The following is a 144,179-nucleotide window of genomic DNA, read 5'->3' on the forward strand; positions in this document are numbered from 1 at the left end:
CACACTCCCTACTGGGGATGTGCCCGCAACCAAGGTACATGCCCTTGACCGGAATCGAACCTAGGACCCTTGAGTCCGCAGACCAACGCTCTACCCACTGAGCAAAACGGGCCAGAGCTGTATCCCATTTTTAAAAAAACCCAATATGTTTTTTATCAATTTTCAGAGAGAGAGGAAGGGAGAGGGATAGAGAGACAGAAACATCGATGAGAGAGCAGACATCGATTGGCTGCCTCCTACATGCCTCCTACTGAGGATCGAGCCCATAACCTGAGCATGTGCCCTGGCCGGGAATCAAACCAGGGACCTCTTGGTTCACGGGTTGATGCTCAACCACGGAGACACACAGCTGGGCTGTATCCCATTTCTTAAAGAGTCAGTGTCAGCTCCTGGAGCCAGGCCCTGTGAGAAATAGGACGCGGGAACTGGCGACCGAGGAGCCATGTGGTCTAGACCTGCATGTGCGACAAGTAGCTGCTAGCCACAGGACGCTATTCACGTTTAATTCAAATTAATGAAAAGGATATAAAATAAAAAATTCAGCTTCCTTAATCGCGGTAGCCAAGTGCTCACAGCTACGTGTGGCTAGTGGCAACCGTGTCGGACAGTGAGGATCTAAAACATTCCCGTCATCACCGAACGTTCTACAGGATAGAACTGGCTGGATATTTTATCTTGTCTAACATTCGTGAGCAGGCTTTACATTTACAAATGGCAGAAACAAAAAGTCCCCTCTCTAATTATATGGCTACTGTTTTGCAGAGACAAAAAGTGAGAGGTGTAGGGAGTTGAAGAAACGTTTGGATTTATGGTGTTCGGAGTTCTCTTCCTTTGAAGACATGAGTCCAAAGAGGAAGGAGCCAGTTGGTGAAAATGGAGGGATAAGAGGGAACATTATAGATTCCTCAGCCTGAGGTTTGTGTGCAAATGATTAACTTCAAAGGATATTCAGGGAGAAACTTAGTGCCTACTGTATCCAAATTTCTACACATAAAGCCAACTCTTAGATTTGGCTGTTCAGCCAACAGTACTTGAAGGTATAGCCTTATTCTTGGAAAACTCTAGCCTTGAAACACGGAATCGTCTGCCTTCATCCAGTGACCACAAGATCAGATAATCACTGCAGCACCCAAACCATAATTGGTTATATCCAGCTCTGTCTCTCTCAAGCTGTAGGCTAGACTGGTCATGCAGGATTTTCTATAACGTGTGTGTGTGTGTGTGTGTGTGTGTGTGTGTGTGTGTGTGTGTGTGGTGGGGGTGAGGAGTGGAATTAATGTGTCTTGCCCAGTGGTCTCTACACATCCACATTGGCTCTGGTTCAAAACATACTCTTCTAGGGGGGAAAAACACATTTAATGCTTCATATTGGTAACTATTTCCAGGTGTTGTCAGAGACTTCAAATGTAACTTACAGCTCCATTTCACATTGCAGTTTAGATTGTAAATGGGGAAAAAGCCTAACCAGGGTTTTCCTAGGTCTTTAAAAAGAGCAGGCGAGATGAAAAATAAATATTTAATGCTGACATTTAACCAAAAAAGGCACGCTGGCTTCAGATTTGTAGCAGAAAGCATTTTGTTCATCAGGGGTTCTCCCAACAGCTAGAATTAATCCAGTGTAAATTATATCTTATTCCTCAGAGTCCGAGTCTATAATTACTTTCAAGTGATACGTGCACACTCGCGATTGTGAATCTCTTTTTGATTTGCTGCTGCTGCTTGATAACACCTTTCTCCACTTGCTCATATTCCGGGCTCTTGGTAATGAGCGTGCTATGAGAATCGGGGGCTGGCGGTAGGATACCGATAACCTTTACATCCGGACGAGGAGACAACAGGAGGTTTTGTTTTGCAAACACTCAGGAAAGTGGTGAAGGGTTCAGAGTCCATATGATTAGAAGCACCACCAACTTCGAGACTACCACTGTTAGAGTAAGGAATGGTACGGAAGTCTCCACCTTAAACAGTGGTCACCACCCTGATTTGGGGGGGGGGGGGGTTCAGTCAGGGGGTGAGGCTGGATCTAGACTCTGTTTTGCACACATCTTTTCAATGTAAATTTTGTGTCCTCTCATAAATATTTCATCACAAATATTTTTCATGTTACGATACTGGCTTCAGGATAATTTTAAATACTGCACAGTGTTCTCTTTTGTAGAAGTACTAGAAGTCATTAAACCATTTCTCTATTGTTAGATATTTAGGTGTGTTTTCTAATATTTTCACTGACAGTGACACAAGTAGCTTAGCTCATAGTATTTCCTCACATTTTGTTGTTTTTTGGATCAAGTCCCGGGGATAAAGTTAAATCAGAGTCAAACGTTTGAAAAAATTATTCAGAAGGACATATTTCAAATGTGCCCACAATTCTTTGCTACGCCTCCTTTCAATAAGTGGCGGTGAGGTCTCCTCTCCTTGAATGTGGACTGGGCTTAGTGGCTGACTTCTAAGGAATAGAAGGAAGCAGAAGAGATGGTGGGTCACTTAGCTAAGCTGCTCTTGAATTCCCGACTCTCTGAAATTATGTGAGATAATGTTTTCTTAGGCCACTGCATTTTGGGCTAATTTGTTATGCAACAGATAACCAATACAGCAGCAAAGGAAATATGGCATTGTAGCATTTGTATAAATCAGTTTAAATATGAGGCACGCAGGGAGCACCCACTTCTAGGCAACCATGGCAAATCACTGCCACTTAAGGGACAAGGAAAGAGCCAGTGACAGACAAAGGGAGAACACAGAGGGAGAGAAGAGAGAAAGCAAGAGAGGAAAACCAGAAGGAATAAAAGAGAAATCGTTAGCAAGAGGGGGACATGGGAAAGGTGACCGTGTGTCCTGGTTTACCCTGGACAGTCCCAGTTTGTGGTGTCATCCTCATGTAATTATGAGGAGGGTCCCCTTTCACTTTCAAAAGGTCCTGGTTTGGATGACACATTACATGAGCGTGGACATAGGCCAATATCTCAGCCTTCCTTCCACCCAGTTGTCTGTGCTAATATTCCATCTTTCCCTCATGCCTCGTTGGCCACAGCCTCTTGGGAATCTGCTCAGAAACACTAACTCAGAAGCCTGCATGTCCCACCAAACCAAAGCCCGTTGCTCACACCTTTTCCAGGAGTTAGTCACCTCTGTCAGCTTCCTAGAGTTCTTGCATCGCCGTAAGCGATTTATCGTGGCAGGTAAGAAAGAGACTGGCTCAAAACTTAGGCAAACCTAGATCTGAATCTCACTTTTATACTTAACAGCTGTTTGACTTCAGAGTATTATAAAACTTCTTTAAGTTTCAGATATACAATATTATCTACTACCTCATAGGACTGTTGAGGATATTCATGAGATCATGTAGACACAGACAGTCCCCGACTTATGATGGTTCAACTTAAACAATTTTCCACTTTACAATGGTGTGCAAGTGATACACATTCAGTAGAAACTGTATATCAGATTTTGAATATTGATCTTTTCTTGGGCTATCAGTATGCAGTAGGATATCAGATTTTGAATATTGATCTTTTCCTGGGCTATCAGTATGCAGTAGGATACACTCGTGATGCTGGGCCAGCGGCAGTGAGCCCAGCTCTAAGTCAGCCACGAGATCACCTGGGTTAAAAACTGGTACTCTTCTGTGCACTGTATTGCCACCATTTTATCAAATACTAGAGGCCCGATGCACGAAATTCATGCAAGGGGCTTGGCCCCCACCGCTGTGGCGGCTGGGGTCCTCTGCCTCGGCCCCCGCCGTCATGGCTTCGTCTGGAAGGTCGTCCGGAAGGACATCTGGTCTAGTTAGCATTTTACGCTTTTATTATTATAGCTTGTGTTCTGAGCACACGTAAGGTAGTCTAGGCTAAGCCATGATATTTGGTAGGTTAGGTGTACTATATGCATTTCAACTTACAGTATTTTCAACTTACAATGGATTTATTGGTTTGTGATCACATCATAACTTGAGGAGCATCTTTAAAATGTTTAGCCTAGTGCCCAGCATATACAGAAAAGCTATGCATATACAATATAGGTATATACTATGTATATATAGTACTATTTTACATGCACAATATATATGAATATATGTTAATTAATCAGCACTTACTATCACAGAAGGCAAATTCATCTCCTAGAGGCTGAAGTATTTTAGATGTTGAGGCATGTGTTTTACTAGAAAGCTCTCGAGTATGGGATTAATTGTATGTATTAGTTTTCATATTAGATGGCAGAGACCTACTTAAGGCAATGGGTTAAGGATAAAGTAAAAGTCAGGCAAAGACTGTGCCTGCTCTTCAGGCTTGATATGCCTCACTTGGTTTGTTCATTCATTCATTCATTCATTCATGTTCATTCACTAGATCCTAGGCACTATCTTGGTCACAGGATTGAGCCATACTTTTCAACAAGGATAAGGCTTTATTCCCACTTCTTAAAGGAAAATATTACACTTAAAAAATAAAAAAGGTGCTGTGTGGGAATATGAGTGACTAGGGATCTGAAGCTAAATTAAAATATATGTGTTTTCCAGGGTGACTGGATTTTATTTCCAATTAGCTTTGAGCAATAGAGCAGTTTTCTGCTATAAAAGGAATGTATTTTAGTTTTTGACTTAATGTGTGTTTTTTAGAACTAAGAGTGGGAAAATGCAAATTATGTGAATATATAATTTGGAGTCCTTGAAATATCAGCAGAAGGAGCTGACAGAAAGGCAGAATTTTTATTTTTTGCTGTGGGCATTCCTCTTTTCTGTTTTTAAGAACAAGGAAAACTAGTAGACAGAAATAGTTCTAGGTCCATGGACTATATGTACATTTCACAAGCACAGCATAAAATATTTAATAAAGTAGACGAAGATGGTGACAACAATTAAAATAGGAAGTATGTATAGGATAGGGTTAAAGTATTTGGCAACATTTACCAAAAGAAATTTTTTAAAAATATTTTTATTCCACTTTAATAACAAGTACCACTTTATATTTTTAAATAGCCCATGAATTTAACTTTGTATTAATCTTTAAGGTCAAGTTGATGAACATTATTACAAATAAACTGACTCTAGATAGGGATATTATGTTAAGGATAATAATAAATAACATTTATTGTTTGCTCAATTCAGTGCTTTACAGGCAATTTCCCATTTAATTCTCATAACAACCCTAAGGCTCAGCTGCTATCATTATCTCATCTTACACATGAAAACGCTTAGGCATGGAAAATGTAAGCGGTGCGGGGTTGAGGTGGGGGGTTGGTGGGTGGGTGGGAAGAGATTAAGCAAAGAACTTGTCTGCATATATGCATAGCCTATGGACACAGACAATAGTGTGGTGAAGGCCTGGGGTGGGGAATGGGGGCGGCTAGAAGGGGTCAATGGAGGAAAAGGGGGTACATCTGTGTAACTTTCAATAATAAAGATAAATATACATAGAAAATGTAAGAACCTTGCTTAACTACCATGGGAAGGAGCGACAGAGCCAGGGTTTGAACTCAGGAAGTCTGACTTGAGAGCCCGTGCCGTTCTGAATGGATGGACGCAATACGGGTCTATCTCCCTTGTTTTTGCATATTTTCCCGTTGATCCTTTTTTGAAATTGTATGTCTTGGAGACTGCTTTTTGTCGTTGCCCATTTTCTCCGTTCTATCCAAGGGTCATTTAACTTTGTAACTATGCACGTCGACACCGCTCTGAATGACACAATGACTCATTCATTTAGTGGAAAGGGAGAAGCCAAATTGATTTTTAAAAATACCATAGGAATCTAATTGAAAAAAAAATCATGAATCACCTTAATGAGAAATTGTATCAGGATCTCAAGAGCAGAGAACCGGACACAATTGCTTTTTCCAAAGTGCTCATCAACCACATCGTCATCTTGAATGGAAATGGTGCTCGCAATCCATCATCTGGCAGCAGCAGTCATTCAAGACTAGGGGGTGGGAAGCCGCTCGGAAAGAACTGGTCCTCCCTCTTCTGTTTGAAGGTGATGATGTGTCTATTACTGCAATGCCAGGTGACCAGTATTCTTTCCAGCATTGAGTCAAATTAAAAACAAAGCTGACACATTACTTAGTATTTGCTGGTTCTTGCATTTTTTTTCTTTGCAATTGTCATTTATCAGTTCCTTCCCTAATGTGGCCCCAAAGTAGGCTCTCTGTTATTGCAGTCACTTGCCTGTAACCCTCGGCTGTGCCCTAACAGTTGAGGGTGTGTTTTCTGTCCTCTTTGTTCTGTGTGTCCTTTAAATCTCCTTTTTACCTAAATGGCTTCTGCCTGATGTAAAATTTTTAAAAATGGTATAACATCTTGCTCTTACTCCTTATAAATTTATATTCTGCCGGAGTTATAAGGTTAACTTTATACTTTTAAGTGAATCCATTTGGAATTTGGTTGATGACATCATATTGATGAAACTTAAAAAATCAATTCAGACAGTTCATCACAATTGTTCCCTACACACCAAATTGTCCTAGAGCCGAACGCCGTGTTATTTGTTGCAAGGAGTATACTTGTCATCTTACTATCATTTTCTCTTAGTTTTCTAATACAAAAACCATTTTCTCCACTGTAATTTTGAGAAAATCCATGTCCATTTCCGAATAGCATAAATTATTACTCTTTTCTTCACCTGTCTCTTTACCATCCTATATCCCACCAAACCCACTGATGCCTTTGCACACTTGGCCCGAACTTCCATAACCCAGGGAAGGATTGGATACATAATATTCGGAACTTAGGGCAAAAGGAAAATGCAGGACTCTTTGTTAAAAAAACACACACAAAACAAAACAGGAAAAATTGTTAAAATGTTAAAATATAAAGCTCTTCCCTTACTTCCATGGTCTCTCTCATTCGCAACTTGTCATGATGTTTTTTATTTGTTACTTAATGTTATTTTAAGTAAATAAACATTTAAATGATTAGCATGACTTTCCCATGCATTATTACATAGTGCGGTGCCAGTTTTAAATGCAAATGTCAGAGCATGTCACTGCAAGGTGGGACCCCGGCACCACTTATGTGTCAGGGAGGCCACAGCCTCTGAGAGGCTTCCAGACTCCTGATGGCTGGGGGCGGACGAGCTCTCACCCAGCACACAGCAAGCCAGGTGTGCTGCTCTGCGCGTGGGGCACTTTCAGGGTGAGTGTGGACCCCATCCCATGCCTCCAGTGCACATGCATTTGCTCAGGCCTGGCAGCTGCTAGGTTCCCTCTGGTGCCCCCTGCTGGACGGAGGAACCATGCTCCAGCTGGGGAAACACTATGGGAATGTCCCACAGGCCTGATACCCCAACCCACAGTGGGCGGGCAACTCCCAAGGGAGCTGCAGCCTCTGTGTTAGAAAGTCCTAGTACTTGGCTTAGGAGTGGGTGAAAGGTGCCTCCTCCTGGCGGTGGCCGCGGGCTGGCTGCCAGTTGACGCAGGGTGCACTGCCGGCCTAGGGCAGGTCGACCTCTGTGTTGTGCCTCAAGATGCTGTGGGGTGCCGGTACCCTCCCCCTTCCCCATCCTCATCCATACTTGCACCCAGGCCCCTGCAAGAGGGTTGGGGGATAGAGGCAGTCACTGGGCGTGGGTAGGAAGGGTGAGAATCGGGCTCCCTCCTCTCTGGTTCTGGGGTGCATCACCCAAGAACCACTGCTGCCAAGTCACTGCAGCTCGGTAGCTCCTGCGTTGAGCGTCTGCCCCCTGGTGGTCAGTGCCATACCTACCAGTTGGACAGTCGCTTAGCCTTTTATATATATAGATAAGCTGGTGACTGCTGAACATTAAACCACAAGCACGGGGCCACATTTGTGCACCTGCACTGGTCACATGACCCTGAAGCCGGCCCTGCCCAGGAACATTATGAGAGTCAGTATTTGACCTTCAAGGAGGTAGATGTAAACAAACAACATAGTTTTTTTTTAAAAAGATAATGAGAAAATGACTTTTTATTGATCCTTCTCAGGACTCATATATAAAAAATTTTAAAATACCTATTTTATTTTCTTTAAGAAAATATGAGAAACATCTCTCTCATGAATATAAAAAACCCTACAGGAAATATAATTTTCCCCACTCAAACTGTATTCAAGCCTTTGTGATGATGATGATGATGATGATGATGATGATGATGGTACTACTAGGTGAACTTACTCTATGTGCCAGATATTGTGGTGGCACGATTTTATACAAATTTACTTTATGTGAATTACCTCATTTAATCCCTGTAACATGGGGAAAATACAATTTTGAGTCCCAATTTAGAGAAGAGGAACCTGAGAGAGGGAAGTCAACCAGCCTAAGACCAGGAAATGAAAAAATGTGCTATCACGATCAGCAATTATTATAATAATGTAGAATACTTTAAGGTCAGGAAGCCGATAAAGAAGATATATCACATCTGGAGGTCTGATTGGGACAATATGTAATCATGTCAGTAGAAGTTGAAAGGGCATTTGAGCTGATTCAACACTCATTCATTTTTCCAGACTCTTCTAAATCCAGAAAATAAAGAATGCTTTCTTAACAAGATAAAGTATTGTCTCACATCAACAGCAAAATATTAGGCTTAATTTAAAACAGAGATAATCCTAGTAAAATAGGAAATAAAAAGTTTTCTGCCATCACTATCATTTTACATTGTTCTGGAAGCTATGACCAATGCAATAATACAGGAAACAGAAGTAAGAGCAATAATATAGGAATGACAAGGACATATCTACCTTCATTTACATGATTGTCCACCAAAAACTCAAGAGAATCAATGGAAAAAATATCAGAACTACTGAGAGTTAAGTGGCTGAATAAATCAACTACTTTTCTATGTAGCCTATCTAATAAAAGGGTAATATGCAAATTAACCATCACTCCATCACAAATATGGCGGTGCCCATAGCCACAAGATGGCAGCGCCTAGTCCTCTCAGCCCCACCGGAGTCCCCCAGCGTGAGCGGCCATGGCGACGAGGCAAGCGTTCTGCACCTGGCCGCAGATGGGCCTCTGGGCCCCGGAGAGCCTCTGGACAGCAGGCGGAGTGGCCAGGCCCCGCAGAGAGCTACTGGCACACGAATTCATGCGCAGGGCTACTAGTCAATAATGATAGATAAAAAAACCTAAGGGGAAAATTTCCATTCCTAAAAGCAACAGTAAGTATATAGGATCTAGAAAAGACCTTATGAGAAGTAGTAGGACCTAGATAATAAAAGCCATAGATCTTGAGAATAAATAACTGGAATAATTGTTCCTGGAGGGGATGAAAATATTACAAAGGTACTGTGATGATTAATTTTTTGTGACATCTTGACTGGGCCATGGAGTATCCAGATTATTTGGTCTAACATTGTGGGTGCTTCCGTGAGGGAGTTTTTTGATGAGATTAACATTGAAATCAATCCACCAAGTAAAGCAGATTGCCCTCTCTAACGTGGGTGGGCCTCATTCAATCAGTGGAAGGCTGAACAGAAGAGTAAGGCTGACTTTCCCGCAAAGGAGAACAAGTTCCTCCTGCCTGCCTTTGAATTGACACTTCAGCTCTCCTGGTGTTGAGTCTGCCAGCCTCAGGACTGGAAGTAAACCATCGGCTCTCTGCTCTCAGGACTTCGACTCAGACTGGAACGGAACCGTCAGCTCTCTGGGTCTCCAGCTTGCTGACTCCTCCTGCAGACCTTGGGACCAGTCAGCTTCCATAATCTTGTGAGCCAATTCTTATCATAAATCTCTCTCTTCATATACATGTAGATATACAGATATACATCCTATTGATTCTGATTCTGTGGAGCGCCCTGACTGATATAGGTGTTATGGCTTTCTAAATTCATTCATAACTTTAAAGTAAAGGAGATAATGATAAAACAATTCTAAACTTTATCTGAAAGAATAAACAAGAACAGTTACGACAAATTTGAAAACAAGAGGAATCTAAGTGTGGCCTATTATGAAATATGAAGACATTATAAAGCTAAAATAACTAAAACAGTGTAGTTATAAAGATAGCCAGACAGTCCAATGGAAGAGAATGGTATCTTAAAACAGATTCGAGTACGTAAAATATTTAAAATATAATTTACATTATTTTAGGTGGCAAAAAGGAAGAATTATTCTGTAAGTAGTGCGGGATAAATCGGTTAGTTATTTGCAGGGAAATTTATTATTATTTTTAATCCTCACCCTAGGATATTTTTCCTTTGGATTTTTTTTTTTTTTTTTTGAGGGGAGAGAGTGGAGGAGAGATCAAAAGACAGAGAGAAACATCGATGTGAGAGAAACACATCGACTGGTTGCCTCTTGCACGTGACCTGACCAGGGCCTGGCCAGAACTGAACCCTGCAACTGAGGTACATGCCCTTGTTTTGACTCTATCCACTGAGTCAAACCAGCTAGGGCTGCAGGAAAATTTAGACTTAGGTTCTCATTACTTTTGCCATGTAATAAAATTAATCCTAAGGAACAACCTAAGACAGGCACAGTCGCAGAGGGGCCATCAGGAGAGAATTTGGGGATCAACAGAGGTGGGGCACAGACCCTCACGCCCCAACTTTGCAGGGGCCTGAACCCTAGCCCCTTCTGAGGGAGGTCTCCGGCCCCCATGGCTGCTTCGTGCTTCCCATGCCCAGCTCAGATCAGGACCCAGGTGACCAACAGAGACTTGGCCGACAGCAGCTGTCCTCTCACTCCAACAAGGATTGTTTGAGTTGTCTTGTACCCATGGTGTGGGGAAGTGGGTTTACGATATCTAAATCCAGCCTACCACCAGGATTGCTCAGGACCTACTCAAGAAGGCAAATAATCCCTTCCACCAATATTTACAGGGTAAAATAAGATTGTTGTTAGAGTAACAAATTTGACAGTAAAATAGTAGTCAAGTTTTCAGGCAAATTTAAATTGGCTAGTTGAAACAAGCAAATATTCTAGAAAAATTAATTGTACTGGACAAAAAGGTGTTTCTAAAGTGTTAACTAAAATTTTTATTGGTACTTCATCTCATGATAAAATTGTGCACCATGTAATGAACCTAAAACAGTAATATTATAGTGCAAAAAATTAAAATTTAAAAGCCATCAAGACCACATTGTAAAATTTTCAAAAGCCTCCTAACATTTAAATAAAAAAAGGAGGGGATAGTAGAGGAATATCATATAAGGAAAAATATCCTGTAAGTAAATTACATCTAGAAAATTAATACTTTAGAAAATTAATTGCAAGGCTAAAAGCAAGACACCCATGAAAAACACACAAGGTGACAAAACAAGCCAGAGGAAAATCATTTGGGCAAAAAATGAAATAGGATCCCAAGTCAAATTTATAGAAAATATTCCTTTATTAACTTTTGGTCGAGAATATGTTTGTATATTTTCAGAAAACAACTCCGAGACCATGTGGATTCCAGCAACAGAGAGGAATCGATAGGACTACTCCAGCCATGAAGACAGAAGAGAAGCAGTCCAGAGACGGAAGACGCTGATGTGGCCTTCCCATACTAGCAGTTAGCAGCTGTGCATCACTGCAGATTGCCCAGGACCAAACCAGAGAGAGTCGAACCTGCATTACCACCATTTGTCCACCATCCAGAACTGTAATGTCAGTGCTGACATGTACACATAAGGAATTGTTGGACATTGAGATTGGGTCTCAAAAGAACTGTTGGCCCTGAAAGAAACTCACTACAGACTGATTCATTTGCCTGTCACCATAACCATTATTGCTTGTCTCATTTTCGGTTCTTATAAGTGTATTTCTAACTCATCTAGGGGAAATATTGAACAACATAGACTGATGAACAAGAACAGACCCAGAAACAAGGAGGCATGGATCAGACTGTCGGGCCTCAGAGGGAGGGTAGCGAAGGGTGGGGGTAAAGAGGAGAGATCAACCAAAGGACTTGTGTGCTAGCATATGAGCCTAACCAGCGGTTAAGGACAACAGGGGGGTGGGGGCATGTGTGGGGAGGGGTGTGGGATGGGAATGGGGGGATGAGGACAAATATGTGATACCTTAATCAATAAAGAAATTATAAAAAAAATTAATCCTAGGTGACTTTTTTTTAGTTAAGTGCAAAGAAAACATAAACCATAAAAATATATGACAATATTTATCAAATTGAGAGAGGAATTTCTAAGCTTAAAAGCAAATGCAGCCCTAACCGGTTTAGCTCAATGGATAGAGCGTCGGCCTGCGGACTCAAGGGTCCCAGGTTCGATTCCGGTTAAGGGCATGTATCTTGGTTGCGGGCACATCCCCCAGTAGGGGGTGTGCAGGAGGCAGGTGATTGATGTTTCTAACTCTCTATCCCTCTCCCTAAAAAATCAATAAAATATAAAAAAAGCATATGCAAATGGAGGAAATGCAAATAAAAAGACCATTCAAATATATAAAAATGAAAACATTTGATATATATAAATAAAACTCTAACAATACCTTGGGAGAATATTTGTAATTTATATGACAGTCAAATGATCTATATAATTAATATACAAAGAGATCAGATTTAAAAAGCGAAAGACCTCTATATTTGACCAAGGACAGGAACAGACAATTTATAAATGAAACCACAGGGTCACCCTTACTCTAGCGTAGCCTTACTCCTAAGGCCTGTTCTGCTCAGTGAGGCCTCACACTGGCTGATTTGCACTCCCAAGGCCCGCACGGTGAGACCTACAGCAGCTGTTTTCTGCTGTGCCTCGCCCAGCCTCACCTGCTCACAGGCAGCTCGGTGCCCAGCCAGCTGTGTTCCGAAGCAGATCTCTGGTGCCCCTTCTCTGCACAGCTCCCTCTTCTCTGGTTCTCTGTCCCACACATCCCGGCTCCCTGAGCTAGGCTTGCCTCTGCGCTCATTTCTGCCAGCCCATGGAACTCCTGTTTTGTCTGTCTGGGCCTCACTTCCCGCTGCTGCATTTGGAAAGTGCTCCCAGGCAGAAAGCCAGACTGAACGTAGAGGTCACCAGGTGACTCTCCTTTTTCTCAAGGATCAAAGCCCTACAGTGTTCGTTGTCATTGTTTATGATGAAAGGCTAAATAAGTCAGCCAGTCATGGCTGGACCTAAAACTCTCCACTGAGGTTTTGATTTTAACAACTTTTTATTTCTAGAAATTCTATTTGGTAAGTGTATCTGTTTAGTCCCAATAATTTTTTTAGAAAAGCATTTTTATAATTTCATAGTTCATTTCATACATAGCTCTCATGTATTCTGTATTCAGTTCCAACATCTATGTTCTCTGGGATCTACATTTATTATCTCTATTGATTCTCACTTATAGTGGTTGGTCTTATCCGGATTTGATAGTCTTTGTTTAGAGGTTATGCTTGAGTATAATCTATAGAGTCTTGTGGGATGGTTTCTTCTGCTTCAACCAGTCACGTGTGTGTGTGTGTGTGTGTGTGTGTGTGTGTGTGTGTGTGTGTGCACTTGTCTTAGAACCCTTCAGGATCTCCTTGAAGATTTTAGCTCAGAGGAGGGGGGTCTCGGATTCGGGTTCTCCAAAAGTAGGTTTACAGTTGTTCTTATAGAAAACTAGAGGCCCAGTGCATGAAAATTCATGCACTGGAGGGGGGGTCCCTCAGCCTGGCCTGCCCACTCTCAGTCTGGGAGCCCTCAGGGGAGGGAGGCGACCTGGTGATCAGGGGAAGGTGACGCCCCCTCACACCTCTGCTGCTGCCACTGCCGGCAGCTCAAGCCTCGGGCGGCCCTGGTTACCTGAGCCTCAGGCGGCCCTGGGCAGCTGGGCAGCCACCATCCGAGGCTTGCCTGTGCCTCGGGCGTCAGCTGGGCAGCTGCCATCCAAGGCTTGCCTGCATGCGCCTCGGGCCAGCCCTGGGCGGCTGGGGGGCTGAGGGCAGGTCCGGCTGCACCGTGTGCCTGCCATTTCCCCCACCCCCTTAGCTGGGCTGAAAGGACTGTGGGACTCCGGCGGGGCTGAGGGGACTGGGCGCCGCCATCTTGTGGCTATGAATGCCGCCATCTTTGTGACGGTGTGATGGTCCATTTGCATATTCCCTCTTTATTATATAGGATAATAGAATAAACTGTTTCGCTTACTCACAACTGCAAACCTACTTTTGCCGCACCCTGTACGCACATACTATCAGTCTAGTGCTCTGGCCCCAGGCAATCCTGCCCCTCCATGGGGCCTGCAGGCTTCCTATCCTTCCTGCAACCCCATTGCTCTCTGAGAGCCTCGGTATTTGCAGCAAGTCCAATTCCGGTTCTAAGCCACTTAGTCTTCATCCCTGGCTATTTGGAAAATTTAAAATTTATTTTTACAGTTTTTCTGAAGGGAGAAATGCTTGGAAACTGGGAATACTTTGGTGTATGTTGTATTTGGGGGAGGGGAGTGTCTAGCTCTTTTGGAGAAGTTAAATTAACCTCTGAGCTTATAAAACCTTAACTATCAGGGAGCAGAAACACGTATTAATCTTATAATCAGAAAAATGAAAAAAGGTACAAAACAAAACAAAACCCTGTACCTGCATTACTAATGTACATATCAATGTGGTAATCAATCACTCTGAGAAATTGAACTATTAGTATAATCTAGTCAGCATCTTCACATTGCTTATTTTTATTTCTCAACTACAAATACTATCCTAGCTAAAGGACACTTTCCATGGGCTGATTCTCTGTAAATTTTAGAAAAACAGAGCTAAGTTGACAAACAAAGGCTAACATTTGGTCATGCTTTAAGAGGCTGAACATCAAGCAAATCCTGTTTCTTTATTTGTTCATTTTGCAATAAGTCTTGACATCACCTTCTCCTCTTTCTTAAATTTGCTTACTTAGCTGGGCACAATGCAGTTTTGATGTGCAATCTGATTTCAAAAGAATCTTTGAGACAGCTAATCTGTACACTCGCTGTAATTAAATATTACAGCACAAATGGTATATAAGATACTCACCGTATTGAGAACCTCTTAGCACCAAAGAGCAATGACATTAAATAGTATAGACTTTCAGTGGTTTGTGTAGATTTTTCATCTTGAACTTTTAACTCTTATAGCACCTAGAGCTTGCAACGAGTAAAGCATTATATACCACAGCCTGAGAATATCTTTATTGCCTTTCATTTTGTCCTAAACTCTCATTTTACCTCAGTTTAAAATCTGCTAGTAGACTAATCTGCTAACCTTCAAGTTGCCTGCTTCATCCCTGAAAATATGCAATAGGGAATGCCATACTGAATTAGGTCAGTTCTTTGTCTCTTATGGTAAATGTCAGAGAGTATGGTTATTGTCTTTAACTTTTTAAATCAAGTAATTTATTTCCACTGACACTCCTCCATCAGTTCATCCCTTTCCCATCCCAGCCATCCAAGCTCACATCATGTGATAGTTCCATCCCTACCATCCAGCTCACATCATGTGGTAGTTCTATCCCTACCATCCAGCTCATACCATGTGGTAGTTCCCACCCCTACATCCAAGCTCACATCGTGTGACAGTGCCATAAATTCACGATCACCATTATAATTTCATTTTTCTTAAAACTATATCTGCTTCAAGAAGTAACCTACCTCTAGATTTGGTGAATAAATCTCCCCACACATGACCCTCATGATTTATTCCCACCTTTTCCAGACTGAGATCCTAAGTTTTAAAAATGTGCTTTTCTTGAAAAAGTAAACTAAGACATGGTAAAAACACTCAAAACAGTGCAATAACCACTTGTTGAATATATGACCGTATAGCCTCCTTCATGCCTACAGCCCCATCTTCAAAAGGCCTCTGTACCAAGTAGTAGCCAGGGCTTGAGTTACCAGGCAGCAGAAATCTGACCAAAGAGAAAAGACCTATTAATACTACTAGTCACGGTCCCTCAGAGGAAAGGGCCCAGTCACAAAGCAACGAGGGAAACCTATCAGTTCAAAGTTCATTCCATGCACACAGAGCTTCCAAGTTGTTCTGCAGTAGGACTAGATAACAACCATTTGAGATGGGCTACTAAGACAGAAAGCTCCAGGGGCATTTCTAAAAGTATAATAAAAATTTACATATTACTTCATGTGTTACAATGTGTTAACAATGTGTTTAGTCCTGGAGGTGAGTCTGTGATGAATTAATAATAGGTAAATGAGAACTACACAAAAATTAAGCAGACTGAAAAGGAGAAAATTTTTAACTCTAGGGAAAGTAAGATGTTTAAGGAAAGAAATACAGTAATTGATGATACACTAATTGATTTATAACATTATGCTCTAACTATACTGAAAGGATGGGGAAAGGAGGGAGGGAGGGAGGGAGGGAGGGAGGGAGGGAGGGAGGGAGAGAGAGAGAGAGAGAGAGAGAGAGAGAGAGAGAGAGAGAGAGAGAGAGAGAAAGAGAGAGAGACTTAAAAGGAGTTTGTGTAATAGAGCCAAATTATCATCTCCATTGTAGGAAGTCAACAGTAATGTACCAAAAATAAATTCAATCAAGAAATACTGGTATAAGCATGTTATCTTGAAATATGAAGGCAGATACCAAAAGAAACTGCTAAAAGACAAGAAAGCAATTGCCTCTGAGGAGCAGAAATGAGGAAAGAGGAATGCTGTGTCTTACATAAACCCTTTGGAGCTATTTGACTTTTAACAAATTGTACACATAACTTTGATAAAGATATATTAAAATATAATTCTTTGCAAGGAAAGTGTGTTTTGAACGCAGACAGAAGCATATCGTACCCTCTTCTATACCTTGATGTGTTCCCATAAAAATATCTTGTAGAATCATCTCATATCAGCATGATAAATGAACTTCATTCTTTCTCATAGTTACATACTATTTCATTTAATAGGTATATTTATGACATGCAAATTTATAAATATATGTATTGGGATATTACTATCCCAGAAGTAAAGTTTTAGATCAAAACTTTGAGATATTTCTGTTTCCCTCTGAACATGTATAGCTTTGTCAGCACTTGCCTCGCACACTTACCAACACTGTATACTATAGAACCACTCTGTCTTTTCAACCTGGTAAATGAAAGGATGTGTTGTCATTATTGCTTTATTGCATTTTTAAACATTTATTTTTCTAAAAACTGTCTACTCAATCCCAATTTTAAAAAATCTATACTTATTCAGATCCCTTCTCTATCCTCTTCTTCTTGTCTCTTTTCTTGTGTCCATAAACACGTGTCCTTCTCTTCCTTTACAAGACTGACACAACTTATCTTTTCCAGAAAACTTTTATAATAATGTTTGTACTTTCTCTGAGCACTGTATATTAATATGCATAAAGTCACAATTATAGATATATTCCTCAGTTTAAGACGTGTGTCAAAAACACTGATTGTGATATAAAGAGAATTATACAAAGTAAAGAGAATTATATCTTTGCAGTGAATTTCATCTTACAATATTTCACAGAATTTAAGATGTGACTCATTGCAAGACATACCATTATTTTATGACTTACTAATAAAGAAAATAAAAAATAACTATGCTTTCTTATCACTAAAACTAGAGGCCCAGTACATGCACTGGAGGGGGGGGTCCCTCAGCCCGGCCTGCCCCCTCTCACAGTCCGGGAGCCCTCAGGGGCGGGAGGCAACCCGGTGATCAGGGGAAGGCGACACCCCCATCACACCTCTGCTGCTGCCACTGCCGGCAGCACAAGCCTTGGGTAGCTCTGGGTGGCTGGGGGGCTGAGGGGACTGGGACCGGAGGCAGGCGCACGAAGTGACCGGACCTGCCTGGGGGCGGGCCCAGCTGTGCTGCGCGTCTGCCGCCCTGGTGGGGCTGAGGGGACTGGGTGCCGCCATCTTTGAGGGCATGGCAGTCAATTAGCAAACTCCCTCCTTATTGGCAGTGGGCACTGCCATCTTTGTGAGGGTGTGATGGTCAATTAGCATATTCCCTCTTTATTAGATAGGATTTTTATTGTATACTTATTGAATATTACACAATTGGTATTTTTACATCCTTTGGAAGTAATAGCAGTATGTAAAAATGTTAATTTATTGTATGGCTATAAAGAGTAGGATAATGAGTGTATTTTGAAAACTAGTAAATTTATAAGAGTCATCTTGATAAGATGATGCCTACAAAAAAACCAAAATTAGTACCAAAGGGGCTGTGTTGGTTTAATTATTTTAAGCCATTTAAGCAATCAGTTCTGTAAAGCAAAACTGATACTCCATTAAGTCACACATAAACTTTCTGAAAGCTTCTCAGTACCAATGACCACATTATACAAAGTATCAATGCCTATTATACATTTTGAGGGGCTTTATGGCTCTGTGATTTGTTTACCTACAGAAGTGTTGTGATTAATTTCGTTGGCATGTAGTATGATAGCAGAGGGTCTGAGACCAATGGAGGTTTGGTAAACAATAAACAGTTCCGAAGTTTGGAGGTGACAATTTTTTTAAAAAAGACATTAGTCCACAGATAAACATAAAAGCAAGGTACTAAGTTTCTTGATTCAAGAGCAGGTATATTTATTTTCAGATAATATAAGAATGTAAGGTTGCTTTACAGCTATATTTTATAATAAGAACAATAAACTGGAACTTAAGTTAAATTATTTTCTTAATATTAAATGATTCTGAGAGGTACCACAAATCTTTCATCATGTAGACTCTCTGTAAAGAGGATAATACTAAAATCTTATGTAGAATTTCATCTTTCCAAAGAATAATTTGTAGAAGGAAATTCTGAGAATACTAGCATAAGTGTATTTAGCATATTACTATTTTCAAAGCACTTAAAATTTTTCATTTGATATAGACAACAATCCAAAGAGTTTTTTTAATCTCTCATTTTAATTAGAGGGTTAAAGTTCATGAGTGATAATATGTAGGGAATCATTGTAATTTACTATTCTTTTCCATTTTAATTGACCAGAATATTTCATTTATTCCAATTTTAATATTATGCTACAGTCTTATAAACAAATGAATATCCATTCACTCTGATAAGCAATTATGAATAAAGATCACAATGTAGTATTCCTTGGGAGAATGACAGAATTATAAATAATTTTCATGAGCTATATTTAGTTTTTAATGTGCATTATAGGACTTTCCTAAATGGCAATTTTTCCATGTATGCAAGATAATATAACTTATAGTCAAAGATAAAAGTAAACTGCATTTTTCAATTATTTTAGATAGCAAATAATGTTGATTCAGGTAAGGTAACATAGACCAGGGTATGTTAAATGAGTGAATAGGCATTTTCATTTAGTCAATCAATTGAATCAAACTTGAAAGAAGGTGAAATTAAATTATTATACTACATAGAATCCTCACATTTATGAATCACATTGCTACATCAATATAATAAATAATATCAGATAAAGAATGTAAAAAGGCAAATACATAGTCAATGCTAATAACATTTTCTTGGAAATAACATTACTTTTATAAATAGGCTGATGCACAGCTATCAATTTCCCATTTAATAACTTATAAAAACAAAGTCAGTATTTCCCGTTTTCATATGCAAAAGCAAGGTAATAGCTGGAGTGTGTACAAATGACATTAAATACATCTTGGAAAAGAAGATAAATGAATATATCTTCTACATATATTAACATATTAATTTAAATTTATTGTTCTACTTTTGATATATAGTAATCTTTTATAAACTAAACTTTTCAATTGAACAGATTTCCATTAAGTACTATTAAATTTTCTCCATGTGAAAATCTAATGTTGTTATTTCTTAACAGTTTTTCTTTTCTCTTTTAAGACATATTCTGAAATAATGAAGTACATTAAAGTATTCATTATTACTATTTGCTATCACTTTTGCAGGTGGTCCTTTTGCAAGAAACAAAATATTAACTTCTACCTAATATTTACATAAGTCCTTAAACCATTTTATATTAGTCTTTTACAGTACTCATTTGGATGCTATAGACATTTATTAACAATGTGCAATACGTTACAAATTGTAAGATATGATTTTTAGATGAACAAAAATAGATCCAGAGACAAATGGCAGGGGAGGTGGGGGGTTAGAGAGCAACCAAAGGACTTGTATGCATGCATATTAGCATAACCAATGGACATAGACACTGGGGCGGTGGGGGCTTGCCCAGGGTGGGAATGGTTGGGGTGGGCGGTCAATTGGGGAAAAGGGAGACATATGTAAAACTTAAGATAATAAAAAAAGAAAAAAAACGATATGATTTTTACTAGTGCTATTAACATACACCATCTGTAATCAGGAGCAGCATCATGTTAAAACAATAATGACAATGACAGTGACAAATGCTACAACTACCACTATTCTACCACCAATATAGGACTTTTTTTTGAGGAAAAAAACCCTACATTTTAAATTTCTTTACTGTATACATAAAAGAATACTAGACATTCTGTTGACTTTGATAAATGAACAAGAACTTCAAAAAAACTTTATATGACTCAAACAATTCCTTGTTAATTTAGTAGTTTTAACAGATAAAAGTACCGTGTAAATCATCATATTGTATAATATTTTAGTTTCTATTTGTTTTTCAGAACACTTTAATGTAACTGAATATCAGATAAATAATAGGGATTTATCAACAATTCTAAGGCCCTAAGCTAAATCTTAAGGAATATTCATTTTCTTAAAATAAGTTCACAGTCTAAAACCAAAGAAAATATGTCATTGTTCATTTTTAAGTGATCTAGATTCCAGGAGTCATACACTATTTTGAAGTTAGGCAAATTTGTAATAAATTTTAAAATATTTAAAATACATTCTTATATAGTCAGTGGAAGTATCTATGTACTTCTGAAAGGAATGAAAAAGTGCAAAGTTCAGTAAATCAAGGCAAAAGCTTAACCTGATAACATACAGTATTTGTAGTTATTAGTAAGATGAATTTTATCTGTCTTACATTCAAGAATTCAGTTCAAGAAAAAAAAAAATAATTAGCATTTCACCTTTTCCTTCATTTCTGCAAGTTCTGACCTTCTGTTCTCTGAAATTACTGCTTCTTGCATTTGTTATGTAGATAAATTCTTTAAACTTTGCTTTACAAGTACCTAATTAAAAAATACAAGCAATATTTATTTAGCATGAAATTCAGAGGTGATGACATTAATAAAATATTATTATGATAATAATATGAAACAGTAAGGCACATAATAAAAACACCAAACAGAAAATATAAGGATCAAAAGACTTAATCATAAAACGTTTCCTTTAATTTAAAAGTTCAGTGTTTTGTTTAGTAACTTGTCTAGTCCTCAGTCCTTTCAAGGTCTAGAAAAAATGTAGTCCTTTTTATCTATGGTTCTATGAACTACAGCATAGAATCAATAGCGTCAGAGTGACACTATGACAAATTAGTTGAGTACACTACCTATATGAACATATAAATGGTGTGGGCCTATGTTTTTTAATGTTCAGTTTAAGTTCTTACAGGGCGGTATCAAGTTCTTTAAAACAGAGATTAGGAAGACGGTTTGTTAGCTCAGTCACAACAGTTACACCTCAGATGAATGATTAGCCTACTTGCCACTAAACAGTTTAGACCAGCATTTCCCAGAATGGTTTCCATAAAACATTAGTCCTCAAAGCTACTTTGCAAAATACAGAATACTGACATTTTCTTTTAGAGACACAAATGCATAAGATCCCATAAGGAACCTATTTAACTATGTTTATTATATTTCTCTAACTTATTTGACTAAACTTTTAAAATAATATGCATCGATATCACTTGGAACAATTTTGGTAATACTGCTATACCAAACATAAATGTTTCCAGCTTGAGAAAAACAGCAAGAAATATATTTTTGCAATTAAAGACCTACCTAATTGGAATCCATAATCGACCAAAATTTTATAGGTACAGGTGACTTATAGAAGAGAAAAGAAAAAACAAATCCCTCATTTTGGAGATCAGTAACAAGTATGAGACATTTCTTTGGGTTGAAATAAATTGAATGAACCTCCTGTACCTTCCTCACCTATGGCATTCTACAGGGATAGTTTAGAAAATAATAAATAAGATGACTTTGCCATCAGACAGAATGAGGTTCAAACCCAAGTTTGTGACTTACTAGCGCATGTTATCTTGGCAAATGACTCATTAAGCCTCTATTTTCTCAGCTGTTAAATGGGATATCTGTGAGGATTAAATGAGAGTCTACACGTGGAAGAACACCTAAAATAGTGCCAAGCATCTAAAATAACTACAAAAATTAGCTGCTATTATTGTAGCAGACATTGGGAATCATGATCCTAAAAAATATTCCTTAGATGTTAATGATTCTACATTATAAAAGTAGAATATGAAGTTATTATTTTGTGTCTACTCAGATACAAAGTTGCAGGTTAAACAATCATTTTCAATCAAGACATTCCAAAAGAATTCCAATCGGATGAGTATTTAAATCCAGTTTATTTCACTTAATAGAGGCAAAGCAGTTCTTTGTTATAATGATTAATTCATCAACTGAATTACTAAATAAAATAAAGTTACTAAAATAAGATCATTAACAGAGTAATTCTAGGTTTGAATTAGTGACCTAAAAATTAAAAATAAAAGGCATTTCTCTTAGTTATTTCCTAAATGTCATAGCAAAAAAATAAATCATGACCCTTCTTTTATTGTTATTGGACAATTTTAGACAGAGAAGCTAACATACTTATCTGCTATGCAGTTCCTTCTTCAGACAGGATTTGAAAGTGGGATACTTCTGAACTGTTTTATAACCCTGTGGAACAGATGATTAAAAAATGTAAAAGTCAATGAAATGTTATGGGGCCACAAATATGCAATAAATAAAGCAAAAAATAAAAACACACAACATCTAAGAGAAAAATGCAGCATCAGAGGTTTATAACATAGTTTATATTTTAATTTGATATTGCTACTCTAAAATTTTTGAGGAAGAATAAATGATTTTCAATACATGCCCTTTCAGGTACTTTTGCCATAATTTCAAATGTTAATGACTGGCCGCTAGGTGGCAGTTAAGTATATAGTATCGTTACCAAGACAGCTTGGATTTTAAAAAATCATTAAAAATGTTTAAAAACATTGTCTATGATGAATCTTGATTTTATTGTATATATAACTTTTTCTCTTTTTAAATGTATAATACTTAGGGGTATTCTTACCAAAGAGGGATAGCTGCATATTATAGCTGTTAATAGAAATATTTTTTTCTTTTCCCATTTTTGGCACCATCTACAAATATGCTACATGTATAAACATTTATTGATTCATGCTGTATTTCATTCTTTAAAACATACTTGAGAATAAAATCACTGAAATTTTCATATTATTTTACAGTGTTAGATGTTAACAGGAAGAATGGTTCAACAGACAAAAAATGTTTTTACTTTATTTTCTATATTAAAAGTGCTGAATATACGGTGACTTAAATAAGCATCTCAGTTGCCTAGTGGAAAGCTGCATTATATAAAATAAGAAATAGTAGTATTCCTTTGTATACTAACAAATTTGATAGCAAGTGTGTAGATGAATTAATAAAAAATATTTGGCAACATTTGCCCCCACAAATTGGGATGAAGACATTGAACTACTTGATTATGAAATTAAGTTGTTAATATTCAAACTGATTTTATATTTAAAAAAGCATTGTCTTTTATCGCTTCAAATTGTTTCTGAAAGTAGGTGGGGCCTTATATTTTTCTTTTCAAGTATAACATTTTATGTTTATATCTTGAAAAATGTATATAAATTGTTTCTGAAACTTAGGTGGATTTTTTCCCTTTCAGTTTAAAAAAAATAATATCAATAGGTTTGAAATGTATAGGTTTACCCGGAATCCTCTATGGAGTCTGTCTTTCATAATTCCAATAAATTCTTTATAACTTAATTGATCATCTTTGTCAACATCAAAAATCTTGAAGACTGTATTCACTAAATGTGGTGAAAGTTTGAGACCAGTAGCCACATAGACGGCACGCTTAAATTCATCTAGATAAATGTTATAGAAAAGGAGTAAGCCATTATTATTTTTTATAATATGTATTAATTACTAAAACGGTTATAAAATACTTTTTTTTCTAAACATGGGTCATGATCTTATGTAACATGATTTTCCATTAATCATGCTATCTTTTAGGAAACAAAAACTTTTGGTAGTTTTTAAAATTTATCTTTATTATTGAAAGTATTAGATGTACCTCTCCCCCCCATTGACCATCTTCCCCCTCTGTTACCCGCCCCCCCAACAGGCCTTCACCACACTATTGTCTGTGTCCATGGGTTATGCATATATGCGTGTAAATTCTTTGGCTAATCTTATCCCATCCACCACCACCTCCACCCTCACCCCACCCCCACCTTCCCTCTGAGATTCGTCAGTCTGTTCCATGCTTCTATGTCTCTAGATCTATTCTGTTCATCATTTTATTTTGTTCACCAGATTCCATGTATGAGTGAGATCAGGTGATACTAGTCTTTCTCTGACTGGCTTATTTCGCTTAGCGTAATACTCTCCAGGTCCCTCCATGCTGTCTCAAAGGGTAAGAGAGCCTTCTTTTTTACAGCTGCATAGTATTCCATGGTGTAAAAGTACCACATCTTTTTAATCCAACTTTTGTAGTTTTAATTTAAAGGACCAAGAATAACTGTATTTTAGTTTAATAATACATTCATAGTCAATGAATGTTTAATGAGCACTTACTATCAGTGACAGATACTTTGGAGGTTATTAAGATGGTAAGTTCTCTTACAGTTCCAATAGGAGATGAGACATCTGCCCAAGTAACCATACACAAGACTACACAAAAGTACCAACAAAGCACTATGAGAATTTGGAAATGAGTGATTACTTCTGTCTGTAGTGTGGAGTAGGGAAAGGAGAGAGAAGAGCAGTGATTAGGAAAAGCTGCAATTTTGTATCTGAGCTGAGCCCCAAGGAGAGAAGATTTCAGCTTGTAGAGATGAGAGTAATGGCAGACGAGATGACATGCACAAAGGCATGGAGGGGACAGGCGGGTATAAAGCACATTCAGAGAACAAGGCAGTCTGGACACATAAGAGCTGGAGAAGCTCTGTACAGGGACTTTGAAGTGAGGAACCTGTATATTCTTCAACAGGCAGCTGGGGAACTAAAGAATTTTCCATAGCAGGCATGTCGGAGAAAGGCTACTCTGTGTTTTCGAAAGATTATTCTGTGAGTTGTCTAGGAAATATCAGAGGGATGTGGGTAGTGGCAGGAACACCAGATCCTTTTCAGAGGTAATAGTAACCTGAATTAAGGTGCTAGTAGTGACAACAGAAAGTAAAGGGGTAGATATATTCCTAGCACCTGCAAGAGTACACAATCGATTTTTTCCATTTCCCACTTCCACAAAGTGAAACAATAACTATCCATTCTGAACCAGACTTTTTTTTCTTTTGTGGTTGATTAGTAGTTTTATCATGGTAGTAAACGCTAGTCTGGAATGGCTGGGTTCCTTCACGAAAATGGGTTCAATTGAGAAGATGCCCTATTTGAACATCTAGAATAGACCAAAGGTAAAATGACAAATTTTCAGGTTTCTCTTCCTCAATGAATAAATTAGTGAAGCCATATGAGGGACTCAATCTCCATGTTTTTGGGAGAGAGATAATTATCATTAGTGCTCATGGGCTGCAGTTTGGCTTCTCCCTGGAGCTTAGCAATAAAACAGTAAGTTCTGTCCCCTTAGATTACATTTGGAAAATGGATTATGACAGACACAGGTCAAATCATCTTAAACACATGAACAGAAAGCCCTTGTATGGCAAGAATATTTAAAAAGGATATTGCCATGAGGGAAGAAGGGAGAGTAGTTATGGCCATAGAATTCTAGAAAAGGACTTAACTTGTTGGTCTACCTACAGTACAGGGAAAGAAAGAGCTTGTTCTGAGGTCAACAGCACTGAGTTCCATGACAGTTGTATTTTTTTGCAAAATTGACATTCAATTTTACAAAACATTCTTAAAACATGGTTAATGTGAGTCCATAGCTAAGAGGGGGCCTTTGTTGGCTAAATTCAGGTTTCTGAGTCAAAGGGATTGTGGGTAATATGCATCATCCTGTGCTGATGGCTGAGGCACGACTAGCTGGCTCTTCTATAAGTAGACACACAACCTTCAATGTTACCAAGCAGTCATGAGGTGTCTTTCTCTTTGATCTTTTACAAACATCAATAGCTTTCCCCATAGTAAGAAATGAAGGGCAATAACATTTTTATTTATTTACTGAACTTATTGGGGTGACATTGGCTAATAAAATTATATAGGTTTTAGGTATATAATTCTATAATACATCATCTGTATATTGCATATACAAGTATTTAGCCTATTTCCCTAAACTCTGCTTAGGGAAAACAGATTTCCCATTGAAGAACACAACAAATTTTCAGGCAACTGATGGCTAACATGCTATTATATCTAATTAATTTGCTGTCAAAGTCCCTAGAAACAATGCAGGGTTATTTCTTTCTTTTAATTTTTGAAAGATTATTACTTACCTTGCCCTATAGAACGACTTGCAAAGTTATACATATTCAAGGCTATTGCAAAATCTTCTAGGTTGTTCAAAAACTGGAAAAATGACCTGAATTCATCAAATGTGATGCCCTATATTGAGAGAATATATGTAAATAGATTTTAGTGTGGCCAAAATAAGTACCTACACTTACTAGAAAGAAATAGACTAAGCATGTGCAATATATCTTGCAAGTGAACATTTCTAGGGCACATTCTGAAACCTTTCTCCAGGTGGAATGTAAAATTCACTCAGATTTTTTTTTTCTACTTAGCAGTGTTGCTACCATTAGGAATGTTAGTTGAAAATATTTTAAAAATATTCTCATATCAGCACAAAGTTCCAAAAAATTGCTACAATCAAAATGGATAAAAAGCTTCAATTTTGAAAACTCTGCATTGCAGGCCTGAATTTTTTAAATCCTGAAAGTAAATATGATGATGAAGGGAAAATGAAGAGTTTTAAATAGACATCTAAAAAAAAGTTTCCAGCGTACATATACTCATTAAATATAATTTAACATTGTATGATGGTCATCAATATCTTTATAGTGACAATGAAAATAAGCCAACAGGAGTGTATTTTTACTTGCTCCTGCCTCGAGAGCATGGCCAGCACAGCAGGAGGAAGCACAGTGGCTGTACATACAGCTCTGGGAGGCCTGATGCAGGGCGTGGTGTGGGATCATGGGCGGGCCTCTGGAATGTCATTTACGTAAGCTACAATTATTGCCACTACTATTACTTGACTTAAACAGGAAAGTCATTTAAAATAAGCACCACATATTTCAGATAATACAAATTTGGGCATCAAGAGCTGCATTTAATTAATGTGTTCTACTCAGTAAATTAACGTGATTGAAAGAAAAAGTAAACCGAAAGAGCAGAGGGCTAAGAGCTTAGGCTTGACCAATTCTGACCTGAATGTAGGGGAGGCATACTAACAAGGCTGCACTGGAAAGCTAGAGAAAGAACCAGAAGAGTCTATTTTCATGCAAGCCAACTACTGGTTAAGTGGTTTGTTATCAAAATAATATTTATTATCAATTTATTATCAAAATAAGAACAACGTTTTATATACATTATTCCCACTTTAATTACAATCCCTCTTTATTTGCAAGGCGAATCCTCACTGTCTTTTCTCTTCACATTTCTCTCTTTCTCTTTTTTCTTACATTCAGGGTAGGCTGTTCCAAACCTGAATTCGGCTTGTGACCCAATCCCACCTGTCATGTTTTCCAGAGAGGACCATTCGAACCAATTAGGGAGACGGAGCCAGAAGGGGTTAGTCCTGCTGTGGAGAGCTTGTTGCCAGGGAAACTGGTCACTGCTCTGGCCCTGCATCAGTGGATGCTGCGACCAGATGCCACAGCAACAGTCTCTGTCTCAGGGTGACATGTTAATTGCTAGTAAAAGGGAAAAACAGGAGGATGGGATATTTTTAAGCAAACTGTAAATATACTCCAGTAAATGTCAATACTTTAAGGGAGAATACTATATTATTTTCTTCCTGGCTCTGGGCATTTAAGAAAATTTATATCAGTTCTCTGGCTAACCACTAAGACAATGGAACATAATTATTAGCAACTGTACATGACAAAGAATACAAATGAACTGTGGAAGAGAATTGATTTCCAGAGTTACTGCATTATAATATTCAAATGTTTAGTTTTTAGCAAAAATTACAATGAGTATAAAGAATTAGAAAAAGTAAGTCAACAGAAACCATGCCTGAGGAAGCTCAGATACTGAACTAAAAAGAAAAAGACTGTGTACAAATTGTCTTAAATATGCTCAAAAGAGCTAAAGGAAACCATGAACAAAGAACTAAAGGAAATCAGGAAAACTATGTATTAACAAAATAATGAAACAAATTGTAAAACAAGAAACAAACAAACAAAAATTCTGGAGCTGAAAAGTATAAGTAACAGAAATGAAAAACTGACTAGAGGTTCAAAAGTAGATTTGAGAGGGTAGAAGAAAGAGACAATGAACTTAAAGACAGGACAATTGAAATTATTCAATCTGAAGAGCAGAAAGAAAAAAGAATGAAGAAAAATGCAGAGTCTAAGGGATCTGGGGACACCATCAAGTGTATCAATATATACATTACTAGAGGCCTGGTGCAGTGATTGTTAAGGCAGACTGTTAAGTCACTACACTGGGAAATCATAACGTCTCTACTGTTAATTCCTCCCTAACTAGCAAGTGCCCTCACCAGTTTGAGCTTTAGTTTTCTTGACTGTACAAGGAGGGGATTGAATAGGTGATCGCTTTAAGACGCTTTCTGGTTCTGACATCCCGGGATCTTTTCCCCCATTGAAGAAATTTTCATCATATTAGTTAACTGCCTAGCACTCTCAAAGGGTTTTGATCATCAAATTTGGGACATCATTGGAGAGATTCACTGTTTGTTGTTGTTGTTTGTTTTGTTTTCAAAGATACCATTTACTGGTCAGCAGCAATGTGAAAGGGCCCAACCCGGGATCAGGTTTCCCTTACCTTCCTCAGCACTGCAGGATTCTTTAAGACCCTAAAAATACCCTAGTAATTTGACATAGTATAATTTCAATATTTATTTTTAGGGAAGTGTCTATGAATAAAAAAAAATTCAGTTTAGCATGTAAAACTGATAAAAGACCCCTAATTGAGAGATTATGTAAAACTAATGGCCAAATACATCAAGTCCTTTTTTCTCCTGGAGAATTGTTAGCACTGTCACCAGGTATCCATTTTAAACAAAGTCAAACTATTTGCAAGTCTTTCTTGGATAGATTACCTTGATCCTTCTACAAACACAAATAGAAGGCAATATATCCAAAACATCCCATGCTTGAAGGGGTGCTTGTAACACCAGTTCTATTTGGTTGCAACGATGCATTCAAATACCACTAGATAATGCACAACTGCACAGAATCGCTGACAAAACACTTGCTACTAAACAAATAGACAATCAGTTGTTCCAGGTCCTTAACCATTCATGCCATCCAAACTCTTTGAAAAACCTCACTTCAACTGCTGATAAGATCATTCACTCATCAATGGCCATCTTCAAATGACCTTTTACTAAGGATGTTATAGAAATGAATCAAGTGTGACTGATGTCAATATAAACTGCTTTGTATGAGGTAATGTTTATATAGTAGTCAAAGCATATAGTTCAGCAGAATTCTCTTGAAAAATGATATTCGTAATTTGAATAAAACAATTGTTAACAACCTTACGGGTTTTTAGCATATCTAAGAAAAATATGAATACCTACCCAGAATTTTAAATTAAGCCATTTTTAAAATTTAGCCAGAAAACTTAGGACACATAGGAAAAAAATATCCGAAGTATCTATTAATTCACAGAGCAAAAGAACTAACAAAGGACAATATATTTATAGACTTATATAATTACAATATAATAGCACATGTAATAAAGTAAAAACAGGGGATTAAATACCTTTTCTTCAGCTATACTGTAACGCACATTTTCCAAAAATACAGATGTATTTTCCACATTTGTATATCGTAAAAGAATATGAGCAAAATCTTCTTCACTGATGGTATTCATTCCATTAGAGTAGGAAAGGAATTCTATTTCTAAAACTTCTGTTTGGAGGTTATCCATGAATCTATGACAAGAGTGTATGAAGAATAAGTGAGATAAATGCAGAGTGTTGATGGTAACAGATGGCACTCAGGCTCTCAGGGCTTTGGCTTCCTCATCAGTGAAATGGGGGCAGTGATGAGACGAGTTAATGTGTGATGTATAGGAAATAACAATCCAGATGTCCACACATTTTTTATCATTCAGTAATTTCCTATCATTCTTATCAATAAAACCACTGGAATAAAGGTACTGATAGGAGTAGAAGACAGAGACCTTCAGTTAAGATGAAAGCAGAGAAAAGGTTTCACTGCACTAGGTGTTTCTGACTTTAGCATGTTAACATTTTTTTCAACACAAATATAAAAATTAAGCTCACCTATAAAAATCTTCAAAGTTGAGTTCAGCTTTTCCTTTCTTTCCAAAAAAGTGTACAAGAAGTGTGGTATCTGTTACCAAACTCATAATGTCATCAGCACGCTTAAAAAAAAAATCACAATTTAAAGGTTAGATGCAATGAGCAAATAGAATAAAGATACCCAATAACTCTCAAAGAATCTTATCAACATATAAATATTTAGGATATAAATATATTAACATTAGAATGAAAAGTGTAAGGCTATATTAATAAATGCCATTACAGTTAAATTGAAGTTCAAAATCAGAAAATAGAAATATGAAAAAAACCTATCTTTACCATCAAAAAATTTTAAAGATATTACATATTTTAGGAAGTTTCCTACCTCAAATATGCAAAAAAGGTACCTATATTTTAATTATCTATAATACTTGCACTCTTTTAGTAATCATCTAAATATTTTATTTTTACTTAAGTAATTTATAGTGGAATTTTCTTAATCAACCTGAAAATCCTTTTTTATTAGGATGTTCAAAGTAGGTAAAGTCTTCAGATGTATTGAACATATGGGGCTGACAAAGAAATGGTCTCAAGCTTTATAAATAACTTAAACCATAATACTTTTTTACTGTAGTCCATATTTATGATAATTTAGGTAGGAGATGCTATAATTTGAAAGAGAAACTACAGTAGTAATACTTTGAAATTTATATCACCTACAGTTTTTTCAAAGAAAAGTCTTACATTTTTTGAAAAATTCCAGAGGGTATTTCCTTTCCCATTCAACTTGATAAACCAAGTTCCAACAAGTGTATTCTTAAAATAGCTTAATTATATAGTCCTTATAAAGTTCAATGGCTTATGGAAAATCTTCATTATTTCCTTTTATGTAGCTTTATAGGTTTTTCCTTTCTTTCCCTTGCTTCCCTCCCTCCCTTCTCTCCTCCTACCCTCCCTCCATTCCTCCCACCTTCCACTTCTGTTCCAGTTCCTTCCTTCTTTATTTGGCCATTAACTCATACCTATCTTAGAAATTCAAGTAAAAAATGATAAATTTCACATAATTGTACCTTTCCCATATATTATCCTGCAAATTAAGAGTTATATAATAACTACCATTTTCTTTATTAAAAGGGATATATTTGAAATGTATTACTTCTTGGCCAGAACCCTGACAATAAGTACTCCATAAAAAACACACACATAGGAAATAGAAAGCATATACTCTTTTACAAAGGATCAGTCCTTTTCTCCTCTTCCACACTCTAAATTTTGGTAATCCTTTGATTCTTTATAGCCCTCTTTCATGAAGATAGCTATTTTATCCTACGTAACATTTACTAGTATAGGATCTTTGTTTCATTTCTCCCTAAACCAAATATTATTCTTTTCTAAAGACTAGTATGGTGTTATAGAGACTCTTCTCCTGATTGGTCTTTTCCCTCCAGCATGCCCACTTTGAATCCATGACACCTTTTCTAAAGTGATTTCTCTGCTTCACTGATTACTCCTCTCTCTTAAAAAACCCCAACGTGTAGGATATCTTCAGCTTTAAATGATCTAAAATTGTTGAAATTCTTAGTAATCTAATATATTTGCATTTAAGTAATTAAGTTTGAATTTTTTAAAATGATCTCTAGCATAAACCTCCTTATAATTGATATAGAAGATCTCTACTATTTCTCAGCTTAGTTTGCTGAGAAATAGTCCCAAGTATTCTCAGGAGTTGGAATAATCAATAAGTTCCCTAGAGTATAACCAACTTTTCTGAAGATCTGATTGCTAGAGGGAAAATAACACAGCCCGAAAATCAGGTGTCATTTACTATCTTTTAAATATATCGTATTAGTGATGCCAGCTTTTCAGAGCTCCCTATATGGCAGATTAGTGTAATTTTGAGTAGTGCTCAACAGGGACTACTACTTCACCAGCAGCTGTAGGTTGAGGACACAGACTGCTGGAATGGAAACAGCAGGATTTAAAATCAGATGACCTGGGTTCACTGACTTTCTGACCTTCAACTACCTTTTCTGTAAAATGGGAATAACCCTATCTATAATAACAATTCTGAGGATAAAATTAGAATATGCTTTTAAAAGAAATATACAAATGTTCTGATTGGCAGTCGTAAGATGCTTTGAAAAAAAGCATAAGACCTTGGGGGGGGGGGGCGGGACGGGAGAGATATCTCATGTTTATTATAGACATTTTTTGTGATTGTTTATAATCAAGTCTTATCAGTTTATTACCCATGAAACAGCTTAAATTAACAGGAGAAGGAAATATTTGAGAAGACATGGCTAAAAGGAGCATAAGAGTGAAGGCTCTAGCCAATCGGAAGTTAGCATGAGGAACTGGGGCAGTGGTCAGCAAACTGCGGCTCACGAGCCACACAGTTTGCCGACAACTGAACTGGGTTATCCATCTGGAAGCTAAAAAAACAGAATGTGGGAGGGACAAAATAGGTCAGAGGAGGAGGGTTGGTGTTTTAGAAAGCTGTTTACTTCACAAGTAAGCAGTAGTGTGGTGAAGGAATACAATGAAGCACAAGAGTCAGAGTCTGGCTTCGAGTCCTGACTTTTTTCCTTATTAGTTGAAGTGACTGTGGTGAAGTCAGTGTCTCTGAGGCTATTATCCTCAGGAATAACAAAAGTATCCTATATAATAAAAGCGTAGTATGCAAATTGTCCCCTCGACCAGGAGTTCTTCGGGAGTTTGACCGGGGGAAGCCAGGGGAAGGGAGGGAGGCCCTGGCCAGCAGCCTCTAGGGACCCTACCAGTGCATGGATTTCGTGCACTGGGCCTCTAGTCCACTATAAAGGATTACTGCATTAGATAACACATGTAAATCATTTAGCACTTTAACTGGCACATTGTAAAGGCCCAATAAATGTTAGCTACTATTATTTTGGCCAAATCAATGTATTTTAAGAAGTTCAGATAGAAAATATAATAATGTTGAAGCTTACTGCAAAAAAAAAAAAAGATTTTTACGTGGTACACTTTAACTTGTTATTGAAACTACACATATAATATTATATAGATCTGAAAAAAAGATGCCTTAAAATGAGAGGTTACAGAAAGACCAAAAGTTAGTGAACTCAGATAACATAATTATGGAATGCTTTCTCTAGTGCCGTGCTGTCCTTTACCTCGAGACCTAACACACGGGAATAAGATGGCTTTGTTTTACACAGGTTTAAATAATGACCTCATTCAGCCAGTTTTTCTCATGCCCACAGAGCACAGCAGATCTTCATTTACAGTCTTTCATCATGAAAATCTTATTAGACTTAGGTTGCACTTATCCAGATAATCCAGAGCCACAGAGGCATAAGTAAAAGTTTGACATTAGAGAGAAAAATTAGAAAATGGGAATGGTGAAAAGTGCCCCCCTTCAATGAAACGGAGTACTGTTGGGAGTCACTGAAAACTACACCAGAGTCCTTGGTATCCTAACAGTGTTATATAACTTGCATCACAGGAGGGCTGGGACAAAAATAGAGACTTCATCCCTTTGATTCTTGTGCTCATTGTTAAACTAAAATGAATTCAGGTGTTTTCATAAGAAAGCAAGAAACTGCCACAAAAGAACCCCAGGGGTCATTTACATGGAAGGCCATTACCTAACTTTGTTTTGATGAAAACTTACTTTAAATGGTTTCATAAAAAATGAAATAAATTAGTAAATTTGCATGAAATAAAAACATCAAACGATTAAAATAAAGAGTTTTAAGGATATCATTTCAACATATTTTTACTGATTCCAATGTGACAATCTTATCAAGCTCTATCCCAGGCTGGAGGACTGTTGGCAGAGGTTCTGAATAATCTATTGAAATTTATTAAGGATGAGTAAAGTTTAAAGCAAACAAAAAATTTTTAATTTCATCTATAAAACTCAAAATAGTTTTTAAAATTTTGTATTCAGACTGTACTCAACAGTTGTTTGAGAGGCTTACATAAATGTATTATCTATTATTTTGGTTAGAAAGTAGTGTTAGCTGTGGCATATTAAATTTTCATTATAATATGGATTTATTATAATCGAAAACCATCTATTGTTAGAAACAGCTTTGGCATAAGAATTTGAGAGGCTAATCTCAAATTTACCTACAATATTTGAAGAAAAGTACTTATCTCAAGATTTACATTTTAAATATACAAGAAACAAAGAAATACAAATAGATTTCTAAGCTTTCTTTCTGAACCAATTTGAATCCTGAAATACTGATACTATAAACAATTCAGTGTTACACCAGCATCAGTAGTAACCTATAAGGAATTAGAATGATTTGCAACTTAACCATAGTTAATTCTGTTATCCTCTCTAATGTGGGAAGGTGGTAACAGACAATCCCCAAATAATTATTTTCCTTTGGAATATAGCTTGTTTTGTTTTCTTCTTTTTCTTTTCTACTTTCTCTTCTCCATAAGATTTACTTTCATGATGCTTGAATAAATTCATTCATTAATTTAGCAGCTTATGATTATAGTGTGGATTGGCTACAGCCAACAGTGTGCTAGTAAACTGGCTCTCCCAGACAAAAAGCCCAATGGATTAGTGTTTGCCCATTTGTATGGTATTAATACTCCCATCATGGGCACTTTCAAGGTACCAACAAGATTTAACAGCATGATGAGTTAGGAAGAGCTGTGCAAAATTAGCTGTGAGAAGCCAAAAAAGCCAGCTCCAGCACACCTCTGACAGAGTGATAAACACCTTCAAAAGAACCTATATCATCTACCACCTTTGAGTGTATGTAAAATTTGCCTGGTCTTCTGATACTAAACCTCCAGGATATAAATTAAATTCAACATCTTATTAACAGACTGTGTCGAATTGAGAATTTCTAGAAGAGTTAAATGAGATGAAAGATGGGCTGGAGGCTGAGAGGTGGACAGACTAGTACGGAGAGGAACAACAGAGACACGACTTGGCTAGCAGCGAGGCCACAGTGGCTCATAGAGGCTCGAAGGGCTGGTGTCCCCAATGGCTCTGACTTTTAGACTCTGGAAAGTAAAGGCTCCCAGTAGTGCCTTCGCTTTGTGCCTGCACAAATGATCACAGAATTAAACACTTCCAATGTGTGCCTGCACAGATGATTAAAGTTAAGCACCTCTAAATTATCTATAAGTAGAACATCTATTACCACTTCATGCCTAAAAATAGTTCAAATTTAAAAGGTAATTTTAAAAGATTAATTGTTCACATAATTATACCATACTGATATATCAAACACAGTTTAGAGATAGGGGAAAAGCTTTATTTCTTTTGGGACTTTAAAATTGAACACAACTGACAAAAAACAAACATTTCTAAGTGTTTGCCCTAGTCATGTAACACTGTATATATAAATAACAGAAATTATACCCAATCCAGTTTACTTCTCTAGATATTTTTAGGTGTAACTTTTAAAAGTCAAACTTTAGAAAAAGAAATGAGAAACCAACTTTTCAAAGAAAAAACTAATGAGAGATATATCTGTTAGTATTTACTGAAAAGTCCTTTGTGATAAGATGATAGCCATCTCTAAAAAAGTCCTTTAAAAAATCTCAATAGAAACCATAAAATAACTCCTGGCCATGTAGCTCAGTTGGTTAGAGTCGTGGTCGGCAAACTGCAGCTCGCGAGCCACATGCGGCTCTTGGGCCCCTTGAGTGTGGCTCTTCCACAAAATACCACGGCCTGGGCAAGTCTATTTTGAAGAAGTGGCGTTAGAAGAAGTTTAAGTTTAAAAAATTTGGCTCTCAAAAGAAATTTTAATCGTTGTACTGTTGATATTTGGCTCTGTTGACTAATGAGTTTGCGGACCACTGGGTTAGAGCAACGTCCTCATATGCCAAGGTTGTAGGTTCGATCACTGATCAGGGCACAAAGATGTATGAACTAATGAATGCATAAATAAATGGGACTGTTGTTAACTGATGTTTCTGTCTCTCAAGTCAATAAAAAAAAGATTATTTAAAAAACATAAATTACTGTTTAATCTACAAGACACAGCCCATCTTTTAAAATGACAAATCCCTATGAACAGCGGCATAATCAGAGCAGGGTGGTGGGAGCAGTCTGAGCGCAGCAATAAGGTGTTTCTATAAAATTCAAAACCAGCATGAATAATAATTATTTTCCATGCACTTAACAATGTCAAGAGGAAATGTTCTCCCTTCCTTGACTGCTCCTACCACACCAGCTCCACACTAAGCTACTCTCTATTGATATTAGGACATTTAATTGTTTAAATCTTCCGTAACTCTAGCAATTAACTATCTTTTACCAAAGTTAAGTTTCATCATTTTATGAAATATTGCAAGTTAAAAGGTGAGAAGAATCTGTGAAACTATGCAACAGCCTTTTCAAATTGTCTAATAGTGATCCTTAAGTTAAAAATAACAATACTTCCTTTTAATTAAGTTGGAAAGTCATGTTTTCTACCAGCAAGTTGATTTAACATAGATATAGGTGACCTTGCAATCTCTGCCAGCGCAGCTGACATACTCACATACACCACTTACACAGAGAAATTATTGCTTTACTGGAGGAAAGGAAAAGCGCAAAATATATCTTTGGTTCCATCACTGTGACTCTAAAATAAAACGAGGATGAGATTAACAAAATGGCAAATAGTACAACGACCTGGTGGAGGTTTAATTATACCTCTGCGAGGTCTGAAAAGAGTGCTTGGCTTGTATTACGTCTCAGTGTATCCCAGTAGCTTCTGGAGACAAGTTCCTCAGCATCTGGTTTAAGTACCTGTAGAAGTTTTAAGAAGCACAACTGAAATCTAAAGGGTAGTCACAAAGAATGATAATTTATACACTTTAAATCTTTTCTACCCAACCTTGAAAAGAAAACACATTAGCTTCCCTTCTTTTGTTTTCGGCTGCACACAACAGTATTATATTACATTGCTGGTAAACCCTGGGTATTTTCAAAGGTGTAATGGTATATAACCACTCTTTCTAAGTACAATGTGGCTTTGTCAAAAAGAATCATATTCTTCAACCCTCCCCCATGCCCTTCTACTGAAACATGCGTAACTTCTAAGAAAGTGTGAAATAAAAATTTTATTCATGCCTGATGTGAAGTCAATTCATTTGTAGAAGATCTGGGGAAATTTTGTAGCAACCAATAAAAACCATGATTAATTTAAAAATGAATTATTGTTGGCTGGCAACATTGTGTTAGTGCATCAAAGGATCAAAATAACCGTGTCCACACTTTAGGGAAACAAAATTTAAACTAATCTGAAAATTGTCAAGAAGAAATAAGCCAGTTTACTCAAAGCTCCTCAGGGATTTGATAGGTGTGTCTGCTGTGACTAGATAAGGTACTTGCTATCTACCATGATGAGAGAACACTAGCTTCTACCTCAGTATTGGCTAGTCTGAAGAGGAGGATATCTAGACTAAGAAGTGTAGTCTAATCTTCATATAAAAATGCAGAACTACAAACTTAAGAGTTTATAAAGACTTAAAAATATTTAAATGTAAGTTTCTGTCCAGATTTACCAGAGAAGGCTTCCCAGGTTCTCGGGCTTGGAATTTCTTTGATTATTGTGGGAAAAAAATGCAGCACAGTACACTTAGGAGTAGCAGCTGATGACGAGAGCACTTTTATTTATGTGTGTATGTGTGTTAACTTTTAAAAGTCTGATGCCACTAGTAAAATTATAACACATCTGAGGATTATTTCAAAGATCTAAGCAATGTAAGTTTCAATTCATTATTTATTTGAAAACACTGCCTATTGCCCGTATTTGAATAAAATCTTTAAATATGTTAATAGTATAGTATTATTCAGGAGTCACGTATACTAGTATAACAAAGACATATTTATTACCATAAGTGTAAATTTAGCCATATGACATTTTGCTCATCACCCCCTTTAGTAACTAAACAAGCTTTAACTAAAATTATAAGCGAAATAAGTAAAATGAGCTGAATATAGAACTAACACAGTTCGCTTTCTTTTATGTAGGTATGATAGAACCTCAATAAATGGTAGCCAGATTAAATATTGTACAAGTATTATCCAAACATTTTGAACATGGATATACTTTTAAATTGTAACTTAGAAGGTTAATGTATGATAAAGAAAAGGATGACTAAATCTATCAAGCTAGAAAATAAGACTTACTATATTATTCTTAGGAGGGTTACAGGGATGACTTGCTTTGTGAAGCCTCTTCCCTACTTCCAAACACTTGTCAACATCACACACACACACACACACACACACACATTGATGACATTAGAAAAATATTTACAACCTATTAAGGGATAAAATCAATTTTATAAACTTTACTGACATGGATCTCTATAGAAAAAACATATTTCCTGCGCATAGAAAAGAGGTAAGTATACTGCAATATACTGATTATCTCTGAATGGTGGCATTAGAATATTTTTTATTTTCTCCTTTTCATGTTGCTATATTTTAAAATAAGAATGTGTATTTATCTATCACGATAATATATCACTTTTAAAAAATATATTTTATTGATTTTTTACAGAGAGGAAGGGAGAAGGATAGAGTTAGAAACATCGATGAGAGAGAAACATCGATCAGCTGCCTCCTGCACACCCCCCACTGGAAATGTGGGCACATCCAAGGTACATGCCCTTGACCGAAATCAAACCTGGGACCCTTCAGTTTGCAAGCCGAAGCTCCATCCATTGAGCCAAACTGGTTAGGGCGAGGATAATATATCACTTTTTAAAATAAAATAAAAGTCTTATTTAGAACATAACAGCTTAATAGTCACCTTCTGCAAAAAGCTTTCCAACTTTTTATTTAGCTTCCGGTTAAATTTTGCTAGAATATACAATGGAATGGCTGCATTAAAGTCTTTTAAATTATAAAGTTTCTGAGGGAAGGGGCAATGTTCTCACAGCAACTACTATCATGCCTTGTGTTAAATAAATATATGGTATGCAATTACAGGGAAATATGGCTAATATATCAGTAGTTTTCCTGGCCATTCCTATATGTGTGTCTGTTCAGGAGCCAATATTTAATGATTTAATTAATGGTTTGGATGATGTAATTAAAAGTAAATTTTCAGAACATGAAAAACTAGTAGAAATCTTTAATACCAGAAAAATATAATAGAATATTTAAAATAAACTTAAGGTAGCCATAAAAATTAGAATAGATTTTAATAGCAAGAAATGCAAAGCAAACACAAAATCAGAACATACACATGCAGGCTAAGGAAAGACTGATAGGGGAATATGCCCAATATAACTGAGTGCTGTCATTATAAAACAGATATTATAATGTTACGATATGTAAATAGTAGAAAAACTGGCAAAGACTTTCTTCAGTCTTAGTGTCTCTGATGACTCTGTGAGCTTTAGGCCTCCTTACCAGAGTGTAAGGTAGGTCTACGCCTTTATTAAAAGAGGTAAAAGACAGATAGTTCAGTGAACATTAAAGAATAAAAGTAAACAATCTTCATATTTGAGAGGTTCAATAAATTTCATAACAGATAATAGTAAAAAAGATATACTATAGAATTGTAGAATACCAAAGGCAAAAAAAAAATCTTAAAAGTAGCAAGAAAGGAAACAAGATTATCTACAAAATAATAATAATTAGACTTAGAACTGACTTTTCAATGTCAATAGAAGTCAGAAGACCGGAATCTACACTAATAAAAGAGAAACATGCAAATTGACTGTACCTCTGCTATGCCCACAAGCCACGCCCACCATCCAATTAGGAGCAAGTATGCAAATTAACCCAACAAATATGGCGGTGGCCACGGAGCTGGAGCAAACAGGAGGCGTGGGTTTCCCCGGAAATGGAGGAAGCCAAGCTTCCCACCCGCTCTGGCCGGCCCTGGCCTCCACTCAAGGCTGCAAAGTTTCAATTATAGAAGATAAATAAATCCCAGATACCAGGGCCTCTGCTTGGGTCACCGGGGGGCGTGGCCGGCCTGAAAACCACCACAGGCCCCTCGCCCAGGCCGCTCCATGCCCCAAGGGAACCCCTACCCTGATCCGAGACACCCTTCAGGGCAAACCAGCTGACTCCCACCCGTGCACCAGGCCTCTATCCTATCTAATAAAAGAGTAATATGCAAATTGACCATCACTCCAACACACAAGATGGCTGCCCCCATGTGGTCAAAGATGACTGCCCCCATGTGGACACAAGATGGCCACCACAAGATGGCTGGCAGGGAGGGCAGTTGGAGGGGACCAGGCCTGCAGGGGAGGGCAGTTGGGGGCGATTGGACCAGCAGGGGAGCAGTTAGGGGGTGATCAGGCTGGCAGGCGGAAGCAGTTAGGGGCAATCAGGCAGGCAGGCAGGCAAGCAGTTTGGAGCCAGCAGTCCTGGATTGTGTGAGGGATGTCCGACTAGGGATCAAGCCTAAAACAGTAGTCGGACATCCCCCAAGGGGTCCCAGGTTGGAGAGATGTAGGCTGGGCTGAGAGACATCCCCCCCCCCAGTGCATGAATTTCATGCACCGGGCCTCTAGTCCTATATAATAAAAGACTAATATGCAAATTGTTCCCTTGACCGGGAGCCCGACTGGGAGTTTGACCAGGGGGCAGGGCCAGCCTGCCAACCACCCCGGCCCCTCCCCCCAGCTGGCCCTGCCCCCAATCACCCCCCACCCTGATTGGGGGCGAGGCCGACTGGCCAACCTCCCACGGACCCTTCCCCCCAGGCCAGCACAGCCTGATCATCCCTGATTAGGGCAGGCCGGCCAGACCCCACCTGTGCATGATTTCGTGCACCAGGCCTCTAGTAAGATAAATAATGTAATATACAGCATGATGACTATAGTTAACAATACTGTATTTTATATTGGAATTTGCTATGAGAGATCTTAAAAGTTCTCATCATGAGAAAAAATTGTGTAACTATGGGATAATGATGGATGTTAACTAAATTTATTGTGGTAATCATTTTGCAATATATACATATATTATGTTGTACACCTTAAACTAATACAACATTATATGCCAGTTATATTTCAATAAAACTTGGAGAAAATAAGGGCAAAGTAAAGATATTTCCAGAAAGAGGGTTTTAATAAATTTTACCAGAAGACACTCATTTGAGAATATAGTTTGTGAGTATAAGATTATGAAATTTAACAAGGGGTGAGATTAAGAAGGGGCTTAGTGAGTAAGAAGTGCAAATATGTAAGTAATACTAAACGCTGATGGTATATATTTAAGAAGTCTAATTTGTGGTATTAAAAAACCGACAAAGGTAAACACTGTGCAATGTCAAGTACCCATGCCAGGAGGGGAATGAAAGATATTAAAGCACTTTAAGAATCTATTTTTAAGGAAGAGAGTAAAGATATGGCTTAATCTAAGACTGTATTATTTTAAGTATACTTATAAAAATTTCAAGAATATAGAGGGATGTTTTCTAAATGAGTATAGAGAAAAATATAAAGAAGGTAAGAAAGAAGAAAAGTATTTAAAATGACTAAAATAAATCCAAATAAATTAGTAATCATAGTAATGTAAATTAACTGAATTTTCCAGTTAGAAAGCACAGATTATCAACCCAGATAAAAAGGAACCTATAAAATATACAAACTATACTTTTAATAAAAACACATCTAAAATATAAGGACAGAGAGAGGTAGAAAAAGATGTACCAGACTTTTACTAATGACAGGCTAGTAAACAGCACCAATTTTCTTAATGAGAATAAATGAAAAAGCTAGACAAAATATAAAACAAATATCTTCTCCAAAGTATCGTAAAGACATTCCTTTGCCTCTGGTACTGTATTGACAGCTGCACTGATGTTGCAAAAGCAACAGTGGGTAAAACTGCTGACGTCTTAGTATAAGAACAATGGTGGAACCAAAGACCAAAGCCATTACATTCTTCAATTCCATCTATTCACATTAAAAAAAAAATGTTTCCCTTAAGAATGTACTTACTGAGAACCCAGAAATGGACCCAAGCCATTATGCTCAATTAATATTTCACAAAGAAGGCAAGAGCATACAATGGAGTCAAGACAGTCTCTTCAATAAATGCTGTTGGGAAAATTGGACAGATACATGCAAAAAAATGAAACTAGACCACCAACTTACACCATATGCAAAAATAAACTAAAAATAGATAAAGGACTTAAACGTAAGATGGAAAACCATAAAAATCCTAGAAGAATCCATAGGCAGCAAAATATCAGACATATGTAATATCAATATCTTTACCAATACAGCTCCCAGGACAATGGAAACTAGAGAGAAAATAAACTAATGACACTACATCAAAATAAAAAGCTTCTGCACAGCAAAGAAACCATCAACAAAACAACAAGAGAGCCCACTGCATGGGAGAACATATTTGCCAATGTTATCTCCAATAAGGGTTTAATCTCCAACATTTACAGGGAACTCATACAACTTAACAAAAGGAAGATAAACAATCCAATAAAAAAATGGGCAAAGGATCTAAATAGACACTTTCGAAAGTGGACATACAGAAGGCCAAGAGACTCATAAAAACATGCTCAAAGTCACTAATCATCCGAGAGATGCAAATCAAAACTATAATGAGGTACCACCTCACACTTGTCAGAATGGCTATCATCAACACACAACAAATGCTGGAGAGGATATGGAGAAAAAGGAACACTCATGCTCTGCTGGTGGGAATGCAGACTGGTGCAGCCACTGTGGAAAACTGTATGGAGTTTCCTCAAAAAATTAAAAATGGAACTCCCATTTGACCTAGTAATCCCACTTCTAGGAATATATCCCAAGAAATCAGAAACACCAATCAGAAAGGATATGTGCACCCCTATGTTCATAGCAGCACAATTTACAATAGCTAAGATTTGGAAACAGCCTAAGTGCCCATCAGCAGATGAGTGGATTAAAAAATGGTGGGACAGCTACACAATGGAATACTATGCTGCTATAAATAAGAAATAACTCTTACCATTCACAACAGCATGGATGAACCTGGAGAGCATTATGCAAAGTGAAATAAGCCAGTCGGAGAAAGATAAATATCACATGATCTCACTCATTTGTGGAATATAATGAACAACATAAACTGATGAACAAAAATAGATCCAGAGACACAAAAGCATCAAACAGACTGTCAAACCTCAGAGGGAAGGCAGGGGAGGGTGAGGAAGGTGGGTAAGAGATCAACCAAAGGACTTGTATGCATGCATATAACCATAACCAATGGACACAGAGGGGGGGGGGAGGTGAGGGCATGTGCTGGGGGATGGGAGTGGCTGGGGTGAGGTCAATGGGGGGGGGGAGAAGGAGACTTATGTAATACTTTAAACAATAAAGAATTTAAATTAAACAAGTTTTAATTTCAATAAAAGGAATAAAAAGAATACTTGCTAAAGAATAAACCTACAATTTTGTTAAACTGACCTTTGAACATATTTCAGTATTTGGTGTGGAGAGACTGGAAGCATGCATAAAGCACTTCTCCTGACTACTAGAGTCATATGACTGTCTTCAGAAAAAAACATTTGTGTGATGGTTAGTGTTGAAAAAAAAAGTAGCCACTTCTTTTCATGAACAATCATTTTTACTTGAAAGAACAACTGACAGACAAACTATGGTTGTTTAGACTTTGGTATCTGGCAGACATTTTTTTTTTAAGTGAACCAAGTGAGCCTGTCACTCCAAGGGAAGCAATTGAGAGTATTTGTTGCCAAAATAACATACTGCAACAGCTTGACTGCAGAAGCATCTATGAGAAACCAGCTGTCTTCTATGAAGCCAGACACTAAATAGATTTGCAAAGAATGTAAAATGCCACTATCTTCACTACATTTTTGAAGTTATTTTTCATTAAAATGTTCGTTAACATGTGAGTTTTTATTTTAAAATGGATAATAAATATTTTTAAATTTCTCAGTTGTAACTTCTAATATGGTAAATATTAGTAAATATAGATAGATATAACCAATATAAACAAAAGCTCTTTTGGGTCTTCAATAATTTTCAACAATGTAAAGGGGTTCTGAGACCAAAATGTTTGACAACTGCTGCTTACAGCAATGACAGTGAATGAACTAGACCTAGATACAACAATGAAAATGAAATGGACAATCATGATGTTGAGTCAAAGAAGAAACATGAAAAACTTATATAATATGATCCCATTTATATGAGTTCCAAAATGGGTAAAACTAAATTATATGATTTATGATGCATACATAAGTAGGTGGTAAAACTGCAAAGCAAAGAAGTGACTTACATAAAAGTTATTTCTGTAGTTATCTTTTGGAGAAGAGGAAAGGATTATCATTAGAGAGACAATATGAAGGAGCTTTTTGGGACACAGCAATGTTTATTTTTTAGCTATATGATGGTCAAACTTTTATTATTATTTATTTTTTTAACAGTAAATTTCTGAACTAAAATATATTTTAAAAATCAGGAAAAGCTTCATCATCATTAGAAGGAAAACTAGAAAATAAAAAAAACACAAAATACAAAAATAACAAAATATTAATAAAAATAAAGGTGGTATATTTATTTTAACAACAAAATAGATTTTAAGACAAAAACATTTCTAGATATCTAGGGCTAGTATATTATAGAAGAGTCAATTCACTAAAAAGACATAAGTAATTTCTATTCTTAAATAGACAATAACAATGTTTCAAAAGTATATAAAGTAAAAATAACATAATTATAAGTAGAAATTGACAAGTCTATTATTGTAACATATAATTTAACATACTAACTGAAAGATTAAGCAGACAAAAACATTAGAAATAACAAGAAATTTAAAACATTTAATTAATAAGTTTGTTCTAATGTATGTTTTGATATATTATCTATCTTTTTTTTTTAATATATTTTTTATTGATTTTTTAAGAGAGGAAGAGAGAGGGATAGAGAGTTAGAAACATCGATGAGAGAGAAACATCGATCAGCTGCCTCTTGCATACCCCCTAACTGGGGATGTGCCCGCAACCAAGGTACATGCCCTTGACCGGAATCGAACCTGGGACCCTTGAGTCCGCAGGCCGACGCTCTATCCACTGAGCCAAACCGGTTTCGGCTATATTATCTATCTTAAAAATATAACCCTAAACCCCAAATTAGAAATAAACATTTTTTTCAAACACAGATCATTTATAAATATTAAAATTGTTTTAGTCCATAAAACACATCTCAACATGTATCAAAAAACTGTATAAAAGCTAGTACATTTTTTACGACAATGGATAAAGGGTAATTAAGATAATCTTTAAGTACCTTAAAAAGTCACATAAGGCATACCAAAATCAAATATACTTCACTTTTGCATTATTTATTCTTTTGAATTTTTAATACGTCTTTTCATTACAGTGGTAAGATAATCAACAGTTGGATATGTCAGAAATATGAAAAGAATCAGGGTTGTTTGGAACAGAAAGTTGTAAGGTAATGATCTTCATGAATACTGAAGCAAGAAATGTTAGCAAGAAATAATTTGACAGAATACAGATAGAATCTACTGCAGGAGTGGTTAAATTTTGGAACAGGGTACTACAGAGGACACAGAATCTCTGTCTCTATAGTAAAAGTCAAGAGGACCTCTGCCTTTACTGAGGAACTTCTTCCTAAGGTTAGAATCTTAGGTTATATTCAGCTCCATGAACTGGACTCAAATTAGACACTTGATCACTCCAGTTCATCTACAGCTCTGGAAACCAGCAGATAATTACCAGTTAATTCATAATATTATAATAATATATTTGTGAATAAATGAATTTTCCTTGTTAGCATTTTTTGAAAATTATTATTATGAATTTAAAGGAAAAGTATAAATTGCCATAGTTGAAAAATGGCTCATGCAATGACATATTAGATTAGAAAAATAAATAATAAAGTCATAAGTATTAACATTTATTAAGTTTCACAGGACATATGGTATTATAAACTTCAAGATATTTATCTTTCATATTACCAATTTTTGAAATGATTAATAGAGGAATCTTTTTAAAATTTTAAGAAAATGATAGACCATATTTAAAGACAAACAGTTGTGAATTTTGTAGAAAAAATTTAAGTATCTTGTAAAGAATCAAAATAACTAGTCCGTCCTACAGTCCCATGGACTTGGCTTGTTTGCCAACCCATTCTAGGTCCACTCCTTGCGACCTTGGCAAGGTATCTGAGGTTTATGTTATGCCGAATCCGCCTCCAGCATATGTTCAAATCTAGAACAGAGTCAGGTTTTGTGTCTTGGACTCTTGATTGTCCAACACAGGAGGCAGCACAGCTGCTTACAGAGTTGCACACTATAACTGAACTCTCTGACCTGCATTATGCTGAGTCCATCACCCTGAATTCAAAGGCCTACTCTCAGGTGGAACTTAGGTAATTTGAGGGATCCTTCTAACCTTGGGGAAATTAAATGAATCGTGTATGTTTACATTCAAAAGGGGCATGGCCTACTCTGAGTTATTTAGTAGCTGGGCTAACCAACAAGCTCAACTTTCCAGGAGAAAGCAAAGAAGAAAGCTTAGCATAAGAAGAGTATATTGGAAGATCATTTACAGAACTCCTAACTTTGTCAGGAAAAGAAGAGTCTGAAAATCATAATCCTCTTTGAGAAATAACATGATACATTGATAGATTAAACATATCTAATGTCAGCTTATACCAGACTTTCGTATAGACCATGGGTGATAGGCAGGCATCAAAGGTTTTAGAAAAAAAAATTGGGAGAAATACTGAAAACTAAGAAAAGTCTATCCATTAACATACCTCTGTATCAGAATTGAGAAAATAATGTATGTCAGATATATAGACCTAGTTCTTAAAATGCCTGTGTTTGCAGGAGCACAGTCTGAAAATCTGCTCCAAAATTTGTATTTAACTCTTCAAATACTGCTGAAAATTAAAGATTTCAATTGTTTACCAGAGTTGTTGGTTGTTATTCACTCATCTTTTCTTTATTTCAATCTAAAGTTGAAGATATATAATTACTCTGTAAATTTTAGTCTTCTAATAAATATAGGAAGGAAATAAAAAAAAATTTGGCTTGGTTGCAACTTATCATATTCAATAAATTCCTAAACATTTCAGTAGCAGATATAGTTTTATATAACAAAATAACATTATCAAGTATAACAGAGGAGGGATATTCACATAAAGAATATTTAAATTATTGTACATACACTATTAGTAGGTGAATGGTATCCATACAGTTGAAGACGCTGACATAGAGCACAAAGGGCCAAATGAAGTGTCACATTTCAAAATGAACCCAAGTATAGCAAAAGGAAAAAAGAAAAAGATGACAAAGTAATCAATTAGGAAGGGCAAATCATTATGCTACATTCTATATACAGAGCATACACACAAGTGGGATAAATGTTAAAGATGAGTAGCAAAGTTTAAAAAATCTCATATAATTAAACATTATTTATAATGTGCTCATTTCAATTGTAACTTTCTGATGGAGCTATTGCTTTGAGTAAAACTTGTTCCTCCAAAGTATGTGATTTTATTTAGACATGCTTTGGCAATTCTATATGCAATAGGGGAAATCTAGATGTAGCATGGAAATGGTATAAGAGACCTGCGAAGGAATCTTGTTCTGCTCTTACAGTGCCATGACCTTAGGCAAATTAATGAATCTAAGATTGTTTTCTCATCTGTAAAACAGATATGGTACTTACCTGGGAGACACATAATGAGGACTAAATGGAAGTAAAATTTATAATAGCTATAGCACAGAGCTTAGCAAATAATGTGTCTCAAGAATGTTATGTTCATTTTCCTCTCTCCTTCTGAAGCAGTTAATCTTATTTGGCATGTAAATATTTTTAGATTTGGTTTTGATTTAATTTTGATTTGGGTATGTAAATATTCAGTTTAAGTAGCTACATGGTTCTACTAATTCCTTTTTGAGTGTTTATTTCACATACTGTTAAGTGACTACATGTTTTAGTTCATTTAAATCCGTAAGAATCACATGTGATCATTACTCCTCTTGTCCCCTTTGTAAAAGTGAAGAAACTGAGCCACATAGATGTTAAGGACCTTTTTCAAGGTCACCCAGGTATTAAGGACAGAGCTGATATTCAAACCCTGTGCTATGCTTTCTCTCTAATATAATCCATATGTTTTCACTCTCAATTTTAATAGCTTCAAAACTCAAAAATCTCATCAGTTCATATCTGCATTATTTAAAATATGATGGCTATTAACATTAACTTACTACTAATTAAACATAGTAACAAACATTTGTAGAGAGCTATATTATCATAGAGTGCTGAGGGTATTTTAAGAAATAGTCTGATAGCTAAACTAGGTAAATGAAATTAATTAAATTATATATGTTAATTATTTGAATTCCTGGTAGACCAATGCAAATCACTAATTTGCAAATGAAACAATTATCATTTACATGCCAACAAAATTCACTATGTTTCTGCTATCTAAGTACTAGATGAAGAAATATGCTACAGTGGGTAAAAGTATAGATTTTGGAGTTGGCCAGACACGTGTTCAAATCTTGGAATTATCATTTAATAGCTATGTAATTTTGGACAAGATATTTAACCTTTTCAATGATCAGTTTCCACATCTATAATTACAAATATAAGAGAATTGCTGGGTAGATTAAATGAGAAAATGCAGGCAAAGCATCTAGTATGGTGCCTGGTAATAAGGACTCAGTACCTGGGATGCTGTCAGATTGAAATATTTAGGGCAAGCAAAAGAAAACTGGTAGGAAAATGGAGTGAAATGTTGCTTAACTCTACCTTTGGAGTAAGATGAAAACATCATCCCAGAAGAAAAATCTATAATATATACTTCTAAGAATGCAAAATAACATTATTACCTTGTTTTTACTTCAACATTCATAGTTATAGTAGCATTAAATTCTACATGGGTAATGAAATCTTTGCAATTCCCCTTTAAATTGTATATGCATAATGATTTATATTAATCTGTAATTGAATCTCATGGAATACAACAATATGAATAAAATGATTTAATGAATGTAATTATGGATGCAGATATGTAATATCAATATTTGATATAAATATTGGTATCAATACATATCAATACTGAAGCAATTTTTCTATATTAGAACTTTAGAAAGTTTTCAAGAAAGGAACAGCTTCAAAGTTACAGAGTTTATTGTTTTCAACATAAGTAATGTAATTCTTATCTAGAAAACCCATCTGAAACTACTATAAATTATTCTTACCAGCATTGCACGCTTTTCTTCATCTCCTTTAGTTTCCCTCTTTTCATTTTTTTTCCTGAATATCTCTTGAAGCTGAAAAAAACCAATCAATATCAAACAAGAGTTTCTCAGTACCTACCTATTTATCTGTAGGTTGCTGATACCAAAGAAAATACATCCTTTGGTATCAGCAACCCAAAGTTAGTAAAATGTACAAAATTATAGTTTTATTTTGTCCGTATGGCACAAACATAAAAAGAGAGGAAGCCCACTGGGGTATAAAGAACACTGGAATAGAACTCAGGGTCTCTGGTTTGAGCCCACCTTCTGTCACACACCAATTCTAAGGTGGTGGACAGGCCACTCAACCCTCACTGGGCTCCAATTTGCTCATATATTAAATTAAGATGGACTAGATGACCTCTAAGGTTTTCTCAGGTAACTGAGCATTGTAATGGGAGCATGGACTCTGCAAGTATAATCCTTGAAAAAGTTACTCTCATTATTTAAGTCTTGTTTTCCACATCAGGAAATTTTTTTCCTCTGGCTTTATGGAGGTATAATTGACAGGTCTTATATGAATGTTGTGCAGAGTAAATATTACAAGTAATTACTTAGCCTGTCACACAGTAACTTCTCACTAAGAGTTAGCTCTTATTATAAATATACTAGAGGCCCGGTGCACGAAATTTGTGCACGGGGGTGTGTGTCCCTCAGCCCAGCCTGCACCCTCTCCAATATAGGACTCCTCGAGGGATGTCTGACTGCCCGTTTAGGCCTGATCCCGGTAGGATCGGGCCTAAATGGGCAGTCGGACATCCCTCTCACAATCCAGGACTGCTGGCTCCCAAATGCTCGCCTGCCTGCCTTCCTGATTGCCCCTAACCGCTTCTGCCTGCCAGCCTGATCACCCCCTAACCACTCCCCTGCCAGCCTGATTGATGCCTAACTGTTCCCCTGTCAGCCTGTTTGCCCCTAACTGCCCTCCTCTGCCAGCCTGGTCACCCCTAACTGCCCTCCCCTGCAGGCTTGATCGCCCTCAACTGCCCTCCCTTGCAGGCCTGGTCCCTCCCAATTGCCCTCCCCTGCTGGCCATCTTGTGGTGGCCATCTTGTGTCCACATGGGGGCAGCCATCTTTGACCACATGGGGGCAGCCATCTTGTGTGTTGGAGTGATGGTCAATTTGCATATTACTCTTTTATTAGATAGGATTATTTCTTCTCTAAAATCCTATTTTACAAATGGAAGCCTAAGTTTTCTGGTAAGGTTATTGTTTTTGTCTGTGTAATGTACACAGCTATCTTAACTCTCCATTTCACTTTGTATGGCAATAGCTGAAAGTCAAATAAAATGTATTATCTCCCAAAATATGAAATAATATACAAAATATAATTTATTAACATTTAAATTCATTTCCACCCTTTTTCTTAGTGAAAAAAATTTTTTAGCAAAGGTTATTAATAATCACTTTGTAAAGAGGCATGAGAATTAGACTTTAAGCCTCTACAAATAACAGCCAAACTCCACCTTCTGCTTTCAGAACTCTTTGCTGTTTGCAAACAAACATCATACATGAGGAAGCAGTACAGCCATTGCAAAAAGTAAACCACAACTTTAAGGAGAGGGCAGCTTTAATGAGTCTAGAGTGGAAACAGAAGTTCTACATAAATGTTTTTACCTCCCATCTCCACAAATGGAGAGTATTCCAAAAGACAACTATATAGGCAACTTCCAATGGACTGAGTTCCAAAGGTCAATCTTTAAGTCAGTGGGGTGGAACCTGGCAGTGTTGCCACAGAAAGCCTATTGATAATTATTTAGATTACTAGGCCCATTAGGAAAATCCTAAAATACAGTTGTACACTATCATAATAAACTATATTTAAAATGAAATCTGTCCATTTGAGGATGTTAAGAACATAGCTCTGTCTTTGCAATGCTATTGAAAACTCTCACCGTCCTACCATCCTGAAAATGAGGGGTCCTGCATGGCTCCAGCTCCAAAGGCGTGGCTCAGGGACTGTACTCAGGGGCGAGGACTACATGGGCATTAGATTAAGCTTTTTGATAGATACCAACAATTATTCTGCTTGCTTCCTTTCGAATGGTTACTAATTAGCTTTTGATGAGGATTTTTATCTCTTGTCTTTCCTACCATGGAAAAAAACGATTTCATGGTTTCTCTTCCATGTTCAAGCATCTGAAGAAAATAGTAAAGAGGTTTCCTCAGGACTTTTAATGGCTTGTTACAAAGGAAAAATCGAAAACAAAATGGCTATATATATTTCATTTTTTACTAGGAGAATATAGGTAAATATAGAGTTGAACATAAATGAGTAGACCTTGTTAATGTAAGGAATAAATTAATGTTAATCTCTATTTTGGAGGAAAAAAAATTAACAATGTAACAGCTATTTTGCCACAGAAGTAGGAGCAGAAATACATGAGTAAAAAGAAACTGAAAAATTTTGGAAGCAGCATGGGGGTGATAAAATGAATGATAAGACGAATGATGCTGCTAGACCAGCAACAACACAGGACCAGTCAGGTGAGAAAGATCAAAGGACAAATATCTAAAAAGCTGTTTTTCTCTTTCCTCTTTAGATCAGCCTTTGGTCAAAGAGAGGAGAACAGAACAGGAAAATGGGGACAAGACTGGAATGCAAGGCAGAAGTGAATGAAAGAGAACAGGAAGAACAGTGATTGTAAATCCTGTATGAGAAGGAAGGAAGTTCCTGCGGCAGAGTTGTGACTGGGTGGCTGATAAGTTAGGGTCTGAGCACTCATTGGGTATCCACTCAAAATAAATGTTTATTTCAAACTTCCAGAAAATGTGTATACAACTGTAACCATCTTTATACATGGAATATAATTCATTTTTACAATGTAAAAATTATTCAAAGAATATGAGAATATACATGAAAGCAGAAAAATTTTCATTCTTGCTTCTACAATGTTATTTTAAATAATGTGAAACATAAAAATACAAAATATTAATATTTAATCATTGATAAAAATTCAGCAAATAATATACATACCACCAAAAACTCCTTTTTGTCCACCATCTCATTGCCATCAGTGTCAAACATGTTGAAAGCTATTCTAAACCCTGCATGAGGCTCTGCCAGAAAAGACAGAGGAGTATTTGTGAAATGAGAAATGGCTTTAAAGTACAAAGTCCATATTAGTTGTAAACAGTTATTTATATTCAGTACAAAAATAATTTCTTTAAGCAATAAATTAAAGCAACATGTTGCTATTAAATATAATAAAAGCTGTATATAAGTATACACATTTCTGCTTCATATATTAGCCTATTTAGTAACAGAATTGATAATGTACTTTAAAAATATTGTGTGATACTGGCTACATTGCACTGACAGTAAAATTTCACTATCTTCCTTCCAAAAATAAATATGACACAATAAAGTAATCCAAATTCTGGAGGAAATGACCTATGAAAATAAAAGTCAAACATGAGAGATTGCATATTTGGGTTGAAACTTTTAGAGTTTAAACTTCAAAAACAGAAATATGAAATAAGAGGCTTAAATAATTAACTCCTAAGTATCCACAAAATACAAAGAATAATTAATTTTCTGAAAAAGACAGGCTTTCACAAACTATGAACTGCTTTAATTTTATGAACCCTACAATGAGGTTCAATCCTTTTTCTCTCTTCACTTCTAAAGCATAAAGAAGAAAATGTGGACATTAGAAAACTTGAACATGTTGTTAAAAGAGCTCAGTGTACATGCATTTTTCAAAACATTTGACCTACTCTTTGGAGATGACTGGCAAAAAGTTTAAATGGGACCTCCCACAGCTACACTTGCCACTACCTGTTGTGAAATTTTGAATCTAGCAAAAGAGAAGTACAGAGATCTACTTTCTTAATTGGTAATAACTGTCTCTGAAAATAAAGGAAACGGAAGCCAGTCTTTTATGCGATTTCATTTCTTGCATGTATTTTAGGAATCTACACTTATTTTCATTATTATTCACTTGAGAAAGAAATAAAAAGCTACACCATCTCTGATAACCAAGTTTAAGCTTTAAAAAGATCATAAAATATATGTAGAAAGGAAATCCTTACAAGCATTACTTGGAAGGGAAAATAAAGTAATAAAAAGCAAAGAGGAGAAAACTATAGATAGGTAATAGGTGATCTAACCTACCTCCTGCTAGACCTCTTTTCACATTTTTCTTGGTTCTAACCTAAACATATCCATAATTCTAAAATTCAAACTCCTAGAAGTTTCTAAGAGGGATCCTAAATTGCAAAAGAAGATTTACAGCACCCAAAGGTCTTTACCTTCCCATTGAAGCAAAAACCACCATATGTGTTTTTTCCAACACCCTTAAACCATATCTTGTCCCATCTCAACACATGGCTTTCTTAACCAGTTCTATTTTAGTCTTACTCTGCTGATTTAGGTATATATTAACTTCAAATTTTGCATCTGCAGTTATTCTAGATAACAAGATAACCTTTTAAGAAGTCTTTGAAATACTCTTTGGCACCTACTCCTGTAATTTTCATGCTAACATTCATTATTGACTGAACTCAGATCATGAGAGTTCTTGTTTCCATATATCTCCACAAATCCCCACAATGGGAAATTCCACCACCAATATTCTTTCATTCATGCCTGTCTTCATTCATTCACCAACTATGTTTTAAAAGGCTACCACATGTCAAACACTGTTCTTAATACAGAAATGGACAAAAAAGATAAAATCTTTGCCATCATGGACCCTGCATTCAAGTGTGGCAAGACAGACAAGAATATGTAAACCAATAAACAAATACTTTCAAATAATTTAAGTACTATGAAGAAAATAAAACACTGTAAAGGGATAAAAAGGAAGAGATGAGAGAGGGAGCTATTTTAGAAATACAAGGAATTTTAGAAATGATGATCAAGTAAGAATTCTCTAAGTCTTCACATTTCAAAGGAAACCTAAATAATGTTTATTATCATAAGGATCTTGAAGAAAAGCACTGGGGGCAGAGGGAGCAGAAAGTACAAATTCCTGAGGTGGGAATAAAGGAATAGAAAGGTCAGGTGGCTGGAGTACAGTTCCATCATTAAATGCAATGAAATTTAACTGAAAACCTTAGTAGACCCTTCATATATTTCATAAGAATTGCTGCACATAAGAGGAAGAGAAAAATGAAGCTATTTCAGGATGTAAGATGTACATTCTGATAGATATTCTTTCACACTAGTCTTGCAGAAAATGTGATTCCAATGAGTGTAGCAGGACATTTACAAATCATTACATGTCCTACCTTTAGGCTCCCATGTAGACTAAAACACAGGGATTGATATAGGATATTAAGTTTATAATTTATGAGCATTTTACTAATATACTATAAGCCATAATAATATTTATGATTTTGACCCTTGATATTCCATGCTTAGCATTTCCTGTGGGTATTCTGACATGAATTTTGCAAAACAGCATAGACATACCTAAAGTGTTTTAAGAGAATCTAAGAAAGATTTGTTTTCTACAAATTCTGATTTTAAAAAATTGCCTCCAGAAATTAAGTACACTTACTTGTTAAAATACACAAGAGGAAAAGATATTCTGTGTAAGAAATCACACCTAGAAGAAAAACAGTACCAGTTATGCTCTGTAAAAAATTACACTTTCTTCATATTTATCAAGTAAAATATTCTTATATAGCAATATGTAATATTACTAAATAACTTACAGTTTTAAAGAAGATGCTAAATATTGTTTAAATGAGACTAAACTATTAATATTAAATCATATCCCAAAAGAGCAACAACATTAATTTTACTTTCATTGTTTCATGTCTCTGTAGAAACCTATAAAAAATTACCATAATGCTTCTAGATGTATTGGCAATAAAAATAATTATTATAATGTTTACTTATAGCTGCAACTTTTAAACTTATGGCTAGTTTTCAGTGTATGAATCAAACATAAAACAAAAAAGTTGGAAATGGTTGACACTGTAAAATGCTTAATTCTTAGTAGCAGTTTATAAAACAATTCTTGATTAGAATTTTGATTTCTGTACTACATTCAAAAAACAAAACTCTATAGTTATCCTTTTGCTGACATAAGTTATCATTATCATTTGTAAACTTAGTGCTTCTATTAAATGTAATCTAAGAAGTTTATATTTTATTTAAATGGCTTATACTTTCTGTATACTGAAGCCTGAGTTCTCTGTAATCCCAGAATTACAAACTTTAAAAGGAGTTAGTGTGGGTTAAATAAAAAATATACATCCTATTACTCAAATTCTTTCTTTTAGACTATAAAACCCAAAACTAGAATTAATGCATTAATTTACTTTCCAAGTAGATCCTGGGAAAATTAAAGTCGGGAATAAGCCAATAACACTTAACCAGATATTAGATAGTCCTGATGTTTGGTTAAAGGGTATAAAAAATCCTTACACAATCAGACTGTGAACTTTAAACCTCCATTTTACCTGGTGTTCTCTGAAGCTACCTTCTTTGTTATAGAACAAAGAGGAGAGGAGTCACTGTCAGGCAGTTTGTCAGAAGACATGAAGGGACCGAGCCAGGAGGCCCTGAAAGCATTCCCCTCTTTTGTTTACACTAGAATATTGTGACCTATAGACATAGTTCTGGTTGACTGCCATGAATGCTATGGGAGAAAGATTCTGGAATGGTCAATGTATATAAAGATACAATACCTAGATTCCATAGGGATCCCTCAAAAAGAAAAAAAAGTGAAGAAGAAAGAATAAATGCAGGGGGAAAGGAAATGGGATCAGGAAATGGGCTCTCGGTCTCCAGTCCCTTCCTACTGCCTTTGTTCAAACTGACCTGGTGGAACACGTCCTGGCCTTATCATCCCACCCTAAAATCTGAACGGCTATCTTCCAGACAACTTCCAGGAAACAATTTCTAAGAGCCTTAAAGGTACCTTGGCCCAGATTCTGTGAAGAGGTAAAAACCCTACATGATGAGAGGCCTAAAATAAAAGGTAAAGTGTCTCCTCTTTTCAGATTCCATGAGACCCAGGTGGAAGCAGTTTGAATTTCTAATTCTATTAGACAAAATATATGGATTACAACTACTCCTTTAAACTATTTGTCTTCATATTAGAGAAATACATTTTCCAACCAGTATTGGTTAAAAATGATGAAAAAAAAGGTAATTTTATGTAATTTCTTTAATATTTTTATATTATATATTCTCATTCTTGAGAATATTTCAAAAAATTCCTTTTTAAGATTAATCTTAAAGATTTTATTAGTTTTTGTATAAATATGTACAAAAATTACATTGTAAAAAATTGCAATAGAAACTATATAATTTGACTATATGTATGAATTAGTGAGTTAAGTTAGATACACAGATATGGGTAACAGAGTAAGTTGAAATAAATGAATTTTGTGGTAAGTGTTGTTTTTAAAAGAAACATGTTCAAATTGAATGGCCAACCACAGATTCAATAATTTTTTTTCATATTGATTAAACTTAAGAAAATCTATAATTCCCTGTAAGTAACAGACATTTAAAAATCAGTATTTTTGAAAAATGCTTTCTATGGGTAAGTACAGCCTATACTTTTCAATATGGTTAAAAATGTTTTTTTTTTAAACCTGTGAAAGTTCATTTTGTTGTAAAAAATTTAGAATATATAATAATATATATAAAAAGTAAAATTAAAACCACCCTTAATCCCATTACCCAGAAATAACCATTATTATATTTCTGTGTTTTTCTCTTCAGTTTTTCTCTATGTACACACAGCTGTAAAATTATTTTAAGTATGAGGAAAATCTGTATATATAAACAGTATAAGTGTCAATATTGTGTTAATATTCAAATACATAAATACTAAAGTTAACTTACCTCTTTCTTTAAGGTTTCGAAATAGCTTTGATGATCCTTTCCAAACTGGTGGTGTTTCAGAGAGCATTTGATTTAATTCCTATGACATAAGGTATCATAATGCTAATTAATAGGTAATTTAATTCTAAAAAAGATAAAAAAATATCTAAACGCCTATGTAAAAAAAATTCTTCACTTAGGAGACCTGAGACATGGCTCTTTTTATCCTATTCTCTACCCATAGTTCATTCAACCACAAAAGCCAACATTTGTCCAGAGTTTAAATATAAAATAAATGATAAAGATGCTACAATTGGTAGCTCAATTAGAGCTACCAAAAATTGCAAATAAATTTAATAATTAGAGAAATGTATATATGATAATAAAATTAAGATAAAACAGTGAGTAAGTTGTGGAGCCAGTTAGAAAAGGACAGTTTCATGGAAGCCATTGAAAAAGGTGGACTTCCTAATTAAGGTCAGAGGTGATCCCCTGGCTTCACATACTGTTCTCTGTAGCCTCTTGTATTTAGGGGGCTTTGTGGTAGAAGTAAATGGACAAAGGGTTCTATCAGGAAGGAATGAGAATGTTTTAATAGTGACTCAAAGAATTATGACATTAGATGAAATTAGAGGACAAGGACATTAAGTTATTGTGTATACTTTCAATTCTTTTCTAATTTTACCTTAGTCATTAAAGAACACAGACTTCAATTGTTGATTAGTTGTTTTTTTTTTAAATCAAACTATCACAGCTGATGGGGGGAAAACTATTTTGAAAAATTTAAACATTTAATTCACTCTTTATATACTAAAATAATTTTGAATGTATTTATATACTGTGCTGAAAACAACTAAGTGAAAATTATAGTTTGGTTAAATGTGAAGAAAAATTATTAAAGGATTTGGAGAGATAACTTGAAATAATTCAAAATTTAAAAATTAGTCTGCTAAAGAACACACTGAAGAAAACACTAGAAACCACTTCTATTTCTAGGTCTGATTCTTGCTACTCAAAGTCCTGTAGCCCAACCATCATTATGGAACCATGAGACTCCCTACCTACCACCAAATGGTTCCATCATCATTAAAAGACTGGTAGAGATGCAGACTCTCAGTTCTCTACCAGGCCTGCTGAACCAGAATCTGTTTTCAGCAAGATGCCCAGGTGACTTTTATGCATATTTGAGTTTAGCAGCACTTAAGACAAACCCTTCCTGATGTAATTTTACCTGAAAATGTTCTGTGACATTTAGAAATCATCCCTTTCATTAAAAAGTGGAGTTAGCATGCAAATAAAAAATCTCTGGATGCCAAAAACAGGAGAGGTATTTTTAGGGGATTTAGGGACTCCCTAAAGTCCACCTGTGAATCCTGGCTTTCCTTTCCTTCATGCTGTGGTCTCTGCACTGCAGGTATAGATGCCACCAGGTAATGGGTAGCGATGGCAGAGAGGTAAAAATTCAGGTATGAATAATGATGAAAATCTGGGGTATTTACTGTTTATACAACACTAAACTCAAATATTTTTGTTAGAGCAAGAGATTTAAAAACATTTTAAATGCATTTTCTACACTTAATTTTTTATCATCTCTATTATATATTAACTTTTATTTTATTTTAACTGTTTCCATGTATTTGGCCAGCACTTAAGACCAAAAAAGCATAGCTACCTTTCATTAAGTGTCCTCAATGTGGCTATTACAATATCTCACTTAATTGTAAAATTTGTAATCCTCATTTTGTATATTTTACTGAGTCTTAAAAAACACAACTCACCCGAGATCACACGACTAGTAAATGACCGGCAGATCCTGACTGACTCTAAGCAGTTAATTTCAGTAATAATTTAGTTTCTTCTGATATAGGTCATCCAACTGACACACTCATTTCTTTGCCTTCTGTTAAATTTAAACACTGTTAAATTTTATTAAAATCTATTTTCCGTTCAGGCTGGGAATCTCTCTCCCCTCTCTGGTACCTATCTTAGTCTCTTATATGTAGCAGTGTTGTATAATAAAGAAGTTGATGCCTTTGTCCAGATTCCTGGGAGGCAGACTCTATATCCATGGGTCACACCTGAGTTTAGGCTAAGATGCTGATCACCAGAAAGAACAACCATGTGATTAGAGCGTTGGGGCTTTGAGCTAGCCAACCTCTGAGGGGAAGGGAGAGGGACTGGAGATTGAGTTTAATCACATGGCCAATGATCCAATCAATCATGCTTATGCAATGAAACTCCAAAGCTCAGTGGAGCTTTCAGGTTGATGAACACACTGATGTGACATGAGGGTGACATACCTGAGTCTATGGGGAGAGGGCACAGAAGCTCTGTGTTTGAGGCCCTCCCATACTTTGCCCTATGTGTGTCATCATTTGGCTGGTCCTTATTTGTGTCCCTTATAATTATTATAAACTGTAATTTTAAGTGTAGAAGATTCCAGTCCTATGAGGCAGACTAGCAAATTATTGAACTTGAGGTGAGTTGTGGGAACTGCATGGATTTGTAGCCAATTGGTCAGAAGTATGGGTAGCCTGGGAACCTTGAACGTACAGCTGGCATCTGAAATGAAGGCAGTCTTATTGGGGGCTGGGTCCTTAAACCTGTCGAGTCTGACAATAACTCCGGGTGGTTAGTGTCCGAATTATATTGCAGCATTGCAAATAGGTACAAAATAAATACTTGATGGATTGAACTCAGTTACCTAGAATTATAGTTGCCTTTTAAAGGATTCATATAATTTTCTTAAATGAGTATAATTTTGTCTTATTATACAGTTAATATACATACATTACATGAAAATTAGTAAGTAAAGGCAAAAGTAAGTGAATGGGACTATATCAAACTAAAAAGCTTCTGTAGAGCAAAAGAAAGCGACAACAAAGCAAAAAGCCAACCATCCAAATAGGAGATGATATCTACAAACAACAGCCATGACAAGGGTTTAATACCTAAAATATATAAAGAACTCATACATCTCAACAAAATAAAAACAAACAATCCAATTTAAAAATGGGCAGAGGACCTGAACAAAGACTTCTCCTAAGAAGACATATAAATGGCCAACAGATAAATGAAGATATGTTCAACTTCACCAGCTATTAGGGAAATGCAAATCAAAACTACAATGGAATACCATCTCACACCTGTTAGAATGGCTATTATCAACAAGACAAGTAATAACAAGTGTTGAAAGGTTGTGGAGAAAAGGAACCCTCATTCACTGGTGGTGGGAATGTAAACTGGTACAGCCACTATGGAAAACAATATGGAGGTTCCTCAAAAAATTAAGAACAGAGTTATTACCATATGACCCAGCAATCCCTCTTCTGGGTATCCACCCTAAATTTTTTGAAAACGTTTATTCATAAAGATATATGCACCCCTATGCTCATTGCAGCCTTATTCACAGTGGCCAAGACATGGAAACAACCCAAGTCCTTCAATAGTGGATTGGATAAAGAAGATGTGGTACATACACATAATGGAATACAACTCAGCCATGAGAAAAGATGAAATACTGCCATTTGCAACAACATGGATAGACTTGAGGATATTATGCTAAGCAAAGTCAGTCAGTCAGAAGAAGCTAAGAACCATATGATTTCACTCATATGTGGGATAGAAAACTTAAACTCATAGACACAGACAACAGTATGATGGTTACCAGAGGGAAGGGGGTGTAGGGAGTAGTAAAGGGTAAAGGGGCCAAATATATGGTGACGAAAGTTGATTTGACTTTGGGTGGTGGGCACACAATGCAATATACAGATCATGTATCACAGAAATGTACATGTGAAACCTATATAATCTTACTAACCAATGTCACCCCAATACATTTAATTAAAAAATATATATATATATATATAATAACATCTGTACCTCTGTTAGGTACACTAAATATTTAATAGTTTTTCTCGCTAAAATGGTAAAATGTATCTTATTTGATAATACAGTTTCAAATTGCTATTGCTGGTGCAGAAATATTTTATTCACTTTCGTTGAAGAATGTTACATGCAGTAGCAACCTTATTAAACTTGTACTAAATTTGAATAAATTTGAAATCTATGTATTTTTATATGTTTCTCTCAATAATATTGTTTGCTACAGTTTCAATCCTTAGAGCCTCTTTTATTTTTTTGATCATACTATAAGTTATAGGCTAATTTGTGTCTACCTCAGATTCACATCTGACGTCATAACTGTCAGCACTTCAGAATATGACCGTGTTTGGAGACGAGCCTTTAAAGAGGAGTAAACATGATTAAATGAGGTCATTAAGGCGGGCTCCAATCCAATGTGACTGGTCCCCTAATAAGCAGGGATTAGCACAGGCACACAGAGAGGAAAGATGTGAAGACGGCAGAGGGAGATGGCCATCTACAAGCCAACGAGAGAGGCCTCAAAAGCAAACAAGCCTGCAACACCTTGATCTTGCACTTCCAACCTCCTGAACTATAAGAAAATAAATTTCTGTTGTTTAAGCCACCCAGACTGTGGTATTTGTTATGGCAGCCCGAACAAAGTAATGCACTGTATTAGCTTACACCTATAGTCAGTGAGTAGTAGTTGTGATAGGACACATATTTGCATTATATCTAATTTTTACAGAAAATGTCTCTAAAGTTTCAAAGTAGCCTTTTTGCATCCCTCACTTATAATAGTCCCTCCATCTCTCCCAGAGCTAAATATTGTCTTTAATTTTATATTTATCATTCCTTAGGTAGGTATTTTCCCACCTATGAATGTATCCTTTATAGTATGGTTTCATTTCCCCAGTTTTAAAATTTATATAAATGGAATTATACTTTATATAGTATTTTTGAATTGCTTACTTCGTCATGGTTTTTGAGATTCAGCTAGTAAAAGCATTGCTATAGTTCATTTGTTTTCACTGTTAATATTCACTGTATGACTATATCAATACTCATTTGTCAAGTCTACTATTGATACTGTATCACAGTCTTTTTGGCCAACATGAACAATCTCTGGCCATTCCTATAAATCTGTTCTGCATATATGAACATTTTTCTGGATATATACACTGGTGTGAAATTACTAGACATAGGGCATATTCAAATGTAAGGTCACTAGGTATATATGCATGCACAGTTGTAGAACTTAAGCCCAGGAGTAGAACTGCTAGGTAAAGAATATGTGGATCTTTAGTTTTAGTAGATACAGCCAAACTGTTTTTCCAAAGTGGGTATACCAACTTACATTCACACATGAGAGTTACCAATGATCTACATCTTCAAATGGTTCCTGGATGTGATTTAATTTCCAGAAAATATATATGCCACATTGTGCGTGTGTGTGTGTGTGTGTGTGTGTGTGTGAGAGAGAGAGAGAGAGAGAGAGAGAGAGAGAGAGAGAGAGAGAGAGAATGAGAATGAGTGTGTATGTATACCAAGAGCTTTAACTTACCGGTTTGGAAAGTGACTTCCATGTTTTAGCAACTATAATAAACAAATATATAAGAATTAGATAATACTTAATGTCATATATATCTAAATTCAGTAACTATCAACAACCATAACTCCTAAAACCAAGCTTTTATATCTAGAAGGCAATGTTTCTCAAGACTTGGTATTTTACTTATGGTATGTTTTTGTTTCATGTACTATAAACTATAATAAATAATTTGAATAGGAAACACATTTTCCATAACCATTATCTAACTTTGGGGATTTCTAGATTTATAAAATAATTTAACTTCATGTTAAACATCCTATGGCCTTAAAAACACAAATAATGGTATTTATTAAATATTCATAGTAGAATATAAAATATCATCATAGAGAAACTATAATTTTAAGGTGTTACCCGTGCTTTCTGCTGTGTTACTATTGCTGATTATAATTAAAAGGTCAGGTCTCTCAAGGGTGAATGGGAAGGATAGGGACAAAGGTAAAAGAGATGAAGGAGAGAGCAAGTAATGTGAGGCAGGGAGTCTCATCCTGTTTTCCATTCTTCTCCCCTAAAAATATTATCCCATATAATAAAAGTCCAATAGGCTAAGTGTCCGGTTGTCCGTTCAACCAATCAAAACATAATATACTAATGATATGCTAAGGCTGCTCAACTGCTTGCTATGACGTGCACGGACCACTAGGGGGCAGTCGACTGGTCGACCAGTTGCTATGATGTGCTCTGACCACCAGGGGGCAGATGCTCTGACCGGTAGGTTAGCTTGCTGCTGGGATCCTGCCGATAGGGACTGAGCAAGAGGGGCTAGACATCCCCTGGAGCCCTCCTGTGGTCCCTCCCCGGCTGACCAACCTCCCGTGTCCCTCCCTGGCCCCGACCGTGCACCAGTGGAGTCCCTCGGCCTGGCCTGTGCCCTCTCACAATTCAGGACCCCTTGGGGGATGTCGGAGAACCAGTTTCGGACCAATCCCACAGGCCAGGCCGAGGGACCCCACTGGTGCACGAATTTGTGCACTGGGCCTCTTGTAGTTGAATAAAATACCAGTGATCACTTTTTCTGATTCCTCTTCACACTCCTAAATATCTTGAAAACTATAAATCTTACAATGTTGAATTAAACGTGAGTCATATTGCTGTTTCCTTTGCTCAGATTTGAACACTGTGAATATCTAATGACTAAGTTCATGTTTATATAGGATTAAATCTTATTAAACAGCTGAATTAGGAACTGGTAAATATTAAGTATCTTAGCTACATTACAATAATGACAACCAATAATATCCCCTCATGGCGATGTTGTTATTTCTATATAATTAACCATAGTTAATGTAAACAATATATCAAATTCAAGATTATAAGATAGGCATTTTTTTTCTTCTATATAACTTTCTTTTTCTTAATCAATACATCATAAGATCCAAAGGAAGTATGTTCTAAAATTTAGCAAACTGATTTCTAGGCAGATAGATTTCTTCTCTATGTAGAAATAACATCCTTTCTTTACCCAAGATAGTTTATACAAACATGTAATCAAGTGATTAAAATCATATGCCTATAAAGTTGAATTCAGCATTTAACCTTAATTATGATACTATATACATTCACTTGTAAAGACATCCTCCTTTTCATAATGAGCAGAACAATGTAAATAATACTCTGTTGCTTTGAAACATAGCAATAAAAAAAGAAGTAAAATAAATGGCACAAAAGTACATGCACATGCTCTGATGTAATGTTCAGAAGCTATTTATCAAAAGAGGAAGTTAGAAATACTCTTGAGTTTTGTAGGGTTTATGAAATCTCCAGGGTAAATTATTCACAAAAGACATATTCATTCTGCCGGATATGTCACCATGTCCAATATTATTAGCATTTTCTTATAAAGACTAAAGAGCCATTAAGATTGTTCTTCAAAGGATTTTCTGATTTTCTAAACTCCTTATTTAATATGAAGTTACTACATATATAAATATAACTTGGATGAAAAGGGACTTCAATTCTATTGGATATATTTTATTTCTTAAAGCTATAGGTTGTTATTCATTGTATTTTTAATATTTTTATGTATGTTATGTCTAATTTTTTAACAATACATCTTTAAAAACTAAAATTAAAATAATATTTAAAGCTATATCAGAATAAATAATTACTTATTTTAGTTCTAGAAGGGAAATTCACTTTTTAGCTTCCATTTAAGTAGGTCAAATAAGAAATTTTCTCAGTTTCAAACACAAAATTATACTCAACAACAATCAGATGTATACCTCAATTGATATTTACTTGTACTATAATTATTGAGCAAATGTTTACACAGGATACTTTTTTTTCCTATTGATATCACCATAACATTATATTAAAAATTTTTTAAATCATGGTTACAAATTCAAGTGATAATGATGGTGACTATATCTACTAACATTTATTAAGCAACTAGAGGCCCGGTGCATAAAAATTTGTGCACTTGGGGGGTCCCTCAGCCCAGCCTGCACCCTCTTGCAGTCCGGGAGCCCTCAGGGGATGTCCTACTGATGGCTTAGGGCAGTGGTTTGCCGCTCTGTTGACTAATGAGTTTGCCGACCACTGGCTTAGGGGAGTGGGCCTAAGCCGCAGTCTGGCTTCCCTCTGTGGGAGGTGACCGGTGGACCGATCAGGGGACAGCGCCGACCAGTGAGCGGCCAGCCCTGCCCCCCCCCCCAATCGCCCCTCTGCTGCTGCTGGTCGCCGTCCCCCCAATGCCGTCCCCTCCCTCTGCCCGCTGGCACGTGCCTTGGCTGGACTGGCACCGCCTGCTCGCCGGCCCCGCCCCCCACTGACCTGTTGTTTCACCTTTCGGTTGATTTGCATATTACGCTTTTATTATATAGGATTATTATGTGTCAGGTATTACACTAAGAACAACTGATATATTCAATCCTCAGAAAACCTCACGAGGCTGTTTTTATTTTTAGCTTTTTAAATGAGGAAGGAAACAAAAGATTGAATAAGTTAACCAAGTTCTCAAAGCTATTAAATGAATGCCAAGGTTTAAACACCAGTCTAATTTCAATATACTTTTGCTACTTTTATATCTGTGAGGCAGATTTTGCTCACATACTTCATGAAAAACAACATATTGCAACATATTGAATACAAAAGCAGATAAGAGAATCCAACTATCCTTTACTAAGTCAGATATTAAAGAAGTTTTCAGAAATGTATATATTGCCAAAAAGTTTGAGAGCCACTGCCCAGCACATGTAAAGGTAAAAAACAATCAGCCTATATTTATACTGCAGGAGCCATGACAAATATAAAAGATATAGGCACAATTCTTGCCCAGGTCTAACTTCAAAGCCAGTCCTCTGAACTACTGTGTTTAGGCTGGATGTAAAAATTGACAAGGCAGAATATAAGTTTAAAAAATACGAAGTTATAAAGAATATCAAGAGTGAAGGTGGTATTTAAGCTTAATGTACTGAGGAAGAGGGAACAACTGAAAAATTCCGGAAAGAGAAAAGATACCAATAGGAGTTTATAAAAACTATTAGTCTGCTAACACTGTATAGCATGATGTCTTCTGAAATACATTACTTGGTTAGCTGTTCTGAAAAACTTATACTGCTCCACACTAGAGATTTTTAAAAAAATCTTATAGAATTATTAAGGTATTTTTAAAAATAAACTTACGTTTGGGCTCATCTGTTGTAACAGCCAAAATAAAATCATACGGAGTCATGAATAACTGCCCTTCACATTCTATGGAGGCAAACAAACGAAACCGCCTTTCCCGAGATGTGGCATAGAGGTCTAAGTCTTCAAGGTCTGTTCTGCCAATAGCAACCTAAAGAAAGTAAAAAATTTTCAACTATGTGAAATAACATCTCCTTTTAGACTGTAAGTGCTTTTAATTGTGCTAAAAGTGAATTAACAGAGTAAATGAAAATTTGAAAATATTGTCTTCTGAAGAACTGAATTATTTTATAAATTAATTGTCCACATGAGTACAATGAATTAATATTTCAATGATCCTACAATGAATGTTGTTAATGGCCTGAAGATTTTAAACTGGAACTTTGAAGGACTTGTAATTTATTTCTTCAGTTTTAGTCTTAAAGAACATTAAATTTTTGAGCTAATAGTTTCTCTAGAACAGTGATTTTCAACCTTTTTCATCTCATGGTACACATAAACTAGTTACTAAAATCTGTGGCACACCAAAAAATATATTTTTGCCTATCTGACAAAAAAAATAGGTATAACTTTGATTCATTCACACCAGATGGCTACTGTTGAGCTGTCATCATTTTTTTTTTATGTGACAATCTAAGGGAAAAGAGGTCAAATATTGCATGTTTTAAAAATTCTTGCAGCACACAGGTTGAAAATCACTATTCTAAAGGTAGAATGCCTACTATGCACTCTTTATATAGGCATATTTATTTAATTAGAAACTTACTCATTGTAGTTTTAAATTTTCTTTAAAAAGTGAAACCCTGATAGGGTGTTCATGGCTACCACTAAGGAAACCATTTAGTGGTAGTACTTATATTAGAACTAAAGTTGCTAACTCTAGATCACTATAGTATAGTTACTACCAACAGTCATTCTGAATTTTCTCTAGGGTTAAGATGAACAGAATGAGAAGAAGTGTGTGTAGCAGGGGAAGGAAGGCTCTCCTGTTTTCCTTAATTTGCAGTCTTTACCCTGTATATAAATAATTGTCCACTGTTATTTATTTTCTCTGAACTAACTATAACAAATTAATTTTTAAACAGAAAGATTATTTTCCTGATTATAAAAGTGACATAATTATTGTATATAATTTAGAACACAGAACTTCAGAAATTTATAGATATAATTTTTTGTTTTCTTTTTTGGCAAAAAAAAAAAAAGGGGGGGGGGGATTATACTATACTGTTCAGTAATCTGATCTTCTTAACTTATTACTATACTAGAGGCCGGGTCATGAAATTCGTGCAAGGGGCTTGGTCCTCGAAGCTGCGGTGGCTTGCCTCGGCCCTCACAGCCCCGGTTTTGTCTGAAAGGTTGTCTGGAAGGGCGTCCGGAAGGTCATTCGGCTGTCTGGTCTAATTAGCATATTACACTTTTATTATTATAGATCAGGGCAATTTTCCCAAGTCATTAAATAGTTCAGTAGATCCTCTTCTCTAATAAAATGGTAATATGCAAATTAACCATCACTCCGCTACACAAGCCACGCCCACCAGCCAAGCCACGCCCACCAGCCAAGCCACGCCCACCAGCCAATCAGTGCGAGTATGCAAATTAACCCCAATCCAAGATGGCTACAGCCACAGAGAGCAAGGTTTCCCAGGTAACAGAGTAAGCCAAGCTTTCCATAGCCGTTGCAGGCCTAAGCCTCCACTCAAGCTACAAAGTTTCAATTATAGAAGGTAAACAAATTCAAACAAATGGCGGCAAAATGGAGCTTGAGAGAGCAGGCCAGGGTTGCCGCCGGCAACAGGGGAAGCAAAGCTTTCCGCACACCCTAGCCGGGCTCACCCGCTTAAGGCTACAAAGTTTCAATTGTAGAAGGTGAATTAACTGCCACAGAAATGGCTGCCGGAGCCCCAGGCTTGGCTCTGCTCCAGGCTACAAAGTTTCAATTGAAGAAGGTAAATAAATTACAGATACCAGGGCCTCTGCTTGGGTTGCCAGGGGGAGTGGCCGGCCTGCAAACCACCACAGGCCCCTCGCTCAGGCCGCTCCACACCCCAAGGGAACCCCCACCCTTATCTGTGACACCCTTCAGGGCAAACCAGCTGGCCCCCACCCCTGTACCAGGCCTCTATCCTATCTAATAAAAGAGTAATATACAGATTGATCATCACTGCAACACACAATATAGCTGCCCCCATGTGGTCAAAGATCCTGCCCCCATGTGGACACAAGATGGCCACCACAAGATGGCCAGCAGGAGAGGGCAGTTGTGAGGGACCAGGCCTGCAAGGGAGGGCAGTTGAGAGGGACCGGGCTTGCAAGGGAGGGCAGTTGGAGGTGATCAACCCTGCAGGAGAGGGCAGTTAGGGGTGACCAGGCTGGTAGAGGAGGGAAGTTGGGGGCAAACAGGCTGGCAGGGGAGCAGTTAAGCATCAACCAGGCTGGCAGCAGAGTGGTTAGGGGGTGATCAGGCTGGCAGGCAGAAGCGGTTAGGGGCAATCAGGAAGGCAGGCAGGCAAGCAGTTGGGAGCCAGCAGTCCTGGATTGTGAGAGGGATGTCCGACTGCCCGTTTAGGCCCGATCCCACTAGGATCGGGCCTAAACGGGCAGTCGGACATCCCTCCAGGAGTCCCAGATTGGAGAGGGTACAGGCTGGGCTGAGAAACAACCCCCTGCCGTGCACGAATTTCGTGCACCGGGCTTCTAGTTTTTAATAAGTGTATACTACTTCATAGTAAATTAGTAATAATCTTCCTGGAGCATAGGATTTGCATTCATAGAAAAAGAAAGGTAAATTGACAATAATCTCTGAATTCTAGAGTAAAGCACTGGAATTTAATCTGACAGAAAACAAATGGCTTAGGAAGATTCTTGAAATAGTGCTGCAGAGAGATAAAGCAACCTGGTACTAGAGGCACGTAGCTCAGCAGTATATTAATAACAGTGCTCAGGTAAGCCATAGGAATTTGGAAATTATTTTTGCTCTGCCAAGGGTGAGAAGTGAGACAATGAACAACTCAGTATCAAGAATGGGCAGTGAGCCGAAACCGGTTTGGCTCAGTGGATAGAGCGTTGGCCTGCGGACTCAAGGGTCTCAGGTTCGATTCCGGTCAAGGGCATGTACCTTGGTTGCGGGCACATCCCCAGTAGGGGGTGTGCAAGAGGCAGCTGATCGATGTTTCTCTCTCATCGATGTTTCTAACTCTCTATCCCTCTCTCTTCCTCTCTGTACAAAATCAATTAAAAAAAAAAAAAAGAAAAAAGAAAAAAGAATGGGCAGTGATCTCCCTGAACACCCCTCAGGGATCAGTCTACTAACCTAAGTCCCCTTTACACTTACATCCCAGGGCAGGGAACCCAATCTTGTCTGTGACCACAAATTACATTCCTGCTTCTTGCTAGGCCCTTTCCTTAGGCCTCCGTGGCCCCAGACACCTCTTCTCCAGTGAATTTCCTAGAGCACCTCTCCCTGTGAAGCTGTTTTTGCACCAGCATCTGAAGCCATGCCTCAGTCTAACATCCTGAACCACAATTTTGGCCTATAACGTCTATGTTTGCTATGGCCTAATATGGGCTTGATTTGTGACTTTTTGGTGCTCATGACTACCTGTGTTTTCTCAGTGAGCTGCCCTTCCTTAGGCTCAGTCTATCATGTGTCCCAGCACGCCAAACCTGCTGGACCACTGCAGTTGGTAATATGATCCCCCTTCCAGGAGCTGAAGCAGGCAACTCCTCCTCCTCCTTCACTTCTAACAATCAATTAGCAAATCCTGTGGTTCTCCCTCTAATGTTTCACAGCCAATCACCTCCACTACCTTTTCAAACAAGCTCTTCTTCCCTAAAATTTTATAGTAATGGCCTGTGATTTTTGCCTCTAACCCATCTTAAGTAAGAGAAAATGGGCAGAACTGTAGAAAAATATTGTATTCTTTAACTACCTGAGAATGGTAGAAGAAATCTACAAAGTAGAGTTAAAGGTTTTCATTAAAACTTCACTGCATGAATTCTACACACTATGTCCTCAGCAAAAGTAACCATCATTTTTGATAACAGCACTAAGTGACCACAGGTCAATTTAGCACCACCTTAAAAGAAGGTCTGGGGAAGAATTTGGAAATGGTTTGTTTCCCACATTAAAAGGGAAGCATATGATCCTATATAATAAAAGCCTAATTATCTGGTCGTCCAGTCGTCCGTTCAACCAATCCTATCTAATAAAAGAGTAATATATATAAATTGACCATCACTCCAACCCACAAGATGGCAGCCCCATGTGGTCAAAGATGACTGACTCCATGTGGACACAAGATGGCCGCCACAAGATGGCCAGCAGGGGAGGGCAGTTGGGAGGGACCAGGTCCGCAAGGGAGGGCAGTTGTAGGCGATCAGGCCAGCAGGAGAGGGCAGTTGGGAGGGACCAGGCCTGCAAGGGAGGGCAGTTGGGGGCGATCAAGCCTGTAGGGGAGGGCAGTTAGGGGTGACCAAGCTGGCAGAGGAGGGAAGTTGGGGGTGACCGGGCCTGCAGGGAAGGGAAGTTGGGGGGAACCAGGCCTGCAAGGGAGAGCAGTTGGGGGGACCAGGCCTGCAAGGGAGAGCAGTTGGGGGGACCAGGCCTGCAGGTGAGGGCAGTTAGGGGTGACTGGGCCGGCAGAGGAGGGAAGTTGGGGGCAATCAGGCTGGCAGGGCAGCAGTTAGGCATCAACCAGGCTGGCAGCAGAGTGGTTAGGGGGTGATCAGGCTGGCAGGCAGAAGCGGTTAGGGGCAATCAGGAAGGCAGGCAGGTGAGCAGTTGGGAGCCAGCAGTCCTGGATTGTGAGAGAGATGGCCGACTGCCCGTTTAGGCCCGATCCCGGGCAGTCGGGTATCCCTCGAGGGGTCCCAGATTGGAGAGGGTGCAGGCTGGGCTGAGGGACACCTCCCCCCGTGCACAAATTTTGTGCACCGGGACTCTAGTCAAAGCATAATATGCTAAAGATATGCTAAGGCTTCTCAACCACTCGCTATGATGTGCACTGACCACCATGGCGCAGACAATCCGACTGGTAGGTTAACTTGCTGCTGGGGTCCGGCTGATCGGACTGAGTGAGAAGGGCTGTACATGCCCTGGAGCCCTCCCATGGTCCCTCCCTGGCTAGCCAACCTCCCGCATCCCTCCCCAGCCCCAATCGTGCACCAGTGGGGCCCCTCAGCCTGGCCTGCACCCTTTTGTAATCCAGGACCCCTTGGGGGATGTCGGAGAGCCGTTTGCTTAAAAGGGCTTTCTGCTACTGCAGACTTCTTGCTTCCTCCAATGCCTATGCTCAATTTAGTGTAATATATCACATCTACATATATATCCTATATAATAAAGAGGTAATATGCAAACTGACCATCACTCTAACACAAACGATGGCAACCCCCCCATGTGGTCAAAGATGGCTGCCCCCATGTGGACACAAGATGGCCGCCACAAGATGGCCAGCAGGGGAGGGCAGTTGTGGGTGATCAGGCCAGCAGGGGAGGGCAGTTGGGAGGGACCAGGCCTGCAAGGGAGGGCAGTTGGGGGTAACCAGGCCTGCAGGGGAGGGCAGTTGGGGGGGGGACCAGGCCTGCAGGGGAGGGCAGTTGGGGGTCACCAGGCCATCAAGGGAGGGCAGTTAGGGGCGACCGGGCTGGCAAGGGAGGGCAGTTAGGGGTGACCAGACCAGCAGGGGAGGGATTTGGGGCAATCGGGCCGGCAGGGGAGGGCAGTTAGGGGTGACCAGGCCAGCAGAGGAGGGATTTGGGGCAATCGGGCTGGCAGGGGAGCAGTTAGGCGTCGATCAGGCTGGCAGGGGAGTGGTTAGGGGGTGATCAGGCTGGCAGGCAGAAGCGGTTAGGGGCAATCAGGCAGGCAGGCAGGTGAGTGGTTGGGAGCCAGCAGTCACGGATTGTGAGAGGGATGTCCGACTGCCCCGGGGATCGGGCCTAAACGGGCAGTCGGACATCCCTCATGGGGTCCCAGATTGGAGAGGGTGCAGGCTGGGCTGAGGGACGCACACATACACCCTCCATGCACGAATTTCGTGCACTGGGCCTCTAGTACACTATATAAAAGCCTAAGTGACTATTCGGACCAAACAACTGAAACAACTAGAACAACCGGTCAACTGGTCACTATGACATGCATTGACCACCAAGGGAGCAGACGCTCAATGCAGGAGCTGCCTCTGGTGGTCCGTGCACTCCCACAGTGGGAGCGCAGCTCAGCTGACAGACCCATCCCAGTGGCCCACCAACCTGGCAGCAACCACTCCCTCCCTCAGTAGTCCTTCATGTCCAATCTCCAGAGAACGGGCCATGCACTGATGGAACAGTGCCCCTGGCTTCCTGGACGTCGGCCTCGGGCTCCATGGCCACTCCCCCTCTCTAGATTCTCCACAGGAAGAAAGGATATAAAAGTGGCCACTAGGTGGCTCCCAACAACCGGCGCGAACATCAGCCGGACGGATCTGGATCCTGGGCCTGCAAAGGCATCCCACCACCTGCTCAGAGGGCCGATAGTGTCCTCGAGACCCCACCCGTGCATGAATTCATGCACTGGGCCTCTAGTCCCACCTATTAAAAGAGTAATATGCAAATTGACCATACCTCCGCTACACCCACCAGCCACGCCCACCAGCCAATCAGAGCGAGTATGCAAATAAACCCAACCAAGATGGCTACAGCCACAGAGAGCAGGAGGGAGGCTTGGGTTTCCCAGGCAACAGAGGAAGCCAAGCTTTCCACCTGCCCTTGTCGGCCTAAGCCTCCACTCAAGGCTACAAAGTTTCAATTATAGACGGTAAACAAATCCAAACAGAAATGGCGGCAGACACTGAGCTGGAAAAAGAGGGAGGCTAGGGTTGCCCCCGGCAATGGAAGAAGCAAAGCTTTACGTACACCCTGGCCGGCCCAGGCTTCCGCTTAAGGCTACAAAGTTTCAATTATAGAAGATACACAAACCCCAACAGAAATGGCTGCCGGCCACGGAGCGAGCAGGAGGCTTGGCTCCGCTCCAGGCTACAAAGTTTCAATTGTAGAAGGTAAATAAATTCCAGATACCAGGGCCTCTGCTTGGGTCGCCAGGGGGCGTGGCTGGCCTGCAAACCACCACAGGCCCCTGGCTCAGGCCGCCCCAGGCCCCAAGGGAACCCCCACCCTGATCAGGGACACCCTTCAGGGCAAACCAGCTGGCCCCCACCCATGCACCAGGCCTCTATCCTATCTAATAAAAGAGTAATATGCAGATTGACCATCACTCCAATACACAATATGGCTGCGCCCATGTGGTCAAAGATCCTGTCCCTGATACCTCCATTTCTCATCCCACAAAAGCTATTCCAAAGTATTGTGTTCCGCTGTACCTGCAGCACATGTCACCTTGCCCTATCTCTGGTAAATGACCTCCATTTTGGATTTGATAGTGGATTTATAATATGTAAAACTTAGATGAGATCTTCAAAGAAGTAATCCTATCTAATAAAAGAGTAATATGCAAATTAACCATCACTCCACCATGCCCACAAGCCACGCCCACAAGCCAATCAGGAGTGAGTATGCAAATTAACCCAACCAAGATGGCTGTGGTCACAGAGAGAGCAGGAGGGAGACTTGGGTTTCCCCGGTGATGGAGGAAGCCAAGCTTTCCACACACACCTTGGCCAGCCCAGGCCTCCGCTTAAGGCTACAAAGTTTCAATTGTAGAAGATAAATAAATCCCAGATACCAGGACCTCTGCTTGGGTCGCCATGGGGGCGTGGCCAGCCTGCAAACCACCACAGGCCCCTCACACAGGCCGCCCCATGCCCCAAGGGAACCCCCACCCTGATCCGGGACACCCTTCAGGGCAAACCAGCTGGCCCCCACCCATGCACCAGGCCTCTATCCTATCTAATAAAAGAATAATATGCAAACTGACCATCACTCAAACACACAAGATGGCTGCCCCCATGTGGTCGAAGATGACTGCCCCCATGTGGACACAAGATGGCTGCCACAAGATGGCCAGCAGGGGAGGGCAGTTGGGAGGCACCAGGCCTGCAAGGGTGGGCAGTTGAGAGGGACCAGGCCTGCAAGGGAGGGCAGTTGAGAGGGACCAAGCCTGCAAGGGAGGGCAGTTGGAGGCGATCAACCCTGCAGGGGAGGGCAGTTAGGGGTGACCAGGCTGGCAGAGGAGGGAAGTTGGGGGCAAACAGGCTGGCAGGGGAGCAGTTAGGCATCAATCAGGCTGGCAGCGGAGTGATCAGGCTGGCAGGAAGAAGTGGTTAGGGGCAATCAGGAAGGCAGGCAGGCGAGCAGTTGGGAGCCAGCAGTTAAGTGACTATTAGGACCAAACAACTGAAACAACTAGAACGACTGGTCAACTGGTCACTATGACATGCACTGACCACCAGGGGAGTAGACGCTCAATGCAGGAGCTGCCCCTGGTGGTCCGTGCACTCCCACAGTGAGAGGGATTGTGAGAGGGATGTCCGACTGCCTCTCCGGTGGGATCGGGCCTAAACAGGCAGTCGGACATCCCTCAAGGGGTCCCAGATTGGAGAGGGTGCAGGCTGGGCTGAGGGTCATCCCCCCCTCCGTGCATGAATTTCGTGCACCGGGCCTCTAGTAGTATAACATACATTGGCACTGCTGAAATGAAACAGGCCTAGTTATAAGTAAAAACCAATTTTCTCATGAAATCCCATTAACCTTTTGCACTCGGATGTCGAGTGTGACGGTTATTGAATGTATCAATAATTTGAAATATAAAAAAATCCAAATAAATAAGTTTGTATGAAAAGAAACTCCGGTTTTTTATTCTACTGCCGCGCTTTGTAAAATCTGGGGTATTTAAAAAATTAAATCCCGAGTAGAATAAAGGAATCGAGAAGAAAGCAAGCAAGTGCAAAGGGTTAAACTCACCTGATCCTAGATCAGTCTAGTTATCATCTAGTAGGATAATTTGGCTTATCTGGTGGGATAATGGGATGGGATAAAGAGCATAACAGGAAATCAATACTTGGGTAGGTTTTTATGTTCTCTACTAGCGTTCCCGTTGCAGAAAAAATCCTGCAATAGGGTTTCCTGCTGCACTCTACCCCACCCTGCCTGCTCTCCTCCCTTGTCCCCCGCCCCGCGATCTCCGCCAGCCCCCCTGCTTTTCTAACTTCTCCGCCAGCCCGCTCTCCTTCCTTCTTCCCTGGCCCCGCCTCCGCTCCTCCCTTCTCCCCCGGCCCGCCTTCTCTGCCAGCCCGCCTGCTTTTCCCTTCTCCCCCGGCCCCGCCTCCGCTCTTCCCTTCTCCCCCGGCCCCGCCTCCACTCTTCCCTTCTCCCCCGCCCCGCCTTCTCCGCCAGCTCCCCTGCTTTTCTAACTTCTCCACCAGCCCGCTCTCCTCCCTTCTCCCCTGGCCCTGCCTCCGCTCCTCCCTTCTCCTCCTCCCGGCTTGCTTGCTTCTCTGCAGCTTTGCTCCCTTCTGCAGCTCTTGGCTTCTTTCTACGCTGTCGCGATATGCAAATTAGCCGCCATCTTTGTATTGATAATTTGCATATTCATCCTGATTGGTTGGTGGGCGTGGCTTGGCTGGTGGGCGTGGCTTGGGTGTAGCGAAGGTGCGGTCAATTTGCATATTTGTCTATTATTAGATTAGATTCTCTTCCACTGACTTATTTGCCTCTTCCTACTCAAATGTCATAGTGTTATTGTGTGTTAAATATGTTTTTATTGATTTCAGAGAGAGAGGAGGAAGAGATAGAAACATCAATGATAAGAGAGAATCACTGATTAGCTGCCTCCTGCACCCCCATACAGGGGATCAAGCCTGCTATCCAAGCATGTGCCCTGACTGGGAATCAAATGTGACCTCCTGGTTCATGGGTCTGATGCTCAACCATTGAGCCACACTGGGGGGGCCATAGTGTTTTAATGACTACAGCTTTTGGTTATGTATTTGACATTAGTAAAGCAAAATGCCATCTTATTGTCAATCCTTTTAAAATATTTATGGTGATTGAAATGCATTTTTTCTTCAAAGTACACTTCAAAATCAATGCATCAAATTTTAAAAAATTTTATTGATGTTTTCTGTGGAATTACATTGAATTTTGGTATAATTTAGGAAGACCCGATTTTTCCAAATTGGGAACGTGGAAGTCCATTTATTCAGGTCTTTAACTATGTCTTTCAGTAAAGTTTTTCAGTTTTTTTCACAAGTTTTAGATATTTGTTGTAGATTTACTCTTATACCTTGTATAGTTTCTGTGTGAGTTGGGAATGAAACCTTTTATTACTATTACATTTCAATTAATTGTTCTCCCTCTAACCAACTGAAATGTAATAGGAATAAAAGGTTCCACTGGAAAAAGATTCCATGGTGAAGCGACTGACCTTGGTATATTAGCTCTGTATCCAACTATCCTGACTAAATTCCTTCAGTAATTTAATAACTTTTTCTTGGATTTTCTAAGTAGAGAATCGTTAAGTTCTTTCAAAATAGTGACAGATATGTAGCTTATCCTTTATAATATTTATATCTCATTTTCATTGCCATACCTACTAAAGGTTTAGGTCTCTAAAAATGATGTTGAATGGTATCAGTAATATTAAGCATGCTTATCTTGTTCCATGTTTTGAAGAGAATGCTTCCAATGAATTGCCATTAAATGCAATGTTTGCTATTGGTTTTGATAATTATCTTCTACCTTAAATTAGGAATGGTTGTTTGCTTAGTCTCCTTTGTTCACCAAAAATAAATGAGTTTAGAGTTAAAATTGTTCTTAGAGATCATTTGGTCCTCTTGTTTCTTTACCTTTTTACCAGAATAGAAACGTAAATAGAGTCCTCAAACCAAAATTAAAATGTGTTGGGCAAGTAGAAGCATAAACAGAAATCCCCAAAGAAAAACTCAAAAGTTAGTGGACAAAACTCTATGAATTACATTACCTTTGAATTATTTTTAGTTTCCAAGATGAATTTCAACTAATGAACTAATGTGAATTTATTCATTCATTCAACAGATATTTGGTTGAATGAATGAATACAGTGTGCCTACTTAATACAAATGAATCAATTATAAAATAATTAATCAATTGGAAGATTACGTCCTTATCGAAAACTGTTTTAGGGAAAAATATGAATGTGAGCTCGATTTAATCAGTCCTAACTAATTTCAAACCTTTCCATAGGTTTACATGCTTCGTTCCCTATAGTTTATGAATAGACTGTCTTCTTAACTAATGATGTAAAAGCACAAATGGAGAATTTGATAATTTTTTTTTACTGTGGTGGAGTTCTAATCAAGTTAAACTTTACAGTTTTTTTAGGAGGCAGACATGGAGCATTAGTCCATGAAGTTCAGCGAGAATATCTGACCTGACATACTAGAATCTTTGAGGAAGGGGACAGCATCAGGTCAGCAGTCTACCAAATGTCAGGAGGTATCAGATATGCCTTTGAATTTTCCAAAGTTTGAATAAATCTAAACCTTCTGAAGTGTTAACATCACTGTTATGAACATTCAGGAACCAACAATCAATAAATAAAGGTGGAAAATGATATTTAAACCAGTTTATGAACCCTCTTGGCAGTCTTGCCTACACATGACAGTGAACTTGTATCACATCAATGTTCTGAGGCTTTTAAAAAATATATGCACAGCCATTTACCTCGAGCACACTGGCATGAATATGTGGGTATAAGCCTTATATTATAAGGAGCAGGTTAAGTACACCTATATTCCCTGGCTGATCTATTTAATACCTTTTTTGCTTACATAAATCCATTATATATTTTAATTTTTGAAGCATAAAATTAACCTAAATATCATTCAATAGTATATACTATCTCAGTAAATGATACTTTTTTCATCACAAATTGCCAATAAAAACTCATCAGAAAGTATAATGTATCTAAAGTGAATGGGAAAGTTAACCTGAAAGTCAAAAACCTGAATTATATCCATGTAGTTGTTAAAACATTAATTGATAAAATGAAAGTCTATTATAAATGAGAGGCCCAGTGCACAAAATTCATGCACGGGTAGGGCACCTAGGCTTGGCTGGCGATCAGGGCCAATCAGGTTCCCTGCCTCCCCGCCTCCTCCTTCCTTCGCCACCCATGCACTATCAATGCATGGTTCCTCCCGCCTCCTCCTTCCCTCACTCTCTCAGCACCCTGCCGCCACCACTGGTCACCCACCATGTTCTACGCCACCCCCTGGTGGTCAGCACATGTCATAGCAAGTGATCGAACTCCCGGTCTCCCGTTCGAACTCCCAAGGGGACACTTTGCATATTAGCCTTTTATATACTAGTAGATAAGATAGATTCAATATCATGTGCTTATAAAACAAGCTTTTCCAAAGTGATAAAGTACAATTTGTGAATCTCAGGGAAGAGACTGACAGGAGTTATAGAAATCATGTTCATTAAGAAAAATTCTTAATTTCTATAAGTTGACATTACCCATTCTTTTTAACAATAAAGACTAATTTTTGCTTCTATGATATCTTAAAAAAAAACATGAATGAAATTCATAAGTCCTTCTAACCTTTGACTACAGAAATCCTATATAATAAAAGCCTAGGTGGCGTCGCACAACGTCATCACAAGATGGCCACCACAAGATGGCTACCCTCACGTCGTCACAAGATGGCCGTCAAAAGATGGTCACCACAAGATGGCCAGCAGGGGAGGGTAGTTGGGGGCAACCAGGCTTGCAGGGGAGGGCAGTTGGGGGCGATCAGGCCAGCAGGGGAGGGCAGTTGGGGGCAATCAGTTAGATGTCAATCAGGCCAGCAGGGAAACGGTTAGGGGGCAATCAGGCTGGTAGGCAGAAGTGGTTGGGGCCATCAGGCAGGCAGGCAGTCAGGCAGGCAAGCGATTTGGAGAGGACTAAGAGAGGGATGTCCGACTGCCGGTTTGTGAGAGGGATTATGAGATCTGGACTCAACCGGCAGTTGGACATCCCCCAAGAGGTCCCAGATTGGAGAGGGTACAGGCCGGGCTGAGGGACACCCCACCCCCCGTGCATGAATTTCATGCACTGGGTCTCTATTAACAAGAATAAATGCACAGCAACCTGGTGAGAAACTTATAATTGTACTAGAGGCTCGGTGCACGGAATTTGTGCACTGGGGGTTGGGGGGGGACCCTCAGTCCAGCCTGCTCCCTCTCACAGACTGGGAGCCCTCAGGGGATATCCTATTGACGGCTTAGGCCTGCTCCCCATGGGAGCAGTCTGGCCTCCCTCTGTGGGAGGTGATCAGGCTGATCAGGGGAAGGCACCAGCCCCATCACCCCGCTGCTGCTGCCACTGCCAGCCACCACAGCCGCCAAGGTGTTTTCATCAACATGGACTCCAGTCTCTTCACCACGAAAAAATTACAACTTTCTTTAGGCATTTTCAAGATATGTCTTTCATTGGATATGACATTTCTTTCTTTCTTTCTTTTTTATCCTCACCTGAGGATATGTTTCCATTGATTTTTAGAGAGCTTGGAAGAGAGAGGGAAAGACAGAAAGAAACATCAATTTGAGAGAAACACTTTGATTGGTTGCCTCCTGCATGAGCCCTGACCTGGGCCCCAGCCAGGGAGGAGCCTGTAACCTAGGTACATACCCTTGATCAGAATCAAACCCGGACCCTGCAGTCGGTAGCCCCTCCAGCAGTGGACCTTAGTTTTTTTCCTCCAGGAGTGTGGTGGAAAAACCCTAGATCATCTTCTTGGATTCTTATTACCCAAGTTACCAAGAACACTGTGAGTGGCGCCATACAGGGAGTTTAGCCAATGAGCAGTCAGAAAAGGTGTTTCCTCTGCAGCTCATGCGCAGAGGGCCCCCTGCGTTGTGTCCGCTGGGGTGGGGTGTGCTCTGAGCCCTGTGGCAGCCGCCGGGAGCACGCCCCCAGCCCTGTGTTGTGTCCGCTGGGCTGGGGGGCGTGCTGCCTGCCCAGACGCCCTCCCTCCCTTCACGGCCGGGGCGCGGAACACTGGCCTCATCGCCAGGGCAACGACACCAGTATCCCGCTCCGGCCACTATGGGCGCCACCATCTTTGTGACGGAGTGATGGTTAATTTGCATATTACCCTTTTATTAGATTAGATGAACTAGGGGAAGCCAGAAAGAGGCGAATACAACTTTTCAAATTTGAATGAAGACTGGGAGTTACAACATAGAAAAGGTCTAGGTTATTGTTGGAGAAAAAGGCAAACAAACATAATTTGAAAGAAGCTCAAATTCAGTAGATTACCCTTTGGCTACAAGGAAACTTGCAGGAGGGGCAGCAGTGGAGGGGACAGAAGCCAGAACAGAAAGGTATAGAAGAGGTAGCATATGATTTATTTGACTCAATCCTGAACCAAATATAAGACTCAAACTATGGATCTCAGCCAGGGATACAGGGGATACCCAGAGGTTCAAGCAGCAGGCAAATTGGCTTAAATCCATTACTCAAAGAAGAGATGAGTAGACCATGTCAAGAAGAACCTGAGTTCAGAAAGAGCTGTTGTGCATTGGATATTGGCAGAAAATCACTGGGGTATCAGACAGGAATCCATAAGACTGGGGCTAAATCACAGGATCAGTTACATTAACAATGTCAAAAGTGACCAATTGCCAATTAATCTTAAACTTATATTCTCCTATTTGTCTTAGTGTCTGTCTATGGAGAGGTTGAACTTACAGGTGGGTGGTTAGCTGAATTCTCATACCAGGAGAATACAGATCAGTCCAGCTGACAAACTTAATTCACCATTATAAAAAAACAACCACTTTCCTCCATCATTAGATGAATGGATAAAGATGTGACACATGCATACATGCATACACACACACACACACACACACACACACACACATTATCCTATATAATAAAGAGCTAATATGCTAATTAGACTGAACAGCAGAACAACCGACCGGACGACCATCCGGACGAAGCCAGGCTGTGAGGGCCGGCTGAGGCAGCCGGGGCTGCAAGGTCTAGCCAAGGCTGCCAAGGCTGGCCAGGGCTGCGAGGGCCAGCCGAGGCAGCTGGGACTGCAAAGGCCAAGCCCCTTGTACGAATTTCATGCATCGGGCCTCTAGTCCTATATAACAAAGAGCTAACATGCTAATTGGACCGAACAGCAGAACGACTGTCCGGACGACCATCTGGGTGACCTTCTGGCTGAAGCCGGGGATGAGAGGGCCGGCTGAGGCAGCCAGGGCTGCAAAGGCCGAGCCCCTTGCACGAATTTCGTGCACCGGGCCTCTAGTAATACATATAATGGAATATCATTCAGCAACAAAAAACAATGAAATCCTGCCATTTGTGACAATATGGATCAACATAGAAGGTATTTTGAGAAGTGAAATAAGTCAGAGAAAGACAAATACTGAATAATTTCACTTATATGTATAATCTTAAAAAAACCCACAAACGAACAAACACAATTAAACAAAAACAGAGAACAAACTGGTGGTTGCCAAAGGGAAGATGGGTGAGGAGATGGATGAAAAAATGAAGGGGATCACAGTCAATAATATTGTGATTACTTTTCATGGTGACAGATGGTTATTAGACTTAGTGTGGTGATCACATTGTAAGACATAATAATGGTGAGTCACTAGGTTGTACAACTGAAACTAATATAACCTTGTACGGTAACTACTTGAATAAAAAATTTTAAAAACAAACAAAAAGCAATTATTTTCCTTCTCAAAATTCGAGGCCTTCACCAATTAATCCTTTATCTAGTATATTAGATAGGGTGGGCTAAATTCCTCAAATGTAATTGCTCAAACACAACAGAAATGTGTTCATTCCAGAAAGGACATGCTAGGTCTGCAGTGTGGGATGGGACTATTTGAGGGGGGTGGGGTGGAGCAGGAAGCTCTGATTCACACATTCATCAGAGATCCAGGTTGATGATGACTGCCATTATCAACCAACGTGGGGCGGGGGCAGCATGGAAGAAGTTCATGTGAGGAGCTTTTCTAGGCCAGGCCTAGAAGTGGTCAATCGAAGAGAATTTAGTCACTTAAGTGCAAAGGATAATGGATAACGAACCCGGCATCCACAGCTCTAACTCTTATGGGGTAAGAGAAGAGATTATGGTCAACAGCTTGCAGTTTCTGTCAAACTAACTTTTGGTGACAACATCAAGGACTCATGAAATATAAATACTAGGGAAAAAAACATTAGAATTATATATAGTATGTTTAACAAAGACTTGGAGAGATACAGTTCCAAAACAAACCACATCTGTAACCTCTTGGGAGGTAAGACTTCTAAATGACCTTCATCAATTTTTTAGGAAATACTAAACTACTGTGATTCACCTTAGATTGACACTTCCACACATTTTATCCTCTGCATATTGTATTTCTCCCCAAAGTCTTAAACACAGCCACTATTCACTTGAAATGTAATGTTTGCACTTGCACTCTCCCAGCTTTGTTTTTCCAAATTTGGCAAAACGCTTTGATAACTCTGACCTTTTCACTAAACAAAACCAGTGAGATTAAGAAAACATTCGTTCTGGTCCTCCATCCTTGAATATTGAGAGAAGTTGAGTGTAAACATATGTTTTGTGCTCCATCTCACAAACCTATCCACAGTATCTATGGGAGGCTGAACAGTAATTCCTGTCCAAAAGTTTAATTTACAAAAACTAAATTTAACTGTCTATAGGTAAAAAGATGATGACCTTTAAAATTTTGATATATGATTATAAAACAGTTATTCCTAAACTAAATTTTGCTGACAGACTGCTATACTCAAAACAAAAGAACTAAAAACTCTTAAAATTTAAGTAACAAATAATATATAAAATTACCCCAAAATTTACATATATACAGTATAAACTTTAAGTTTAAATTCTAACAAGTTCATTTCTTTTATTAATAAAGTAAAATTCACTCTGAAAATAAAGTATCATCAAACTTTAAAAAATGAAACTTATAAGTATGATTTCAACAAATATTACCTTATTAAATTAATACAATTATGATTTCTTGGCTTCATGTGGGCATATTCTAACTAGATATGTTAACACTTTTATGGTGTTATTTTCACAGAAAAGGAGAATACAGACATCCTAAGTTTAAGTACTACTGCAATATTTTTATATGTGGCAAATTTCATTGAGGAAATTGAATTTTTCATATTAAAAAGATCTTGCAAAACTGCTACTGAGAACTATACAAGCATGGGTTTCAGAATGGCACATCAATTATCTTCACTGCAAGTGCAAGAAAACACAACAGAAAAATGAAATCACAGAAATCTAGAGGTAGTAGAGAATTTAAATTTGTCTTATTTTATTCCTTCTAGGAAATTATATTTTACACATTCTAGAAAATTATTTTATGGTACTTAGCAACATTCTTTTCAAGTTTGCTAAACAAATGTTTAGGGAATCTTCTTTCTCGCTCCAGAAAGCTCTATCTTTTTTTTGTTACACTGAGAAATTGTGAACGACATTCTAATTCTTTAATCTCAGTTTTCCTACTTACAAAAATGGAGAATTTCATGGATATAAAAATTTCAAACACATCTGTAAACTAACACACACAATTTAATCGTAAAAGTGAGTAAGGATCATCTTCAGGTACTTTGTGGATATGCTGACAAAAGAGCAGTGGCAGAAATTATAAAAATTACATTTTAAAAATTATCTCACCTTTCCAAAGGAAATAAAAATGTGTGTCAATGCAATTATATTATCTGGAATTTCCAAACTCAGATCTTTGTAACTTGTACTTAGATGTTACTTCTGAAGGTAGTGAAACCAGGGCCTTCCGGCAACAGAGTATATCATTACTCCCCCTAAGAATAACAGAAAGCAAAGGTTCACTGCCAAGGCACAGTGTCGTGTTACTTCAGGTCAGCAATTTGAAAATTTACTCTGTGGTAAAGTCTGGTTTTCTCAGGGAGGCAAGATTAAATGCCAGATAAAGGATTCACTACTTGACAATTAGAGAAACTGATGCCTACAAGCTGATAATATCCCAAAGAGGTAACTTGAGACAATTATATCAATTATCTAAACACTGTATAATGCATTATCTCTTAGCAGCCAAGAAACAGACATGAAAATGAAGAATGGAAAAAGGAAAAATAAAAGCCATTTGTATTAACCAAAACTATTTAGATTATTCATCCTTATTACTTTCTTTTAAAAAAGTATTTGTTTTATATTAAAGTAAATCAGTATTAATGTTTTAAAATGAATGATTAGAAAGTTTACTTGATTATATGTAGGAAGTTTAGAATTTTATGCCCTGATATTGGCAACTGTACCAACATTTTATGAAACATTACAAAGCACATATCTTTTAAATTTGGATTTTTATTTTACATTTTCTGGGCAAAAATCTTATGAGATGTATATGAGACTCAATTCACATCTATTTTTTACTCCAGCTAAAAAAATGTTCATGGAAGTATTACACTTGCTTTCTCTAATGGCTTCAGGCTTATTTAATAGCTTCTAAGAAGATAAAAGTAGTAACATTATTTTTGCTTGTTGGGTGGTCGAAAGGTTAAACATCAAATTCCCAGTGTGGGAAAATCCCAAAGTACTCTAGGTGAAATGTTTTGATGCTTAGTAAATGTATCTATGTGGAAATACACACAGCTGAAGACCAGCCAATAGTATTTCCCTGACTTGAGATCAAATAGAAAAAGAAAGTTGTAAAATAGGGGGGGGAAGGGGTTGGGGAGGGGAAAGAACGATCACTTATGATGTTAAAGTGTCCACTGTACTGTAATAGTAGCTTACACTATAGGGTTCTTCACACCATTTCTCTCCTGCTCTGTACAGCAAGGCTACTGGAGAGAGCTGCCTACATTTCCTGTCTCTGATATCCTCTACTTCAGCTGGTTCTCCCCTCTATCGCTCCACTAAAACTGCTTGTCAAGGTCACCGATGACTTCCTTGTTTCTAAATCTAAAGGTCAATACTCAGTTTTCATCTTACAGCATCTGATACTGTTGATAACTCATCTATGACCTTGACAGTTTTAGTGGAGGAATAGAGGGGAGAACTCCTGATTTTTGTCCTACTCCCCTGGAAGTTCCTTCCAATACTTTTGCTGGTACTTCTCTTCTACACAGTGCCCTATGGTGGTTCCATTCACCCACCGTGTCCTATGAACCTCTCTTATTTTAATCTATAACTGGAGGCCCGGTGCATGAAATTCATGCACGTGTCCCTCGGCCCAGCCTGCACCCTCTCTAATCTGGGACCCCTGGAGGGTGGGATCTGGCCTAAACGGGCAGTCGGACATCCCTCTCACAATCCAGGATTGCTGGCTCCCAAATGCTCGCCTGCCTGCCTTCCTGATTGCCCCTAACCGCTTCTGCCTGCCAGCCTGATCACCCCCTAACCACGCCCCTGCCAGCCTGATTGATGTCTAACTGCTCCCCTGCCAGCCTGTTTGCCCCCAACTTCCCTCCTCTGCCAGCCTGGTCCCTCCCAACTGCCCTCCCCTACTGGCCTGATCCCCCACAACTGCCCTCCCTTGCAGGCTTGGTTCCTCCCAACTGCCCTCCCCTGCTGGCCATCTTGTGGCAGCCATCTTGTGTCCACATGGGGGCAGTCATCTTCGACCACATGGGGGCAGCCATCTTGTGTGTTTGAGTGATGGTCAGTTTGCATATTATTCTTTTATTAGATAGGATAGAGGCCTGGTGCATGGGTGGGGGCCAGCTGGTTTGCCCTGAAGGGTGTCCCGGATCAGGGTGGGGGTTCCCTTGGGGCATGGGGCGGCCTGTGTGAGGGGCCTGTGGTGGTTTGCAGGCTGGCCACGCCCCCATGGCGACCCAAGCAGAGGTCCTGGTATCTGGGATTTATTTATCTTCTACAATTGAAACTTTGTAGCCTTAAGTGGAGGCCTGGGCTGGCCAAGGTGTGTGTGGAAAGCTTGGCTTCCTCCATCACCGGGGAAACCCAAGTCTCCCTCCTGCTCTCTCTGTGACCACAGCCATCTTGGTTGGGTTAATTTGCATACTCACTCCTGATTGGCTTGTGGGCGTGGCTTGTGGGCATGGTGGAGTGATGGTTAATTTGCATATTACTCTTTTATTAGATAGGATTACTTCTTTGAAGATCTCATCTAAGTTTTACATATTATAAATCCACTATCAAATCCAAAATGGAGGTCATTTACCAGAGATAGGGCAAGGTGACATGTGCTGCAGGTACAGCGGAACACAATACTTTGGAATAGCTTTTGTGGGATGAGAAATGGAGGTATCAGGGACATGTAAAAGGATTTTTAAACATGTGTCTTTATGCACACAGTTCAGTTTCTCAAGAGTATATAATACCTAGGTAGAATTTTGGAGTTAGGAAGTATGTGAATCCTCAATTTAACACACACTGTCATTTTATTTTCCAAAGATTTGTAACCCTACCACCAGAGTTAAGAATTTTTGTTGTTCTACATCAATGCCAACATTTTTAATTTTACCATTTTAATTAATAACAAATGGTGCTTTACTCTGGTTATCATAATATTTCCCTATAATTAGTGATGTTGAACATCTTTTCATGTGTTTACTGTTTTTAATATATTCCTCTTGAATTGCCTATATAGACCCTTTCTTATTCTTTTGTTATATTGTCTTTTTTTCTTATTGATTTGTAGATCATCATGATATATTCTGGATATTTATTACTTGCAAGTGCTATATAATGTAAGTTATCTTCTTCCATTCCAAGATTTCTTTGTATTTTATTAGATACTAGTAGCCCTGCACATGTATCCATGCACCAGTAGGTCACTACTGCCCTCCTGTAGCTCTCTGCCCGCTGCCCCGCCCTCATGTAGCTCCCCCAGTCCCCCTTCGCTCCTCCATAGCTTGCTGCCCTGCTCAGTCCTGTAGGTCTCTGCCGCCCACTTGTAGTTCGCTGCCCCACCCTCCTGCAGATCTGTGATCTGGTCATTACGCCTCAGGGCACAACAGATAATTATCATATTCCTCTCTTATTATATAGGACTAGAGGCCCGGTGCACAAAATTTGTGCACGGAGGGGGGGGCTCCCTCAGCCCAGCCTGCACCCTCTCCAATCGGGGGATGTTCCCTCAGCCCACCCTGCACCCTTGAGGGATGTCCGACTGCCGGTTTAGGCCCGATCCCTCTCGCAATCTGGGACTGCTAGCTCCTAACTGCTCACCTGCCTGCCTGCCTGATCACCCCTAACTGCCTCTGCCTGCCAGCCTGATCACCCCTAACTGCCCTCCCCTGCTGGCCTGGTTGCCCCTAACTGTGTCTGCCTGCCTGATTGCCCCTAACTGCCCTCCCCTGCTGGCCTGGTTGCTCCCAAACTGCCCTCCCCTGTCAGCCTGATCTCGCCCCCAACGGCCCTCCCCTGCAGGCCTGATATCGCCCCCAACTGCCCTCCTCTGCTGGCCAATTTAGTTCTGACTGGTCGGTTTCTATGCCAGTGAGCGTCAAAAGCTCCACTTCCTAGGCAGCCATTGGTTCCCCACAGCATCCAGATTTGGTTCTGATGGGTTGGTTTCAATGCCAGTCAGCGTCAAAAGCTCTGCCTGCTAGGCACCCATTGGCTCCCCACAGCACCCAGATTTGGTTCTGATGGGTTGGTTTCAATGCCAGTCAGCGTCAAAAGCTCTGCCTGCTAGGCACCCATTGGCTACCCACAGCACCCAGATTTGGTTCTGATTGGTCAGTTCCTATGCCAATCAACGTCAAAAGCTCTGCCTCCTAGGCAGCCATTGGTTCTTCATAGCACCCACATTTGGTCCTGATTGGTCGGTTCTTATGCCAGTCAGTGTCTCTGGGCCTATCAATGGGGCCTGATCAGAAAGGCGGGGCTGATCAGCAGCCCTGGTGGAGGCCTGAAGAGAAATGGAGGCACGGCTACTGGCCAGACTGGGAGAGAAAGAGAGAGGCAAGTGCTGATCAAAAGCTGCCATAGAGGCAACAGATTAGTCCCTGCTTCTCTCTTCAGGCCTCTCTCTGGCCCTGATTTGCAGCCCCCTCAGCAGTCAGTGCTGGGGCACCACGCCTGCAGAAGCAGTCTGCAGGACTGACTTCCGGTTGTTGAAGCCTTGGTCGTTACTGGTCATTACAACCCAGGGTTTTTATATATTAGGATTGTTTTAATGAAGTGAAATGTAGCAGTATTTACCATACTAGATTGTGCTTTTGTCTTGTTTTGAAAATCCTCCCCCTCTTAAGTTCACAATTTTATTTTCATATATAGTTTTCTAAATATCTTAAAGTTTCACTTATCACACTTAAAACTCTAATCCACTTTATGTCATAAAGTAGGCATCTAATCTTATTTTTATTTCCTTTATAGCATTTAACTCTAATCAAGCCCTATTGTCTTGTATATTATTATTGTTCAATATTTAAGAACCACCTTAGTTTAACTCCTTTCAAAATAATAATATTGGTGTAATATATAGTCACTGTTTAAGAATTACTCCATTTTTACCAATTTCTTCATTTATCATTGCTTCTTGAATTTTACCTTTCTTTTTATGTTCATTTCTTCCTGATATTCTCTCTTTAACAGTTCTTTTAATGATGATCTGAGACTTGTAAACTCTCTCAGTCTTATAAAAATAAACGGGAAACCATAAAAATACTAGAGGAACCCACAGGCAGCGAAATCTCAGACATATGCCGAAGCAATTTCTTCACTGATACTGCTCCTAGGGCAATGGAAACTAAAGAGAAAATAAACAAATGGGACTACATCAAAATAAAAAGCTTTTGAACAGCAAAGGAAACCATCAACAAAACAACAAGAAAGCCCACTACATGGGAGAACATATTTGCCAATGATATCACTGACAAGGGTTTAATCTCCAACATCTACAGGGAACTCATACAACTTAACAAAAGGAAGATAAACAACCCAATCAAAAAATGGGTAACGGACCTAAATAGATACTTTCCAAAAGAAGACAGAAGGAAGGCCAAGAGACATATGAAAACCTGCTCAAAATCACTAATCATCCAAGAGATGCAAATCAAAACATCAATGCGGTACCATCTCACACCTGTCAGAATGGCTATCATCAACAAATCAACAAATGACAAGTGCTGGCGAGGATGCGGAGAAAAAGGAACCCTCGTGCACTGCTGGTGGGAATGCAGACTGGTGCAGCCATTGTGGAGAACAGTAAGCAGTTTCCTCAAAAAACTAAAAATGGAACTACCATTTGACCCAGTGATCCCACTTCTAGGAATATATCCCAAGAAACTAGAAACACGAATCAGAAAGGATATATGCACCCCTATGTTCATAGCAGCACAATTTACAATAGCTAAGATCTGGAAACAGCCTAGGTGCCCATCAGCAGATGACTGGATCAGAAAACTATGGTACATCTACACAATGGAATATTATCCTCTCTAATAAAATGGTAATATGCAAATTAACCATCACTTCGCTACATAAGCCACGCCCACCAGTCAAGCCACACCCACCAGCCAATCAGGGCGAGTATGCAAATTAACCCCATCCAAGATGGCTACAGCCACAGAGAGCAAGGTTTCCCAGGTAACAGAGCAAGCCAAGCTTTCCATAGCCGTTGCAGGCCTAAGCCTCCACTCAAGCTACAAAGTTTCAATTATAGAAGGTAAACAAATTCAAACAAATGGCGGCAGAATGGAGCTTGAGAGAGCAGGCCAGGGTTGCCGGTGGCAACAGGGGAAGCAAAGCTTTCCACACATCCTGGCCGTGCTCACCTGCTTAAGGCTACAAAGTTTCAATTGTAGAAGGTGAATTAACTGCCACAGAAATGGCTGCCGCCCCGAGGGAACAGCAGGCTTGGCTCCGCTCCAGGCTACAAAGTTTCAATTGTAGAAGGAAAATAAATTCCAGATACCAGGGCCTCCCCTTGGGTTGCCAGGGGGCGTGGCCGGCCTGCAAACCACCACAGGCCCCTCGCTCAGGCCGCCCCACGCCCCAAGGGAACCCCACCCTGATCCAGGAAACCCTTCAGGGCAAACCAGCTGGCCCCCACCCATGCACCAGGCCTCTATCCTATCTAATAAAAGAGTAATATACAGATTGATCATCACTGCAACACACAATATAGCTGCCCCATGTGGTCAAAGATCCTGCCCCCATGTGGACACAAGATGGCCACCACAAGATGGCCAGCAGGGGAGGACAGTTGTGAGGCACCTGGCCTGCAAGGGAGGGCAGTTGAGAGGGACCAGGTTTGCAAGGGAGGGCAGTTGGAGGTGATCAACCCTGCAGGAGAGGGCAGTTAGGGGTGACCAGGCTGGCAGAGGAGGGAAGTTGGGGGCAAACAGGCTGGCAGGGGAGCAGTTAAGCATCAACCAGGCTGGCAGCGGAGTGGTTAGGGGGTGATCAGGCTGGCAGGCAGAAGCGATTAGGGGCAATCAGGAAGGCAGGCAGGCAAGCAGTTGGGAGCCAGCAATCCTGGATTGTGAGAGGGATGTCTGACTGCCCGTTTAAACGGGCAGTCGGACATCCCTCCAGGAGTCCCAGATTGGAGAGGGTACAGGCTGGGCTGAGGGACAACCCCCCGCCGTGCACGAATTTCGTGCACCAGGCTTCTAGTGCTGCCATAAAAAAGAAGGAATTCTTACCATTTGCAACAACATGGATGGAGCTGGAGAGCATTATGCTAAGTGAAATAAGCCAGGCAGCGAAAGATAACTATCACATGATCTCACTCATTTATGGAAAATAATGAACAACATAAACTGATGAACAAAAACAGATCCAGAGACAGAGAAACATCGATCAGAACGGCAAACCTAAGGGAAGGTAGGGGAGGGTGGGGGTAAGGGGGAGAGATCAACCAAAGGACTTGTATGCATGCATATAAGCCTAACCAATGGACACAGACAACAGGGGGTAAGGGCATGAATGGGGGGTTTGTGCGGGTAATGGGGGAATAAGGACACATGTAATACCTTAATTAATAAAGAAATTAAAAAATAAATAAATAAATTTATTTTGTTCTCATTCCTACATGACAATTTACCTAGGTATGGAAATCTATGTTGGCAGTTATTTTCTCTCAGCATTTTGAAGATATAGTCTACTGTCTTCTGACTTCTACCAATTGCCATAGATTCATCTTCAATCAGGCCAAAAGCTATGCCTTTATGGAAACCTGCCCTCTTTATCTTTGATTTTAGTTTCACTATAATCTAACTAAATATAAATTTTTATTTATCCTACATCAGTTATATCTTATATCCTGCCTAACCTTTCCAACTTCCAATGACCATATTTTACATTTCTAGAAGTCCTATTTGAGTCTTTATTATAACCTACTTATTATTTTTCTTTGTGTATTTAATCTTTTTTTAATATACTTAACTTATAGACTCAGCCAAATTATTCTATTATTAAGTTGTTAGGACTCTAATCAGCTTACTGACTCTTTCTTATAGAACTTTATATTTTATACTTTTGGATTATAAACTTATCCTCTTGTATATCTTATTTATAGAATTTACATATAAATGCCAGTGTTCAGGGCATTTCCTTCCAAAGAAGTTTTGCATTTCAATCTGCCAGCAACATCAGCTTTTCTTAGCTTGGGTAACACAAGTTCTAACTCTGGTTCCATATGAGGTAGTATGGGACCATGTTTATGCAGTCTCAGGAGAGTCTTTTTTTTTTTTTTTTTTTCTACTTAGAGCTCAGGCAGACAACTTCAGATTTCCTTGTCATCAACTTTTACTGGATGGATGATTATTTTCTAGCTCATTCTTTAGATAAGTCCTAGGCTTTAGAAAGGAAGGGTCTCAGTTCTAACTTCCAAAGGTCTTGTCTCCTGTCCCCACATAGACTTAGTCCCTAGAATTCCATGGATAATGACCCATCATTCTCCCAAGGAAGCTACAGCTCACAGTGTTCTATTATTAGTTTCCTTTTCATTTCTGCCCCTGGCAATTTTCCTTAATTCATTATAAGTACAATAGAGCATTTAAAAGGATGTTTAAAATATTTTTATGACTGATATGCTGTATTGGTAGAACCAGAAATCTAATCCATTTATTTTATTAAATGGGCATTCCATAATTTATTTATGAGCATTTCCTTTCATTTCAAAGCCATTTTCCCAACACAACTGTAAGCCTAAGAAAGACTGATAAATATATTTATTACCTGCTCTTTAGTTTTTCTTAGAAAGAGAACTCTGACTTTTAGCTAGTCACAATAGGACAAAGAACAAAGGTTACAATTCTCAGGCTTTATTGCAGTTAGATTGGGTCAACAGACTAAGTTTTGGTCAGTGAAATGCAAATTAAAGTATTTTTTTGAGACTTCCTGGAAGGCCACTTAAAAGGTGCTGACTCAGCTATATAAGGAACTGATAACAAAGGCAAAGCTCTTTACTGTACCCTGCTTCACTATTTCACTATATTATTTCCATAATCACTTTAATCACTGAGTTTAAAGCTATTGTAGAGGGCAATCATAAGTAGATATTGGCAAAGAGATCATTGTAGAGGGAGGACATGAGGGAAAGGATATGAGGAAGATCTATATTTTCCCAAGCATATGTTAAATATTTACTAGTATGTGAAAATAAAATTGCTTTTGCACTAGGATGTAGTGTGGTGAATGAATCAGTAGGTATACTACAATGTCTTCACCAAATATTATAGGTTAGGTACCTCTGATCTTTCTGTCCCCCAGTACCTTGTTTTTCCAAAGGAATTAAACTCCCTATGGAGTCACTCTGCTCTATACTAAGAAAGCATAACTGCAGATACTTGTATCATACAGTACATTAAAGAATGCCACTTGGGAAAACTTCCTGAATAAAACATACCACCAAAAAATGGAAGAGACATGTTCCTTTCTTTACCTGCCTGTAATCAAACAATATATCCTTACTCCCCGAGTAACTTCTGCTCTTACATAGCTGACATTCAGATAAACCCTCTCTGGTTCACTTCTCCATATCCTTCTAATTTTCACCATTTTATTGAAGATCAATGTTCAACCCAATTTATGGCTGTAGCCATGTTCCAACTTCTTTTGGGTAAGGGATGCAATAGAAGACCAAAGACACAATGTGCTACTCACCTATAATTTGCCAGGAAATGGCAGGAACCTTGAGAAGTTGGCCTGCTCCCTACAGTTTTATAAAAATTAAAAAATAACTACTATAATAATTCAGGATAAGTTCTAAATTTTATTATTTGGTGACATATATGTATAATATTTTTGATAAATATTTAGTTCACAATAGCACCCAGTATTTGTACCAATAATATTTAGAACATTAGATCCAAGTATGAAGTATAGATTTTAACCTTACTCCCTAAATAGGATGTCTTGACTTTGACTAAGTCTATGCTATAAAATACTCAAATCAGAACTCTTCCCTGACTTTCATGATGATTAGGTACTCACCAGGGCTGACAGACCAGAGGACATGAAAGGCATGTGTGTTTTAGCACATCTGCACAGTGCTGGACAGAAAGGTTACTAACACTACATTCTTTACTAGGAGGACATAAAATCCTGCTGTGACCCATTTACTTGTACAGGAAACGTTCTGGAGGAAGCCATGAGACAACAAAGGTTTGTGAAAGTTCGAGTCACACTGATTTACTTTCACTGTAAACCCTAGACCACAAGCTGCCTATTATTGTCCTTAGGATTCCATCATTGATCCTGTGGTATTAATATCTCAAAACCTTTCTTAATCTTCTGGGGACAATGAATGAATGTACTTATATGAATACTAGTAGCCCTGCGCATGAATCCGTGCACCAGTAGGTCGCTCCTGTAGCTCCTTGCCCCCCCCCTCCCGCCCCGGCTCCCCCAATAGCTTGCTGCCCTGCCCCCTCTTGTAGCTCTCTGCTGCCTGCTTGTAGTTTGCTGCCCCACCCTCCTGCAGATCTGTGATCTGGTCGTTACGTGGTCAGTCATATCTCACCATATCGCATCTTTAGATTTGTAAGAATAACTTTAAAGTGGTTAGAAGAAGTACAGAACTAATGGGCTGGAACTAGCTTAAACTGGGTCTAACCTATGACAGCCTTTCTGACATGATGTAAGCCTGTTAGGAATACTCACTTTTGAATTATTGCAAGCAGTTTGAATAATCCATTATATTACTTCCAGGGAAAGGGATAATCCAAATATTTCACCTAGTCAATACTTATAGTATCAATTGGATAGATATTATCCTTATCAGAGAAAGAAAAAAAGGAATTATTTTAAATTCTTTTATATGCCTAAATTTTGAAGGTGGAGTTGAGTATTAAAATAGTTAAAAGACAACTTAGTGAAGGGGAAAAAAAGCAGAAAACTTGGATTCTACTTTCTCAATTTGGAAAAGACAATTCTTTAATGAGCAAACAAATGTCCTAGGCTAGTCAATTGAATGACAATGCAATAAACTTCCACATTTTACTTAGCTTATATAATCTATCAACACTTGAGAGAATAAGAATACACAAGTAAGGTAAAAAAGCAATATATTTTAAAATTCCTGCTTTGTGCACAAATGACTAGGCATTTTATTTAATGCTAGATAAGTAGCCATAAATAGAACTTGTTTGACTTTTTAAAACATATTTTTCTCCAACACAAGAGTATTTACACTACACAAAATAAAGTTACTCAAATTCTCGGTGTTTGGCACAATTACAGAAGATCAGTTAGAACTAATACTCTACAGTTTAAACTTAGCTATCAAGTTTACACAAAAGAATAAAATCTGTAGTATAAGTTGGTATATTGCCTATGTAAGTTAAATATTATATTATGGGGAAAAAGTACTAATCAGATCATATTACTAAGGGTTATACATCTCAAAAAAAGGAATAACATAATAATTAGAACAGCAAAAGTTGTGACCATGTAAAAATATTCATTGAAAAACTGTATTTCATGAGTAAGCTAAAAATTCATTTTATCATTTAAAACTCCTATTTAATCATGAAAATACAAAACAGAAGCAAATTAAAAGATGTGATAGTACCCTGGTCAGTCTGTGCAGTGGTCAGAGCAGTGGCCCACAAAGGGTCAAGGATTCCCAGTCAAGAGCATGTGCCTCAGTAGCAGGCTCAATCCCCAACGCAGGTTTGTGAGAATCAAGTAGAAAATTACATTAAACCCCAATAGTATTACCCAAATTCCAATTCAAAATAGAATTCAGTGTTTTTATTTATTTATTTTGAATGTGGAAATTACATAGACCAAGGAAAAATCCTGTTATACACTTTCATTCAAACTGATTAATATGCATTTCTGGAGAATTTCTAAGTCTTGGAAGAGAATTACAGATGATAAATTTTTTTAAATTTAAATTCAAGGTCATGACAATTTTATTTCCTAATTTCCTAGGTCAGTGGTCGGCAAACCGCGGCTCACGAGCCACATGCGGCTTGCAAGCTGCGGTTTGACGCTCTGTTGACTAATGAGTTTGCCAACCACTGCCCTAGGTGAATCTAAATAAAAGGATATCCATAAAATGCTGTGACTATCGTTCACTGCAACCCAGACAACAGGTGCATGCATTTCTATAACTCCAGGTTTTGTATAGCCAGAGGAGGAATATTATTTCCAAATTCATTCAAATTTTATTCTGCGATTTACTTAGAAAAAAACAAAACTACACTCAAATTGTTATATGTGAATTTACACCATGGTCAGGCCACTAGAAGGAATGCAGGTAGCATCTGGAGGGTTTATTTGTCACAAAGTGATTCAGAAAAACAAAAGAGGTGATTGCCTAATTTAGCTTCCTAAACAACATTATTCTACACAGAATCAACCTATTTTCAATTTCACCTCTATGTGACTTTCCTCACTCTGTAGTGTTTGTATTTTAAACATCTGGCAAATTCTTTGATATTCTAGAAAGAAGAAGCATAATCTTGTCTCAAAATGTGCTGCCCTAAAAAGAGGTTGGAAAAGATATAAAGTGAAAGAAACTTAAAAATGAATGATTACTGGAAATTATTATAGAAATAAACAAGAAAGATACAAATACTGTTATCTTTTTTACTTGAGAATAAAAATAAGTTGCTTAGAGCTTCTTAAGATTAAGAAATCATAAAATAGATCATGTGTTCTGTATAATAAGTAAAACACTGGATTAAAGTATGTTAAGCAATCTAGTAAAGTAATTCTGGATCTGAAACAAAAAGGCAATTATAGAACAAAACTTTTTTCCCATTAATAAAAATAATAATTTAAGGCTAAAACTAAAAAGTTCTAAACAGAATCTTGTCAACATCTCTTTATAATATTAATAAAGTTCAAGGCCAGGTTTACTGAAAAAAATTTTGGCAAGATAAACTTGCACAATTAAAATAAATATAGTGTCACATGATTTGGTTTCCCAAAGCCTGGAATTTTGACCTTAACTGAAGTCTTCCCAATTCCAATGCTATAAATAACTACGATAGCTGAACAAGATATTAAACTATTAATTCTCACAGACTGTGGTTGTGTCTTTTCAATGTGCACGTCCCATGCAAGTATTTGATATAAGCTTATTCATTTGATAAACATTTATTGCATATCTATCAGGGTTATGCTCCATACCAGGCAATCTATATATATAAAAGCCTAAGCAACCGTCATAACCACAACGACCGAACAGGCTGCATGGGGTGACCGGGCTTGCAGGGGGGTTAGTGAGGGACGACCAAATGACTGAACAGAGGGCTGCGTGGGGCAACCAGGCCAGCAGGGGGGTTAGTGAGGGACGACCAAATGACTGAACAGAGGGCTGCGTGGGGCAACCAGGCCAGCAGGGGGGTTAGTGAGGGACGACCAAATGACTGAACAGAGGGCTGCGTGGGGCAACCAGGCCAGCAGGGGGGTTAGTGAGGGGCAACCAAACGACCGAACAGCAGGCTGCGTGGGTAGACCAGGCAGCAGGATGGGCAGTGAGGGGCGACCAGGCTGGCAGAGGGGGCAGTTGGGGGTGACCAGGCCATCAGGGGGGGGCAGTGACCAGGCCATCAGGGGAGGCAGTTAGGGGTGATCAGGCAGGTAAGCAGTTAGGAGCCAGTGGTCCAGGATTGTGAGAGGGATGTCTGATTGCCGGTTTAGGCCCGATCCCGGCAGTCGGACATCCCTCAAGGGGTCCTGGATTGGAGAGGGTGCAGGCTGGGCTGAGGGGACTCCCCCCCACCCCCGCCCCGTGCACGGATTTCAGGCACGGGGTCTCTAGTGATAATATAAAGGTGGTTGAGACCAACACAAGACTGCTCCTTAAAGGGCTAAGACAAGCAGAAAAGACAGACAATTAATAAATAACTGCAAAAAGTCATCAATTTGGAGTATATGGTAGAGTTGGGAAAGGCTGTCTGGAAGTTCAGAGGCAATGTCTTTCAAAACCTTCAAGGCTATGGTAATATAACTGCATGTCTGTAGGTTACTGCTGCACATTGTCATCAGTTAAATTAGTCTCATAACACACACAGGGTAATTTATATGCTAGGCTATGTTCAATATAATATTCTGCTTAATTAAAAGAGGTTTTATAAATCAAGGGTTCTTGCTATAGTTTTAAACATCAAAAGGAAACATTTCTACCACTTCAGGAAAGTCAAATAAGCATAATAAATGAAGTGGCAACACAGGTTTAAAATACTTCTGAAAAAAATGGCAGACTGACCTTTTGAGTTTCTTTCAACCTCTTCCTCCCAAAACCACATTAAAATCACAATAAAATATTTTTAAAAGGTATAAACATACAAAAACTAGGAAAGAGAAAAGGACAGGAGACCAAAACACTTAAGAGAATTCATTAATTTTTTATAAACTTGAAGAGAGGGGGGAAAGGTAATTGACCAGAGGAGCAGAGGCACAACCTGGGTACCATGGAGGAGGACACCAAACAGAAGTAAGCTAATTTGGAGTACAGATCCCAGAAAGGATAAGGCCTTCGGGACACAAGGAACTGTGTTGGCAGAGAAATTTGTGAGGCTGAAAACAGAGGATAACAATATGTAAGTACATCACGGGATACTCCCCCAACACACGTTCTCACACATACATGCAATTTGCTGTGCATCCAGGTTACTGCTCCTCCCACCTCTCCCATTCTTTGGAGAAGCTCAATGAGACCAGAGAAAAATATTTATAAAATACTGGGATGTGGATGCCACGCTAATGAAATGCCCAGATCACCAAATAAAAAGCCATGTTCCTGTAAAAAGAGCTTCTGAGTGGCATCAAATATAGATAGGCAACAACCACAGATATGTGGAGAAAACCTCAAAATGATAGTGAAAGCACTGAAAATAAAATATAAAAAAGAACCTGGAAGAGATAACACAATGCATGGAGCAGAAGACAACTTAAAAACAAAACTATAATTCATATCCTTATAGTAAAAAGAGACATGTAGCAGCCATAAAACAAAATAGATCGCTGTAACACATGAACATCAGGGAACAGTGAATAGTTCTTTGAATTAAAAAATTAGGATAACTGAGATAAAACAGTCGGCTAGAAGATAAAGTTATCTCTGGAGATAAAGATGTCTCCCACAAAGGCAAACCAACAAAAAGATGAAGTAGTTGGAACAAAAGAAAGAGTAGAATTAGATTAGGATCTGTCAGAAGATGTAACTTCAGACTAATAGAGGTTTCAGAAAAAAAACCACACAGAAAATGGAGAAAACTGTCAAAGAAATAATACAAGAAAAATATACAGGCCCAGCCAGCATGGCTCAGTGGTTGAGTATCAACCTATAAACCAGGAGGTCAGGGTTGGATTCCAGATGAGGCCATATGCCCAGGTTGCAGGTTCGATCCCGTGTGGAACTCGCAGGAGGCAGCCAATCAATGGTTCTCTCTCATCATTGATGTTTCTATGTCTTTCTCCCCTTCTCCCTTCCTCTCTGAAAATCAATAAAAACCTATTTTTTAAAAAGTATACAGAACTTTCAGAGATGAATTTCCATACTGAAAGGGCCCTCAAGTACCTCTTACAATAAATGAAAAAATGCCCACACCAGTGGTCATTGCTGTGAAGCTTTTAAACACCAGGATAGAGAGAAGATTATAAGTTTTCAGAGGGGGAAAAAAGGTCAAATACCAAAGGAATAATGATCAGAATGTACAACTGGAAACTTGGGAAGGGTAAGATACAGGACTTTAGTATTATTTGACTTCTAAAACAATGTATAGGTACTTTCATTAACAATAAACAACAGTAACATAAGCAAATAGAGCCATAAAGTAAATAAGTGAATAAATAAAAAAAATTAAACAAACTGATTGAATGCTCACTATGTGCTAGGGGCACCATTCTTTTTTAAAATGTATTATTTCATTTAACTCTCATAACGGTATGAGGAGGACACTGTCAACCTCCTATTGCAGGTGAGGAAACAGGCTTTGAGAAGTTGAGTAACGATACAACCAGTAAGTCCTGAACTCAGAGTCCTGGCTTTCTGAGTTTGGTCTTTTAAATTAAAACTGCATGATCCTGTCTCTCAACTTTAAAAGTAAAATTTATTTTTTTTTAAAGAAGAAAACAAAATACTTGATGTTTCCTACATTCCTATTCTGTTCCCAGATCAACTGTGGTTGATTAAAAGTTCTGTCTTTGTCCATCAGAACACAAGTTTAATGTATTATATACACTGAGTGGCCAGATTATTATGATCTCTGAACGCATAATAGTCTGGCCAATCAGTGTATATCCTATATAATAAAAGGCTAATATGCAAATTGTCCCCTCGACCAGGAGTTCGACCAGCAGGCAGGATGGCCAACTGCCCATGTCCCCTCCCCCTGGCCAGGCTGGCCGGACCCCACCCATGCACGAATTCATTCACCGGGCCTCTAATACACACACACACACACACACACACACACACACACACACACACACTGAGTGGCCAGATTATTATGCGTTTAGAGATCATAATAATCTGGCCACTCAGTGTATATGTGTGTGGGGTTTGGAGGATGCAGGTTGAAGAATTTCCTAGTATTTTAAATATTCATTGTATAAACGTACTTTATGCTAAGAATTTGTGATTTGCTGCTAGAAGGACAATAGATTCCTTGACCTAAATGCATTAACAACCTCCACCAAAAGAAATGACACACCTACAGCATCAGATCGCCACTGTGTACCTTGTGCAAAGAATGAAGGGTATATACATTTCATTAAAAACAGTTGCCTCTTTTCTAAATTATTGTCATCTGAGCCCTTCACACTCCTCTAGTCCTGCAAGGAAAATATTCCTCGACGATTTTCCTAGTGAGTTACATGACTGTTAAGTATACTGATGTAACAGAAACATCATGTGCCTGGACTCATTCTTGCCTTTTACTCATCTTTACATTAAGTACTAATGATACTTGAACATTTTCATTTGAAGTTCCTCGGTAGGCGTTAGCCTCATTTAGTTCCTACTTTTGCTGTCCTATCCATCCATCTCCTCACTTACTGTCCCTATTTAAGAGATTCTACCTTAGGAAAGGGGTGGAGTGGGTGGGCTAGATTCTTTTGAATAGGTGTGTGTGTGTGTGTGTGTGTTTTCCCCCAACCTGGTGACATCTTCATTCTTTCTGACCTGACATACCGAAGCTACAGTTCTGGCCTTTGGTCCTTTGCGACTGATAAACAATAATGTCTTCTCAGACCTCACAGCCCTGCACTGCACCGGGCCTCCTGGATCACTCGCTGTCGCCAGCCCAGCCCAGCCTGTGAGTTCCTTCCTCTCACACAGGCCACCCTCCGCTTTCTGCCTGTCATGACCTTGGTTTTTGTTTTGTTTTGTCCTGGTTTGGGGTATCCCTTGATACGCGGTCGCTGCAGCAACCTCCAAGGTTCTCCGTCATCCATGACAGCACCATCTAAGCCTTGGCAACATGTGAATGAACACCCGGGGCTGCCGGCCTAGCGGGTGTCGGTCCTGGTCCCAGGAGGTCTCTGCCCGCGGCTGCAGAGCTCACGCCGCAACAGCCTCCCAAGCCGGGGTCACAGGGTCACGGGGGCCCACAGCTCAGTCGCACCCCGCAGGCCAGGCGGCCACCCCGGCCCTCCCCGCACTCGGGGGGAACACCTGGCCGACGTCACCTGCGGACGCCGGCGCGCACGCGCACCTACCGTCTCCTTGGCAGCGGCGACCGGGATGGGCAGCAGCCCCCGGCCGCGGGGCGGTTCCTCCAGCTCGAACTCGGCGCCCTCGGAGGGGGGCCCGCGGTCCGGCGCCCGCGCGGAGTCGGGCCTGGGGTCCCCATACAGCTGGTAGCACACGAGGCCGACCAGCCCCCCGCCGGCCGCCGCCGCGAAGCTCAGCTCCCCCCAGCGCCGCCGCCGCCTCCACGCCGCCTCAGCCACGGCCCCGTCCTCCTCCTCCCGGCAGGGGCCGGGCCGGCCGGGAGGGCCCGCGGCTGTCCCCACGGGCCGCCCCCACGGCCCGGGGAAGGGGTGGTGAGGGGAGGGTGCGGGCGGGAGCCGGGGCGGCGGCCACAGGAGCCTCCGCAGTGCAGCCATAACGGAGCCGCCGGCCCCGAGCTGGAGGGGGCGGGAAGGGGGGGTGGGGTGGGGGGGAAATCTCGCGAGAAGTCGGAGCGTGGAGGCGCGCGCGGGGCGAGAGCGACTCCTGCGAGCGCGAGGGCTGCCTGGGGGACCCCGGGCAGGTGTCCGCGGCGGGGACGCGGGGTCTCCGGTCAGGGTCCGGGAGAGCCTGGAGGGCACACGGCTGCTCCTCCCCCCGCACTGGCAGCCCAGCCCCCCAGACAGCACTACGCCGGCCCCGGCGACACCTGACGCGGGAACCAGCCCCGCGGCGGCGGCGGCGGCGGCCAGGTCAGCGGAGCTGGAGGAGCCCTGGCCGCGGGGTGCCGGGCGCCCCTCGCCTCTGCCCCGCCGGGTGGTCTCGGGTTACTAGTAGCGCCCCTCTGAGACAGCCCCATCCCCTGGCGGCCTCCTGATCTGCCCACACCGGGTCTGCAATCATTTGCGATTGTATCTTGAGTCCAACAAAAATGCGGCATACAACGTGGGCTCAAGTCATAAAAATGGCAAACTACGTTGAAGGGTGTAATTGACACAATGAAAGCTCCCGGACTTTTGAGGGGGGAAAGCTAATGCTGTTTTGTTCTTTTTTAGTTACCGTTAATATTTAAAAAAATAAATAAATTACCATACCTGAGGTCACTTAATTCATCAAATCAGAACTGTCTTGAAAAATACCCTTAATTTTGGAGGGAAGCTGTTGGTTTAAATATAAAGAATCGATGTGTATTGTGCCATCTTTATTTTTGTTGTTCTACTTGTTGGTTACACGGTCCGTGTCACTTTTATGGGAGACACCAGGGGTCTGGAACTCAGTTTCCAGAACCCAGAGCTATGGGAACCAAGTTACTGAAGGCGCTGTGGATCCGTTTTCCATTTTGACGGTCTCCCACTCCCAGGGACAGGCTGACAGTGGTCTGCACCCTGCCCTCCTCCCTCAGTCAAACTGAGCTGTGTCTAAGCTCCAAGAAGCCAGAGCTACTTAGTATTTATTTAGCCCAGTTCCTGGCACATAGTAGGGCCTCAATAAATGTTTATTAAATGGAGAGGGGAATTTATTATTATTGTGCGGGGGGAGGAGACCAAGATAGACATGGCAAATCAGGAGATAAATGTAAAGCAGCTCGTCAGCCACTAAAGGAGATGGTAAACCAAGCAGCACATCTGGAAATGAAACGGATGCAAATGGAAGGCCAAAAGGAGAAAGCCAAGGAGCTGGTAAGGAAGGATCAGAGAGTGTGGTCATGGAGATGGGTCCATTCAGGAAAAAATGTTGTGATTTTGTTACTTGAACCCAATCTTACATGTTATACTTGGGCACGATCCTGTTGGACTGAGAGCCTTGAAGCAATAGGCTTCCACCAGGTTCTCACGGGCCTCTGAGGAATGCCAGCATGATCCACGGCCAAAGGTCAGTGACTTGACCTTGACAGCTCCCTTTTTGTTCTTGTGTGTCTCACTCGTGACAACAACCAAGCTGCCAGTTGTGTACATTTAACTATCTGACTCCAAGACCAGTAACAATCTGACCAGTCTGACTTCTGCAACTAAGGAGTTTATACTGTAATTTCCAGGGCCTTTGCTGACAGTGTCTCTCTGTTTAATTCTTACTGTTGTCTTTGTCCTCCATTTAGTGGCAGGAACCTCTTATCTTACATATTTGGGAAACAAGGAATAGCAGCTCAGACTTGATACTAGTACAGCTTCCTGTCCAACAACAAGTGAGCCCTTTTTCAATTGTTCTATCCTTTGTTTCATGCCTGATAGCAATTCAAGTGTCTATGCCCATTAAAAGCTGTTTTCTGGTGGAGAATAGCTTCAGAGTAATATAATGATCATCTTTTATGCAAGAATAGCACTAGGGTAGCAAAACAATCTTTCTAATAATGTAACTGAACATAAACATACCACACGACCCATCAATTTCACTCCCAGGTGAAATACTCATAAAAAAAATGATTACTTTATGCACACCAAAAGACATGGAGAAATATTTGTAATTGGCCCCAAACTAGAAAGTATTCACATGTCCATCAACAGTGATATGGATTTTGTGTGTGTGTGTGTGTGTGTGTGTGTGGTACATTCATATAGTTGAATGCTATATAGCAAGAAAATTACTGAAGTGCAGCTACATGCAATCATGTGAGTAAATTTCACAAGCAGAAAATTGAGTTAAAGAAGACAAACACAAAAGAACCAAATGTATTATATTTTAAAAATCAAAATGACACATACATATTTATATTCAGAAATATAGTGTTTTTGGGGGTAGAGGATAGTGCCTGAAAGGAAGAATGGAGGGTCTGGAGCTCTGTTCATGTTCTGTTTCTTGATCTCAGTACCAATTAGACAAGTGTATTCACTCTGGGAAAACTCACAATCCCTTTTCATGTATGTTATCCTACCTAATAATAGAGTAATATGCAAATTGACTGTACCTTCGCTACACCCAGAAGCCACGCCCACCAGCCACACCCACCAGAAAACCATCCTGCCGGAGACTTTTCCGGCCTTGGGCACCAGGAGATCCATCGCTGGGACGCTGGGGTGCGGCCGAGCCCAAGGCTGGGAAAGCCTTCGCAGGAGGCTTTTCCAGCCTTGGGAACCCTGCAACAGATGGCAGGCAACTGGCGGTCGGCTCCTGTGACAACCAGAGGCTGACAAACTGGAAGTCAGTGCTGGCCCCACCCCCAAGAAAGCGGTTAGGGGCAATCAGGCAGGCAGGCAGAGGGGTTAGGGGTGATCAGGTAGGCAGACCAGTGGTTAGGGGTGATCAGGTAGGCAGACAGACCCTCACTGGGCTGGCCCCGCCCCCAAGCAAGCTGTTAGGGGCGATCAGGCAGGCAAGCAGAGTGGATAGGGGTGATCAGGTAGGCAGACCAGTGGTTAGGGGCGATCAGGTAGGCAGACCAGCGGTTAGGGGTGATCAGGTAGGCAGACCAGCGGTTAGGGGTGATCAGGCAGGTAGGCGAGCAGTTAGGGGCAATCAGGTAGTCAGCCAGCCCCTTGCATGGCTGGCCCCACCCCCCAGCAAAGAAAGAGGGAGGCCCAGGCCAGCCAAGCCATTGCACCCCAGCCTGTCGCCTGCAGAGGGAGGCCACCGGTGGCAGGGGAGGGGGGGCAGTGCTGCACAGATGGCAAGCAGTGGCAGCGGCGGGGGCGGGGCCAGCTTCCTGCAGACCTGGGAAGGAAAGCCCCAATAGGCCCTGATCTCAGGCCAGGCCTAGGGACCCCACTCGAGGGGTCCCGGATTGTGAGAGGGTGGTTGGGCTGAGGGACGCCCCCGAGTGCATGAATCTTCATGCACTGGGCCTCTAGTACTTCAATAAAAAGCTTATATAAAATAAAAAATAGAATTTCTTTCTAGTGCTCTTATACTAATGTGTTATTTACTAGAGGACTTGCTGAGTTCTGAACTGTACAACTTAGAAGGAATGTATAGAACTTGTGAAGAGTTGAGATAAAAGTGAAAAACTGAAGAGTTGGAAACTCGTGGAAAGGTAGATAATCTTGTTATAGTTTGAGTGATTTAACCAAGGGGCACCTTAATAAAAGCCTTTTGGTACCTAAAAACCCTTAAGAAGATGCTCATTAGCTGTTTTCCTTATTTACTAAGGAAAAGCCAAAAGGAACGTCATATTTTAAGCAACCACCTAGTGTCTTGTCTTCTTTGAGTTGTCGTACTTTCTCCTGTAATGTCCATATGGCTAGACCCAGTAGGTACCTAATAGTAAGGCCTAGTGCAACCAGTATACACCCTTGTCTTTGGCTGTAACCCCAGATTGTCAGGTGTTGGATGGGAAATTGCTTTAAGGGCAGATAACCAAACAGAAGGGCAGCCTTCAGAACAGATGGACAGCTCAGCACCAAGAGGAGAAATCAAGCATAGCATAAGGTTAAGTCAGTGTACGTACTGCATGAAGCTTAGTGGGATGGCGAACCAGTATCACTTCTTGCCAACTCCAATTGATTGGTATTGGTTACCCAGAACACTGTGATGAACAAAATTTTCAGATTGGGTCCAGAATTCATCGGAAAATGCCTTGGTGGATGAATATATCTGCTAAGAACAGGCTATACGACTAAGCTGAGCTGCATTGTTGAGCCACCATAGTTTTTTGGGGGGGATTTTTTTGTTGTTTTGAAACTCTTCAATTAGAGAAGACAGTGCAAATAATTGTCTTCTAATTTAAAAATATTTAAATTTTCTGTAGTATACTTGTGAATATTTTGTATTTGCCCTGTAAAAATAGAAAAGAATTTAGAGATAGCTAAGTCTGAAAAATTTTTAGCCTTTTAAAGATTTTTGTTTGTTTTTTGTGGAGTGGGGAGTCTTTAGTGAAAACTGTAAAAAGAAATCTTTAGCTACAAATGGCAAAAATTTACCTACCTTTTAATCAAGAAAGGGGTTTAACAACATCCCTTCCCTTCTGGGGTTAATTGGTTTCAATCAACCTATTATACAGACATTAATATTAATTACTTTTATTCTTTCCAAATAATTATATTTGTTTTTCCAAAGACTTAGAATTCAAAAAAAATCATCTCAAACTTGGACAGAAATAACTGACTATACGGAGCCAATGGAGACTTAAGCTGAGTCTGCAGTAAGCCAGTTAAAAAACTGTGCCTTTACCAGCTGGTAACCAACAGGACCCAGCTCTCATTGGATTTTGCCAGCTAATTAAGTGTTGCTTTATGCTAATGTTGACTTTTAAGTTTGATTAAAATATATTATTTCAAATTTACAATACAATGATATAATACATCTAAACAATACTGAAATTTATTACACTTAAAAGTTATATCTTGTCCACAACAAAGTAGTCATTCTTAAGGCAAAGTAGTAAATCAAGTGATTTAGATCACTATGCAATGTCTTTTTCTGTTAAAATAAATCAGCTTTCCTCAAACACTAGAGATTGATCTAAAACCAAAAAGTCTGAAGAATGGGTTTTCATAAATTCCTTGGCAACTGAAGCATATCAAAACTCGTCTGCACTTTGGAAATGATTGTAATTTTTCTCAAGTTTGTCTCAAATCTTATGTTCAGGAACCTGTAAACCTCAGACCACCACATCAAGGGGAATGAAGTGAACCTTTCACTGATGATAAGACTTTACAAAAAACCACTAAGTGAGCTACTCTCACATCATCATGCAGGTGCACAGGTCTCCTTGAACAAATTATCCCAGAATAAGGAGGTCTGTTCCTTCATCCTTGCAGTGCTATACAAGGAAACCAGGTCTGATTAGGATTTTACTATGTGTAGTATTTGTTTCAGGGCATATGCTGTGATCAAAATCTATGTACTGGAGGCCTGTGTTCTATATCTATAATTAATCATTGAACTCTTGGCTATAGCTAAATATATTACATGGACTTACTTATTAAACAACTGAGCAAGGAACTGAGCAAGTCCTCTAGTGCCTACCTATGTGCCTGTGAAGAATTTGTCCATAAGTGATTGTTAAATAAAGAGGAACACTGAACAATGATAAAACCAATATTTGAAATTCGAGATCTTTATCCAAACTAGGTGCTCTCTCAGACTGAAAATAAACCAAATGAAGAAGGAGGAGCTAAACATTAGAGTAATTCATCATTTTAAGTCTTTTACAAGTGGAAACAAATGAGAAAGGAATTTCGGAAAACACTGTGAATTTGCTTTTGTTCTTATTTCCAGTCTGTAGATGAAAATTAAATGTTTTTATAATCCTCTTTGATAATTATGAAAAACTGATATGCATTCTACTGGACGAGGCAATGAGGCAGAGATGTGAAACAAAGGTTTGGGACAGAGGTCTTAAAGGTGATAACTGACTACTATGCGGCTTTATATTGAAATTTATTTGGGCTTTTATGTGAAACTAGAGGCCCGGTGCATGAATTCATGCATGGGTGGGGGCTGGCCGGCCCACCCCGATTGGGGCAATTGGGCCAAGGGCGGTTGGCTGGCCCCGCCCCCTGGTCGAACTCCCGGTCAAACTTCCAGTTGAGGGGACAATTTGCATATTAGCCTTTTATTATATAGGATTAGTAAAAAATACCATACTTTTGAAAGATAGTTTACATATGCTATAAGTGGGTTATGTTAGAGAAAAAATTATAAATTACATAGCATTTACATAATAATGGGAACTTGTAGGTACAGCTACAGAAATATTGTGTTATGTTTAAGAGAACTTCAGATGTTGGAAGCTCATGTATACATAAACATATTTTTATATTTGCTTTTATAAAATATCACTATTTGAGTGTCATCCTTAGAACCTTCCTTATCTTTGTTAAAGTCCTGGTTTTAAGGGAAGGAGAATTTAAATAATTGAAGACAGAGGTTTGTGAGCAAAGTTACTGAATTCTATTTTCCAACTAAATTTTACCTTGAAATTTGGGTAGAACATCATAAAATGTGAGGTTGAATGGGACCATGGAGATAATTGAGTCTGAGGCCTGTATCTTAGAGCAGAGGAAAGTGAGTGAATGGTGACTTCCCAGGAGACATTTCCTGACCTGGCTATTGTCTGATCTCCCTCCCTTCCCTGGCACTCCCCAATGGGACTCTGCTTAGATGGAACTTCTTCCAAAATGCTCACACCATTCCAAGGCTGGTTTAGTCTACCCTGCTACCTGCTTTAACAAATCACTTTGAACTTCCCCATCATAGCACCACCACTATAATGTTCTCCTCTACTTGTTTGTATCTGCCAACTAGACCGTAAGCAGCAGGAAGATAGAGATGGTGTTTTGCATTTTAACAAACACAGACAACACCTGTTCTATAGTAAGAAGTCACATATTTTTTGACTGAGAGACAAATATTTGTTTTTATAAAATGACTGAGAATCCATGTGAATTTAACATGGGTATAAGTTCTTCAGAAGGATAAAGCGATGAATTGAATTATTGTTCAACATTCAGACATCCAAGCCAATAAATTGCTAGGTTAAAAGGACTGCCCCGCCGAAAAACCGGTTTGGCTCAGTGGATAGAGCGTCGGCCTGCGGACTCGGGGGTCCCAGGTTCGGTTCCGGTCAGGGGCATGTGCCTTGGTTGCGGGCGCATCCCCAGTGGGGGGTGTGCAGGAGGCGGCTGATCGATGTTTCTCTCTCATCGATGTTTCTAACTCTCTGTCCCTCTCTCTTCCTCTCTGTAAAAAATCAATTATATATATATATATATATATATATATATATATATATATATATATACATACACATATATATAAAAGGACTGCCCTGAAAAAATATTTTTTCTATAGTTTCAGCTCATTGGAAATATTTGTAATTTATTATACTGATGACTTTGAGGAAATACTAGTGGATCTGAATTTACTGAACTCACTCCTAAAAGGTTGCTGTCTGAAACTTTCTTCTCTTATTTTAAAAAAATCCACAAAGAGGTTATTTGCTGTTGTGGTCATGTCTTTTTGTTGCCATTTCTGGTACATGCTGATTTATGGGTTATACATTTCTCAAAGAACTGCTCTTCGTTTTGTACCACGACAAAGTACTTCGAATCCAGTTCCTTGCTACTTCATGTACTTGACTTAGCTCCTTGTCCTTGAACGCAATTCACAACTTCACTGCCAGCTAGAAACTTATAGCCTAGTTCACAGGAATAGCTGGAGTCAAGTATTTTCAGCGTCAACACTTTCAAGGTGTCCTGACAGCTGCACAAAATCTGCTGAGCTGTATTTCATTCCTCATGGGATTATTGACATTTTTGCAGTTTTTCTGACTTTCATCTTTGCCAATGACCTACTCATTATCATTGGGCTATTATCCTGTTTTTGTTTTCGGAAGTGAAACTTGCGCAAGGAATTTACCAATGACTTGAAGCTGGAGAAGTGAAACTTGGCAGCATTCCCTCCTGTCTATCAAGGTCGCTCTTGGCTTTCTCAGGGGGCTGGGAGCGGGTGTGCCCACACCGTCCTCTAGTGGCTGACTTTCTCTCGGTGAGTGGATTGTATGCCCAGGGGTTCTTATTTTGTAAGATGAAGGATATCTTGCCCAGTGTGCATGTGTTTTCTAACAGTCAAGTTAAATGTAAGTCTTTGGATATACATTCTATGACTCAGAACCATTCTCTGGGGAAATATAAAAATAAATTTAAAAAATCAAAGCAAGTACTCAGGTTTCTGAAAAAGTCTTTAGGTGTATGTCAATCAACCAATAATATATATCAAGTATAGAAATATGCCAGGTACTGTTGTCAGTGCCTGATGTACATTCATGAACAAAACAGACAAAGATCCCTGCCCTCATGGAGCATACATACATTCTAGTATGAGGACGACGCCAAAGAACGTGTTTCTCCTTAGGATAACATTCAAACCAGGCTACTGTACACGTGTAATATTTCAGTAACTGTGCTTTTATGAACTACATTATTGATGCCTGTTCTTAACATCTACAATGAAATGTGGTCAACATTTGTCTTATCGTCTCTAACCTGCCTTCCGGGCAAGTTGCAGGTGACTTGAAATACGTCACTTGCATAGCTGGTACTAGCCCCAAGCTGGTACTCACCTTACAAATGCATTACTTGACTTCCATGAACTAACATTTCTCACTCCAGAGTGGGTGAAATTTTAAGTGGCCTAAACCCCATAGAAAATTGATAATGATTATTGTCACTGAAATAATATCTTAGATGCTATAGCACTAATGGGTTTTCATAGATATTTAGTCATATGATTCCTACAACACTTCAGCAGGTTGGATACAAATATTTCATTATCCCAGTTTTAAACAGGAAAAACTGAACTCCAAGGAGGTAATGTAGTTTTTCCAAGGTCTCATACCTACTGTGTGGTGATACCTTGCTTGTATATAGTAATATGAACAAGGAAAGAAAACAATACAAGGCAAAAATCAAACTGTGTTTTTTATTACTCTTCTTGTTCTTGGTGGTGGGTAAAGTGAGCAGAAGGACTGCATTAGAGTAGTTGACATTCCTGAGATAAGAAGGTAATAACAACGATGTTTAGTTTGTGTCAAATTTTCATTCTGCTTGATTTTGGTTCCCCAATTTATATGTCTTTATGGTCAATTAATATCCACTTTTCCACATGTGTTCAATATTATCCACAGACAACTTGTTCTGGTCCAGGTTTGAGATTTGAGCAGACTGGAACTCTCCTATGCAAATGCATAGTTCAAATTCTGGAATTCTGATGTATCTCAATTACCTTATATAATAACTGTTGTATTTAGATTTTCTCTCCTATAATTAAAGTATTTCTAATATCTAAGTTGTGATCTTATAAATTTTATATTAAAACTTTTATTTTGATATAATTTTATACTTACAGAAAAGTTACAAGAATAGTACAAAGAACTCCACATACCCTTCCAGCACATTCTTCAATTGGTAACATCTCACCCCATCTGCTTTATCATCTATCCTCTCTTTTTCTATATATAGCTGTGTATACATTTTTTTGAACCATTTGAGAATAATTTAATAGAAATCATGCCTCTTTACCCAAACATTTTTATTTTGTATTTCCTAAGACTTTTCCTTATATAGTCATGGTAAAATGGACAAAATTAGGAAATTTAACATAGATACAATACTATTTTTTAATTCAGAGTCTATATTAAAATCTTGTCACTTGTTTCAATAATGTCTCTTATACGGTTTATATTTTTCTGGTTCAGGCTTCAGACCAGAATCATGCATCACCTTTAATTTTTATGTCTCTTAAGTTTCTTTTAATCTGGAACAGTTCCTTAACTTTTTTCTTTTTTTGTCTTTGTTGATTTTGCAGTTTGTGAGACTATGGGCAAGTTGTTTTGATGAATGTCCTTCAATTGGGGTTTGCTGATGTTTTTTTTTTTCCATGATTAGATTTAGGTTATGCATTTTGGACGAGAACACACACAAAAATGACATTGCATCCTTCCTAGGGTATCAGGAGGCACATGGTTTGTCCTATTATTGTTGTTTACTTTTATTATTTGGTTAAGATAGTATTTGCTAGATTTAATTCACTGTAAAGTTATAATTTTCTCTTGGTGATTAAGAAACAATTTGGAGGGGATATTGGAGACTGTAAATAGCTTCTTCTTCATCAAACTTTTACCCATTCATTTTATTTGTTTTTTCTTATTTATTTCATTTTTTTGTTTTATAGTTTTAGCATGCATTAATGACTTTGCTGGATTAGCAATGATTCTATGATAGATGCAAAATAATCATTTTCTAATTCCATCATTCTTTCAGTATTTATTAGTAGGAATCTACCATAAGGAAAAGTGTTCCCTTCTCCTTTACTGTTTTTATTTGTTTGCTTGGTTGTTTATTTATTTGAACAGTTGCACTCATAGATTATTATTTTATTCTATGAATATCTTGCTCCTGTTATTATTTTGATGTTATTTATGGCAATGGAGAAACTGAGTCTAAAGTTTATATGGAGAGGCAAAAGACTCAGACTAGCTGGCGTGGCTCAGTGGTTGAGCATCGACCTATAAATCAGGAGGTCACGGTTCAATTCCTGGTCAGGGCACATGCTTGGGTTGTGGGCTCGATCCCCAGTAGGGGGCGTGCAAGAGGCAGTCAATCAATGATTCTCTCTCATCATTGATGTTTGTATCTCTCCCTCCCCCTCCCTTCCTCTCTGAAATCAATAAAAATATATATTTTTAAAAAGACCCAGACTAGCCAGTACAATACTGAATGAGAAGAACAAAGTTGGAGGACTGACAATACTTGACCATAAGACTTATGATAAAGGTACAGCATCAAGATTCTGTAGTATTGGTGAAAGAATAGACAAATAAACCAATGGAAGAGAATAGAGATTCTAGACATACATCCATATAAATATAGTCAACTGATCATTGACAAAGAATCAAAGGTCAATGGAGCAAAAATGGGATACTTTTTCAATAAATGGTGCTGGAATAATAGGACATCCACATACAAAAAAATGAATATAGATACAGATCTTACATGTTCACAAAAATTAACTCAAAATGGAACATACACCTAAATGTGAGATGCAAAATTATAAAACTCCTAGAAGATAACATGGGAGAAAACCTAAATGACTTTGGACATGGTGATGACTTTTTAGTTATAGCACCAAAGACATGATCCATGAAATACAGGGTGGGGCAAAAGTAGGTTTACAGTTGCTCATATTGAAAATAATACAATAATTAATAAATAATACAAGAATAAACTCTGTTTCATGTACTCATAACTGTAAACCTAGTTTTGCCTTGCCCTATATATAATTTGCTAAGCTAGAATTCATTAATATTAAAATCTTCTGCTCTGCCAAAGTCAAGAGAATGAAAAGACAAGCCACAGATTGGAGAAAAATATTTGCAAAAGACACATTTAATAAAGGGCTGTTATCCAACCTATACCAATAACTCAAAATTCAACAAAAAGAAAGCAAACAACCCAATTAGAAGACAGGCCAAAGAGCTTCAGAAGAACTACCTCATCAAAAATATCTAGATGGCAAATAAACATATGAAAAGATGCCCCACATCATATGTCGTTAGGGAATCACACATTAAAATGAGATACTACTCCACGCATATTAGCATGGTCAACATGCAAAACACAACACCGAAATCCACAACACGAAACAATGGTGAGGATGTGGAGCAATGGGCGCTCTCATTCATTGCTGGTCAGAATGCAAATGGAACAACCACTTTCGAAGATAATTTGGCAGTTTATTACAAAACTCAACATACTCTTGCCATACAATTCGGCAATCACACTGCTTGGTATTTACCCAACGGTTTTTTTACACAAAGACCTGCACATGGAAATTTATAGTTATATTAATAATTACTAAAACTTGGAAGCAACCAATATGTCCTTCAGCAGGTGAATAAGTAAACTGTGGTACACCCGGACAATAGAATAGTATTGAGTGCTACAAAGTAATTAGTTATTAAGCTGTGAAAAGACACAGAGAAAACTTAAATGCATATTGCTAAGTGAAAGAAGACAATGTATGATTCCAACCATGTGACATTCTGGAAAAGACAAAACTATGGAGACAGTAAAGAGGTAAGTGGTGCTATGAGTTGGGTGGGGGGAAGGATGCATAGGCAGAGCACAGAGGATTTCAAGGCCGTGAAAGAATACTATAATGATGGACACATATCATTATACAATTGTCACAACCCCTAGACTGTACAACACTATGAGTTAACCCATATAAACTATGGGCTTCGGGTGATGATGTGTCAATGTAGGTTCATCAGTTGTGACAAATGTACCACTCATAGGGGATGGGGAAGCTATGCAAGTGTGTATCCTCTTATTTGCTGTGAACTAAAAACGGCTCTAAAAAAATAGTCTTAAAAAGAAAAAGGTGCTCCAGTCCTGAAACCAGATATTTTCCAGGAATTATGGGTCATATTAGCAGTAGATTGAATTGAGAAACTAAAGATCTAGACACTAGGTGTGCTCAACTCTCTGTGGTGTATCCTTGATGCTAGGCCCCTTTAGTGGACAGAACTAAGATGAAACACACACACACACACACACACACACACACACACACACCCCTATGTGTTCATACCAATAACTGCAATTTCAATTCATACTATAAGATTCATTCTAATCTTCCCTGTTTTCATGTCTATAGCTCCATTCTTTAAAACTGAAACACCTAGCTTTTATTATTGTCAGTGTATGTAATTATTTGCTCAATCTTACAATATACTAGTCTAACCCCTACCACTGGGGAAATCAGTCTTTGTAACTGAAATTCAGTGTTTGTTTATGTTTGTTTTTCTCTTTAGACCTTAATTATATAGCCAACGAACTGTATTTGAAAGTTACTTAGTTTTTAAAAATATATATTATTATTCCGTTCTGTGTGGTTATGTTATTTATTTGAATTCAGTTAGGTTCATTTGTTTCTGGTCCCATTCCATTTCCCCCTCATTCTTGTTTATTTTATTCTACCTAAAAAATTGTATAACATTTCCATTTCTCAAAAAGTCAAAACTCTATAAAAAGCTGTTCTCAAAGAAGTGTCACTTTCCTTTCTCTTTTTACGTTCACCCAGGTAGTCAATTAACCAATTAGTTTCTGGTTTATCCATCTATGTTTATTTTTGGGAAAAAATGGACATACACAGGTAGAAGTTTATTATTTTCCTTCTTTCTTACAGAAAAGGTAACACACTGTACATAAAGTATGCTGAAGCTGTGCTCTTTTCACTTAATAATATATCCTGGAAATGCTCCATATTAGTTTAGAGCCATCTTTGCCATTTTTCCCCCCGGCTGTATAATGCTCCACTGTGTGAATATATCATAACGTACTCAATCAGTGTCCTATGTAAGGACATTTATGTTGTTGCCAATATTTTGTAATTACAAATAAAAATAATGTGAGCCAGTGTACTTTTATTTTATGGGGGTAAAAGTCATGACTTTTAAATCAGCTCTTTTTCTTAAGTTAAACACATGTAGAAGTATCAAAAACCATCTTTTTTTCATGTGTAAAATGAAGATTCACAGCAATATGCTTGCTGAAAAGCTAGCAGGAAATTCTATGGTCTGGAAAACTGTGACTACATTTGTGGAAGTAGAAATTGTACCACATATTTGTAGAACAGCAAGGCAAGTGTGGTCTCTAGGAAGTATAGGTAGAGTTGATTAGATTGCAGTGTATACTTAAAAGTTGAATAATGCACTCTTGTAAAACACTCTTCAAAATTATTTAACTTCCCATGATATCATCACAGCATGTGCAAAAAAATCTTTAGTGTTATCTTTTCCTGTCACATGACTAGTGCAAACAAAAGAAATCCTTATCTTTTTGTTTCTATTCTGGCCCTTTATAAAATGGCATTAAGCACCATTCAAAACTTACACATTAAAGGTTTGGTTGGGGGAAAAAAGATTTATTTTGTATTTCAAATGAATTGCATTTGTTAAATTATAAAGCAGAATTTTCCCCAACAACGGAAGGTATCTAGCATCTTATATGCATGGAAAACTTCATAGTTTTAAAAACACTTTCCTAAATATGTTCGCATTTAAGTCTCACAGCAATCCTAGATGTAGTGAACTAGGCAGGAGTTATATTGTTCTTATTGTACAAAAGAGGCAACAGGCCTTCAGAGAGCTTAAGGACATTGCCCTGGGATGTAGGACTAAACCCTGAACTAGAATCCGGGAGAATTTTTCCCCCTTAAATTGTGGAATGTGCCTATCTCATAGGATTATTGTGGTGATCAAATACGAGTAAGACAATGCACTGGAAAATGCCAACGCTGCACAAAGAGAAGGTACTTCTATTATTAAAGTATTTGGGTTTTGGTGACTATGTATAAAATGTCCCCATAGTTTTACATATATAAATAATATAAAAGACTTAAATAGTCTTAGAGCTATAACTCACACAGCAAGACTTAAAGTATGAGGAAATGTTTTATAGAATTAAAATATTTCATTTTGTACCAAACTAGTACTCAAGGAACAGGTGGCGATGTTATATATCCATGGTGGAATAATTAATAGTATTACATGTTGTGAAGAACTTAGACCTTGAAACAAACCTCATTAAAAGGTACTTGATCTTTGTTTTAAACCTTTAAGTATCTCTTCTTTAAAAGTGATCGATGTATGTACTGGCTATTTTAGTTATCCCGCTATGAGATTCACACAACTTTGATCTAACTTTCTTTGATTTAACACTGCAATTAAGAAGATTTGGTTCAAAGTAAAAGCTCATTGGTTGGTGTTTTACACTGATGTGATAATGTTTACACAGATGTCCTTTGAAATCTTGATTATGGTGGATTTTGGGGTCCTACCACAAGACAGACTGCTGTTATTTGAAAGGTAAAATAATATGACATTTACCTGGTACAACCTTTAAAACAGACTTGGCAGTATACATTTCTAAAGTGATTTATCTGTTTATTGTTTTTAGCTAGTGTTTTTGTTTTATTTCATATCTATCAACAGTAAATCACTTGTTTTAAGGACTCTTTTATAACTTGGTGGCACAAGGGTCAGTACTTAGGGCCATAGTGATGAAAAGGTGTAACTTTACCTACTTTAAAGCACCTGCCAATTAATTAGCAAAAAAAAAAAAACCCCAACCCTTTAGACCAAATAAAATAAAGCAATCCCATCCATTTGTGCTCCCAGGTTTAGGCTTTTGCTGAATAGACTATGAAACAAGACTGGAAAACTAATCTTTAGTGATTCCCTAAAACTTTTTGCTCAGCGGAAGCATAAATCTCCCAAAAGATGGATTCTCAATTCTTCTACCACTGAAAAAATAGTAATGGAAACATCTTGAATTTAACAAGTGGTCCAAACCCAGAGTTTATAAGTTCAAATGGAGATGTATCCAATTCCTTCACTTCAATGATTTTTTTATTTAATAAATACATACAGGCATTCTTTCCTTTTTTTTTTTTTACCAGTAACTTTCCATATCTCAAAAACACATCAAGAATCAACACTGTTTTTATAATTAAAAGTAAACAAAAAATCGAACCTTAAAGAAAACGCAGCCAAGAGGAAAGGGATGTGCTCTTGGGTTGGGAAGGCCCCAGAGGCTACTCACCAATGACACTATTACAGATTCCCATTTTCTATTCGTGGCAAATATAAGGATGAACAATACCTCCTTTCCGCCTGTTTGGGTTTACTCACAATCCCTAGATTCGGGATTTATTATATTATTACATTATATTGATTAAACGTTCACGACCTGAGCACACAATGTAAAACTTCCATATAGCTATAAGACAGTCTTGGTTATATCATGTGCTGAGTAACGATTAACATTAAAGAGAGCCTGGGGAGGGGGAGTCCGTGTGTTTGTAACCTAACCCTGATTATGTAAAGAAAATCCCCCATCGAAGTGATAAAGAAAAGAGTAATGCTTGTACATTTTATTAGTGTTTTAAAATTAGTGAGTTAAACTGTCAAAGCTTTGATTCTCCTTTCATGTGTGTCTGGGCAGGTCTAAGCCTCAGGTAACACCCTTTTTCCCTTTTCCCTCTCTTACCTTTCTTTGCACCTGTCCACTGCAGGCTCTCCCAGCAGCTCCCAAGGAGTCCAATTCCCCTCCTCTCCTCTCCTTTTCCTCTGCTCCCCTCCCCCGCCCCCTCCCCGCCTCCCCTCCCGCCCCACTTCCCCTTCTTCTATATACCTGCCAAGCTGGGCTCCTGTTAGCAGCCATCTATCACTGCGGAGGGGCGCACATCAAAGGCCGTTGCACGGCAGCGGCGGAGCCGCATCAAGGTTGTTCCCAAGACAGCCAGCCCCAAAGAGGGGCCTTGACTGCGCCTCCCGAAGTTGCTGGCCAGCGCGGGCCACGTGTGGGGATGATTTTGCGACTGCACGGACAGAGAGCGTCCGGGCCCTTTGGTCACTTCGAAGAGCTAAAACCTGTTGAGAGGAGGCCGGTTTAAGATTTCAAACAGAACCTCCCCAGCGCGCATGAAAGGACTTGATTAGCATATGTCAAGAGGACCCGCTTATATACCCGGCGTGTGTGTACACAGGACTGCTCTGATCGGGTTGCGGAGCGGGAGCCCCTGCCCCCGGCCCCCGTGCTGGCGGCCGCAGCTCTCGATGCTTCTGCACAGCCAGCGGCCCGCTCCCACCTGCCCACGGAGGGAAGATCGCTCCGAGACGGCGGCCGCTGCCCAGCCAGCCTCGGTGCAAAGTTCACTCCGCGACCTCGCAGGAGTAGCCGGGTCTTAACGTTTCGCGCTCCGAGCGTTCGCTATCCCTTTTCTTCCCTCACCCCCCACCCCAGCTATACTTTTCATTGGGGGTCCTTTGCTTTGCGGATCCTCCGCCTCTCCTCGGGACCCCCTCCCTCCATGGCGCCCTTAGCCGAAGTGGGGGGCCTCCTGGGGGGCCTGGAGGGCCTGGGCCAGCAGGTGGGCTCGCACTTCCTGCTGCCTCCCGCCGGGGAGCGGCCCCCGCTGCTGGGCGAGCGGCGGGGCGCGGCGGAGCGGGGCGCCCGCGGGCCGGGGGTCGCGGAGCTGGCGCACCTGCACGGCATCCTGCGCCGCCGGCAGCTCTACTGCCGCACCGGCTTCCACCTGCAGATCCTGCCCGACGGCAGCGTGCAGGGCACCCGGCAGGGACCACAGCCTCTTCGGTAGGTACCTGCGCCCCACCCCGGCTCCTCTCCACACCCCGTCCGCCTCCCTCCTCGCCTGCGCAGGGAGACGGGGCTGGCGGGCTGGGTGCCCGAGGGAGCAGCGCGGGGCCCCCGAGGACTGGTCCTCTAACGGAGGCGAGGCCCGCGGCTCCGGATGCCGGGGCGGGGGGGAGGAAAAAGAGGGGTGGGCTCCGCACGCGCTTTACTTCCCAGCCCTTCTGCTGCCTGGGATCTTCTCGCACCACCTACCTCGCAGGCAGTGTTTTTGTTTGTTTGCTTTGTTTTGTTTTTCAAACCCCCATACTATTTCCTCCCACTTCCTGTCACATCCCCCTCCCCCCCCCCCCCCCCCCCCCCCCACGGCTACCGTTTTATCAGCAAAAGTAGTAACAGGAAGCATTCCGCTTCTTTAAACACACCCTGCAGTTACGCACTCAGGGCTGCCCTGCTCCTGTCCGGGATGCGAGCCTTTACCTGCCCACCCAGAGCGCAGGGGGCGCCCACCTGCGGAGGTGACGGGTTAGTTCGTGGGCGCCGTCGCTCCTGTCGGGCTCACCTGGCAGCAGTCCTCTGCGCGCTTAAAGTCCTGTTTGGGTGAGAAAAAAAAAAAGCCTGTGGCTACTGAGCATGCCCAGCCCTTCAGGTAGGCTCCTCTTTACAAACTGTGAAACCCCCAGGCAAAGATCTTGGTGTGGACCGCACGTAGGAGGAAACGGGAAGCGAAAGGAGATACGGGTGGGAACACCCAGGGACAGGTTTGGGAATACCTCCAGCAGCGCTGGGAGCGGCGGGGGTTAAAGGAAAGAAACACGTGCCTGAGTGTTAAGTCACTAGACTGGGAAATCATAACGTCTCCACTTTTAATTCCTCCCTAACTAGCAAGTGCCCTCACCAGTTTGAGCCTTAGTTTTCTTGACTGTTCAAGGAGGGGACTGATAGGTGATCGCTTTAAGACGCTCTCAGGCACTGACATCCCGGGATCTTTTCCCCCATTGAAGAAATTTTCATCACATTAGAGTTAACTGTCTAGCACTCTTCAAGGGTTTTGATCCTCCAATTTGGGACATCATTGAAGAGACTCACTGTTTTTTTTTTTTTTTCTTTCTTCCTCCCCCCCCCCTCCCCCCCCCCCCGCCCCAAAGATACCATTCACTGGTCAGCAGCAATGTGAAAGGGCCCCACACGGGATCAGGTTCCCTTACCTTCCTCAGCACTGCAGGAGTTTTTGAGAATCTCTTCTCCAAATGACCTTCTATCTTGTCCTCATCTCCTTGTTTTACTCTCATTCCCTTTTTGGCCCGTAGTACTCATTAAAACTTCGGAGAAGTGGAAATCTTGGACTGAGTGGCTTTTGTCACTCTCAATGTAGAAAAGAGCATGTGGTGGTCATTGGGTAGCACTCAAAGGCCTAGAAAATTAACTTTTTAAAACGCATATGTTTGCAGCTCCCGCTGATCTCTTCCAAATTCCCAGTGACTGTGAGTCAAAAGTGTCATGACCTAGTGGCCCACCTTGGGGTCACTTTTGGAAAGTGGTTTCTAAATGAAAGAGTCTGAGATTCCGATTCTCACGAACTTGGTGGACACCAGGTGGCTCAGTTCTCTCACCTCTAAGAATTAGGGCACTTCATTCATGACAGAGAAATCCTGCAGCTACCAGGAGATTCAGAAATGAACACAAATGCATGAAGGCTTATAAGTAGAGCAGGTGGAAGTTAAGCGTAGGTACTATTCAGACTTGCCCCTGGGGTACATACTGTAGCCTTGGAAACACTTGCAACTCATGGAATTTCCCCAACGACAAGAGTTGCTTCTTCCGCTTTGTGTCTCTTTATAAGACTGACTCTGTTGGAAGAGATGAGTAAATATTTGTAGACTTGATAACACTCATTAAACTGGTATTTAAATCCATTCCTTAAGAAATGAAGATTGCATATCAGAATTACTATCTTACGGTAATTTTTTTGCTAAAATTTTGTGTAATTATTTAGTAAATGCAAAAATATGACTGACTGATTTTTGTGCTGGTTTGTCACTCTATGATGAGAGGCTACTTATCAGAATAAAATATTTACTGTCACAAAGAGAAGATAACCAGATTGGTCTGGTAGCCTAAAGGAGTGAACAGACTCTACAGTGCCTCCTAGTGGCCTCTGATAGCTAAGACATCATAATTTACTACAAAGGAGTGTAGGTGAGAAGAAAGCTTAATTTTAGGATGTATAATTTTATATGTTTCTTTCTCTACTTGCCTTCTTTTCCTAGGGTTTTAATTACTAATTATGAAATTATTTTGCTATTTTTCTTTTAGACTCATTTCTGTGTCATCAAAAAACTAATTTTGAAAAAACTTAAGATTGGATATTTCAGATGTTAAAGTAAATTAACATGTTTGATAATTTATACTGATTTAGTCACAATTAAGTAAAAAAAATCAGAATTCTGGATTTTAAAATTTCAAAACCACATCAATAGACAGAAAGGTCCCAGAGAGGTTAAAATAATTTCCTATTGGAGTTAGCCCTATACTTATAATAGAGTTTCTCTGCACAGTAGTATATTACCTAATACCTAAACATGGAATCATTACTTTAAAAAAAGCTTAACTGAGATCAAACGTATTTCTTTAGAGGCTTTTCCTTTATTCTCCCCTATTCTCCATAGATTTGTCTGATGTGGTTGCATTGTGGGTTGACTCACCTGTTTATTATGATTTTAAAGAAGGCTGGCTTTGAAAATGATACCAGAAAGACAAAGTACCTCCAAGTCTTTTTATGGGACACTGGGCATTAGAAAATCTATCTAAAATCTGTGATTACCTCTTAAGGAAAGTTTTTCATGTCTACTCTTTGTGAAGGAATTAGTTTAGTTGCCACCTCATATTATAAATAAAAAAGACTTGTCAAATCTCATTTAAGAATCTAATGACTACAAATTACTATGTGGTATACTATTTCCTTGAGGAGAAAAAGGATCAGAATTTAAAAGTGTGGCTAAAATCTTTAAGAGGAACACACACAAAAAAAACATATAACCCTTTTCCCATCAACCCTATGAGCCATTGCAAAATTATTTATACCAGGTTATGTATGAAGTTTTGGATATTATTTAATAAAGTTGAAACTATCTAATATAATTATTCTAAGAATGTGTAATTTCTGTCTTTCCACAATTTCATATTTCTGACAAGATAGCAATATCTTAAGATGAGAATTAAAGTATAGGTGGTTTAAGTTTTGCAAGAAAAAGGAATATAAGATCTGTTTTATAATTGGTCTATATGCAAATGAAACATATTTTATTGTATTTGAAAACTGGCACTATTATGCATCCTAATCAGTTAATCAGTTCCTGTTCTTTGAAAGACAGGAGCATCTTAATGTAAATCAGACACTTAAAGAAAATTAAGTTACATGTGACCATAGTATCCTTTTCAATTTAAATTTAACATTCAATACAACTTCAAGTAATTACACATTTGTAAGTATATCCTGGATGAAATTCCATTAACATATCTACTTCTACCAACATGATTTGCCCTGATATTTTTTATTTCTAATATGAATCCATCATTAATGAACTTGACAGCAAATTTAATTGCCATTTATTCCCTACCTCTAAAGTTGTCAATATAATGGCTGTTCTATGGCGTCTGAGTCTTCCTGCTATATCTTCTCTTCTCTCTGCCTTAGGGACACTGACTCTTTTAAGCCACTTATAGTCTATTTAGTAATGTATTGTTGTTGTAAAATCCTTGATAGCTCTAGTATTCTAAATGATCTTCTAATAGTTTAAAAGCATTCATTTGGGCTCTTAAGAATCTACATGAAAGCTTAAGAATCTGCATTTTTGCCAAAGAATAAAGTAGGCTCTGGACAGAATAGAGCCCTCTGTATAGGCAAATAACTAGATTTTGTACTTTCCCTTGGACTTGGGAACATCTTGTGTCCAAATAGAAACTTACACAATAATAAAAAAAATGACTTAAAAGCAAGACTCAGGCTAAATGGTGCACATTCACACTGTTTGTAGAGCTTAAGAGGGGGTGAATGGGTAAAGCTATTGAAGGAAGGAAGTTCCAAGTACAGAAAGTATGTCTATATACTTTTCCAGCAGAGTCTAAGAGGAAGAACAAGACAAAGACATTAGTCCAAAGGTTAGAGAATGCATGTTGCAGACATAAACATTAAGTTTTGTGGGGTGTTTTTTTGTTGTTTTTCTTTACTATGGTATTTTAGTGTATTAAGTGGAGAATTTTTAACACTAGTTTACCTTCTGGTAAATGAAAGTAATTCTAGAAAGTTATTAATAGAAAATTGATCTGCATGCTAAATTCTTGGTATTTGGCTATCACATTTAATGAATTATAAAGTGTTTTTTATTTATTTGAACTATAAAATTTACTTTTAAAATCATGTGACAGAAAATGGCATATTATGTAATCTATAAAGTTTGAAACTACTGTATTGTCTTCAAGAAACAGTGTCCTGAAGTAGAAACATTGGATTAAGGTTCAGAAGTGTGAGTTCAAGTATTACAGATGTCATGTCCTTAGGCAAGTCAGTAAACCTCCTTGAGCCTCAGTTTCTTTATCTGTAAATGGGATGATAATATCTCCATACCTATGCTAGAGGACTGTTTTAGAGGACCAGATAGAAAATGTAAATAGAAGATTCTCAATAAACTATAAAATGCTAACATACCCATATACGTTATACTGGTTGCAGCTAGAAAAAGATTGACTTGACTCACGGTATGCAAAAAACACACACAAAAACACAAACCCCCACAAAAGCATAATTAATAGGACATGATTGTAATTAACTAATGAGATCACAGAGAGCTAAGAACACCTCTATTATATACTAATTTATGATCATAATAGCATCAATTTGTAGAATGCCTAATGTGTGTGCTAGTTCTTACCTCTCTCTTGTAGGGAGGCATTTCCCTCAATTTGCATATGAGGAAACTGAAGTTTAAAGAAGACAAATGATTTGCATAGCTCAAATAGCCAGTGAATTACTGAACTGGCATGCAAACCGAGGCCAGTCTGGTTTAAGGTGTTATACCCTTTACGTTATACAATGATGAGATTATTTTCTTTTTTGTTTTTTCCCCATCTATAAAATAGGAAGGCCATCAGAATAAGACAGTTGTACAGCACTTTTCAGTTACATAGGACTATCACATACATAATTATTTTTATATTTAGCAATATTGGTCTATTGCTGTTTGGAAGATTTTCATTAGTCATATGTGCATTAATAAATACAAATCGTTATTTTGTTTATGAATTTAGGTATCCTGGAATTCATCAGTGTGGCAGTGGGACTGGTCAGTATTAGAGGTGTGGACAGTGGTCTCTACCTTGGAATGAATGACAAAGGAGAACTCTATGGATCAGTACGTATTTTTTTTAATTATGTAATTCATAAAACAATGACTATCAATTTTGTAAGTAAAATAACTACTAATAATGCATTTCAGAAGAAATATATCTACTATGTACAAATTAAAATTTTATATTCTGTTATGTTTCTATGTGTCTGGGCAATAGTATAGTAGCTCAGTTTTATTTTCTAAAGCTTAAACCCTTATTGCTTTCAGCTCACTAGGCTTTCCTGCCATTATCTTAGGTCTTGTTACTTTTCTTCATATTTTGGTCATTCCCACCAGAGATAAAGAAAATGAGAGCATTTTCTTTCTGCCATGTTAGATTCTTTTCGCCTTTACATTCATTTAATGTAAAATTTCTCTACTCATTATCATCCTCTATAGTTAAGTATAGATCACTTGCTATCTTTGTTTTATTTTTTTAAAATATATTTTTATTGATTTCAGAGAGGCAGGGAGAGGGAGAGAGAGATAGAAACATCAATGATGAAAGAGAATCATTGATTGGCTGCCTCCGGTACGTCCCCCACTGGCGATGGAGCCCACAATCTGGGCATGTGCCCTGACCAGGAATTGAACCATGACCTCCTGGTTCATAGGTTGATGCTCAACCACTGAGCAACACTGGCCAGGCCAAAATCACTTCTTAAAGTCAAAGTCTCTAACTAGTTACAATGAAAATTTACTCGTTATGATTTAGCTGATGGTACTGTCTAGTACTTTTTTCCTTAAAATCTCAACTGAGACCACATGTACAGTTAGAATCTCCATATATACAGAAAAATTGGTTATAATATTTCAGTAAGGGGCATTCCACTTATTTCTGTCCTTCTTAAGAGCAAACCTTGCTCTTTCTAGACTGTTCAGAAGTGAAATACTACATGTGTAATAATCACAAGAGTAGAATTACAATTGAAGGAGAAAAACATGCACATAATTTTCCTTTTTCATGTATACGTTGTATTAAAAAAATCAACTGTGGTCCACCCCTTAAAATAATATACAGTCCATCTTGGAGAGATAAGAAATCACTGGGCTTTTACCTAAAAGTAACATCCATATCAAAGTTAGTCATGGGGAATGTATCAACAAATAATTAATAAATTCATAAATTCATAAAGTGAATATATATGATTTGGAGTGATGATCTTAAATTAGGAATTTGGATGTTAGCAAGATCTTGAAGTGTTTCAAGATGTAGTAGAGATTTTCTACATAGAACTTTGGCATCTAATGATGAAACAAAATAAACTACAGGCCTCTTCGGTGGTGATGGTAGGAGGAGGGAAATAAAATGGAGCATGAGAAAGTTCAGAATGTTTTTTTAAGTATTTGAAAATAAAATTGAGAACTGACATGAAACAAAGTTCTTTGAATTGAACTGCTGGAAGGAAGAATTCCAAGTTACATAAGAACTAAAGCAAAATAAAATAAAAACAATCTTTCTCCTTCCTTGGCAAGGATATAATTATAGGCAAAGAACTAAGAAGATAGAGTTGAGATTTTTCTGAAAAAATACTTTCAAAGTTTTTCTTTTCTTTTTTTAATGGTAGTTATCTTCTCTCTTTTAGGAGAAACTGACTTCTGAATGCATCTTTAGGGAGCAATTTGAAGAGAACTGGTATAATACCTATTCATCCAACATATATAAACATGGAGACACTGGCCGCAGGTATTTTGTGGCACTTAACAAAGACGGAACCCCAAGAGATGGTGCCAGGTCCAAAAGACATCAGAAATTTACGCATTTCCTGCCTAGACCAGTGGATCCAGAAAGAGTTCCTGCATTGTATAAGGACATACTAATATACACTTAAAGTGTGATCGTGTCTTTACTGAAGAACCGAATTGCAACCATTTTTTCTTATTATAGTTCCCAGAGTAAAATAATAACCCAGGAAGACATTCAGAATGTTTCAGAGCCTGTTTTCCACTCAGAGACTGAATTTGGAAAGAATATTAGGAACAAACAAAAAAACTTTGACTTAACATAGCTCAAGACCTCTCTTTATAAGTGGATTAAGTTCCCTTACGGACACTGACTCAGTCCTTAATGGTAGATTGAAGCTGAGAATCTGTAAAACGTGGATAATGGGAACCCCGCCGAATTTGCTGCTCTGGTGCCTCACCTCTCTGGATTATGTTTACTTTAAAAGTTACATTAAAAATAGATACTTCATGTTGAAGAAATGGATTGACATGGTTGGCCAGGATTACTGCTACATACATTTTAAGGACCTTGAAGGGTTGTGCAGGTTATGTAAAAAATGCTATGTAAAAACCTGGGTGTAACGTGAACTATGAAACATGCCACACCAAGACGGAACATTTTTTTAAAGGATGGACCTATTTATACATTTTCAATTTTCAAATATTTATTATATATTTATTTATTAAAGAGTTTATTTTTTACTGGTATATGAAGATATTACAAAGAGAAAAAAAACAACAACAAAAATTCATTTATTGTGCCATTATTTTGTTGTAGTATCTATGTCTGTAAAGAAGACATCATTATTACAACAATTAAACATAGAATAAGATCTTGAGTTACTTTTTAAAAATAAAGTAGAGCATAGATTATATATTTTTTTTGCAGTCAATTGCCTTCTAAATGTAACATTGGTTCTTTTGACCTAGAAAAATGCTTTAACAATTTGTATTGAATTCAACACACATTCAAAAGGAAATTAAACATTTTTATTTTATGTTTTGTCTTCATTCCTTTTCAGGTGAAAGTTATTCTACTTGTATAACATAATCATTTAAATGACAAAATTTTAAGTTCCCTAGAAAAAACCTCCAGTACTTAGAGAACTTCTAATGTTGAAATTTATCAAACATTATGGACAACTTATGTATTTTCTTGATTCAGTGTGAAAAGAACATTTCTTTTCCTACTATGATCACAGAAAGAATTAATCTTAGTGGTACCACCACTAACAATGGTAAGGCTCCATCTACACTGAGTGCCCAGATTATTATGATCTCTGAACGCATAATAATCTGGCCACTGGCCACTCAGTGTATATGTATATGTATGTGCATATATATATATATATATATATATATATATATATATATATGAGGCCCGGTGCATGAATTCGTGCATGGGTGGGGTCTGGCCAGCCTGGCCAGGGAGAGGGGACATGGGCGGTTGGCTGGCCTGCCTGCTGGTCGAACTCCTGGTCGAGGGGACAATTTGCATATTAGCCTTTTATTATATAGGATATACACTGAGTGGCCAGATTATTATGTGTTCAGAGATCATAATAATCTGGCTACTCAGTGTATGTATCTGAGTCTGGTATCTTTTCCATGATAGCTCCTATTTAATAATTTATCCAGTAAATATCCATCGAAGCCTGCTATACAGAAGATACTGTTAGGCACAATGTGGTGATCAAGGTAGATGGGCCCTGCGTCATGGAGCTTAATGTCTAATAAGGAAATAGATGGTGAATAAATAAGCTAACAAATACCATAATTGTGAATTGTGACATGCTCTATGAGGAAAAAAGGTTCAGACACAGGGAAAAGAGAACACATTTTCATAGGATGAGTTAGAGAAAGCTTCTCTAAAGAGGTGGTGTTTTTAATGGGTCCTAAAGGATAAGAAAGAGCCAGGCAGCCGGACATCCTAAGAGGAGAATAAGAGTCTTACTAGAAGAGGAGACGGTGAGTTCGGAGTCCCAAAGGCAAGAAAGAGCTTTGTGGCTAGAGCTTTGTGGGAGAGTGGCACAGATGAGTTAGAAAGCTATGCAGATACAAGTCCTGTAGGTTCTTAAGGGCCTTTCTGAGGTCTGTTCATTTCTGGCAACAGTTGTCAATGTCACTACTCTTAGATGAGCAATCATCATTGGGGATATGGTAATGATAATGGTAGCAGCTGTCACCTGTTCCCAAGCTGCAAGTCCTGGTAAAACACAGATTGCTGGGCTCCAGCTGAAGAGTTTCTGATATGTTGGTCTTGGGTTGGACCCAAAACTTTGTATTTTAACAGGTTCTCAGGTAATGATGCTGTTGGCTGGAGACCATACTCTGAGAACCACTAGTTTAGAGTAGTGTTTCTCAAACTTTAAAAAACTCACAAAATCAACTGCAGGATCTTGTTAAAGGACGGATTTGTTCATTTATGTCAGGAGGAGGAGAAAGAGATAAGAAATATACGTAATATTTCTAACACTGTCCCAGATGCTGCTAGGCCACGGACCATATTTTGAATGGCAAGACTGGCTGTTGCTTGAATGCTCTGGAGTTATTCCTATTCGTTCATCCTCCAGTTGCTTAAATAAATTAATGGTGATATGTGTGTGAGGGTTACAAAGTTTAACACATGACTTTAATAAAGCTACATGGGAATGTGTATGTGTTGGGGGAGTTGTGTGTGTGTCTACTTGAGTGTATTCAGGGTGAGAGAGACAGGCAGAAATGTTTTAGCTCAAAACCTTTTGGTTTTATGAATGTAAAAAGTAATAAAGATGGTTTAATAATCTTTAAGATAAAGTAATTCCTACTTTTTCTAGTGCTAGAATTTATCCCTATAATAGGACAATAAAGGTATGATTCTGTCCAAATGAAGTCAAACTAGATTGGTGACCAAAGTTAATAGGGATCTAAAAAATGCATTTGCTACATCAGTGATCATGGATTACTAAAAGGTTGATTTAATGTTCATCTCTATTTTAGACTAGTCAAATCTGGGGTAAGTGGTATATGGGTTATTCTCAGTTCTTTCAACACACTTGTTATGTAATTTGGTAGACTCCTATTGCACTTTGGTAATATTTTATATTTGTAATTGTGATATATAGTTGTTCTAGAGGCTTCCATATGGTATGCACAAATGTTTGGGTCCTACCCTTTAACCTTTTGAATGTTCTTTCCATTCCTAGAATTGCAATAAATCACTTGCAATTACACACTCAGGGGAAGGAGCTATCACCTCAGGAAAACTTCTTTGGTCTTCTGTATCCAGCAATTATCACATCCATATCCTTCAATAGTCAAAATGATTTCTCTACCTATATTCTAGTTTCCCAGAATTAATATTATTTTTGATTCTGTATCTAAAGGTCCCTGAGATTCTTGAATATTACCCTTTGTTCAAAACAGGACTTTCCAGGCAGATCTCACATTATAATGGACCTGCTTGCATGTTAAGGACTTTGGGGCAATTTGTCCTTCCCTTTGAAAGACTGGGTCTGATCTCCAGACTTTAGGGCCAGGCTTCTTAAATTAAGGGAGATCAAAAGAAATCAAAGGAAACGCTTTGGAAGTTGTTCTTTGTTTTTCATGTGTAGGGAGTTTATCCTTAAGATTTACAAAGTCCTTGTCTCAGTGTTCCCTCTCTTGGCTCAGCTCCCAGTGATTTTGAAGTGGCTTGTTGCTATCTGTGCAGAGGGTTTGCCAAGGTTGTTGCTATGGCTGCTGTGCCAGCAAGTTTAGTTGATTCTTGTGTCCTATTGATTGCCTGTGAATCTTAGCAACTTGCCAGTGTTCCTCTTATGAACTCGGGAAAGTTCTCCCAAATCTAATAACCCTTTGTCTCAGCCCACAGTGAAATGGTTGTGCAGACAACAAGCCTAGTCCAAATCCAAATCTTTCCATTAGCCAGTTCTCCAGCAATTTCCCAGGAAATTCATGCTTCCATGAAAAGCTATTGGGAGGAAGAAACAGAACCCTTTGAATGAGACCGAAGATGCCTATTTCTTTGCATTTCAGCACAAAGTTAATCATCTGAGTCTTTGGGCTCTCCTATGCTGTTGGTCAGGATGACAGTTATTAGAAGTTCTTCCTTTCTAAACTTTGGATCCCAACTATCAGTTTTCCATGACTAGGGTTGCTCCACCACTCCTTGCAAATCAGCCAATGTTGGTTTCCGCAAAGCATTAATTTCAAAGAAATTTCCACTTTTCCTCCTCACATATTGTATTCACTACCCCTCTCTCTTTTTCTTATTGTGGTAAAATATACATAATATTTTAAAATGTACAATTCTATGTCATTTAAGTACATTTGCATTATGGTGTGACCATCACTATCATTTCTCTTCAGAACTTTTTTATTTTCCCCAACTGAAACTCTGATCCATTAAACACTAATTCCTCTTTCCCCTCTTCTTCCAGTTCCTAGCAACTAACATTATACATATCTTTCTAAGAATTTGACCACTCTAGGAACCCATGTAAGTGGAGCTTAGAGTATAGATGTTTATTAAGCAGTGCCCTTGGGATGAACAATTATAGAAGAAAAGGCAAGACAATAAGGTGTGGCAGGGAAAGTTGAGCTGTGATATATATGTGATGCCAGACTTAATCATCTTGATTGAGCTCTGGAACTAAAATGGTCCTAACTCATTGGGATGAGGGGCTTAATCACAAGGAACAACAACAGGCTGTAATTATTGGAATTGAGAGAGTCTAGGTCAGTGGTCGGCAAACTCATTAGTCAACAAAGCGGCAAACTGTGGCTCGCGAGCTGCAGTTTGCCGACCACTGAGTTATCTGAACTTTTTACTCATACTTGGATCAGTTGCTGGATGTGTACCTCCACAGGAAGTGGGGTTTCTGAAGCTGAGAAAATTTCTGAAGGGGCTGACAGCACCTGGCCATTTGGAGACATAAATCCTTTCTTGCAAAGATGTATAGACAATGAATCTCCATGTCCACTCATCATTGCTTAGATCCACATTTTCATGAACATGATATGACTGCTGAATCCCTTTGGTCATGGACCTACTCTCATGCCTACTCAGCTGTATTGAGATCCTGTGCAGGTAGAACAAGTTCTTGAGATAGTGATGTTTGTTGAGACACTATGGACAGTAAAGGCAATTCATATCTAGAAGGTCTATTCCTATCTAATTCAATCTCAGAGCTTTTCAGTGTAGAAGGGGCTCAGGGTAGACAACTTGCCATCAAGTGGACAGATAGTCTCCTTAAGAAATGGTGCCAAATAAGCACTCAGTATTGTTCTTTGTTGCTGGACTGGCCAATGACAGCTGGCTGTCATCAAATGGCTGAGCCATTCGATCTATTTGGTTGATTAGTAACTCCTCCATGGTGGGAGCTCTTGGATTGGTGTTAACTTTCAAAACAAAGGTCTTCATGCTTTATACCCACTCCTATTCATTCATATATATTCACTTCTGCCAGGCATCTTTGTCTTTAGTCTCAATATTTTTTCTTCTAGGATTTTGATCAAACTAGCCAAACTACCCATGAATCCTTATATATTCTAATCTGAGGCAACTTCTTTTTATCATGCAAAGTAGATGAGATGCACTGTCCCAAACTTTCCCAATTAAGAAGATTCCCCCTGAGTTAGGCTGTAGTGGCTTGGATCTACATACTGAGAAGACTTATCTGTAAACAAACTTGGGTATTTTCATGCTTCATCAGCTAATCCTCAGAGATGCCCCTTTTGGGCCATAGGATTGAGCTGAGGAAGAGGTGCCAGTGTAGCCATGGTGGAGGAAAGGAGTCTGAGTTATCTGAATTGATGAATAATGAAAAATTCAGCTCTTGTGGAAATTTTTTATAGCCATATGATCCCTTGGTATCCCATAGTCAAGCTTTCAATTTCTACCATTGCTTCGACAGAAGTTGCAATTCAAAAGCCATATATTCACTATTGCAAATTGTATGTCCTTGCTCTAGTACCCCAGGAACCCATGTTGTGATTTTCCCACTGTGACTTCTCATACATTCTACATAGTATCTTTTCCTACCCCTCATACCTATGATACAAGAGGGTCTGTTGGCTAAAGTGGCAAGGTACCGTGATGGTGATGGTGGTGGTGGTGGTGATGGCAGTGGTGAGGTTGGTGGTAGTGATGGTGGTAGCAGTGGTGGTGATGGTGATGGTGGTGGTGATGGTGATGGTGGTAGTGATGGTGGTGATGGTGGTAGTAGTGATGGGGGTGGAAGCATGTATGTGTGTTTAATAGAAAAGGAGGATAGAGAAAGAGAGAGTAGAGTGGTGGCAGAAAATCCTCCAAATTAGTTGTTTATTCAAGGAAAGAAGTGGTAATGAGTTACTATTGTATTTCTACTTCCCAGAGGGGCAAGACTAAGCCCAGATCTCCAGTACACCAGCTCAATACACTACACATTAATTAATATAAAGTAGAAATATAGAAATGGTGAAACATAGATACTATTACCTCTCCTTATGAGAAAAGGGAAATATGTACAATTTATTTAGCCTAAGAGTAAAAACATTAGGATTTTGAGAGTTTGAAGATATTTTAGCTATCAACTACTTCAGTCTCTAGAAATGAGAAAAATCTTGTATCATATTTACTCTTTTCAATAAAGTCATGAAACATTTTGTTGTTTATAAGTTAGTAAATGTATCAATTAGCTTTTATAAGTTTCTTTTATGATTTTGGGCAGCAATGATGAAATTAGTATGTTTTGATCTTTGTACAAGTTGTTGAGAAAGAACTTAAAAGAAGTACTTAGGAAAATCCAAGTGCTGAAACATTTAAGATATGCTTTGTGGTTTCAATTTTGTGTGATTGTCAGCCAGGAAGTTTTCTGATTAAGATGGCTTGCCAATTCCTTGACAAATACATTATTTATTATACTAATGGGGATTTCCTATTTGAAATGTTAAAGACAAAATATTATTGATGTTTCCCCCCAAAATAATTGACATAGAGCAATTGATGCATTCTAATAAGTTAAAACCAGGGACAAGACAGTAGTCTATAAGGACATAGAGGTATTTTATTGGTATATACTTATGAAAATAAACTAGATTTCATTGGATTAGAGATTTCTCATTCCTTATTGAGAGTAAATCTTGAAGCTCTACTTTACTGAATTTATATTTTCTTTCCTTTTTTTTGGATCTAACAATGTGCAAGAATGAAATAAATTTTAACAAGGACTAAATTTTGTTGAGCTAAAATAGCAGTTAGAATTCAATACCTGTATGTACAAATTTTAGAATTCTAAAGAAACTTTTGCACACTTGAGTTCTAAAGAAACTTTTGCACACTTGTGTGTATATTGACATTTCTTTATAGTAGTCCCTAAAATGGGATATGGGTTCCAAGCATCTATTAAAAAAATATATATGTAGGTAAATTAAGAAATACTACAAAGTAAACATAATTTCGACCAGGCAGCAAAAGCATGAAATAAACTTTAATTATTACATCTTTGTTATTTGTTTGTAAAATTAAAATTTAAAATTACAGAATGTGATACATACTATGAATAAAAAGAGCAAGGTGATATAAAAAAGAACACAAGGGCACTGCCTTTAATTGAGGCAATCATGAAAAAGCCTTTCTGAAGGATGAATAGCAGTTAGACAAAGAATTTGTGCAGTTTGTGTGTGAGAGGCAGATGTGTATGGACAGCAATACAAGCAATTTGGGGAACAACATGAACAAGTTCTTAAGAGTTGGGAAAGGGTGTTTAAGAAACTAAAAGGCCAAAATGGCCATAGTACAGTTAGTGAGGACAAGCAGAACATGAGATGAGAGTGAAGAGGTTGGCATGAACGGACCATATCCACATCTAGAAGGCAGGGCCTTGTGGGCCATACTGAGGGTTTGAGTCATATAATTTCATCTATATCTTTAAAAGACAACATTGGTTACAATATGAACATTGCACTGGATTGGGGTAATGAAATGGAAGAAGATAGACATTGTAAGGAGACAATTTAATTAATCTAGGTGAGAGTTGGAATAGCATGCACTAGGGTGTTGGTGGTGAAAATGGAGAGTAATGAATAAATTCAGGATAGTGTGAGGGTAGAATCACCGAGTCTTAAAAATATATTAAATGTTGAGACAGGAGAAAGATGTCAAGATGTACCCAGTTTTGGCCTGAGCAGATGGGTGGGTGATTTAGGGATGATAGTATCATTTATTAAAATAATATGAATATGCCCCGGCCAGTGTGGCTCAGTGATTGAGCATCAACCTATGAACCAGCAGGTCACAGTCAGGGCACATTCAGTCTTGATCCCCAGTTTGGGGCATGCAGGAGGCAGCCAATCAATGATTCTCTCTCATAATTGATGTTTCTATCTATCTTTCCCTTTCCCTTCCTCTCTGAAATCAATAAAAAATATATTTAAAAAATATGATTCTCGAGGAGACACAATCTTGGGATAAAAATAAAAACTTCAGTTCTGGAATTGTTAATCTTGTGATGCCAGTGAGGTGACCAAGTGAATAGGTCAAGGAAGCAATTCAGCATGTAGGACTGGAAGTGTGAGCTAGAGATATAATTTAGGAGTAATTGGCATATAGATGTAGTGAGAAAAGAAAGTTCTGAGTCATATCAGGTCAAGTGGAAGAGAAAGGGTCATCTACAGAGAGGGAGGGCGATACTAAATAAGAAAGTCAGTGAAGTTTTACATTACTTAAACCAAGAAAAGAGCATTTCCAGGAGGAGAATCAAATATGTCACATGTTACTAAGAGGTCAAATAAGATCAGAACTAAAAAAAATGTTTACATTTTAGAACGTGGAAGTCAATAGTTGCTTCAAAAGGTGATTTGAAGAACAAGAGGGACAGATGTTAGATTGGAGTGTACTGAAGAGTGAAAGGGAGATGGAGGCGGAAAAAAGATGGGAGAGACAACTGCAGTAGACATCCTTGGTTGGCTTCCCAGAAGCTATTTTCCCACTGCTAATAGAATTCTCCAAATGCAAATAGAATTGTAGTAGTTTTTTCAGTGGTATCTGAGTGGGCAAGTTCCTTAAGGGAGTGAATTGATATTGTCAAAATTAACCATAGTGGTCTCATTCACTTTGCCATGGGATTGGGTTAGCCATGAGCATTTTATATATTCTGACCAATATCTTCTTCCCAATCTTAACTTCTGACAACACTAAAATTCTAAATAAAATATTATCACAGCTAAGAAAAGAGCTTCAATTTTCAACACCCCAGTAGTAATCATGAACATTTTTATTATCTAACATAACAACAGTTGTAATTACAATTTATTGCTCTCTTGCTCTATGCCAAACATTGTGTAATGTGTTCTATGTATACTATTTCAGCTAAGCTTCCAACAACCTTGTGAGGCATCATTACTCGTATTTTTCAAACAAGTTAATCAAGACAAGGAAATTAAGTGTCCAAGTTCACAATCAGGTAAGTGGGAGAGCAATCAATAGCATATTCAATCCATTCGAATGGTTCATTTCCTACAGAATAGAACACACTTTCTACTGCATCTATTGAAAGGATGTTTTACCTCGTCTACACTTGCAAATTTTCTTCCTTGTTCAGACCTACCTTTTTTATTCTACTGGCGTTCAGCCAAGTACTACACACGAAGATTAAATATGTTGACTTTACCAGGCTGACCCTACTAAAATGATAAGCATTCGTGACAATATTGGGGGAGGGGATTGGGCTATTTAAGGACTGACCATAATAAGAAGCATTAATTAAATACTTTTTTTTACCATACAACTTGACATTAGATGAAAGGAACAGAATTCACTGTATATTTATAACATGGAATCAAAGAAATCTATAATAATAAAAGCATAATATGCTAATTAGACTGGACGTCCTTCCAGGTGACCTTCTGGATGAAGCCGGGTCCTGGGTGCCAGAGGGAAGCCGGTGCCGGCAGGTGGGGGAAGGAAGGCCTCCTCTTGCACGAATTTTGTGCATCTAGCCTCTAGTATTACATAAAATGACACAGCACTGTCAGAGAGCCTGATTTTGGTAGAATATTTAAATTATCTTTTTGAAAATATGCAAATTCATAGTGTTTTTGAAGATGTAGAGTATATAATTAGGACAAAATGTTTTCTGCTAGGAAACAGATAACCACACTTTTATTAAAGGTTCTAGTACTCTGCGACCTGAGCACTTTTTTGAACCTGCTTCCTCATCAATGAAATGTACATAGAACTGCTTTGTTTTCAAGATTCAAATTTAAATGAAAGAAAGCAAAGCCAAGTTTTTGGTCATGGTAAAACATTTATTCATAGTACCCAATTAAATTAATTCTTATTGTGTTTAGGGTACTATGGTCACTTGTGGTTACTACTGATGGTGGAACAAATGCTTACATATATAAGATCCTGTAAATAGATGCTAGAATAGTAAGTTGGGTGAGGAGTATGAGGCCATTAAAGATTAAAGTTTCGCCCTAACCGGTTTGGCTCAGTGGATAGAGTGTCAGCCTTCGGACTGAAGGATCCCAGGTTCGATTCCGTTCAAGGGCATGTACCTTGGTTGCGGGCACATCCCCAGTGGGGCGTGTGCAGGAGGCAGCTGATCGATGTTTCTCTCTCATCGGTGTTTCTAACTCCCTATCCTTCCTCTCTGTAAAAAAATCAATAAAATACATTAAAAAAATAAGTAAAAGGTGAGGGGTAGGGAGGCAGCAAGCCAGATCAAGGAGAGCCTGGTAGCGATTAAAGGACTTTGGCTTTAAAAAAAAAAAAAAGATTAAAGTTTCTAAAGAGTGTGGCCATTATTCATGTAATGTTATTATTGAAAGTTTCTAAATATAGAAATAATTTCATTATATGCGAATGTAATAAAGATTGTGGTTTTGCATAAACTGGGAGAGGAAATACAGGAGTTGGGGAGCTTAGTTATCTTGCTACTTCTAAAATCCAGAAGAGACTTAGTAGGGCCATCAACACAGAGAAGAAGGGATTATGTTTCTATTAACTATTGTTGCCTAGTGATCCACCTCAAACTGAGTGGCTACAACAAAGAATGATTTATTATTTGTTATCAATATACGAGTTGGCTGGATGGTTCTATTGCTGGTCTTGCTGGGAACATTCCTGTAGTTGCAATCAGATTATGACTGGAAACCCTGCTTGGTTCAAGATGGACTCACTCATATGTCTGGCTGTTGGGCTGACAGTGGGCTAAGGCATCTCTCTCCTCTACAGGGCCTCTCTTCCTTGAGCAAGACTGACTTCTGTACATCAGTGTGTCTCAGAGCAGAGTTCCAAGAGTACAAGACCCACGGTACAAATGCTTATTAAACCCTTAATTTGTGCCACATTTGCTAATGTTTAATTGGCCAAATCAAATTGCATGGGAAAATCCAATTATAGTGAGAATAGAGGCATATGATTTGTGTCCATGTTTAACCTATCAAAAATCGTTTGAGGAATTTTAGAGGCAAAGTTGATGGTATTTGGGGGACGTGAGATGTGGGAAACAGAAACAGGGAAGATCAAGGATGACTCAAGGGCAGAGTAAATAGTGGTGCATTAATTGGAGCAATGAATGGAACAGGAAGATTTGTTGGGAAGCGGTCAGGAAGATTGGATTTGAATATTTTGGGGAGATGTTGAATTGGTGCCTATGGGACATGCAAATTAACTATACAGTAAGAATGTGGAAACAAAGATTGGAACATAGAAGGACTTTCCAGGAAAGGAATAGAGATTTGGGAATCATTGGCTTATAGGTCTATAATGCTATATGAGAGGCTTAGATTTCTTAGCAATGAAAGGCAAAACAAAAAGAAAAGTGGGTCAAGGATGAAATTCAGAGAAACTCTAATATTAAAAAGGTAAGCAGCAGAAACATCTAGAGAGTAAGGAAGATATTCAGAGGGAGAGAATCATGACAAAGAGAAACCTATAGAAATAAAAGGTAAATTATAAAAAATACACACACAGCATATGCTACACAATGCTTAATCTATATCTATTGATAAAGAGATTTATAGTTACAACTAAAAACTGTCCTTAAATTTTTCTTTGTATAAAGGATTAGCCTGAAGATTATTTTAATTCAAAGAAAAGTCTGAAGTGATAGATATATTTTAGATGTAAATTCATAACTGAGCATTTCATACTGAAATAGAAACTTAAGTGGTTGAGATACCAGGAAAGGTCAGCTGGAAATTAACAGTGATCAGCCTGAGAAGATACAGTGTGTGAATCATAAAGTACTCTTTGTACTGCATGTAGATACAGCCTAGGAGTGCTCCTGATCAGACTGACTAATGTTAGTAGAAAAGTCAAAGAGACAATGGATGTCAGCTGTTAGGTAGAGGGGGCGGGGAGGGAGAAAACTGCTTAAAAAATACATTGGTTTCTAAATGCCTATCATTGAAATCTTTAATCTTTAAAAGTTACCCTTTAAAAAGTATGAATAATAATGATGTGAATGAGATGGTGTAACCTACCATATAATATCTGAGGGAACACTCTGGACTTAAACATGGGACAACCTTGGCACAGAGGGCTCAGGGAGCTAACTCAGATCTGGCTTAGGATAATTAGTTTCTTGAGCCTTTTCATGTTGACTACATAAGGGAGGAATTATGGAGTTTGGGGTTTGGTTTAAGTCTCCAAATATTATTGTTGAATTGTCAATATCTGCCTTTAATTTTGCTTCATGTACTAGTATATGAGAGCTCTTTTATTTATTTATTTTTAAAGTGCTTTAGAGCATGCCTTTATTTTATTTTTTTGTTAATCCTCATGCGAGGATATTTTTTCACTGATTTTTAGAGAGAGTGATAGGGAGGGGGAGAGACAGAGAGAGAGAGAGACATGGCTGTGAGAGAAACACATCCATTATTTGCTTCCTGCATGCACCCTGCCTGCCCAGGACCTGGAATGAGCCTTCAACCTAGGTACCTGCCCTTGACCAGATTGAACCCGAGACCCTTCAGTCCTGGGGAGGGAGATATAGAAACATCATTGATAAGAAAGTATCATTGATTGACTGCCTCCTGCATGCCCTACCCTGAGGCTCCAGCCCGAAACTGGGGCATGTGCCCTGACTGGGAATCTAACCGTGACCTCCTTCATAGGTCAACCCTCAACCACTGAGCCACAGCAGCCAGGCAAGAGAGCTCTTTTATTAGGTACATTAATATATGCTTATAATTATTATGTTTTCTTTACGCATTGATTCTTTTAGCATGATAGGAGGTCCTTTTTTGTCTCTAACAATAATTATAGTCCTGGAATCCATTAGGTCTGATATTAGTATAGCTACTGCAGCTCTCTTTTAACTACTGTTGAGTGGTATAATTTTTTCCATCCTTTTACTTTAAACTCATTTGTGCCTTTAAATATAAGATGTGTCTTTATGGGCAGCACAAAGTTGGATCATTTAAAAAAAAATCTGTCTGCCAATAGATACCTTTGTTTGGAATGTTTTATTCATTTACATTTAATATAACTACTGATAATATTCATGCCTGTCATATTACTATTTTCTATACTTATGTCTTATTTCCCCCCTCTATATCTTCATTACTGCTTTCTGTTCTAAATAGATATTTTCTAGTTTATCATGTTAATTCCTATGTTGCTTCTTTTACTATGTTTTCTGAGTTATATATAATATTTTGTTAACATTAAAAAGTATGATACTCCATGAAATCACCTAAGTTGCTTTGTATAAATGAAAATTTCTTGGCCTCAAAATCTTAGCGTCAAAATCTTAGGAGATTTTGCCTAGAAATTTGTCTTTCTCACAAACTCCACATTATTCTTATATACCTTAATTTGAGAAAAAATATATAGGGGAAACTGTACTCTGGTCTCAAATATTAGGAAAGACTAAAGTTAATTAAAGTTTCAATGCACTAGTGTCTGTGCTAGACTTAAAATACATTAATTTTAATCCTTAGGACAGCCTTACGATATGCGTATTATTATCCTCATCTATGGTTAATATAATTTGCCCAAGGACACAGGGATAATAAGTAGCAGAGTCAAAATTTAAATTCAGGATGTTGTATTGGACAAATTGAAAGAAAACCCCAGGCAGTGTAGGACTAACTTACAGAAAAAAGAAGTACTGACAAGGATATTGAAGGAGCCCTAGCTGGTTTGCTCAGTGGTAGAGCATCAGCCTGTGGACTGAAGGGTCCTGGGTTTGATTCCTGGGTTGAATTCCGGTCAAGGTCACGTAGCTCAGTTGCAGGCTCCTCCCTGGCTCAGGCCCTGGTCAGGGCACGTGCAGGAGGCAACCAATTGATGTGTTTCTCTCACATCCGTATTTCTCTCTGTCTTTCCCTCTCTCTTCCACTCTCTCTAAAAATCAATGGAAAAATATCCTCTGGTGGGGATTAACAACAACAACAACAACAACAACAACAAAAGGCTATTGAAGGAAATGGAATACATGTTCTTTGTTTTCTCTTCTTGGCAAGAGATTCTGATGACAAAAAAACTTAGATGGGCAGACTTAGATGGTACTAATCCACATGAGAAAAATCAGAGTGAGCCTAAGCTATAAAAATTGTCTGTGATCTATAAGAGTTAAAATACCTGTGGTTTTGCTCACATTTCTTTTTAAAATTATTTAGAAGTGATTTTTCATAGGCTTTTTCTATATTTTCATTGCTAATTTAGCCAACAAATACTTGAGTTCATAGTGTAATAAGTGGTAACATGTGTGAGTGCTTATTACATGCCAGGCATTATGTTAACTGCATGCACTTTTATGATACTTAATAATACTACTACCAATGAGGTAGCCAGTTTTACAAATGAGTAAACAGAGACCAGAAATATTAAGTAATATGACCAAGGCTATCTACACAACTCTCTGTGCCTTGTTTCTACTCTGTCTAATGTTAAAATTCCCTTGAATGATAAAAATAGCCTTTGCAAACTTTGCATATATTTTCCACTTTCTTTTTAAAAAATATATTTTTATTGATTTCAGAGAGGAAGGGAGAGGAAGAGAGAGATAGAAACATTAATGATGAGAGAGAATCACTGATTGGCTGCCTCCCGCACATCCTACTGGGGACCGAGCCCGCAACCTGGGAATGTGCCCTTGACCAAATCAAACCCAGGACCCCTCCATCCACAGGCTGATGCTCTATCCACTCAGCCAGACTGGCTATGGCTATTTTCCACTTTCTTTAAGTTGGAACTCAACTTAAAGCAACTTGACATATTTAAATTGATTGCCTTCTCACAGTTTCAGAACAAAGTAATCTATGTGCTTAAAATTAACATGAGTTTTTGGAGGTATATTTCCCTAATTAATAATGCATATGTAATACACTTGCTGTCTGAAAAGATTTAGACATTAGACAAGGTATTCTGTAATCTTTGTGCACTTACAGATTATAGGAGGGAGGGAGATTAAGAGGATGGGCATAAAAGCTGAAAATTATTAAGAAGTATATGCAATACTATATGTAATACTTTAAACAATAAAATAAAATTAAAAAAAGAAGTATAAACTGCCAGCTATAACAATAGTCTTAAAGATGTAAAGTACAGCATAGGCATTACAGTCAATAATCCTATATAATAAAGAGCTAATATGCTAATTAGACTGGACAGCGGAACAACCTTCCAAAATGACCAGTGGGCGGGGGGTGGGGCCGCAGGGCTGCAAGACAGCCAGGGCTGTGAGGGCCTTCCCTTGTACGAATTTTGTGCATCGGGCCTCTAGTATTGTAATAACTATGCACGGTATCAGGTGGGCACTAGGCGTATTGTGGAACTAACTTCATTAGGGTATATAAATGTCTAATCACTATGTTGTAATCTGAAACTAATATAATACTTTATGTCCAACTGTAATGGAGAAATAAATTTCAAAAAGAGAGAGAGCATAGATTTGGGAGTAAAAAATGTTATTATGAGTTCTGATTTTGCCACTAAATAGCTATATGATCTAGGGCAAATAATCTTAGCCTTAATTTTCTCATTGTAGTGAAAAGTATAAAAATAATCCTCTTAACTTTTTCAAAGACTTGATGTGAGGATCAAATTTGATAAACATATATGAAATTTTCTATTTATGCATTCATTGGGTGCTAACACTTTCTAGAGGTTTGAGCTTTATGCTGTAGAATTATCTTTAAAACAAGGGTTAATTATAATGAACTCCTCTTCAGTAGTGAAAAATGTAGAATTAATGACACTCAAATCCTAAAACTTCACCAATATGCCAATAATAATTTCAATCTTGATATTGACAGCATTCATTTCCAAGTAGTGATACATTTTCTCAAAATTTAAAAAAGTTACTCTCTGCTTTACTTTGTTATTTTCAAAGTGGAAATAAATCTGCTTTGTTCATTCATTGTGAAGAATAAGTTAAGGCATCCTATCTAATAAAGAGGGAATATGCTAATGGGCCGTAACACCCTCACAAAGATGGCGGCACCCACAGCCACAAGATGGCGGTGCCCAGTCCCCTCAGCCCCACCAGACAGCAGGCATGTGACACGGCTGGGCCTGCCCTTAGGTGGGCCCAACCACTCTGTGCACCTGTCTCTGAAGTCCCCCAGTCCCCTCAGACCCCAGCCATCGAGGGCCAGCCCGAGGCACAGGCAAGCCACAGATGTTGGCTGCCCAGCCACCGAGGGCCGGCCTGAGGGACGACCAAATGACTGAACAAGCAGGCTGCATGGGGCAACCAGGCCAGCAAGGGGGTTAGTGAGGGACGACCAAATGACTGAACAAGGAAGCTGCGTGGGGCAACCAGGCCAGCAAGGGGGTTAGTGAGGGATGACCAAACAACTGAACAAGCAGGCTGCGTGGGGCGACCAGGCTGGCAGGGGGGTTAGTGAGGGATGACCAAATGACTGAACAGCAGGCTGCATGGGGCGACCAGGCTGGTGGGGGGCCATGAGGGGCAACCAGGTTGGCAGGGGGGGCAGTTGGGGGCGACCAGGCCAGCAGGGGGGCTGTTGGGGGCGACCAGGTTGGCAGGGGGCAACAGTTAGGGGCAATCAGGCCAGCATGCAGAGGCAATGAGGGGCAATCAGGCCGTCAGGGGGGGCAGTTAAGGGTGACCAGGCAGATGAGGGATTAGGAGCCAGCAGTCCAGGATTGTGAGAGGGATGTCTGACTGCCAGTCTAGACCAGCAGTTGGATATCCCCTGAGGGGTCCCAGGTTGGAGAGGGTGCAGGCTGGGCTGAGGGGACTATCCCCCCCCACCGGGACTTCCCCCTCCCCCGCGCACAAATTTTGTGTACTGGGCCTCTAGTATAAATATAAACTGGAAAGAATTATACAAATGCTGTTAGCTAATTATCCATGTTTTTGGGAAAATATAGTTTGATTAAAATTAAATAAAATGTTTTAACCTTTTGTGTCATATTCTTTATTTAATGAATTACTATTTTAGAGCAGTTTTAGGTTCACAGCAAAATTGAGCAGAAGGTACACATATTTCCTATATCTCTTCTGTCTTCACATCTGTACAACCTCATCCACTATTGACATGTGTTAAGATTAATGAACCTACATTTAACATCATTATCACCTAACGTTCATAGTTTACATTAGTGTCTATTCTTGGTGTGGTACATTCTATGGATTTTGACAAATATATAATGACGTGTATCCACCATTGGTGGTACCATCCAGAATAGTTTCAATACCCTAAAAATCCTCTATGCTCTGCTTATTCTTCCTCACTTCCTTCTGGCAACCATTGTCTCATATTGTCTAGAATGTTGGATAAGTGGAATCATATAGTATGTAGCCTTTTCTGATTGCCTCATTTAATAATATGCATTTAAATTTCTACCATATCTTTTCATGGGTTGATAGCTTATTTCTTTTTAGTGCTGAATAATATTTTGTTGCATATGTGTACCACTGTTTATCCATTCACCTACTGAAGGATATCTTGGGTGCTTCCAACTTTTGGTAATCTATACTAATAAAAGGGTAATATGCTAATTAGACCAGATAGACTGGACGTTTCTGGACATCGTTCCAGACAAAGCCACGGTGGCGGGGGCAGAGGCAGAGGTGGTTAAGGGCGATC

At 38.9% G+C, this 144,179-nt stretch overlaps 2 protein-coding genes across 5 annotated transcripts; one reads left to right on the top strand and one right to left on the bottom strand.

Moving 5' to 3' along the window:
* Window positions 1-18,354: 18,354 nt before the first annotated feature.
* MICU3 (mitochondrial calcium uptake family member 3) lies at window positions 18,355-101,935 on the bottom strand. Of its 4 annotated transcripts, XM_079778660.1 has the most exons (15): window positions 101,491-101,930; window positions 66,452-66,605; window positions 62,783-62,814; window positions 57,376-57,454; window positions 55,070-55,117; window positions 52,540-52,622; window positions 49,522-49,593; window positions 47,477-47,515; window positions 36,991-37,086; window positions 30,354-30,454; window positions 29,828-29,999; window positions 26,365-26,473; window positions 23,678-23,835; window positions 22,535-22,603; window positions 18,355-20,923 (listed from the first exon to the last, which is right to left on the bottom strand). In XM_079778660.1, exons 1-14 carry the CDS (start codon window positions 101,878-101,880, stop codon window positions 22,535-22,537), a joined length of 1,602 nt encoding a protein of 533 aa, XP_079634786.1. In that variant the 5' UTR covers window positions 101,881-101,930; the 3' UTR covers window positions 18,355-20,923. The 4 variants fall into 4 exon arrangements, with proteins under 4 accessions (XP_079634786.1, XP_079634788.1, XP_079634787.1 ...); XM_079778662.1 differs by lacking the exon at window positions 36,991-37,086 and having other exon boundaries at window positions 101,491-101,935; XM_079778661.1 differs by lacking the exon at window positions 47,477-47,515 and having other exon boundaries at window positions 101,491-101,934.
* Window positions 101,936-118,753: 16,818 nt separating this feature from the next.
* On the top strand, window positions 118,754-126,253 carry FGF20 (fibroblast growth factor 20; the record flags this gene model as incomplete). Its single annotated transcript, XM_079779479.1, is given in 4 exon segments — window positions 118,754-119,020; window positions 119,022-119,037; window positions 124,342-124,445; window positions 126,008-126,253. Coding segments are annotated over 4 exon segments (633 nt in total).
* Window positions 126,254-144,179: the final 17,926 nt, after the last annotated feature.

This window comes from Cnephaeus nilssonii (genome assembly GCF_951640355.1).
Source record: "Cnephaeus nilssonii genome assembly, chromosome: 8".
In the NCBI taxonomy this organism is placed as follows: Eukaryota; Metazoa; Chordata; class Mammalia; order Chiroptera; family Vespertilionidae; genus Cnephaeus; species Cnephaeus nilssonii.

What these genes read in the sequence shown, in the direction of transcription:
- MICU3 (XM_079778660.1), bottom strand. Translation starts at nt 101,880, where the DNA reads ATGGCTGCACTGCGGAGGCTCCTGTGGCCGCCGCCCCGGCTCCCGCCC. An exon ending in TACAACAGATGAGCCCAAAC is followed by an intron (nt 62,815 to 66,451) that starts GTAAGTTTATTT and finishes TGTTTATTATAG; the next exon opens with TTGCTAAAACATGGAAGTCA. An exon ending in TCGAAACCTTAAAGAAAGAG is followed by an intron (nt 55,118 to 57,375) that starts GTAAGTTAACTT and finishes TTTTTCTTCTAG; the next exon opens with GTGTGATTTCTTACACAGAA.